Source organism: Sturnus vulgaris, chromosome 9 (genome assembly GCF_052056855.1).
Source record: "Sturnus vulgaris isolate bStuVul1 chromosome 9, bStuVul1.hap1, whole genome shotgun sequence".
Lineage (NCBI taxonomy): Eukaryota > Metazoa > Chordata > Aves > Passeriformes > Sturnidae > Sturnus > Sturnus vulgaris.
In genome coordinates this window covers 3,527,358-3,670,670 of record NC_142251.1, presented here as the reverse complement: position 1 = coordinate 3,670,670, position 143,313 = coordinate 3,527,358, and the positions used below count along the sequence as shown (strand labels likewise).

At 41.6% G+C, this 143,313-nt stretch overlaps 5 protein-coding genes and 3 long non-coding RNA genes across 9 annotated transcripts; 3 read left to right on the top strand and 5 right to left on the bottom strand.

Moving 5' to 3' along the window:
* Positions 1-26,575: 26,575 nt before the first annotated feature.
* Positions 26,576-43,882, bottom strand: OMA1 (OMA1 zinc metallopeptidase). The gene is made up of 9 exons (XM_014870560.2): positions 43,505-43,882; positions 42,211-42,742; positions 41,615-41,843; positions 40,972-41,145; positions 40,777-40,884; positions 39,425-39,553; positions 35,929-36,003; positions 34,154-34,303; positions 26,576-27,989 (listed from the first exon to the last, which is right to left on the bottom strand). Exons 2-9 carry the CDS (start codon positions 42,720-42,722, stop codon positions 27,771-27,773), a joined length of 1,596 nt encoding a protein of 531 aa, XP_014726046.2. The 5' UTR covers positions 42,723-42,742; positions 43,505-43,882; the 3' UTR covers positions 26,576-27,770.
* A 7,274-nt stretch (positions 43,883-51,156) lies between these two features.
* TACSTD2 (tumor associated calcium signal transducer 2) lies at positions 51,157-52,715 on the bottom strand. The gene has a single exon (XM_014870689.2). It carries the CDS (start codon positions 52,397-52,399, stop codon positions 51,470-51,472), a length of 930 nt encoding a protein of 309 aa, XP_014726175.2. The 5' UTR covers positions 52,400-52,715; the 3' UTR covers positions 51,157-51,469.
* A 2,336-nt stretch (positions 52,716-55,051) lies between these two features.
* Positions 55,052-72,312, bottom strand: MYSM1 (Myb like, SWIRM and MPN domains 1). Of its 2 annotated transcripts, none has more exons than XM_088169649.1 (20): positions 72,204-72,312; positions 70,265-70,340; positions 70,016-70,086; positions 69,672-69,749; positions 69,516-69,542; positions 68,920-68,998; positions 68,331-68,429; positions 66,992-67,746; positions 66,028-66,158; positions 65,096-65,199; positions 64,137-64,214; positions 62,996-63,084; positions 62,622-62,676; positions 62,493-62,543; positions 61,607-61,681; positions 61,158-61,346; positions 60,852-60,984; positions 58,965-59,070; positions 58,788-58,845; positions 55,052-57,987 (listed from the first exon to the last, which is right to left on the bottom strand). In XM_088169649.1, exons 1-20 carry the CDS (start codon positions 72,260-72,262, stop codon positions 57,829-57,831), a joined length of 2,472 nt encoding a protein of 823 aa, XP_088025775.1. In that variant the 5' UTR covers positions 72,263-72,312; the 3' UTR covers positions 55,052-57,828. The 2 variants fall into 2 exon arrangements, with proteins under 2 accessions (XP_088025775.1, XP_088025774.1); XM_088169648.1 differs by having other exon boundaries at positions 57,684-57,987; positions 58,788-58,842; positions 72,204-72,295.
* On the top strand, positions 72,299-93,592 carry LOC148222778 (uncharacterized). Its single transcript, XR_015805323.1, has 4 exons — positions 72,299-72,360; positions 86,221-86,306; positions 88,472-88,557; positions 92,031-93,592. It is a non-coding gene; the product is annotated as an uncharacterized LOC148222778 (long non-coding RNA).
* Positions 73,639-76,583, bottom strand: LOC106849805 (CARD- and ANK-domain containing inflammasome adapter protein-like). Its single transcript, XM_014870672.2, has one exon. It carries the CDS (start codon positions 76,474-76,476, stop codon positions 74,209-74,211), a length of 2,268 nt encoding a protein of 755 aa, XP_014726158.2. The 5' UTR covers positions 76,477-76,583; the 3' UTR covers positions 73,639-74,208.
* Positions 93,593-94,019: 427 nt separating the features above from the next.
* JUN (Jun proto-oncogene, AP-1 transcription factor subunit) lies at positions 94,020-95,961 on the bottom strand. The gene has a single exon (XM_014870555.2). The coding sequence runs from the start codon at positions 95,631-95,633 to the stop codon at positions 94,689-94,691; it is 945 nt and encodes a 314-aa protein (XP_014726041.1). The 5' UTR covers positions 95,634-95,961; the 3' UTR covers positions 94,020-94,688.
* Positions 95,962-96,544: 583 nt separating this feature from the next.
* Positions 96,545-103,300, top strand: LOC106849742 (uncharacterized). The gene is made up of 3 exons (XR_015805322.1): positions 96,545-96,916; positions 101,382-101,517; positions 103,169-103,300. It is a non-coding gene; the product is annotated as an uncharacterized LOC106849742 (long non-coding RNA).
* A 4,980-nt stretch (positions 103,301-108,280) lies between these two features.
* LOC148222777 (uncharacterized) lies at positions 108,281-109,500 on the top strand. Its single transcript, XR_015805254.1, has 3 exons — positions 108,281-108,364; positions 108,905-109,011; positions 109,170-109,500. It is a non-coding gene; the product is annotated as an uncharacterized LOC148222777 (long non-coding RNA).
* Positions 109,501-143,313: the final 33,813 nt, after the last annotated feature.

Here is a 143,313-nt window from a genome sequence, read left to right as displayed (position 1 = left end):
ATGGTTCAAGACTCTCTGCCTTGGTGGCTTTTCCTGAAGGCCACTGTCCTCACCCTGCTGTCATGGCTCACTGGCACTGCCTCCAGCACTGAGCAGGGCAGTGCCTTGTGTTCATCTCTTGGGAACAGATATTTATACAGGTATTGATTGAGCAGGCTGAAGGGCAGGCAGGCTGATAGCAGAAAGTTGCTTTTATAGTGTGGCTCACAAGCATGACAGTGAAATCTTCTTTATCCTTGATCATCACTTCTATCAGTGCATTTTAAAGTAAAATTACAAGATTTAGCTTTTGATCACCAAAGTGTGTGTTTAACATCCAAACACTAAAATTAAAACACATTCGAAAGCATTTAGAATAAACAAACAAATAATTAATTATTCAACAATTCACTGGTATCCACTAACAAACCTACAGGGCCTTTTGCTTGGATATTCTCCTTAAAAGGAAGCTCTGCAGATGTGCTGTTCTTCCCAGGCTGTGGGAACATGGCTGAAGAGATTCCTTTCTGGAAGATGCAGCCACCTCTAGATAGAACATGGGGCAAGCACATCTCTCTTTGGAATTGAGTGGCCACACACCCAGGCCTGGAGTCAGGTGTCAGAAGAGAGAGATACAAAATTTCAAAAGATTGAGTCAAATGAACATATTTTTAAGCTCTTTTTCAGAAATCTGAATCCTGAAGAGTAGGTAAAAAAGGGTTGCAGAACAGGGCAGCTGATTGAACATTCCTGAATACTTCCAGTCCTTCCCAAAGTACAAATAAAGATACATCTGTGTCTGACACTGCTACTGCATTAATAATTGCCCAAATCTCAGTGCACCAATCCCACACCTTCAGCCTGATGCCTCCCTGTAGATTCCACAACACAGGGACATGAACCCACTCATTAAGAACAGGCACTGCCCAGCCTCAATCTAATGCAGCAAATAATACCAAATTGGCCTTAATTGACACATAAAACTCCTGTTATGGTGTGATTAATTTATTCTGCATTCATACTTGTAGCTAATAAAAATAACTTCCACTGATAAATAACTCCTCCCAGGTTCAGTCCAGTGAGAAGAACAGGTGTAGCTCATGTCCCCATTACCTAAATTGTCCTGGAGATGAGTTTTAATTTGCCATATAAATACTTTATGCTGCATCCTTTACTACTGTATTATTAATTTTCTAGCAAAATGTGAGGCGGGTAATTGCACATGGGAAAAGACAGTAGACAGATATTAGCTGGGGTTTTTTTAACTTTTCTAGTCAGCCTTCAGGGTTTTCTGGAAAGCAGGAAAGACTGCTGCTTCTGAGAGAAAGTGGCAACGTCTCCAAAAAGTCTGCAGGAAAGTTGGGCAATACTTCAAGGTTTTTCAGTTCTGCTAATCCAGATAACAGCAGAAAGTCAAGATGTGAATTATATAAGAGAATAAGTTCCCTCAGCCCTGGGAAACATTTAGTTTAGATTTCAAATATTCTTGCTTCAATAAAAACTCCAAAAGGAGTCATCATTTCACACTAAAAAAACCCTAAAACTATTCATTTTCAAAAGTACATAACAGTTTTGTGTTTCTCCTCAAAATTTTACCCCAAACCCAACTGTGCTCTAATGAACTGCCAACTCAAAAACGTTTCATCATACTAAATTTTTGTCATATTGTGAAAATACTTAGTGTGATTTGTTGATGCAAGTCATTCCTTTAAGAACCCCTAAACTCAACAATTTGAACCTCTTACTCTATTCTTCCTCAAATCATTTAACCCTAATAATCTAAAGAATTTTAGGCAGAACACAACTTCCCAGTGAACATACCCCTGGGCAGGAAAGGTGATCTGCTTTTCCAGGAGAAAGTTCTTGAGTTAATATTAATTTTTCCTGACAAAAAGCACATTATACATAGTTCAGAGAACACAGAAGTTGTTTAGATTGGTTTTTATCTGATTATCAGGACCTAAATAGATTTCCTGAAAGTAAAGTAAAATAAAATAAACCCCTAACAAACAAGGAACCTTCAGTGATGGGGCTCAGAAGATGAATTAAAGTTGAGACCTTACAAAACACTTTCAAATCTCCTGCTCTTTCTTCTCTCCTCCTCAGATCCCTCTCCTTCCCCCCCCTCTGGAAAAACTGTGTAAAGAGACTCCTCTCAGCAATGTCACAGAGTCCACCCTTGTCACAGTCCACAAATCTGCACATCTCAGCTGGGCAGGCTTTGGCAGCAGACAGGAAATAAAAGGATAATAAAAACTACAAGAGAAAGAAGGGACTCCAGGATCCTGCTCCAGTCCTGCTGAAATTTGTTCTGTTTGAGCTAAAGGTGCAGGTCCTGTAAGATCTTTTCAGAATAACTGACAAGAAAAAAGCCCACAATTATTAACCTTTCCACTTGTTCCCATAGTTTATTGTGACAAGACAATGCAATAAGCTTGAAGGTAATCAAAAAGCAATTTTGTAGTAGTGAGCTTAAAATGACAAACCTTTCCTTTTCTAAATAAATCACCATTATTCCCACATGGTCCGTACTTGACAAGTTTGTTTCCTTAGTAACAGAGTATTTAAACAGGGTTTGTGTGCAAAGATTATACCTTTAGCCACAGAAGTGAAAGAGGAGACAATGGGACAAAAATCGGTCCACCTCCCTGAGTGAGTGATTTCAATGTTTAAGGACAGAATCCCAGGCTGTGCAGAAGCCCAGGGATGCCCCTTCCCTCTGTGCATTCTGTGGACTTTCTGGAGTGTGTGGGCTCAGAGGGATTTTCAGCCTCCAGTGCCTAAACTGAGTGTAACACTCCCTGATGTTTGTTCAATAGCTCACCTAATGTTGAGGTCAGCTGTCTTATAAATTATTGAGCACATTAGCAGTGTTAGGACTACAATATAAATAAAGGGTATGTGCCAGGCAGAGAAGACATCCAGGGTGTCTGGCTCAAAGACAAAAGAGGGAACAGACAGAAGAAAAGACAAATGTGCCCTGGATATGTTCAGAAGCTTTCATCAGTAATTAAATGACTGATTGCTTTGTAATAGTAGAGAATGTTTTTGACTGGGTACACAAAACCTGATGTCATGTACTGAGCTCAGTCCAATGCTGGAGAAAATCCTTCAGCCCACTCTGTTTGTCAGTGCCTAATTCCTAACTTTTTGCCATCAAAAGTGGTGAGATCAAGTAAACACTGTATGGCCAGGCCTTAGAATAATTGAGTTTGCTCTGTAATTAAAAGAGGCCACCTTTTCTAGCCACAAGTTAAATCAGTTCAAAACAGATTGATTTTAAGTCTTTCAGCAATTTTTAATACATTTTCCCCATTGTCAGCTGATGGGTTTCAAATTCCCCTTGATGAGATCTAAAAGTCTCTACACAGCCAGCATGTTGATAACCCTGAATCAGATAATATGGGGTCCTACATTCAGCTACCAGCCAATGAAAAACATCTACCAAAAATCCCCTGCACATCCAAAATACAATTCCCTCTTCCCTCCTCACCCAACCGTTTCAGGAGCTGTCCCAAAGAGCCAAGTTTGTCAAGTTTGTCACAGCAGTTTGTCAAGTGCCAAGTAATTTGAGAACAAAAGAACAAGACAGGGAATATTTCTATTTCCTGCATCAACACCAACTTGAAAGGCAGTGTTGCTAACTCTAAGTAGCAAAGGTTGTTTCTGCAGAGAAATTGTCTGCTTGAGTTTAAGCTGAGATTCAGAGCTTAATTTCAGATAAAGCTGGTGGGATTGTAATGATGATGAATTTTTTTCTATTGTTTACAAGTAAATTTTCTCAGCATATCTAGATGGGTGTTTATAAATGAATATTAAACTTTTATTTATATAAAAGTAAGGCAGTAGATATTCTTGCAGACACAGATAATTTTAGATTTCAATCAAAAGCAACAGACTCCAGCACTCATAATGGCTTGAATTGATGTTCATCAACCCTTTGAATGACCAGGATGAACAGAATTCCCCCACTTTCTTACCTTTCCCAGAGCTGAACAGCTTCCAGGCTTGGACAGGCTCCTCAGGATTATAGAATGTGCTGGCACTCCCAGCAATATTGTAAATTCTGCTGGCCAAGAGGCAGCCAGGTGGGTGGGGTTGAAGGTCACCTGATGGTTACTCTTCAGCAGAGGGGTCTTCCCTTCATTAAAGTCAGCTGCAGTGTAGATATGAGAAGGATTTAGGCAATTCACTTGTATTTAATCAAGAGTTTTCCCAAAATTCAATCCCAAGAGTCACTACTGGAGTCCAACAATCAAAAACTTCTTTTCATCTTTCTCCTGCCTCATGAGCACCCAATCTCCCTCTTGCATCTTTCAGTGTAAAAAAAGTTCAATACTGAGATACAGGATGAAAATCAATCCAGAGTTTTGCTAGTTAAACAATTTACCTCTGTTCATGGGGAATAATGAGCCCAATTCCTTACGTGGAAATTCTGGAAACTCTGGAAATTAGGCTGCCTTTTTAAAAAAATTTACTGAAACATGAAATTTGCTAAAACTAAATTACCAGCTTCATAATATATTTGCCCAAACATTCTTGGATGAAATATCAGTTTGGAAGAGGCACCAGATTAAATTCATCAGAAAACATGTTGCAGAGGAATTTACAAAATATTAAAATGTCAGCTTTTCTCCAATCCTCCCTCTGAAATGCAAGAGATGATTTGCTCAGTAGTTCTATAGCTTTGTTTCCTTTTTCGTGTTCCCATATTATGTTCTTTTCTAATTGTCTCCTGTTACAAGAGAGGAGGAAAATTATATTATTCAATGTTTTGCTGAGTGTTTTATCTTTACCCTGTCTGATCAGGAGTCAAACTTTCCCTCCAAGTACAACTTCCATCTTCTCAAACCACCTACTGAGATTAAATTCTATTGTTCTACACACTCAGAAAGAACCTAACAAAATCCACCCAGTTTTTAAGAAATAAAATTCTGATGTTCCATCTGTGACAACCCGAGATTTGGGAAGTCTTTCAGTAAGAAAGCAGCATTCTGCATTACAGGGTTGAAATTGATAGATATATTTGCAAAAAAAAAAAAAATTGCTGTTTGCACAAACTTCAAGCACTGCAGTGCAGATTTATGCATTTCCTACTGGTAATTTGCATTAGCAATAATCAGATGAAAAAGCAGAGGCTGCAAGGATGACATTTCCTTCTGAACTTAAGAAATCAAGTGTGCAAAGCTATTTCCTAGCATTTTTAAAAGATGGTTTTAATCCCATCTATGATAGTTAAAGGTATCTTCAAACTACATATTTAACCTGTGGTTTAGAATGCCTTTTCATTAACCTTGGTTTACTTATTTATATTATTTTATTGAACAGGTTAAACTGAATCTTGCTGCCAAGCAAAGACTCCAGGTTACCATTTGTCACTTGTTCCACAGTTGTCCTGTGTTGATCTTTGGTAGATTACTTCCCTTATCCATAAACATGAATATTTATACCAAATAACTGTACAGAGTATTCAGTCCAGTAAGGGAAATCTTTAATCACAGGAAGGATAACCCACATTCAGATGGTCCTCAGGAAGCCTACGAGTTCTACTGATTGGATTTAACCCCTGATATAGAAATCCTGACTCAATTGGGAAAATAATAAACTATTTAAATACTAGGCCTGAATCTCTGACCCTTTGACTACAAACTATTGATGCCAGTAACAGTTTCAGGGGGGGGATCTCTCATGCAAATATTTAAACTGACCGAGGGCAGGGTTAGGATGGATTTTAGGAAGCAATTCTTGGCTGTGCAGCTGGTGAGGCTCTGGCACAGGTTGCCCATGGAAGCTGTGTCTGCCCCATCCCTGCAAGTGTCCAAGGCAAGATTGGAGCAGCCTGGGATGGTGGAATGTGCTGAAAAGTATTTCATAGAAGGAAGATTCATCGTTTGCATTTGGGCCTTTGAACACTCAATGCCAATTAGGAATTTCAGCCTCCCATGGTGGGTTTTGTAGGCCCCTGTGGTGGGAACCTGTCCCTCTCCAGTCAGTGGGAAGTGAGCTGCTTATGGCAGGTGTCACTCAAACACTAAACTATTAAGGGACATTCCCTTGGCTTGCTGGCCAGAGAGAGGATAATCACTCGTAGCCTGAGTGCTCTGCTTCACCTCTTGTAAGACTAAAGTCAAAATCTTCTATTTACACACAGAGACATCTGAGATCTGCAAAGTTTTGCTTTAATCTCAGCCATCGTAACTGCATTTCACAGGAACTAAGGTGTGTGACAGGAACTGAAGTTTATAGACAGATCAGGGGCACCAGGTTATTAATTACCTCCTGTCTGTGAGTCTCTTTGAAATGCAATGTGTAAGCTCTAAGATTTATTAATAAATTCCCAGTTACCTCGCTGATGTGCAGTTCAAATGGTTAGAATAAACTGTTACTCTGCTTATTATTCAAATCACTAGGATAAACTGTAAAACCCTGGAGTAGCATTACTGAGTGGCTGGCTGGAATCTAATGTGTTTTACAACTTGAAGTCCTGATAATCTGTTCTTTATGCAACTGATATGGTGGTGTCCATCTGAACCTGCAGATACCTTGAGACACCAGTTCTGAGCTGTGAGCATCCCCAGCTTCAAGACTTGTTCCTTGGCAGGCTCATCAAGGGGACTGGCACACACACAGAGGGCACAGTGACATCAGCACTGCCAGCCCAATCCAAAGGGACAATTTTCAGCCAGTGGGGCAATTCCTGGGTCTCCCTGAGGCTCAGTGAGCCCAAACCAGAGGAGGATGCTGCAATCCTGCCTCTGTTAGGGAGCACTGTAGCAGGGAAGGATCAAACAGATGTACAAGGGCTGAATCACTGCAGAGATCTCCAGTTTGTAGAGTCCCTGAAACCCTGAATTGCTTTAGTAATCACTTTAGACCCAACTGCTTTTAGTGAGCTCTTCAGCCTCCTGTGCCAGCATTCCTTACGCAGATATACAATTTTAGATTAATTTCTTGATTAGAAGCTCATAGTTATCCAAGTCCTTTGCTCATCAGTAGTGTGACATTCACAATCTGCCAACACACCACTCTGGGAGATTAAGTAGAATAGATTTTAAATAGTGTGTTATTGACATTTCAATTATTTAAGTTTCAGTAGAAAGTGACCAGATGAGGTTTAGATTGCATGATTTGTCTCACAGAAAAGTTCTGCTGGAAAGAAGCAGATGAAAAACAAGGGCAAGAGGTAGCTCAGGAGCTCAGGTACCTATAGATCATGGCTGAGGAGAAGAGGGAGACAAGCTGGAGAGATTCACTAAGGGGATGGATCCAAAGGTGCTTTATTAAATAGTCAAAGGGACAGAAATGCTTTTCATAAATATCTCAGAAAGACAAAATACCTCAAAGAAGTATGAAGCATAAAAGCATTAGCAGTAAGAATGCAATGAAAGGGCATTATTTAGCCCCAAAATTATTGCCATAAATCAGCCACCACCAAAATGAGGATGTTTGGTTCTGTTCTTCATGAGAAGACCAAGATTCTGGAATAATTCTGGAATAATTCCAGTGGAGGCAAGACAACCTGACTACTTGTGAATGGATTACAGCTCATGCTTGCCAAAGGCACCAACAGGTAGGGCTCAGGAACTCAGGAAATCTTTCCTAGCCCCACTTTCCCAAGCACTCAATTAACACCAACCATCATATTACTGTTAGGAAAGTGTGAGATGTAAAAGTACAAGTGATGTAAAGGCCTGAGATTCCTGCTCAAAAAAATGAACAGAGGATATCTCAGGGTTACACAGTGTTCTGTGTGATACCACCTCCATTCTGGCTGGGAGACTCCAACCAAAAAATGTCAGAACCCCTGAAAATCTGTCATTACATGAACTTCTCATGTAACCATCTGCCTCAGTTTCCTTAAGTCCTTGGTGTCAATGTTCTGTGTTGTAAAAGGTCGATACACCTGGCCAGCAATATTTGTATTCTTCTTGCTAATTATATGCTTACAATAGAATCAGATGGACTCTCTAAACAGGAATAAAATGCATGAGGTTTTTGATTTTCATCTAGGAGAGAATCTTTCCATTTCCAAATAAGCATAGACAGGCTGAACCTCTTGATGACAACTGCAGGGTGGGAAGAAGCAGGGAAGTATTTGGGGTTTTTGTTGTAATAATTATAATAATTAAGACTGTCACTGGAAAACACATGATGGCCAAAATGTTCAGCCATTAATGTCTTCATGCAGACATCTAATTCCAAATGCAGCCATATGAGCAGGGGGTTCTTTTTCAGCTGAGCATCTCTAGTTTCTCTAGGCTTGATCAAATGAATCCCAATGATCATCCCATTTTTGAAAAACTGCAAAATCACTTGTCTTTTCAGGAAAACACTTCAGCACATGCTTAAGTGCTGATGTAAATTGGGACATTATTTGGGAAATTAACCAGAGTTTGGTGCCTAATTTAAACACACAAGTTAAAACACTTTGGCATAAATTGTGCATTTCTGCAAAGACACTCTTGCTCACATAAACAACAAATCAGGCATTTTTCTTATGCTGTAAAGCCTCTTGCCAAAGTGTGAAGATGACGATATTATTTTCAATTTTTAGAGAATATCTGAGGCACATTTACTGCCAGGCTAGGAAGAACGCTCTGGTAAGAAAAAGGGAAAGATTTTCCAAATTTTATTCCTGGGGAAAAGGTTTATCATGCTACCTGAAGCCATGAAAAGAAAACAGTAAATATAATGCAGCATTAACACCCATCAGGCAGCATGTTTATAGGCAATTGTCTGCTTCACACACCTTGAGTTGTATAATGAGACACAGTGAGTTTTACTACCTCTGAAGTAGAGCAATCATCCTCAAATGAGCTGCCTGGAAAGTATTATTGTGGTTATGAAATTGAATTTATATGTAAAAATAACAAAACAGGTTCAAGCATTAGGTAGGTCCTTGTTGACATGACTGAAAACAATGAAGCCAGCCAAAAATAGCCTGTGATTTATCACAAAGGAGAGTGAGAATAGGGAAACCACTTTTCCCTCTTCTACAGACCCTGAAACATTTATTTTTTATCTTGAACTTTCATGTATCCATCACCCTTAGGGCACCAGGAAGTTTCCATTAGTAGCTAATTGCAAACTTGTCCCTACCTCAAAATTAGTAAATTCTTCTTTGGTCTTAGCTCAGACTGAATTTTTAGAAGCCTTAGAACAGGTTCACAAAGCAGCCAGTGAAGTGATTGCCAGTGTGAGAGGCTCAGTCTCCAAGAGGTGCAGAAAGGTGCCCTCATATCCCCATCTGGAGAGCCTGGAGCAGGTCATGGACAGCAGCTCAGCACAAATTCAAAACTGGCAGCATCACAGGCATGGGTATAAGACAGATTTCAGGACCAGACATCACTTTTGGAGCTTTCTCCAGAAGGAGGACTGAGATTCAGGGGTGAATAAATGAAGGAGTCTGGGTGTGATGAACCAGTAGCTCAGATGATGAAACCACTCTTCCCCTTTCCCCTTGGAGTTTCTCTCCTGTTACTCTCCTGTAACAGAAAGCTCAGACACAGACAACCATCAAATGTTTAACCACTGGTTATCCTGAGTGTAAAGGTGGGAAAGTATTTTCCTGCAAAATCTTCCCTTTGTAAGTGCAAAGAAATAAAATCTGGGGTTTGACTGTGTAACAGATGTCTGATTCCATCTCCTCTGTGGTGAGTGCACTTCAGAGAGAATAACTAAGAAGGGCATCTCTACATGGAGAGCAGCAGGCGAGTAAATATGAAAAAATGTATAAGTGATGACATTTTGCCCCACATGTGGCACTCTGCACAATTACAGATTTTCTTTATAGGAACAGAAAAGGAACCTGAGTGCTCTGTGAGCTGGGCCAGCTGTCATATGATCTCATACATGCAGCCCAGAGGATTTGTTTTCCTAAAGAAACTTGCAATCATCTGTCTTTTTAAATATAACTTCTGTGACACATAGAGGAAAATCAGAGACTGATGCTGAAAGCTTTCTATGCTCTATTAATTTTATTATGTAAATCCACTCCCCAATTGATATTTTCATTCAAAACCAGCACAAGATCCGTCATTATTCCTGATGTAAAGGGAAGCAAAACAAGTAGTATTCAAGCAAGTGCTCTCATTTGGATTATTATTTTAATACAGCAGTATTGTCTGTAGGTAATTTTTAAAGCATGTTTGCACAGCAATTCAAGGCTGCTTCTTCCCAGAGACTATTTAGCTTTGTCAATATTTATTAATATTGCTTTTGTAAATAAGATAGAAAGCAGAAATGTTTGACTTAAACCTAATAAGCAGATTTTGAGAAATGGACAACATTGCTTTCTGAGTTATCTGTCTCCATTCTTAATAAAGCAGCAACAAAGGGAAAGCAAAAGTCACAAAGACTGAAGCCCCATGGAAACACGAGCAAGGCATCTTCAGTGTTAGAACACCAGGTCTGCTGCCAGAGGTGAGCATTAAATAGTTGGTTTAAAACTGATTTTAAGGTAGTTAATATAACACACTCACCTAGTCTGTGGATACAATGCATTTCCTTTAAACATCATATTCCTTAAATACTTGTAAGAAGTGTTCCACACTGTCCTGGTCTATGATTGCACTTGGTCTAAAGGCCAAACACAGAGTTTGACTCTGTTGTGGATGTTGGAGCTCAGTTTCTCAAACCAATGCAAACATAAAGAAGTTAATTGGAATTTCCAACAAATCAAAGCAAACAGAAACTCTTTTCCCCTGCAGAAACATATTAGCTATCTTTTCTCCAAAATACTATCCAATTGTGATTCATAGTACAGAAACACCAGTATTTTCAAGTACAGTTTTTGACTGAGCATTCCAAAAACAGAGCAGGAATTAATCCCCAAAGCAAAGAACTTCAAAGCAAAAAAAGACAGTAACAGTGAGGAAATCAAAGCAACACAAAGGCAACGTGATGTGCTCCAGCCAGGAACAGACCCACACTCCAGTTTTGTGTGCTGTTTGTGACAACTTGGGGAATCAAAGTACAGCTTGTGAATCACATTTGATAGTTTCAAACCCTTACAGATTTATTGAAGCACAATCTACCACGAGGGACAGGTTTAGCATTTCCTAAGAGAATTTAGCAGCACCTGGCAGTGGCCAAATCGTGGATCTGCCAGGTTGTCTTGTAGGCTCCTTCAGGTACTGGAAGGCTGCAGTTAAATCATTCTGAAACTTCTTTTCTTCACTGCCATGTCTCCATTTGGCCCTGGGAACAGAACACTATCATATTCTCCATAGTTTTGTTTTCAGATAGCTTGGTTGCTTATAGTTGCATTTTGCTTATTCTTAAATGCTATGAGCATGTTTTGGGTATCTGGATTTTATGGCTCAGTTATTTTCCTATGGAACAACTACAGTAGGTCCATGTTTTAACAAAGAAAAAAAAGGCATGTAAATTTTCTAATTTTCAAGGCAATGTAGCACTTGTGTATATCATCATGAAGCTGTTAACAAAAATGTTACATTTTCATTAGCTCAAAAGCTATTTATTCCTAATGGGTTGTTAAAGACTGAGGGCAAAATTCAGTTACACCAGCATAAATCTGTAATCCATCTATATGCCTTTGGATTTATATTGGTGTCAGTGAAAGAAGAATTAGCCCTGAATGTTCTAAATGTTTCTATTTAAGAAAGTTATTATTCACCAGTAACGACCAATGAATAACAATAATCAAAGGAACTTCTTCCCTCCACCATTAGATTTAATGGGTCAAAGTATTAAAGAGAAGCTGCAGCGGCCAAGATTATAAGAATCTGTAAAAAAAATCAACATTCTGATGGTGTGAACATTCTATCCACAATATTAGTTGGGAAGTCTGTTGGCTCTAGAGAAGATTTAAGCCAAGGATATTTGGCCACCCAAGCACTCTAGGTTGCATTTTTGACTTTTGCAGAGGGCTAAGCAGCCTTTGGTCTCTTAGTCTGACCTCGTGGCAGCCACCCTAACAGTTCTGTTCTGCACAGAAAGTTTTGGAGGCAAAGATAAGATCTGTTTGCTGTCCTGAATTTTTGTACAGTGACAGTAGTCACTAGTAGAGTAACTAGAAAGTGTCATATTCTTGCTTGCCCCAGTTTTAAAAAGCCAGCAGACTGTTGCTAATACATGTTTTTCCTTCTGTGATTGATTCATCTATTCATCTATTGATTTATCTATTCCTTTTATCTACTTTCATCCATGGAAGCATTTGCCAACAGTAAACAAATAATATAAATATAATTAAATACGAAAGGGAAGGGAGATGCCTTGCATTGTATGAATTATCACCCAGGAATACATTATAATAAGCATGAATAAAACAATGTTTACTGTGAAAGAAGTAGAAACATGCAGCTGTATAAACATTTCTCAGCAGTAGTAAAAGTATGATTTCTCACTCTCCTTTTTTTGAGTTAGTTGAGTTTAACTCTATAATCCCATAAGCCACTAAGCCCTGGAGAGCATAAATACAAGTAGAGTCACAGAAGGCCAGCATTAATTCACATTACATGGCATGGTAAAACATTAATTTACAATGAAACAGGGGATTTAGGAATCAGTGAGTCCAGCCTGAAGATCTTCATGGAGCAGATGGGGGGGAAAAGCCTTCTTAAGTATGAGTTGAGAGGAGGTTCCTGTGACAATGACAGCATTTCAAGAGGAAATATCCCAGCATATTCCTCCCAAAATATTTTTACCTTCTCTTGTTCTGATTGACAAGAACATAAAGTTGCAAGCAAATAGGGACTAATAATAGGATAGCACCAAGAACCTTGTGGTCCTTGTCCAGAGAAATCAGCTCTAAACCACGTTTTCCTATCCTTCATGGGTAAGGAAGCAATGGCATCATTTACTGTTGCTGGACTGGAGCACAGCTACAGGAACTCGATTGCCTGGGTGTGTCAGTAGGAAACCTGTGACAAAGCAATGAAATTAACCCAGAGCTCTAGGATATAATCCTGGGACTGCTTCCACTCTCTGGGGTGAAAGGGTGGGAAAGCAAATCTATTTCTTTGGTAGTCACTAAGGAAGCAAAAGGGAACCCAGTACATGAGCTCATGAGGTTTTGGTTTTGGTTATTTGTGTTACTGGAGGGTTTGCTCATTGCAACATGGTCATCTGTCACACATTTTCAGTCTTTGCTGAAATTCACCTTTCTTTGGTTTCCACTTGCTCATGTTTTACTTTTTTTACCCTTGCTCCCTCTTCCATCTGGGGTGCTGCCTTTTTTCTTCCCTTTATTCTCTGTTCTCTCTTTTAGCATGTTTATCACATCAAACCACAGGAGGAGCTGTGCACCTGCTACTGAGATGTGGTGTACGTGGAAGGTAAAATAATCCCACTCTTCTCTGTGTCCTGGATATCTGAATCAGGGGCAAATAAGGAATTGAGCAATTCCTGCCTCTCATAGCTAAGTAACTTGTACATTGTGTTTTAGAGTCCTGGGAGAATTTACTTTCTAATTCAAAAAGGAAAAAAGCAGATTCGGTATTTCCTCATTAAGGAGAATGATGTTTTTAAAGCCACAGGGCATGAAGCTCAAACCTTTACTGTTTCCAGGTTGTGATGAATAAGAATGTCACAGAGAATTAGCAGATACTCTTTGGAAAGCATGAGGGAAAAGCCAGCCTTGAAAGACAGTCCATGAAAATATTACTGAGGACCTTATAAATGAGCAAAAGTACTTTAAAATCAATATAAAATGACAGTCATAACAAACAGATTTCAGAACTGCATTTGGGCCTGATGTGAAGGTTGGAATCAAACCACCAAACTAATTGTTATTTAAGACTTAGAGTAAGATTTGACCCTGGGCCTCTCAAGTCAAAGACTGGTGCAGCAAATGATCAGTCCCTTATATTGTTTGTCTTCCTTCCCCATTTGCTTTAATTTCCAAGTCTCCTGTGACCTTTCAAAAGCATCGTTTCTTCACGTCTCATCTTAAAGCACTTGCATGGGCTTCTGAATGCCCTCGGTGCTTCATCAGCCAGCCAGGCTTGTTCCAAAGCATCATCCCAATCCCCTTTAGTTTGTGTCTCTCTACACTTACTTTCCCACTAGTCCATGGGCAAGAATAAAAAGCAGGCTCCCCTGAAAATACTCCTTGCACAAGTCCATGAAATGCAGCCTATTTCCCACTAGGATCTTTGCACATTTACTTTAAAAGCTGAATCCTATTATTGATATGCCACTGATTTATATCAGGAAGGCTCAACATCCAGATATAATTTATCTTAGCCCAGTGTTTGGAAAATGAAGCATTCAATATTGTGTCCTTTGACAAATGCACAGAGGCACTGGATCCCAGAGGTAGCTCTAACAAATGGTCTCATTCTTGCATCATTCTAGAAATGGCTAAACCCAGCAGCTTCTCAGAATTGCTTTTTGTAGGTTAACACCAAGTAGTCTCACTGCTTTTGGAAAGAAATAAAATCAAGCCACCAACCCTCAAGCTCAAAAGCTGCAGAACTCATTTATTTTTAAACAAAATAATTAGAAGAAAAACATTAACCACAAAGACTTCACCTTTAGAGTCAAAGAACTTGATTGACTTTTTCCCTGGAAATCTTATAGCAGTAGGGAAAGAAACAAACGTTAAAGCCAGGGTTTCTTTTCAGAATGAATGTTCCATCAAGAAGTGAAAATCTCTCTTTGCCTTGGATGCAGTCATGTATCTAATCTCACCATAAATACTGCATGACAGTGTTAGACTGATTTAATAGCAGCTCTATAAATAAAAAACCCCTTGACCTAAAGTACAGGCTCTGCTGCTGCCATGAAGAGGCTTGTTGGAGCTGAGGGTGTGGGATAGAGTCACAGAGTCGTGTCCTGGCCCTGGAGACAGGCTATGGACAGTGGAAACTTGGATCCCTCCTTCCCCAGTGGCTCAGGCTGGGCTGGGAGAGGGTGGTCTAGCACAAATTTCCACGTGGCAGGACAGCATTTGTGAGTTGTTTGTGAAATGCTGAGTGCAGACAGATGTACAGGGATTGCCATTGGGATGTTGACATTTACAGCTGGCAGTGTTTTGTGCTGCTGAGGCATTCAGGGCACACAGGGCACTGCAGGAACTCTGTGTGTGTTTCTCAGAGGGCTTGGGGCACCTGCTCACTCATGTCTGTTGTTCTTGGCTCCAGGACAGCCAGGTGGGAGGACAGACACACCCACATTCCACAACATCAAGGGCATGGATTCATGCTTCCCTGCAAAATACAGGGAGCTTTGACCATGACAAGACACAACAGCAAATTCTCCACTGGCTCCAGCCATGGAGCAAGAGTGACATGAGAACCTGCCCTGCCTGTGTCCTGTCCCAGCTACTGCTGGCCTGCACATGGCCAAAACAATTTCCTTTGCCAGAAGCCATATTTCCCATACACGTATGCTTTCTGCCAGTGGCAGAGGGAACTGGGCTCAAAGGATATAAAAATCCATTTTGTGATCAGTCCAGAGAAAAGGCTGGGCTGGGAAATGGAAGCTGAGCTTGCTGTGCAGCACAGCCATGTGTCAGCTGATGGCCCTGCCTGGGCTTTAGCTCTGAATTCTCCAGGCAGCCTCAAAACACCTCTGTGGAGGTGACATCATGATATCAAAATGAAATGAGACTATTTAAATGCAAGACTATCGTGGTGCTGGTACAATGTGAAAATGAAACTGAGTCAATGTAACCCCACAGGGAGCAAGTTACAGTTTGAGAGAGAAATAAAACAATGTAAATGGATGTTACACTGGACTTAAAGAGCCCACTGAGGCCAGGGTCTGTTGCTGAATTTGTTTGGGCATTCAGCTTAATTTGTGCCATATATCTTGAGCTGGATGCATTGTTTTACTGAATAGCTATTAACTAAAATTAACATGCAGCCAAGTATGTTAGTGTGCAGGCAGGGTTTGACCTAAACTGTGAAAAGCAAAGACACCATGGAAGTCTGGCATTTCCCTCCTAAGAGGGAAATGTCATTGAAACAACTCAATGATACAAAATCGACGCAATTATGAGTATCCTGGCACTGTCAAAGAAAGATGTTTACAAACTCACTGGAAACTAAATTGTGAAAGCATAAATGATATGGGTGTGTTGGGATTCAGTGTGAATCAAGGCTGGATTCATGGAAGACAGGGGAAGGGGAAAATGCAGTGTCATCATCAAGTATCCAAAGGGTGTGCGAGAGCAAAAAGCAAGTTTTAGTCCTTAGGGGAGCTGTTGAGGGGTAATGGCACAAAATTGAGGATAAAAACTATCAGTCTGATTAGCAGAACAGTCCTGCATTAGTGGGATCTGCTGGGCTGTGACAGGATCTCCCTTGGAAACAGCAGATTTCATGTGGATGTCTGCAAGGAATGCTGAGATTCCTAACACAGCCCTGCCTGCTCCTGTGCTGCTGAGAGTAACAGCACTGATGCACTCAGGTGAAGCACATCCTGCAGCTGCCCTGAGCAAGGGCTAAGAAATAAAAAAAAAAACTTGACTTTTCAGCAGCCATGTTTCAGGAGATGCTCTGGAGAGTCCCCCAGACATCTGGAGGTGTTAAGGTCTGCCCAGGCAAAATCTCCAGCTGGAAAAAGGACATAAGCCTCTGGTAAATCCAGAGGCATGGACATCCTCTCACTGCAGTGCACCCATTGCTCATCGTTTTTATATATGATAGCAACAAAAATGCAAGTAGACACCAATTCCCCAGATGATCACAAACCTTAAGTGAATTAATCAGCAACAGGTGTACAAGACACAAAAATGTTTTATTATCATTTTTTGAAGAAGAACCTGACATTTATCACCAACAAGAAGGGGTACTAAAATTTCCCCTCTGTTTAATATAGTGACAAAAGGGAGGAATGGAGAGATACATGAGTGAAATGTCCTAGGTCACCCGAATTTTTTATTGACACTCATTACTGCAGTGACAGAATACAAATGCTCCCAAAGAAATATTATATTCTACCAAGCCTATAATGTCAATAATCTTCAGGGAATCTGTAATCCCAATTACCAGGCTTATTTTGGCAGGTCCTAAAGAGCACTTAGTCTATAGCAACTGGCCTTACTACAAAATCCCTGGGAAATTTTGGCTTTAAACTGTATGCAGCCACTACACAATTCCTGCTCTGTTGAAGTTAAATGTATCAGCTACTCGTTTAGTAAAAGCCATAATCTTAAAAAGACATGAAAGAGAACTCAGTCTAGATTAGGGATCAAAGACATGATCCATGTTACAGCAGTTTTTAGGATACTGGAGACTAAAATAATATTAACAGTCTGCTTTGCTGTCCAGCATCATCATTATGAAACTCCTCAACTTCCCTGCAAAGAACTAAGAAGAAAAGCACGAGGAAACACAGCTGGAGCTGAAAGCACTGAACTGTAGTGGGGGGGAAAGAACAAAACCTCTCAGATCCAAACCAGTTATGGTTGCAAATTGTCATTCTGACTGTATTTATAGAACTTGCTAAGGTACAGAAAAAAATGCAGTTGAAGGTATAAAACAGTCTCAGGAGCAGATGTAGTCTTAGCTTTCCAGAAGGTAGAAATATGGAAGAAAATTATGAGCCACAAAAATTGCACCTCATAACTCACAGAGTGGCTTGGCATCTGAAAGAGGTTGACAAAAACTCTGGCATTGGGGCAGGGATTCACTCCCAGTAGTGCAGCTTTCTTAGCACTTGTGCCTGGGTTTGCCTAGACATCAGCCCAAGTTTGTAACATGATTTCTATGCAGCTCTCCTAAAAAACATATAGCACACTACTACTTTAGAGAGAGAATTTCAAAATCAGTTAGTTGAAGAGCCAGTATTCTTGGATATTGATGGAAAAATAAGGCAAAAACCAGAGCTGCAGGTTGGTGCCTACCATCCAGCTTGGAGAGAACCAGATTTTCCAAGTGCACATCTTGTACCAGGCCCAGCATCCCCGCCCAAAGCAGCAAGGCTGCTCCCAGGTACAGCGAGCCCGTTTCCAAGGCTTGGATGGATCAAGCTCTGGGAAGATTCTGATCTGGGGGGATGTGACAGTAACAAATGGCCTGTGCAGGCCCTGTGACAGGCTGCTCACTGGGTAACTGATGAGCTGGTGTCCCGCCGAGCAGAGCCCATGTATTTAGCGAATGACAGAAGTGCGATGTTGATCGAATCTATGTGAATAGCAAAGAAAAGCAAATACAGGCTCTACACTAAATGCCCATGATGGATAGATTCGTCTTGCTGTGTGCTACTCTGCTTCCAATGTATTCATTCAAACTACACATGTAATTCAAAATTTTCCTGGAATTTATTCTTGTTTACAGGAACTCTGAAGCACTGTGCTTCCAAGTGTTTGCAAATGACAAAGTACTCCACTCTGCTCCAGGGAAGGATTTGAGTCCATATCCTGAATTAAGTCTATAGCACACTCTTGCTGGCTGCAATATATAAAGGGTAGGCTTTGATTTGTCTACATGACAGTGTAAATCAAAGGAAGCAGAGGGAACAAAGCCCCAGCTACATGGCACCTATGAAATGAGGAGTGGTGGAGAACTTGGTTCTGCTTCTACCACAAAGCTTTGGCCAAAATCTAATTGGCTTGGAAAGGGCAAAAAGCTCAAACCTGCTTGGAGAGACCTCATACCCTTCACCTTTGTGTTCCACACACAGTGTACAAATCCACACATTTTACTGAAATAATCACAATACTGAGTTTTTTAAAAAATGTTTATACTAAAGGAAAGAATTCTGGAAGATTTTAAGTTTCCTAGGTGACTAGTTTTGGGTCTTTGAAACCCACCTGTGAGGATGACAGTTACAGATATAGACTCTTTTTTCTTTTTTAGATTTTACTCATTCCTTTCCATAAATCACACACAGCTTCATAATGTAACTTTGCACCAGAATGTCTGAATCACCAAGAAGCCTGTGGAAGCTGGTTTTTGCCAAAGATTTGGGAGGTTGATTTTTATTTTTGTATTCTCAGAGTAGGCAATTCTTGTAGAAGCAAAATACTGTAATTAAATTGTCTCAGTATTGACAGTTTCTTTGTTGCATTTCTTCTATTCTCTTTTCACTAGGTCACCCTGATGGACTGGAGCAGATTAAAAACATGATGCCATTGAATTCAAGGAAGTACTGCAATCCAAACCTACCAGCACTAACCTGAGAAAGTTTTATTCCATATTATTCAATACAATTTTAAAAGATGCAAGATTTCCTAGGTTAGGAAACTAACAAAGATACCTTTTTCCCACTGAAAGCATGAAATCATTCCTCTCTGCTTCCAAGACTGGTTTCAGAATTGGGATTTTCACAGGCCAAGCTGCCCATCAGTGCCCGTGACCTGGCAAAGGTTGTTCTCTTGGTGGAGGAGTTTTCTGACCTCCTAAAGATGGGGGAATCAGATTCTCTAAGCAGCTCCAACACAAGCCTTTCATCCATGACCTCCAGGCTGGATTCCTGCAACTCATTAGACAGTAACAGTGAAACATGCTAATAGATTGCACATTCAGAGTCACTGATGCCTCGGCACCTGGGGTGAAAGTCTCTGCAGGCAGAGTTCAAGATGCCATTACTTGCAGCCACTGCCACATGCCATGGGTTAAGTCACCTCATCTCACCTGGGCTCTCAGCTCTCAAAGCTTTTCTTGTTATTTGGAAACAGAGACAGAACAGAGTATCAGATAGACTAATAATCTGGATTTATCTTTACAGTTTTCACAAGCAGCCAAGTTTAAAGTACAAATGAAGGGTATAAGAAAAAAGGTTAGGAGGAAGAAGGCTCAGAGGAAGGCAGAGATCACAAAGCAGCTCTGCCTAGTGGTAGAGAGGAAGGGCTGTGCCTACAGCTCCTGCAGTAGAAGATTAAACACGTGTGTTTTATTCCAGGAGGCAGAATTGTGTACATGCTCTATAAAAATGACACCAAATCCAAATGATTGTAAGGAACATTTTGTTTTTACATATGAAAATTTATAAATCATTACAGCAGTGTTTCTATGCAGACAAAGTTATACATGGCAAAAATGTGTTATTAGTGGAATAAAATAAGCAAAACTGATATAAATATTGTGTTGGGGTTTTGTCCTCTAAAAATAATGATGCTTTTATTATGGCATCTTGGTGTGACCCTTATCACAGCACCCACATCCCTTCACAGCACCCACATCACTTCACAGCCATGCCTGACTGCTGCTGGCAATGAGTTACAGCCTGACTCCACCTCAGTGGCAATAAAAGGGAAAGTTTAAAGACACTCAAATCTGTTATTGTTCAGGAAATGATCAGTGTTATCAGGTATCAATGCATGATATTGCATGATACCTTCTGAATATTCTCTCCACTAATGCTGTGCTTATTTTATTGGCTTTTTTATCCCAATCAAATTCAAGGTCCTCTTTCCAAAGTTCTAGACAGATCAGGTCATGAAGGCCATTCAGAAACATCCTCCAAGATGTGATACCTCTTGACATATAAGTCCCACAGGCAGTATAAACATTAAAGTAACAAAACTGAAAGTACAAAGTTAAGGGATGGGGATTTCTTCAGGGACAGCCTGATAGACTGGGACCTGCTCACAAAGAAAATCAAGAGGTCTGCAGGTGTCAGTGTCTTCTACAGCCACATGGAAGAGTTATTTCAGTGGATCCTCACTCCCACAATGCTGACAACAAAGAAAGAGAGGTCAGCACGTCAGAAGTTACTAAAAAAACCAGTTTGTCAGTACAAGAGAGACCAAACAGCCACGAGGAACTGAAGCTGGAGCATATTTAAGTTCTACACCCCAAGACAGCCATGAGAAGTTCTCTAATTCCATACAGGACCTTGTGTGATGTGTGTGATGTTTGCTGTGCCCACAAACACCTCTGGTCACCGAAGTTGCAGCTGAGGCAGAACAGAGCTGTAACAGATGTGGGAGTGATGATGCAGAACCATTCCTGCCAGCAGTCACTGCTGAAGATGGGCAGCACTCACGGCATAGCCCCAGGACACACTCCAGCTGCAGCAGAATGTGTCTTTTCATGACAGAAATCACAACCCACTACAGCACCCAAAACTGTGTCCATCAGTTATTTACAATAATAAAGATTGCAGAGAAAGCACTAAAGCCTTGCACTTACTCAAACTCTGGCTTAAGGGCTGTGCGTGACCACATTGTGCCATCATGAATCACATCCTGAAGGAGCATGGGGTGAAAAGTCCACATGAGGAATACCTGATATCTGTGACTCTGACACACATCACCAACAGTGTGCAGTTACTTCATCTGGGTTCAAATATAATACCCATCATTTGAGGACATGCTAGTTTACTTGTCACCAAATCTACATAATTAATTTAACCACTATCATTACAGCTGAACTTTCCAGCCCAGTCAAATGAAATAAGTCAATTCCTTCTGTGTACTTTTTTTGGATGTTTTCCTTCCTCTGTGGCTAATTATTGAAGATTTTCTTCTAAGCCCTAATTCATGCCTCCTTCCTGCTGAGTGCAGATAAAATGTCATCTGTGCAGGAGCTCATAATCAGCTGATCCTGACAAGCACATGATAGAGCACAAAAGGAAGAATATTGTTTTAAGGAGGGAGAAATCCAGATCTAACTACTGGGACTTTTGCCAGGGATTTCAATGTGAACAGAATAGAGACCTCATTGAGACAGTTGAAATTAGACCCTGTTGCTTCTCAAGGGTTTTGTTTCCTTCTAGCTTTTTGGATGAAAAGATGATGAAACAGAGCAGTGTAGCCTCATCTGCACGATCAAAGTAAAAGGGAGGTAATAAAGCTGAGGATACAGCAAAAGAGAGGACAAAACCCCACCAGACAGGGTGCTAGCTGAGGTCTTGAGCACTTTGAGGGTCGTCTGCCATTTTGTAAACATAGAAACCTTGTCCAGGCTCAGAATTTGAAGATGCTCTTCATATATCTGGCAGTCTCTAAAATCTAAGAGATACATGTTCAGCTCGTTGAAACACAAGATCAGTTACTGCCCTTCAGCTTCTTAGTTCAAGAAATATCTCACATGGAATGGGGGAGAGGGAGGAGAGAGACAACACCGGGCATTGAGACCAGAGAACAAAATCGGGGTCCTCCCATTTCATCCCTCCTGAGCAAGTAGATCTGGCTGACCTGTTATTCTTTCCATATCCTTCATCCTCTAAAAAGAGAATTCTAGAGAAGAAAATAAAAAACATCCTAGCCTAATACGTTCATTTTCTCCTCCCGATGTTTCGAGCTCACTCTAGGGAGGAGTCACTGCTGTTAACACTGAGGGAAAATCGCCAGGATAATTTCCTGAATCCGGACTGAGCCCTGGTGCTGCAGCCATCGGCCTGAGCCCGGTTCGGGCAGCCCAGCCGCCACCTGGTGACTGAAAACTCACACTGCGTTATTCCCTCAGCATCCACTCCTTCATTACTTATTCCAGATGTGCACGGAATAAATCCGACAATGTATCCCAGGTAGGAGTAAGGAGCTCCGATTCTCTAGAGTTCAAATATACAATACAGATCAATGTTAGAGGGGAAAAAGAGATAAATTTAATTAACTCAAGTCTTAGATTGCAGAGAGTGGTAAGAGGGGAGTGGTTGGATTCTAAATTCTTTAGTATCTGAATCTAAATTCAGGTACTAAAGAGCTTCCTCACATCTGTGTCTCCTCTGACTTTCCACAGGACAAAAAGCAGCAAAATGACTACATTCCAAACATCCATTACCCTTCCCTTTTCTTGTCCCCTGCATTCCCAGCTGGCACCACAGTCCTGAACAGTCACACAGACTTGCTCTGAAACAGGTGACTTCAGTAAAAAGATTTGCAAGCTGAATGCTACAAAATAGATTTCTAGAGAATGGATTTTGGTGGTATGACCAAAAAGTGCTCTCAGTCAATATTTTAATAAGCTGTAAGAAAATGTTTAGGACCATCATTTTTAGAAGGCATTAGATACCAACAAACAGAACACTGCTTGAAAAATATTTATGTTTAAAATATAACGACTACTGCATATATTCTTTTCAACTTTCATGCTCTAGTCAATGTATTATAATTGAGCTCTACTGAATTACTTTTCTAGTGGATAAATACTGTACACGTTGTACTGTGAAGAGACACCATGTAATGTATACTAATTAAGCCATTATATCTGTGGAGAAGATCGTATCTGAAATATCAAATTAGCAGGAATTAAACATCTCAGAGGATTAATGAAATGTTATGGAGCCATTCACTTCCAGGTCAACAGGTTCAATTTCAGCTTAGTTTAATAGTTATAATGAATTTATGTGCTGGAGATAACAATTCTCTGCATATGTCCATAAATCAGGGTAAGAGCCCCTGGTTCACACCAAGAGCAGCAGGCTTGAACCAGCACAGCCAGAGCAAGGGAGCCAGGAATATTCTGCTAGGCCTGGGTTTGGCACACAGCCTGGGGCATCAGGAGATCAAAGAGCACATTGACTGCCCGGCTGCAATGTGTGCAGGCAGCAGAGCAACACCAGAGACACTCAGTCAGTTCTCTTTACACACCTGCCAACAATTGTCAGCCCCAGCAATAAAGTTATCACAGGCACAACATCCAGCCCCATCTCCTCTTCCACTCAGGGAGGAGCCCCTTCTGTTTATCCTGATTTCTCCCTCAGCAGCCCTTGCTGTTTCCAGCAGAGACACCTGCAGCACTAGGAAAAGGTGGGGCTGGGGAATGGAAAAGGAGGAATTGTAACCAACTTTTACATGGTTTTATCTGACAACTAATGTGAAAATAAATATACAAAACAATCCCTGGCTTTGTTGTGGAAACACAAATTTGAGACCAAACATTTTTTTTTTTAGTTTAAATAATCAGCATGTCAAGAGATGTAGACATCAGCTCCTTAGTGATGATGGGCAGTGAGCAAACAACCAGTTTATGGATTAGAGAAAGTAGCTGAGAAATAATCACATCAAGAACAAATAACTCTAAGATAGTGGAATATGCACTCTGCAGGTAGACATTGAAAGGAGACAAACTTAAATGCAGAGATCACCCAAAGCCCATCACTTCCATTTGCTGTGAGGACTCTGGTTTGGTCACACACAAACATTGTAAGCTAAGGAATGGCTCAGAATGCCAAAGTTCCTGCTCCAGATTTTTTACTGAGTTTCTGTGGAGCTTGGCTAAAATCTCCATCTCATGAGCTCCAGTATCTCCAACAGAACTGCCAGAAGGATCACCCATGCAGGTATTATGGAAAAACTGCATTTATGAGGTGCTTCAGGTGATTTAGAAATGCAAGTTGTTAATATCAGTCCTTCCTGTGAGTATTTAACCCATACTCTGCAACATGGACAGGAAACCTAAAGAGAACACCCTGTTCTGCTGCCAGGAAAGTCATCCTGTCACCTCTACCATCACCACACTTTGTGATCTTCCTGCTCCCCTTTCAAAGGCTCCCAAGAGCCAGAAAAACAGAGAGAATCTGGATGGCTGTAAAATAGCTTACACAGACTATTACAGAGAAAGTAGTTTTTCAACCAAGGGTACTGAGATACAAACATCACACCAGAAAAAAAAGCTCTGGCAGCCTACATAATATATGGAAAAAGCATCAAGCTTGCAGGATTGTTCTGTTTTAGAGACTACAAACAGAATTGGAGAACAAAGAGCATTCTAACAGATGTTTGCTTTGCTTTCCTGGCACTTCTATATTTCCAGTTTAAAGAAAAAAATTGAAAAAAACAAACCTAACAAAAGCAAAAGAGTAAACCTGATAAACCAGAAGGTAAAAGGAGACATTTTTATTGCAGAACTGCCTTGAATGCACCTCCCCTGCTCATGAAATCTCTCAACATTTCCACTACAGTAAATGCATTAAAAGTGAAATTTGTACTATGTATTTACTCTTCCAGCAGGAAGCTGTGGAGTGCAGCACAAAGTACTGGAAGTGGAAATCCAGATTAATTTTTACTGGTCTATCTTAGCTTTTTTCGTTTTAGCCACTATTCTCCCTCTTATATGCTATGTTTTCCAAGCAGTGAATTCCTTCAACAGCACTTCTAGATCTGCTTTTCCTGTGCTATAGTGAGTTACAACTGCAATAGAAATTTTCTACAGATAATCAGAAGCCTGCAACCACAGTATTTTCCTAAGGGATATAGTTTGAAATCATATTTTAATGATTAATAATATAATATTATAGTTTATATATTAACATATTATATATGTTATTTCATATGCCCACACAAAATTGTTATAAATTCTTTTACTTTAAAAGTGAAATGTTTACTATGGAAGGCAACACTTTTGTAGTTTTTCTGTTTATAAAGAAAAAAGAAAATGCTTTAGCAATATAGGCAGATCCACTATAGAGTATTCAGTAAGAATTGAAGAAAAAAAGTGCCCTCCAAGAGGCAGATGAACATAAGGCATTTTCTGTGTTGGACACAAGCAAAATAGAAAGGAGAAAGCCTTTCCAAAGCACTTGAGAAAAGTATGAGGGATGAATTAAAATATAAATTAAAACCTGGAATTTTCAGCATCTCACATTGTATGTAAAACTACACATTTGAGACAATCTAAGCAGTATTTAAATATAGTGTTCTAGTGTAGAGGCCTAACTCTTGAGTATGTTGTGTGTGCACTTTGTATTTGTGTGTGTATATGCTTGTTAAGAGGGGTGTGTTTTATTAGATGAGTATAGTTGGAAAGAATACATAAACCCCTTGTCAGTCTAATATAAGCAATTACCCCCCCTTGAAACCTTTTCTCTCATGTCACCATGATCATGGTTACAAGACTATTTACTTCCAAATTCTAAAAAATCTCCCTTGGTGAACTAGAAAATTGCAATCTCCTGCCTTCAACTGCAGTACTTCAGTCACTTAAAACAGACAGCAGAAATATGAAATTTGTGTCATTTCATACTTGATCTTGAATGCTATAAAAACTCGTTTGTTCTCCTTAGTCCTACCAGACACAAGCATCCAGTTGCATGTCAAGCAGCAGCCCTGGATTACAAAACAAGCTCTGACACTGAAGAGAGAGAGAGGGGCAGCAGCGTTGGGGTTTTGGTGCTGCAGGATAAACTCTGAGGTCCACAGGGAAATCTAAATGGTGTATTTTTCTGTTTACCTTCAGGTGACAATGTCCAAATGCTGCAACACATCACTGAGCGTCGGTTACAAAAACTCCTGTCACGAAGAATAAAAATGGATGGATGAATAATGGTCAGGCTGGACCTTCTGCCTCCTGGCAGCAGGATTGAGCAGAGATTTAAAAACAGCTTGTAAGCAATATGCAGCCAATCTAGACCTATATAATCAGACCTAGAATCATCAGCATTACACAGACATCAACTCACCTCTGAATAGAGATCAGGGACTTGCTGGTGTTTCTCAAAGGACCCAACTTCATCGACTGAAGTCAGTGAAAGCATTACTTGTTTCACAATCTGTTTTTCCAACTAAAGTCATTGACAGCACTGAATAAGTTATTTTTTCCTTCTTAAAACCTTGCACTCGGATTTAATTGAAGAAATATGATCAAGTCTACCCTTCTCCATATAGAAAAAGAATGTTTCAAATTAGAACACACTGTAAAATATTTTGAATGTTTTCTTCAAGTAAAACACTACCATTTATGAAAAAGATTTTTGTTTTGATCAAATGAGTAACAAAAAGCAGAACAGCAAATACATCTTAACAGATGAAGGAACAGGATTTCCCTTTTTTATTTTCATTCACTGCCACCTCTTTCTACATCTTCCTTAAGGATCAACATTTCAGTATTTCCAACAACTGCAAAGCAAGGACAATTCAAACATGTGCAAACAGAGATTAACATGCTGGGTACAGTGGGTCACTCATCCTGAAAGGCAGAGCTTTACCTACATTGTCCATATTTGTCTCCAGGGTATAAAAAGTATGGCTTCAAGGGGAGGGAATGAAGGGAGGGAGGGATGCTCAGCATTAGATGCCAGTTTCCTGAAGAGAAGTCACCTTTCATGATAAAATCATCTGCAAAAGCTGTGTAGTCAGGAAACCTTCTATTTGTCTCCTATGTAATATACTCCATATCAGCAATCATTTCTATCCAAATGGATATACCCAAATCAAATGTTGTGGCAGCACCACTGCTCTCTGATGAGACACCCTGATCATTTAAAAAAGACAAGAGGCATCTTTGTAAAGCATTTGGTGCTACCATGATTCTTTCAGTGCTTCTTCCAGAAGGAAGACTCCCCTGAAAATTATTTCACTCCTTTTTTTAAACTGAACTTGGCGCAATCCTTTCAGGTTACTTTGAAGAAAAACGTTGAATCAATCCACATTCTAAAATGCTTCAGAAAGAAGTAAAATCCCAGCAGTAAATCCACCTAATTAAGTGAGGGTGTATCTAGCCCATAGCTATTATCTCTTCTCAGCTTAATATTTTTAAACACCCTGTATGTGGAGCAGGCAGTAAGCTCTTCTCATTATTTCTCAAATGAAGCTGAGTAGATCTAACCCAAATTATGGCAAGATAAACCAGACAACTTAAGTGATGAAAATTATACTTTTCCCTCTGCTTTAGGGACACTTCTGGCTCATCTGTCCTCTGATCAAGGTGAGCCTGATAAAGCTGAAAATTACACTGTGTGACTGGATTGTATGAGATTATCTTTCCCCTGAGAAGTGATTTATTTTAGTAACTCTTAATGAATAAGAAACTTTCTGCTCCAACACGCTGCTCTTCTTGTGTGGGCACGGTTCCTTATTGCTTTGAGTGAGAGATCACATAAAAGAAATGGAGGATCTGAGTGGCTACATCATCTTCATGGTTCAAAGACAATTTTGTGTTATAAGATAGACCTTCAGGGACCACCAGTTCCATAAAAAGTGAAAATTAATGTCATCAGTTTGTGGGTTTAACTGCAAAAGTCACTGGCATATCTTCCACTTTTTGAGTGTGAGGAAAGTCCAATTTTGGTTTTGAGGGATCTTGCTTTGTAGAATTTGGAGGTTCTCGACCCTTAGATGATTCCAGGAGATGTTGCATGTTAAGTCTGAAAATAAGGCGAGGATCTGGTCCAGAAAGAGACGGGCAATTGCAGCTCTCTCTTATTTTAAGAGCCTGTGAACACATAGGAAAACAAATCAAGCTCATTCAAATAGGAAAAGCAAGAAAGGTTTCAGTCAATGACTTTGGCTTTCCAGTCAGGTTTGCATTTCCACATTGGTTAGTGTAATAATGAGCCTGAACTGTTACTGAACAACTTCTCAACAGAAACCAAGAATTCCTGTGACAAAATGTAGCAATATGGTAAAACAACAGGAAAAATGAAGAGTGAAATTATTTTCTCACACTGTGGTCTCCAAGGATGGATACTCTAAAAGGTACAACATAATTAGACAGGAAGTTCTCCAATGTTTTCTGTGACATTTGTCCACATCAGTACCTTTTAATTTACATTCACATGTAAACCAAACTTTCTGTAACCCTTTCAGGCTACTTTGAAGAAAAATGTTGAATCAATCCATATTCTAAAATGCCTCAGAAAGAAGAAAAATCCCAGCAGGAAATCCACTTAATTAAGTGGGGGTGTATCCAGCCCACAGGCTATTACTGCACTCAGCTTCATATTTTTATATTTATATTTACATTCAAATGTAAATGAAAATGACTGCATCAAGAAAAAAAAAGGGCCCTGAATAATTTACTTCCTCAGATATGTTCTACTATTGAAGTAACTATGTATAGATGTCTGACTCAAAAAAGGAGGGAAAATCTCCAATAACATAATGGACTTTTAACTGTTTGGCACAGAGATCCAGATGATTCATCAGTACAGTTAAAGTCCTGTTACACAAGTGATCTCATCTCCAAGAAGCATTTGGAGTATTCCAAGTTTCCAAGTATTACGAGAAAATAATTTCTCAAGAAAATATTGTCTCAAGAAAATATTGTCTCAAGAAAATAGTGTCTCAAGAAAATAGTGTCTCAAGAATGTAACAATTTCTATGGATAAAAAGATCAGCAGTAAGAGACCAAACTTTAAGTTAGTCCTGCTCGCTGAGTAAGTGCCATTGGTTGAATTTTACAAGTAAGAAAGTAGGGACACAAAGGAGCCAGAGAATCTCCCAGAGAACCAAAATTCATTAACACAAGCACATTCCCCCAGATCATCCTGTCTGGTCGGCAATCCAAGGATGGCACAGCAGTGGATGAATCTCATGTCTCAAAGGCACTGTGGAGAAATTGATACCAACCTGTTCAAAGTCAGCTGTGTTAGAGGATGCTTAAGTTGTGTTCATTGTCACAAAGCTGAACATACCTTAATTACACCACACAAACTGGCAGCTCCTGTGTTTGGCACACAACAACTGATGCAGTGCTTTGTAAGCAGCTGTACACAGATCTACTGGGATCCATGGATCCTCCTACAACTCATTTAAACTAACTAAGAAAAGTAGATCCTATGTATCATATAGCAAAATATTATATGTAGAACTCTAAGGGTTCTACATCTCCACTGAGAACTACTTTTTCAAGATCTGCAAAATGAAACACCAAGACCAAAACAAGTCTGATGGTTACCATTAATTGATGGTCACTGTAGTATTGTCAAATTTGTTCAGTATTGTCTGTCTTGGCCTCAATTAACAGCATAAACCATGGGCAGATTTACATCCAGCTCTGTTTTCAACTGTTTCATAGAAAAACCAGTTCAAATGTGCATTTTATTCCACTTTATAATTATGGATTCCTGAAAAGCAATGGCCAGAGCTATCCTGAGTTGTAGCCAGGTGCCTCCTGGTCAGTACTTGGGATTGTCAGTAGAAAACACATGCTGATTAATTTGTTCTAGATGGATTCATGAGGAGGAAGAAAATAACACAGTTTTTGTAGCAGTCTTAGAATTGTCTTGCAGACAGAGCAGGAATTTTAATCTGCTTTATATCCACTAGTTTTGTCTGAAGCATCAAATCAAATCTTGCAGTACAGCTCTGCATAAGTATTTGCCCATCATTTTGAAACACTTTGATATTCCTCCACAGGAAGCACTGAAAACATCTTACTACAGCAGATTTTAAAATAGAAGAGCAGAGCTTTTTTAACTCTTTTTCTTTTTTTTTTTTTTTTTTTTACTAGGAGGTTCCAAAACATGTTTCTCCTCTAACTTTACTACAGTGAGCTGATACAGTTTGCTGTAAATGGCTAGAAACAAACAGAATTTAAAATTAACAAACGGTTTTGGGAAAAGACACATTCCAAAAATGTAGCAAGAGTTTCTCCAGTTGTTTCCTGCTGAAATGTAAAATTCAAATTACTGGATACACAAGTCTGGACTAGGCATGCAAATACTGTTCCTGTCTAAATTTTAAAATATATGACTAAAGCTTTTACAGCATGATCGTCAATGTAGTCACCAAATGTAACTGTACTGCTGAACAGTCTTCTGCTTCAGTGACCAATTAATTTCTAAACTAACATTTATGATAAACCAAGAGTTTATCATAATCAAGAGTTTATCAAGAGTTTTCTCTTGTTCTCTTCTAGAACAGAAGCTGCTCCAAGACTGCATTAATGACAGGCAGTGTTATTCGAGGCAAATGGGAATATAAAGATTTAGGCTGTATCCTGGAAAAGGCAACATAATCCTCTTTTTAACTAATTTAGCAATTTTCTATCTCTGGGATTTCCTGGCTATACAGTGCATGGCCTATTGCCATGGTTTCACTCACCTAAAGTTCCAACAGCAAAGATAAAAACCAGTACTTCAGGTGAACATTTTTAGCCTGTGGATGTCTGAGTTCCTGCTAGACATAAAGCTGTGCAAGGGTGTAGAAGGCAGCTATTCAACATCATCACCTCACATGCCACTGAAAAACTCCAGATATGGAAAGAAGAGCCATGTTAACTTGTCACCTTCCTGCTCAGGACAGCTGCAACTACACATTCCAGTGAGAGCAGCCACCTGCCTGCTTATTAGTTCAGGAGATCCCAAATAAAACACCCAAACTCTTGCTTGTAAGTTACAAAGGTGAAGCTGTGCTTCTTATCTGTACTATCACAGTCACCTCCTGCAATGTTTGGGAGCAGGGAAGGCAGAAGAATTAAGAAGATCTTCATCCTCTCACCTTCACGTGAAGCTACCAGCAGAGACAAATAGAGAAATAAGTAATTTTTAGCTGCCAATATTAATCCTTCACACTGTCACAGATGCCAGTCTGCCTGCTGGCTCTCAAGCCCTTACAGTCTTAAAGAAGTAGCTGTAAAAAGATGATTAAAGGAATTGGTAGACTTTACTGGATAAAGAAAAGCAGCTTTATATATAATTTTAATACTTCCAATCTTCCACTGGTCTTGGAATAGGAAAGAAAAATTGCGACGAAATATTTAATAACTTTATAGGGAGGATAGAAATGCAGGTCAGTGGTTTTTTTTCTTGTATCCACGTTGATAGGGATTAATTAACATATTCTAGTACTAGAATTATCTGAAATAATGTTCACATCACAAGCAAAGGGCAAATATACCAATCCACTTTTAAATAGGAAGGAAAATAAATGTATCTCCCATATCAAAAGGCAGCAGAGGAAAAAGTATTAACTAGACAAAAATTAATAAAAACAATAAACAGCCAATGAGGATTTGAAAAAAAAAAACAGATATTGCCAAAGTAAATGAATTTTTGACAAGTGAAATGACATAGCAAACAAGACAAGCAGTGCAATTGATATATCCCAACTTATTAGTCTCTAAATGATCTCACCATGGCATTTCCATGGACTTACAGTGAATCAAAAATGGAATCTGAGCCAACAACATGATGCTAAAAAGGCAAATGTCACATCAAGATGAATTTTTGTATCACAGGCAAGGCTCAGTAGATAACCTTCTGCTTTATTCAGTTTAGCTGAGGCTTCCACTGATGTACAGTGCTGCATTTGAACAGTGCACTTGGAAACAGACACAGCAGCAATTCAGAGAACATGAAAATAAAACACTGGGATGAACTAGAAGATCCTGTAGCACTACACTCCCACAGACTCTGTTTCCATAACAATGATCATCTTCTCTCCCTTATACAAAATTATTTTAGAGATTTCTTTTTCTGAAAATAAAATGCATCTCTCCAACCTCCATGTAGGAATTCAAAGAGATTTCAGTTACCTATTTAGGAGTACACTGTTTTCCTGGTTTACAGTCCAAGCACCTCCCTGTCTGAGGGGAAATACTTTAAAAACACAGCAAATCTTTTCATTTGCTTTATTTCATTTCCAGGACAGCACCATTTTTTAACTGCTTATAACTCTCTTGTTCACTGATTCCTCAGCGTGGCTGTAGCTTCCAGCTTGCTCAGTAAACCAGATGTAAGATCTTTAACACTCATTTGATTAGGTCTCACTCTTTTAATGACTTGAAAGGAATCCCTGTGATAGTCCCCCTTTAATTTACACTTCCTGAGACAGTTCAGTCACCTCATTGAGATGTGACATTTCATTACCTGAAGAAAAATTTTCACTTTATATGATTGCACCTTACTGTGAACCTGCTTAAAAGTCTGTAGAGAAACATTAGAGAAGTCCAAAAGCTTGTCCCTATTTGTCCCAGCTATAGTAGCTGGTCTAATAAGAGATGTATTGTCCTGAAAAGAACTTCAGCTCCAAAACCAGCAGCACATGAAACCAAATAATGCTCATGATGGATCTGGCACTGAATCTTAAGAAGTATCAGTTTCTTCACAGAGAGATACTAGAGATAAAAAGCCTTTTTTGACAATCTGCTTTTCTCCTGGGCTCTGAATATCCAATGGCAATTAATATATGGTAAGCATCCTGTTGTAAAAAGCTCGAAGTACATGAACAATCTAACAAAAAGGGGCTGATATTGAGCAACAATAAAAGCCTGGGATTCCCTTTCCATGCCTGAAATCCAGCCTGAAGGCAGCAGCTCCCACAAGGAGAGTCAATGCTTCAGACAAGAAGCCTTCTCTACACATTTTCTTCCATCTTTATTCCAGTTTTGTAGTGACAACCTCACTTATCTTGTGAACTTGCTAAAAACAGGAAGCCTTCAGGCCCTGATCTTTCATCCTACTCCAAAGAATGTTTAAAGTAAAAGGCAAACAAAAACATCTCCCCTCAATTATCTTCTGGAAGATCTTCCCAGCATCCACTGCTCTTGGAAGTGAGAGCAGCTGTAAAAAGATGAGGGTTGCTCCACCTGCTAAACTATGAGAGATGAGACAGAAATAACAGTTCCACACAGTTGCTCAGTTATTTAACTTATTTGCTCAGGCCTGGGATAGAACCTAGGAAGTAATTTATTTCATTACCTCTTTATAAGCCAGTCAACAACTGTATGAAAATAAACGATCCTGAACCCTTTATGTTCAATCTAGCTAAAAATGACGCTCCACAACAAAAATAATTTTCTATTCAGCTGCTCAAATGTGTTAGAAAATCCATCAAAAACATTCTCCCAGCCTGCTTTTGCAAAGTACAGACTTTGTGTATATTAATTTGAAATATCCAGTCTAGCCACTCTCCAGCCTCCTACCCCTTATGCTGACTTTGATTTATGCCATTATTTAGAATATTTACTATATTCATTCTCATCAAAGGATTCATTAAACTCTTTTTCTCCTTTGAAGTCAGCAAACACCTCAACATTTTAGTGTTCCCTCTGCCAATAAATCTTTAAGTGTCTTTACAGTTGGGAACTGAGAAAGACTTAAAGTGACAGAGAGTTAAAAAAAAAAAGAAGAAATTACTAGTTCATTATAAAAAGAGTATTTTCAAACACAGTTTAGCTTGCTTGAAAACAGTGTCACAGTGGAGTGCTTTAACACTCCATTTTATTTTTTTATTTGCTACAAAAGCAAGATAAGTCAAGACAATTTAGGGATCCAACTTAAAAACTGCCTTTCCAAAATGGCAAAAAATAGAAAGAGTGGATGAGACCTGTGGCACTGTCACATCTATATCAAAAGACCATTCAAAAGCAAAAATATTACACTTTGATCAGAAAACAGAAAAAAAATCCAAACCACTTGGAATATAATCACATTTTATCTGTGCTATCTTACTTTTTCCTCATGTAATAAAACCTTTAAGGTTGAAAGCTTTGCAATGAAGAATTTCTGTAAGGATAAAGAGAAAGATAAGCATGGTTCTATCAGAATAAATTGTGTGTGAATCAATACCAAAGCAACTTATTAATTAATTAATATCAAACTACTTCTGGCAACTTTCCTGAGAGGAAGAGCCACTTCCCTGAGGCCTGCTCACCTCTGGGATGAGGCGATCCAAGTGCTCAGCTCTGTTTTCATGGGAAGGGTGAGTGGAGAGCCACTCTGGCAGCCTGGGCTGCCCCTGAATGCTTTCTGCCAATTCCATCTGCTGCCAAAAGACACTGCTGGCTCTGACATCCACACAAGCCTGAGAACAGAAGGGAAATGGAAACACCAATGTATGTTTAAAGTAATAAATGCACAGTCTAATTGATATTGAATTACAAAAGACATCTTAAATTTTAAGTCTCTAAAGCCTGATTAGATAGAACTTATACCTGACAGGAAAAAGCTGTTCCAAAATATCTAAAAACAATAAAAAACTCATGCAGACACTGAATCTATTCCTTTTAAAACGTGTACCTTAAAAAACTTACATCTGAATTAAGAAAATTCAGGAGGAAGAAAAGGTTTACTATTTCTGTTCTCAAAAAAAAAAAAGCTCAGCTGCAAATTCGAACTGATATTTACTAGAACAAATTAATAATCCCCACAGATTTAGGCAAATTTGCAGGAAAAAGCTGATAGTCAAAACCACAAGGTGATAATAGTTCATACTTAAATATACCTAAAAAGTAACTGGAAATGCTTTTCTGTAATTGATTACATGCCTTTCATGGGTGATCTGTGGAATCCCTGACACAATAAAACAGTAACTCTGTAGAATTCATGACTATCTTCAAAAAAGAATATATTTAACCATAGAAAATCACAGAACAGTAACTTTAAAAATTGCTTTTGTGTATCACCACAGACTTCTTTATTTTTACATTTAAGTAGAGAAGAAAAATAAATAAGATTTTTTACACTGACTATTATTTGCTAAGAAAAACAAAGGGAGAAGCAGTGAGAAGATAAGAAAATTACTTCTTCCTATTCCCCAGTCCAGGAATAGATGTGGTGCTTTATCCTTTGAATTTATTTATTGAAATTATCATTGTAAAAAGGTTATCTGCACAAGCAGAGAAATGCTTATATGCCACTTCACTTACTTCTTTTTAGTATGGCCCTACTGTTTCAGTATTAGAAAGCAGCAATTACATTTTTCTAATGGATTGTATCATTCCCTTAGACAATTTCAAATTACAAATGCAGTTTTAATCCCAGAATCAAAGTTAATTTTAAAAACCCTTCCTTAAAGAAACACTGATAATTATTAAAAGGAAATTTTGCTTATGAAATATTAACACTAGATGGTGCTGCTGTCACTGGTATCTCACACATAAGTCCATTGCACTTAGTCAGCAATCAAAGAGTTGGTTCAGTTCCTTTAATATAGAATTAAATTCCACAGGGGGAAAAAAAAGTAACTGAAAAAATAAACTATGATAAAATGCTGAGTGGCTTCTGACCAAATTTTTGTCTTACTTTAGCAAAGCTGTATTGTTGTTATGGCTGTATTTAGCTTAAATCTTTACATATAATTAAATCCTACTTATGAAAGATCCCTATTTAGAGTTCTCCTGATTACAAATACGTGGGGTTTTCTTCTCATAGCCATAAACTACACAGAAAGGAGACTGTGCAGGTAATGCACAACTTTGCACACTTCAATGTTATTACACACAATTAGCCAGAATGACTTTGTCTTTCCCTAACAACTATTTTATTTCCCAGCACTTCGAAAAACTACATATCTTTAAAAAATTACACTTTACCTCCATATGAAAGATGAAACTCCCTCTGATTGTAACAGAAACTGAAAAATGTCTGGTACTTATCCTTTTGCTGATTTTATTTTTATTGCTAATAAAACCAAGCAGTTGTAGTTACCTTTGCTGCAAACTGAAGTCCCACTTTATCAGCTTCAGCCTCCAGGGTTCTGCTGTAGGGTCTGTCAAACATGAACTGCAAAGAAACAATTTGATAAGCTCTAGTCCTTGGTTTGCAATGTGTACAAAGATAGAGCCTCGTTGCTGTCTTTTAACCTTCTCACAGGAAGTGGGGTTTATCTATCATGCTCACATTGCATGTGATCAGTATTAATTTTCTTAATGTAATCTCTAATTCCATTATATGTAACTCATTGATCCTGTATTCAGTTGAAATTAATTCAAATTGGATAGATTTTCATAGGAGTCTCAGCAGCCAATCTCATTTTGCAGCAACTGAAAGCTAAATACCAACTTTTCACCAGAATTTTTTCACTTCACTCTTTGACATCAAGATTTTTCTTGAAGTAACTGTATGTAAAAAATTCCAGTGGTTCCTCAAACTTTTATCATGCCATTAAGCCTGGTATCATCTATTTCATATGGCAAACTGCCCACAATAAGGAATGCAACCATAAATACTTGCATACAGAAATCACTTCTTTGCCATGATTGTCCCTAATACAAGCTGCAAATTGCCCTTGAGAAATCAAACTAAAAAACATAAATTTGACCAATCTCCTCTCCCATTTTTCTAGAGCATTAACACACACTAAGAGACAAGTGGTGGTTTTCTCAAATGTAATTCATGTAGATTTGGGCAGCCTTACCCTAGTCTGTCATGTTGCAGTAAATTCAAATCAGGACTTGTTTAAACAGCCTGCTCCTGCAGAGATAAGGAACCTGTCACAACATCCTGGTTTAGTCATCCATTAGGAAATGTGAACTGAAGAATGGCAAATGTGCAAGGTTAGAGAAGAGAGAAAGGTTTATCAGCTCAAGAAGGTTTTATCAGCTCTTTATCCAGCTATAGAAATTTGTCCTCCTTGGAAGTTTCAGGGGGAAAAACACAAACAACAAACTACAAACCAGTTTGAAATGAAGAGCACCAAGGAAAGTGGTCCAGTCCCTTGAGTACATAAAGGTAACTGTAACTTCTTGCTGCTTTCCAAAGCAGTTAGTTTTTCTTTCCTAAGTCAAAAACAGAAGCCAACCAAAGCTGGCTTTAAAAGCCAAACATGTTGGTTTGGAATTAAGAAGAGATAAGGTCACTTTTCAAATTCTTAGTTTTCATACAGACCTTAAACAATGCAATTATAAATATATTTTTTAAATCCTCTGATGATAAAGTAATTCCTTGAAGTGGAATGCATGTTTTTATTGCCTTGAAAAGTGCTCCAGGGCTGTTGTAGCAAATACATTCACTGGACAGCAAATAAACCTCTGGATAGTCTGTCATATATTCCTGCAGAACCATTTCCTAGTTAGCCAGATAAACTATTTGAATAATTATTAAACCCTTTTTAGGCAGAGAAATGAAATCAGTAACCTGCAAAAGTCCTGAGGTTTCTAACATAAAGTGATATTCATCAGCTACTGAAAAATTAAATTGTTTTAAAAATCTTTTGTGAATGTGCTAGAATGAAAAGTTAGAGCTTCAAATTCTGATCTAAAATCCTTGTCAGAAACTGGACACAAAACGAAGACGAATTTGATTTTTCAAATCAATTATCAGAGCTGTCTGTGTCTGTTGAAGAAAAGGGAGTTCCAGGAATGTTGACTACCCAAAATCATTAGTTTTCACATGAAATCCAAATCTTATGGTGTGAGGTGGACAAGAAAGGATATGAAGTACTGCATCTGTACATACTGGTGTGTGGGGCTGAGTAAAATTCAGAGTCATGCTTGGTGTTATTCCAAGAATAATCCTTAGGTTTTAGTTCCCATATAAAATAACTGCTGCTCTATAACAAAGCAAACATGCTTCAGTCCAAAAATACATGTTTAAGGAACAACCCCAAATAAATGTCAAAAGAAAAGTTAACAATTTATTAAGGAAAGAAAATCCATTAGCTTTGGGGGAAAGGCAGAACTGGAGCTCACATGCCCAAAGGCCTACAAAGAATCACTAGGAAACACTTAGAGTCAATAATAAAAAATACACAATAGTCAGCAGGTCAAAAAGTCAAGCCTCTAAGGACATAAGAGAAAAACAAATATTGAAACAGAAGCAAGTAGCACAGCATGGCTTAAATAACCCTTTCACAGAATGGGATGTTAAAGCTTTAAAAAACAAAATAGAGTTATGGAAGAAGAGGAAGAGAAGCATCCTGAGAAAATGTGCAGAACATTTATGTAAGCACAACAGGCAAATGCTGAAGGAGAGAAACAGACACTGCACTCCTGGGTGACTAAAAAACCTAAATTTTCTATTCAGCTTCTTTTGTCTATGGGATGAAAGCTTTGCAAGTATTTATCACTTCAACATTACTGAAGTTTGATCAGCCTTTTAAACCAGGACAGTATCCCATAGATGATGTTTCCTTTGCACAGAACTCAGAGCTTAAACCCAGATTCCCTTTCCAATCTAAAGCACAGCTCCCATCCATGATGCCAAAATACCCATTCTCTGTGGAGAGGAGAAGAGATGCTGACAGGGAGTTGAATCTTGCTGTCTAAATTATGAGCAGTCTCAGGATTCATTCACACTTTGTTTTTGCCAAATTCAGCTCTTCAAAATGCTGGCTAGCATTCATCAATGTATTGGTTTCTTAGCTACTTGTGCAAATATCCAAGCTCTTTAGAGATAATTTATGTTCAGAATCCACACATCTACCCATTAGCATAAGAACTACCAAAACAGATTGGTTATGTTTAATTTCATGTTTTTGAGGAACTGGGGGAAATCTCAGGAAAAGCATCAAGTCAAAGAAACCAAAGAGATCTTTCACTTTAATTCAGATTCCAGTTTTATGATCTAAGCAAATTTCTATTTTAAAAACACACTTTTTAAAAAATAAATGGATCAGTAACTGTCCAGAGAGTAAATTAAACTGCTGAAGAAAACTGGCACCAGAAAGCCTCTGAATTTTACTTTGCTGAAATATTTGCTGACTGAAAAGATTATTTTAGCAACTTGTACTATAGCATGGTTTATATAAAGGGTGTTTAGATTCTCAATTTTTTAATTTTGGAAACCATTCTTACCACTAGCAATATATTTAAAGAATTCCATATATTTTATTTGGTTTAGGAAGAATTTAACAACTACTTAGAATAAAACCATAGCATTTTACCATATAACTTTAAAGGGCAAGTTACCTTTCTAAAAGGCATTCATCTGTCTTAATTGGCAAACAGGTTCCTGCAGCCTGTGCAACTAAATCCAGTCATTTAGGGAAATCTAAAGTTCTTCAACATGACAAATGAAAAGCAGCATCAACTAAAGCAAAATCAGACTTATAAAAACATTCTCATTCCATAACAGACTCAAATATTAATTTTTGCTTACATTTCTCCTCTTGCCTTTTTCCCCAAACTTATTATTTAGTGCAGCAAAAAATTAAAAATATCTTTCCAAGGAAATCAGGAAGGACAATAGAAAATGTCAGTCTTACCTCCTGCAACTTGCTCTGAATCCACTGGCCAACAACTGCCAGACTATCACGAGGACAGATGGCCCAAATCATAGTGAGAAAGATGAGTGAGAGAAAATCCAAGAAGTGAACCAGGCTGGCTTTCTCTGCCTGGAAACAGAAATTGTCCCATTTTCATTCCTTACTGTCTGACATTTCTTTAGAATATAACAGAATTTGGAAACGTTTTAAAAATCACTGATTTTTTTTTTCCTGTGGAGCCACAGGAACAGGGCAAGCATAACATTCCCTGCTTGTACCAAAAAAAAACCAAAAAAAACCCCCCTCCAGTTGGATACAAGGTACTTTCAGGCCAGAATTCATATAAGCTGCATAAATACAGCTGGAAAAAATACATTCTGCCTATCAGCATCTCTGAGAGATTCAAAGCTTGAGGTAGGGTGGAGGCAACAAACAGAAATTCTTCAGTAGAAAGGTCATGAAACACTTCAGTGCAAATGAAAAATCTATAAAAAGACCTCAAAGACTGTTCTTCACATTAATTTGAGAAGAGATAAGACATCACTGAGACAGGATCATTAATGGGACAAGGGGACAGTAGATATAATGTATTTATCTTTTATTTTCTGCTGCTTTCCTTTAAATTCAGAATCCAAGTTCAGACTATCCTGTTTTCCAGATCTCTATTTGACATTGCAATAAATTGATCAGAGCATTTATAAGCAGGATCATGCAATACTTCTCTCTGAGCCAGCTGGGTGACACAGATTCCATACAAACAAGGTAAGTTCTTTTTTATTATCAGAAGTATTTTTTAGAAGTTTAAAGTTGGTTGGCTGAACCGAGCCCAAGAAATCATGATGTGAAGAGTTGCACACCCAAAATCAGACAAGAATAACAAGCTCCGGGTGTCCTAGAATTTGACATTCTAAAATTGTGTGCTACAATAATAACAATATCAAGTATTTTAAGATTTTTTTTTAAGTGTATCCACTTCTGTAGGTAGAAACAGTTATAGGAGAAACAGAGTTGCTGAGTACCTCCAGTTCTTTATATCTGTGCTGTAAGAGAGGGATCTGCAGACCAAGTTGTAAATGGCTCTTGAAAGTGAGTCATAATCCACCTGTACAGCTGTGAGTAAAGCCCTGGCAGCCCTTGTGTTAACAGGGACCACCACAGGTCTTCTGACAGTTATTAAGTGCTACACGAATAATAAGGATCTACTGTAGCAGACTACTCATTTCAAACTCAATTTTGCATTAATAACATAGAGTCGCACTGAAAACTTGGTTGGTAATGATAGGGAAAATCATAACTAGAGTAATTAGAATTAATAATTTAAGAATATTAGACAGCTTTCTTTAAAGACTTACTGCATGTTCCAACACAGCGTGAGCTATTTCATGTCCTAAAATAAATGACAGCTGATGAATATCAGAAACTGCATCCAGTAACCCAGTAAAAACAAACACTTGACCATTCTGTAAACAAAGAGAATAAAAATTAAGTGGGAGAGGTATCAAGTGCTGTTTCAATATTATTAATTTTCTGTGTGGTGTACAACTTACCGGAAGCACAAAAGCATTTACACCTGGTTCATCCACCACGTGGATAACCCACTTGAGAGCTGAGACTTGAGGGACATCCTTGTTGCTTTCAGACAAATGTCCAACAACTCTCTCCACAACCTGGTAGCGTGCATCTGTCTTAGGTAACATTTGATTTTTGAATTGCTCCATCCACTGAAAAAAAAAAAATTCACTGGTGAATTTTTAAGATGGACAAATGTATACAAAACATGTAATTTGAAACTATCCTTGTACTTGTTTTGCTCTCATGTCGTGTCTCTGACAGACAGGAATATGGATACATTCGGATATGGTTTATCAAGTTTCACTTTACAACAGGAAATCGCAGAACTCAAAATTATAGAGACTAGTTCAATGGACAAGAAACAGTTAAGATGTTTGCTACATGCATGTTATGTGCCTTATAACCATTATGTGTTCCTCATGGAAAGGGAATTCTAAAAAACGATGGGGACATGAGGAAGAAGTAACAGATGAAGGGACTCTGCAGGGTTCTGAGCATGAAGTTCAAAACTCATCAAGGACTACAAGGTTTGTTTGTCCATCTCATTAACAGGACTATCTCATCACTAAAAAAAGCAGTAGTTTTCCAGTACTTTCAATTTCTTATCTAAAATCTTACCATATCATATTCCATCTGTGACAGTTCCCTAAAATGCTCTTTGCCAAACACCAGCAGTCGAGCGCGCCCAGTGATGGGCGTCTCCTCCAAGTGGGTAAAATAAAACATGACAAACACAACTCCCAAACCGCTGACACCCAGCAGGATCTTCCATTTGTTTTTTCTTGCACTTTCTTTGAAGAGTTCCCGTTTATTAGGAGGAAGTGCCTTCCACCAATTTCTTATGCTCCTGTAAGATAAATGGTAACTAATAGGTGAAAAGGAATTTTTTACTGTATTCTCTATTATAGGCTCATCTCATGGAGGAGCTTATGGGGGCTTATACTGTAACTGGCTTTCACTCCACTGCATTCCTTCCCTCCCACAGGAGAAGAAGGAATGCCCCTTACTGCCTTGGTTCATCTCTCTCTACACCACACGTAAATGAGAAGGAAAAGAGTAAAAAATACCTCTAACTCCTCTGATAATGGAAAAAACCACCTCTTGTTGAGTAAACTGTCAATTAAACGACACTACAAACACACCTGCCATCCTCCCCACACTCACACTTTGCACGATGGGTCTTGTGCTGGAAGGAAAGTAACACAGTACTTTACCTGCCAAGAATGATGGCAAATAATTTCTGAGCTGGCTTCACAATAATCCAGAAAAGAGGAACTGGTGCAGCTTGAAGTGATGGTGATGTGTGAAAAGACCCAGTGATCTGAATGTTCCAAGCAGGAAAGTGACGTGGGGGCTGCCCTACAGAACTAATCAGGAGGGATGGGATCTTCTCCCCTAGTGGCTGACAAGACTGGGAGAAAAACCTTCCCGAACTACGGTGTGCATTCCTGGTCTCTTCCTGCCCATTTGTATGTCGGACATCCAAAGGACATCTCAGTCCTTTACCAAACAAGTTTCTGTGGGAGTCAGGGTTTCCAGTCAAAAAACAGTTCCTAGCATTTCCACTCAAATCCAACCTTTGGCATCTATTTCTGTCACCCTGAGTTCGGCACCATCCTGTGTAAGACCTAGAGAGATATTTGCACTTCCCCTGCTTGCACAAAGAAGCCAGATGAGACAAAATACAGTTCCTGCCCGACAGCTTTAGACCACAGATGATATTCATAACTTCTTTGGTTGGTTACCCTGAAACAAAGAAAAAAAAAGAGCAGATTGGTGTTAAGAAGTCCACTCAAATAAGAAACTCTGCATATTTATTTCATTTTCCCTGAACAGATACTATGTATTAGTTTGTCAACATCTGCATTGCACAAAAAAAAGTCACAGTCACAACTCCATCTAGTTACAGTTTTAAGACATCAATCTCTTTCGACTGGGAAAGATATCAGTATCTTGATCACTGACAAAAAAAAAAAAAAAAAAGGTGATTTAATTTTTTCCTTTCACTTTTATTACCACCAGATCAGAGTGACAGCAGGTGGCCCTTGTGGGTCATCACCCTTCCGTACCCGGCTCCTGCCTGCCGATGTCATTCCTATACATGAGGAAAACCAGGATCTGTGAGCACATTGCTCGTACTTCACTCCTGGCCTAGCAACAAAACAGCGAAACCAAGTCTCCGCCATCCGGGAGCCTCTGGCTCAGGGACATGGAAATGCCTTGGCACGGAATAGACCCAGGCCCTCCCACCTTAGGGGCCCCGCCGCTGTCATTTTCACCCTCTGGCTCCGACCGCGGACTCTGCTTCTCCCCCAGCCCCGCCACCCTCGGGGGTAACCGCGATTATCGCGATATGAGGAGCCGGAGAGGAGAATGAGGGAGACGAGTGACTCTGAGGCGCCCGCCAGGGTAATGGCGGGCGGGGAGGCCGGGGACAGCTCCGGCCGCCTCACAGCTGCACGTCCCAGGGACCGGGAACGACCTCCTCCACCGGGCTCCCCTACTCACCACCGCGGGAGGCGGCGGCGGAGGGGCCGGACCGCGGAGCCGGTGTCGATACGGAGGGCGAGAGGCAGTACGGGCGCTGCTCCGCTGCAGCGGCCGGCGAGGCCCCGGCGTTCCTTCCCTCAGGCGGGGCCGCCGCGCTCCCGCCGCCGCCGCTGCCCTCAGGCGCCGCCCGCCATTTTGTGGCAGCGCGGGGAGCAGGGGCGCCCCTCACCAGGCGCGGAGCCCTGAGTGCCTTAACCCGGCTGTGCCCGCGGTGTTTCCGTGTCAGCTGGCTGCAAAATGTGGAATATGTCAGGATTATTTTAAATCAAGGTGTTCTTTGATGTAGGATCTTTGTGTGCTTTCGAGCCTAAATCAGGCAGCAGACAGCTTCCACTAGTCAAGGACATCCGGGAACTAAGAAAGTTTAAGGATGTAGCAAATCAAGCTGTGGATATATGTCTGTGTACACGTTGCTAACTCGACAGAGTACTCAAAGTTTGTGTACTCTATAGCTGAACAATGATCATAATAATAATAATAAAAATCATACCGACAAGTTAAAAATATCCTGCCCAGGTGAAGACCCTTGCCCTGAGCATATGTAGAAGTCAGCTGGGGCTTTGTACCTTGTATGTAAATTAGTAATAAATCATAATAGAGGGGCTGTGCGTGGAAAGTTACTAACTCTGAATTCCTGCGTATTAATAATTGCAGGAAAAATCTGGTGGTCCTGCTTGATTTGTGGACTCTGAGAACTGGAGTGCAAGTCAGAAATGAAAAGTATCTCAAGTGTGTATTGTCTTTTTGCACACCAAACAATCCTGTTTTATGGGTAACAACCTCATGGCTGAGAGCAGCCCTGAGTCGGGACCTTCTCACTTTTGCAACTCTCTGAAAATAGTTTGGAGCCAGGTGGAGGTCAGTATTTCTCCCGAGGAATAAGTGTCAGGACAAGACAAAATGGCCTCAAGTTGTGCCAGAGGAAGTTCAGGTTGGACACGAAGATCAATTTCTTCACAGAAAAGGTGTCTAAACATTGGGATGGGCTGCCCAAGGAGGGGTTCAGGTAATGACTGGATGTGGCACTCAGTGCTCTGGGCAGGTTGACAAGGAGAGGATCTGTCACAGGTTGGACTCGGTGATCTCAGAAGTCTTTTCCAACCCCATTGATTCTGCAACTCTGTTTTTGGGGACCTGAAATGGGAAGTGGTTCCTGCCGCCAAAGGGCTGGTGACACTCCCGGGCAGGGAGCAGTCAGACCTGCTGCCGTGGTAGGAGCAGAGGTGATGCTTTTCCCAAGAAAATGGCAAGCTGCTAACTTAATGTGTAGCTCTTGTCCTACTCTTCTGGCTGACAAGTAGCTCTTGAGCGATGTGATGTGAAAAACAGGTTATTTGCTGAGGGAGGGTGAGGCTGGGATGTGTGGTAATGACAGGGCAGCCCAGGCTGCACATAAGCCCTGGTGCCTTGAATGTAAACAGAGGCTCTGTTGTTGTGGAAGGTGAAGAAAAACAAATCTTTGCCTTCTAGAGCCACATCCTCTGTGTATGAGCACAGCTGAGTATTGCTCAGTGTTTGTTGAGGTACTCCTTATTCCACCTTTTTTTATTACCAGAGCCCTCCTGTGACAGTTCTTGAGCATTGATGTTAATTGCCAAGGGAAATACGTAGTGACCAGGCCAAGAAGGAACTTTATTTAATGATTATCTTCTCATTTCCTCTGACACAATTCCTTTAAGACCTGCCCGGGCTCCATTATCATAAGAAGCACAAAGAGTAAAATCTGTCAGTCAGTAACACAGCATTAATTTTTGTGACTGTCTGCTCCAGTCACAAAACCAGCTGAGCTGTAGCAGCAGAAAAGCACTTTGTCTAACCCAAGGCTTATGTGTGTCCCAGCTGTCAGGAAATGAAGAACTGAGATGAAAGCTCTCATTAATATCCTTACTAGACTTCGTATTTGCTTACTTTTCTTGTTTTCTCTATCTAGAACTCTCCATTCCTAAGCCATTAAAGCTTTCTACCATTTCTTCTGTCATTTTTCCACCTCAGTGTGTCCACTTTTTATTGAGTATTGAGCGCATACTCGTTTGGGTGTTTTCTTTGCATGTTTCTTTTTGCAATTATTTGTTTCTCTAATGCATTATTTAGCTCTCTCTGCATAGAGGATATAGGAGCTATTTCAGCATTCCTGACTTGGCTAAAATCTTATAATCAATGTATGATTTGAGTGTGCAAGGATGGGACTAAAAGTTGTGTTCTACGTTCTGCTCTACTAAAGTTTCCCCAAGTATCCTCGCTTGCAATTGAAACTTCAAAGCAGACAAGCAGCAAATACAGCACAGGTAATTATAGGATCTATCAAATACCAGCACTAAATATATCTCTAAATGAAAATCTGGTAAACAGTTGAGCAATTGGAAAGTTGTAGAGTTTTTTTTCCTCTAAATAGATGTGTAGTGGAAAAAAATATTCTAAGTTGTAATTTATATTATTACTTCTCTTGAATTTTAATGAAGATGTGCATACAACTGTTTTTTTCCTTGAGGAAATAAAATAGAATATTCTATGGTAAAGAGAGGTAGATTAGGACAGTTTTGTTGCTGAGTTTTTGCTTACAAGCCTCATCTCTTCTACAAAAAAGACTGTAATTCTCATTAGAGACGAAGACCAGAAAGCAAATTTAAAATTTTTAAGACTGCAGAAGACCTATTTAGAGGTCATAAATGATTTCCTAAGTACAATTAAACAATTAACACCTTAGCAGGTACAATTTTCCTGTGTGGGTGTGTCCATTAGTGTTTGTGTATCTCTTTATATAAGTAGTTGTTCTAAACAGAATTAGGTTTTGAATATGTATGAAATTACTCACAAAAGCAAATGCAAAATCCAATAAAAGTAATGAGAAGTAGTTTAACTCTGAATGTAAAAATATATTTTTTCTGTGCTTGGTATACAGATATTTCTGTATTTGGTACCAAAGTCTCTCTGCTACTAATTTTTATCATCACAATTTAAAAGTTGTCAGTTAAAATATAAACTCTTCAGCTTCAAATGAAACTCACTATAAAATATTAAAATGTTTGGTTTTTATATAAATCCAATAAAAATATAATTATTAATTGGTAATTAATTGTAATTCAAGTTTCAGTGTAATTCACTTCTACTTATGAATGCTGGGCTAAAATCTTGGCCGAAAAAATGCATTCCATCACTTTATGCAAGTCAAAAATTTGATTTAATTCCACTTAGTCTGTTTGGCCAGTTGAAATATCAGGAGTTCATGTTCATTTAAAAGATCAGACAATGCTTTTCATTAATATCAAGATTTTTTTCCACATGTTGTGCACTAGATTTTCCTGCCTTGATCCACTGAGTGTGTTGTGCTATGTACTAACTGTTCTTTGCCCTCCCCTTCCCCACTGAGATACCAGTTAGAGGATGCTCTTTAAGAATTTAATAGGTATTAACTATTGTTGCATATTATCTCTGTTGTTGATGTTTTTAAAAGAAGTAGATTTAAAGTCCAGAAAAGGAAGTTACTGAACCACACAGAAGTTTACTGTAAAACTGTTCCTCTAAAAGTTGTCTTAAAATTCAACACCAAATTTAATTCCAAAACATGTGTGAAGAGGTTGTAAATAAAGAGTGCTCTTTTCATTGCCTTCTAATTGTTTCAAGTAGCAGCAAAATTGCTGAGATTTCTCACTTCAAGCCTTACAAGGACAGGCATTTATCTCAAATGATAAATTTATCTCTAAAGAACCACCTGAAAAAGGTTGGGTGCATATACTACCAGTACTGCTGGATCCACATATATAAACCTCAGTGGAAAATTAGCAGTGCTCATTTTCATAATTCAGTCTTTCATTTAGATAATGCAAAGTCTCTCTAATTGTTTCTGTGGCGCTTGATTGGTGCTGGAGTGGGGCTGTAGGAGTGTTATCCCTCAGGGACCAGAGATCATCATGCAAATGAGATGTGGATCTTGCAGATGAAATTTTAACTAGGTAAAGCCTGGGACAAGAGATTTGGTTAGAATTGCTGAAAAATAATAGTAAGAGTTCTGGAAGCTCATTTTTTCTGCTTTGATAGCAATGGTAATGACTAAAGATTAATTTTAGCATTGACAAAAAAAAAAAAAAAAAAAGGTAATTGCAGTATTTAAAACCCTGAGGCAAATCAGTGGAAATGTTTTGGAAAGGATAATTATACCTGCACGAGGAAGATCTGTTTAATAGCATTAACTGGCCCAATTAAGGAGAAGTGGAGGAAGGACTAATCTGTTACTTCTTTAACTGTTCACTGAAAAAGTGATTTTGATATTCAAGCAGTAGAAATTGGTTTGGCTTTTTCCAGGGTCATTCCCCAAGGTTTAAACATTTTAAGAACTATTGGCCAGATCTTGTCTCCAGCTGTCAATAATATCCCAGAGGTGCAGGTGTTTCACCATCCCAACAAGAGAGACCTTGGTGTATTTACATGGCAGTTGTTAAGATTCTCATCAGTAACCTAATCTGGCATAATCCCAGTCTAAACATCTCCAAGAGATTATTCTTCAGTGGGGGAACGTGGGACAAAAAGAGGATTCTTTGCTGTTCCACAACAGCAGCAGGTTTGACTGTTTTACCACTGATAAGAGTTGCAGAGTGATGAGCACAGAGGAGGATCTGCTGCCACAAGGTTTTCCTGAGGGCCTCCCTGCTCTGACAAACAGTGATGTGTGTGTTTTTAATGTAGGTGTGGAACACACAGGTGTGTGCACACACCAGCACCCACAAACCAACACAGGCATTTTGTGTCAAAGAATTCCAGAGTACGTACTCAGAGATACAGGCAAACATGGATTTTACCAGGGGGAGTAGAGAGAGCAGAGTTTAAGAGGGTTTTAATCCTTATCTTTCATTTCCTTGCTGTAGTGCTGCCATTGCTCCTGGCACTGTCCTCAGATCGTGAGTGGTACAAAAGTTTTAGTTGAAAGCTAAGGCCAAAGCTCACTTTGTGCAGTTGCCCAGGGGTAGTGGCACTGTGTGCAAAGGACAGCACTGGCCTCTTCACAGGAGGAGTGCAGAGAGGGGATTTTTTTTCTCTGCATGTGTTTAATTTGAGCTTTCCAAGGCAGACAGTTGGAACTGCAGAACATAATTTAGGCAACAGCCAGCCCTGGCATTGTTAAAGCAAGCACTACCCTCTTTATAACCCAAGTAGGCAACAGCACAAAGGCACTCTCTGCTATCACTCACAGAACCCAGAATCCATTGCAGAGAGCACAGGGCCTAACAAAATGAGCAAACATTCCTTTAAAACAGGATGATGTAATCAGGAAAAGAATACCTAGAAATTTTAGAGTTAACAACCTCAACATCTGAATAATAAAATGTATTTTCATTTTGCAAAGTTTAAAGCTGCAAAAGGGCTCATTGTCTCTTTTTCAGTGAGAACACCAGGAGCGGTAAGAAAGTCGAACAGGCAGAATGTGATGGACTGTTACAGTAAAATAAATGCCATGTGCAAAAAAGATTTGGCATGAGAGATGGCAGGAGAGAAATGAGTACTCAGCAGGAGCAGTGGGTCTGGTTTATTCAAGTCCACATCCTACAGCAGCTCTACACAGATTTACTCAAGTAGAATGATCTAGTCCAATGAGAGGTTCTCTGAACCCTGCATTTCAATTAATCTCATTCTATTGATTAACTGCAGATACATTATCCCTCCTATTAACCACCCCTACTGCATTTCCAGTCCCTGACCAGTGTGCAGTCCACTGGTGCTGAAGGACTAGCAAAGAAATAAATAACCACAACTCATGGCTTTCATGGGGCAGTCCTTTAATGAATCATAAAAATCTGAGTGGCACCACAACAGCCTCTCTTCTCAATTTCAGCTACTAAAAAGAAAAGCAGGAGCCAAGGAAAGGTGCTGACACTGTTACCTGTTTAAGATTTTTTTCAACAATTAGTCACTTTTGCCTCTCCTACTGAATGTTATGTCTAAATGTTTATATTATATTATAAAATATCATAATTCACCTTGAAAATAATATCTTTTCCTATGATGGAAAAGAAAAAATGCAAGGATTTTAAAAGACTGGTGACAGCCACCATAGATCTCCACAAAAGACTGTACATCTCATGATCCCTGATTGAAGGACAGCACCAGCCTCTCAAACAAATGGCTTTGATCTGCTCTGCAGAAGTTATGAAATCGGTTGAGGAATATACTTGGAAGAAATTTATTTTTATTTTCATCCTAGATTTCTTCAGCTGAGGGCTGCTCAGCTCTAGATTTTTAATTAAGTCTCTTTTATAAATGGCAACTTGCAAAAGTGTGTGGAGTTAGGCTAAGTTCTGAGTTTTCCTATGACATGGAAAGATCCAGCCTAGATCTCAAATTCTCACTTCATCTTCTCTCAGACAAGTGTGTATTCCTGACTGACAAACAACCAGCTTCAATGTGTTGCTGTAAGGCACACAATGAATTATAGACCCTGCTCCAAAACTGTGAATGTATTAATGCTGCTGCTGCAATTGCATAAAAATCTTATTTTGGGAAAATAGTGATGCATCTGCCCCAAACTATATACCTAGAATTTTCCAGCAGTGGAAAGGTGTGAGGTCAAATGGAAATGGTGTATGTTGAACCAAATGTTATTACCCAACAGCGTCTATAAACAAAGACAGAAACAGAATCAAAGCTTCTTCCCTTTTTTCCCTGATATCCTTTTCATTCAGTAGAACTAGAGCTGCATATTTAATGGTTTCCTGACTATTAGAATTACAAACGAGCAACACTGAAACTAATTCAGAGAAGAAAAGGGTGCTGGCCCTGTGGCAGTGCCCAGGTGGAGCAGATGCTACTGAAGGAAGCAGATGAGAGTGATGGACTTAGACATCCATACACAGCACAGAGAATGGAACTGACAATATCTCAACGTTCAACAACCAGCATTATTGCCTTTAAAATGTCCTTCACAGTGGATATGACTCTCCAGACCAGGAATGCAGCAGATGAGTAGGTAGCAAAGCAGTCCAGTTGTGTGTTGGCCAAATTCCAGGTTCGGTAATTACATTCTGCTCTTAACTTCCCCCAGCAGCTCAGCTGGGATAAAGCTCTTTTTCAGCCTGTCCCATAGCATTGTGTAGTGTTTCTGTGAAGTTGTACAACATTGAAAAATATCTCCTCCCATTAAAATTGCCCAGGGAATTTAGGTAGACAGAAAGCTATTACCAGAGTTGGAATGTGGGCAGAACACCAGGGTTAACTTACACTTGCACGGGAATCAAGGGATCTTTGCTGACAAGGAGTGTCAGACCCTTATTAAAGAGCACAAGTGGGAATAGCTCACTGTGCTGCCTGAATACAAACCCAAGAACTTGGGATCTCCTCACCTGGAAGCAGCCCAACACGTGGGATGTTTCTTAACAAATCACTCTATAAAAGCTTCTGATGTTGCAGAGCACCTTATCATTACCTTATTTGGTTATTTAGTAATATTTATGAAATTATTTGTTGATAAAGAAGTTCCAGAAGCTTTCTTTAAGACCTCATGAACTAAAAACAAACTGCATTTTTAAAGTCTACCAAGAGAAAAGCAGCAATAGTCCAAATATGCTGAGGCAAGTGTTTTAATTTCAGTAAGTAGATACACCAAGAAGCCCACAGAGTATTGAAGTATTTAAGCAATCTGAGCCAGGCCTGCAGCAGGAGTGAAAGCATTCTGTGTTATGTTAAATAGACAGCTATAATAGTTTTCTTACCCTCCAAAGTAGGCGTCATTTAAAATATTTAGGTAACTGACTCCCAAATTCATTTATACCCCAAAAATTTATTTTTATTAAACAAGAATAATTTAGAACAGTCACTGTACAAATTATTTTAGGAAGGAAAAAAATTCTAAATCCATCACATATACTGAGTCTGTTTTTCCTATTTTGTGCCTTTTTTTCCCCATTTTCTTCCTATAGTTGCCTTTCTTCTTTCAGCTCAGGGCAGTTCTAAGCTTGGGGCTTTAATTTCCCTCATTTCTTTACACTCAAATTTTTTATACGTCCTTGTGCGCAGCCACCTGAGGATGAGCAGCAGGGCGATGCCAATGCCAGCAGTCAGCAGCACCACGGTGACCACAGCACTAATGCCAGCTGCCAGCTGCCTCATGCAGAACTCCGGGGGCTTTTCATCCACATAGTAAATCCAGAGCTTTTCAATAGCCAGAGCATCTCCATTGACCGAGACATTTAATTTACTGTTGGAATGAAACACGGAGTCATTGTTGACGTCTTTTTCAAAGTAATAGGCCACATCAGCTATATCTACATCCCACCTGGGCTTCTTCTTCTGGTCCAGGCGGATTTGGATGAGCGGGGGGTCGTACTTGATGGCTGCGATGTACTTGGGGCGCAGCTTGTACCTGCTCTCGAACAGCTGCGTCAGGGCCTTTGCCACGTCGGGAGCGTGGAAGGCGTTGGAGCTTCTCTTGTGTGTCAGCTCAATGTAGATCCACCTGGTGCGGACCAGCTCGCTGCAGTTCAGGCTCCTGCCTCCCTTCTCCGTTCTCCGCACGCCCGCGGTGTTCACACACCAGCAGGTGCTGGACTGGTTGCACTGCCTGGCTTTGAAGACACCGCTGTCCTCGCAGTCGGGGTTGTAAATGCCATCACTGTCTGACACCGCATGGGGAGGTCTCCAGAGGCGCTTCTCCTTCAGGGGGATCATTTCTGCCTTCATCAGGAAGCATTTAGAAGTCAGGGTTGAGCAGTCCACAGGGTGATCTGAACCTGCCAGCCTGCAGGTGCAGTTTCCAGGACCATCCTGGGCACACACTGCCCACTTGTTGGTCGCACAGGTACAGCTGTCATGGGTTGGTGAAGCGACTGCCAGAATCAAACCCAGCACAACCCCAAACAGAGGCTCCATAATGCTGGAGAAAAGCACAGATAAAGTCCTGAGCAACAGCAGGCAGCATTCAAAGCTTTAATCCACTGATGGAGGCTGCTCATTCCTACACACTGGTGTGCTGCTCCCTTTATTGATTCAAATCACACCCACCAAACAGGTTCTTCTTCCAAAACAACTAGCATCCGTTTCCCAAATCCCAATCAACAGCTTCCCAGCTCCCTGTACTTCTCAGGGAGTGGCACTTGCCTCCAGCTGCCTCCCTCGCTCCTGCTTGATGAGGAAACAACAGGGAAGAGACTGCAGCCAAGCTCCTGCCATGGGCTTCCGTTATGGATTAAAGGCACACAGCTGGCCCTTTTCCTTCTTTAGACTTTGTATGGACTGGATGCAAATGGCTGTTCAAGGAGTTTCTTCCACTTCTGCAGGAAGTCCTACTCCTCCACTTCTATCATGGTTGCTCCTGCTTCTTTCACTGCACAGCATCTCTGTCATTCCATTATCTAGATTCTTATCAGTTATGGACTTTCTACTTTCATAGCTTTATTAAATAAAGCCCTTAGGAGTTTAATGTTTGCTGCCTGGAGCAGCTGCTGTTTCCAGCTGACCAGGCTGATGGCTGCTCTTCTTCAGAGAGCAACCTCATTTTCCAGTGTGGAAAGCTTCTCTCCCACTTTTCTTTTGGCACATGCTCATCCCAAGGCAGCACTAGGAATACTGATTTTCATGCTTATGTTACCCTTACAAAGTTGTTTGTTACTTTTGAAGAAATTTTTCAATCTGAACTTTAATAATGCCTTTCACAGAACACTCCAGAGGCTCCTGAGTCTCCCAGTGCTCTACAAACCTGTATTACCATTTCCATGTGCTTTGGCAGCAGCTGACAAAAGATTTTCCAGTTTGCATTAAGCCAGTCCCACTAATTTGTTTTGTCAAGCCCTGTCAGACTCTTTGTAAATCTTTATTTTGAGACCAGTAATGAGCACAGGGCTGTGTGCACTGCACTCCCAGCCACGTGCCTTGCAGTCAGCTCCTACCTGTGTGCTGCCTACCTGAGCACTGCCCCACTTCCAGTCCATGACAGCTTCCAGCTGTGCCTCTGTGTGCACACTGGGAAGGACCCTGCGTGCCAGGCAGTGTTCAGAGCTCAGAATAGGTGTAAAATCAGGGCTCCACATGGAAATGGGATGTAAATACCCTCTGCCAAAGCAGAACACAATCTGGATAATCCTTCAGGTAATAATAACTATAGTTCGTCTTGGAAAATAATTGAGATCTACAGCTAAAACTATTATTAAAACTGCCAGGTAAATCAATTTGTCATGTTGATGATTCTATAATAGTTTAGCAACTCTTTTCCCATTTCTAAGTCATTCATTTACCCACACTACAGTAACGTCCTTTTTTTTTTAATTTTCATATCCTTCCTTCAAAGTCAAAATCCATTTAACTATCACCTACCTCCTCACATCTTGTCTATATTTTATTTCATGTTACTTAAATGCCAAATGTGAAATATAGTTCAAAATAAAAGTGCACTTCTTCATTGACTTTTTCTTTAACTGGTGGATTTTTCTCTCTGCAAATAAGGAACAGACTTACTTTACAGACAAGTTTTTTCAGCTCTCTCTCTCTATATATACATATCTCCAACTACTTATCTATATTTATATATATTTTAAAAATGTAATGCCTCTATGACATCAAAAAAATATTATTTCTTTTAATCCACACTAGGCTGCAACAGTACTACAAGAGTTAATTATTTACAACAGCAGGCTGTAAAAGAAATAATCCTGTAGGAAATGTGGAGTGCATTATTTCTTTAGTGATCTCTGCTTCCATGGAAACAATTTCTCAGCACAATTCTAAACCTTGTAAAAGTAGGGCAGTAGGTCTATGTAAAACAGCAATTAAACAACCCGAATACTTTTATCTAGGCCATTAAATACTTTGTCCAGCATCATGCGATTACAGTGCTCACTGGGATGTTAAACCACATCCCGTGGGGATGGAGGAAGTCCTGATCCCTCACTTCCTCGGGGGTGCACAGCACCAGCACAGCACCTCTCCCCCCCATGCAGACACTGGGGTGCTCAGCTGTGCCACACCCTCCTTTCGGGGTGCACTGTCCTCCTCCACAGCCTCTCTTTCCCCTACACACTGTCCTCATGGCTCAGCCCTGGCCAGCACAGTGAGCTCTCTCCAGCACAGCACGAAGGAATCTGGTACCAGAGCTGGGACCAACAGACTTGGATCAGATCTGGGGAGGGAATGTGGCTGATGGAGAGGGATCTGTTGGGCACCTTCAGGATGTGCCCATGCAGGGCACACAGGAGTTTCAGGACTGTGACATGCATGTGGCCAACACTGGGAAACCATCCCAGCATCCCTGACCCCAGTACCTCGGGTCATCTTCCGAGGGCGACTAAAGCACATGGGGTGTGAAACAAATGAGGGAAACAAGTCCCTAGCGAGGCGCTCCTGCCCTGAAAGCGCTCCCTGGCCAGAAGTTCACACACAGCTCCGAACCGCTCCGGCAGCAGCTGTGACAACGCGCCCTCTGCTGGGACCGAGCTTTGTTCTGTCACTTGGTCACTGCCACCCACACGGAACAAAGAAATTGCAGACCCGGGCTGGGAGACAAGGAGCTGTTACAAATACAGACACATCTTTCAGGGTATTGCATGTACAGTCTTTATTAGTAGACTCTTGTCTATCATCAGTCAGAAATAGCAGAGAAGCAAGCAAAGGAAAAAAGTACTGAATATCAATGGCAACAGCATTCACTTTTTACTTGGTTATGGATTTTAGTTTTTTCAACTGAATTCTTTTGGCAAGCTGGTTAGTTTAAAAAAAATTAAAATAGGGGTGTTCCATCCCCTTGCACACAAGATCTGCATCCCTGTGAGGCAGCACTGCTGGTAACCCGGAGAGAAAAACATGATTGAGCCAACAAATACCCATAGGGATATTTACCAGGAGTGCTATCTTGGGCGGGGGGGAGTGTTTGTGTTTATTTTGTGGGTTTTATGTTCATTTATTTTTTCCTTTTCTAACCTGTTGAATTCCAGTTTTAACTGTATCATCCTACTCACTACTCAACAATTTCTCATGTCCTGAGCAACAACTTGGTAAGGTGTAACATTAGTCCAAAGGAAAGGAACAGCAGATTAGTCCACACAGGTCCACTGAAACAAAAACTGGATGGGAAAAAGAAGCTTTATAATATAAAATTTTCATGCCCAAAATGTGTTTGGTAGAACTGGTATATTAGTCAAACAGATTTTTATTTCCTGGGAAGCATGCAACTTCCAAACTCATATCATTAACCACTCCGTGAAACTAAATGATGAAAAGTAAGTTAGTTTATTTTCTTATCCTGGCTTCTGTCAACAAAATCATTACTGTGCTCTTTCCAATTCCTATAGAATTATGTGTGCTAGACTGGATCCTGATGGTACAAGCATTTTATTTTCTCCCACACCACCCTGCAACAAACACTTGGAATTCTGGAGCCTTTTTGAGCACGTCAAAGGCTCTATCGTGCCCCATATCCTCAGAAAAGTCACTTCAGAAGTCTGGGTTACTCAAAAACTTCCTTTTGTAACACCACTGTTAAACACAATAACACAACTGTGTGACTTAACCCCAGTGATCATTAGGGAGGGAAGCAGCCAGGACATTGTTACCACTCCTGGGTAACCCTGACTGAGAAGGAGGAGTGCTCTCCCACCTGGAGTGTAGCCTAGCCAGGCATCCAGGAATCCATGCAATAGTGGCTGTCAGGAAGCCACAAAGATGAGAGTTTACAGTAAATGCAGACTGAGTCAACAGGCCAGAGAGAGATGGATACACCAAGTGGGAAATTACACACAGCAGTGGGACTTAAGCTGTGCACCAGCACATCTGAACACAGAGAGCTCACAACACCCACCAGTACTTTTGAGTCCACAGCTCTTAAATGTGGGAAAATCAGTGAGTTTCACGGGCTCACATTTTCATTTGACCAGGTTCTGCTCCTGCCCCTCCTGACAGAAAGAGACTCAAGATGCCTGATAAAAATATTCCTGTGAAGGAGTTCCCTCCTTGGGATACAACTCTATGATTTTAAAGCTTTTCAAACTCTTTATACAAACAAAAAGTTGAAACATATAAAATCTTAGAATTCCATTTATGTTATGTAGAACTATATATATATACACTCACATATTTTCTTATAATAAAAATTGGGTCCATTGTCTCCCCTCTAGATATAAACTCAAAGTCTTGCTTGAGACTTGCAAATATATTTTAGATCTCTCTGAGAAACTCTGCCAAGATAAACATCTGTGAATAGTAATACCTGTAGACAAGTCAAGTTTCCTTAGTATTTAGAAAGCCACATTTAAAGCACATTTTTTCTAAAAAGATTCACAGTGATACAGCTCATGAAACATTTCAAAGTTGCAATCAGGAAACTCCTCAATCAAGATCAATCTGTGACTGATTCATCTAAATATATACCTGTATGAAATCATAACTGAGGAACTGATATAAACAAGTGTTATTCTATTGAACTGTACATTATAGAGAAGACTCTGAATATAAAAGTGGGGATTTTTTTTTTCTTCAGAAACACAAACCTTTTCCTGCTCGTTGCACTCAGTTTGCCATCAATCAGGAGCTCTTGTTTCCACAGGAAACAGTGGCAATTAGAAGTGGACAAACCACAATGATCTGGAGAACAACATAAAACCTCCCTGTAGAATGGAAGGTCAGAAAGAGGCAACCTGTAGTAAGACAGGAGTTATCATTTCCACTGGAAACAAGCACAGCCACTACTGAGGAGTCATGAAACTCATCAGCTTTTTCTCCCCAGTATAGAAGCAGGATGGAAAAGAATGTGCCAAAAAGCTACTTGACCATCAGAATCAGTGGGGAAAAGCAGTAAGAAAAATAATAGTAAAAAAAGAAATTGGATGATGTATTTTGCTAGAACTGGATGAAACTTCTTACCAGACACCAGTCTGAGCTACAAAACTCCCATTTCAGTTAAGTTTCCCTTTTGTGACCTCATTCAAACTTACACTCTCTAAAGCAAAGGAGCAAATTCATTCTGAATTAGAGGTGCACGTGCAGATAAAAACATTAGAGAAAATTGCCAAACTGAAAGACCTGAGAGAGGACAAACTCCCCTTGAAGGCTGATGCACAGCATTCTTGACAGACAGGATGTCCTCCTTCCCAACCATCAGGCTGGTCAATCATTAACTCCATGGCACTCATTAGTATTAAGCATTCCTTGGGCACACAAGTCACACACATTAGGAGTTTTCAAAGTGTTTTTAAACCACAACATGACACTGTATTCCTAACAGTCACTATTAAAATGGATAACAATTCTGAAAGGGTTGACATAATGGAGAGGAGGGGAAGAAATTAAAAAATAAAATGAAAATTCCAAGGCCATCACACCGGCAATTCATGTGAATGTTCGTTCTCACTTCCTTCAGCTTTTTTTTCACTCTTGTATGTGGAAAGGAATAAGTTTTCTATCTGAGTCAAGAACTCTTCAGCAATGAGGCAGTTTGTTACCTTGCCCAAAGTCTTCCTCATGCACTCCAAAAGCTAGGCAAAAGAAAAGGAAATATTTTAAATTGTCACTTTTCCTCTCTTTTATCTGGTAAGTATTGAAAAGGCATTTTTATTTATTTATTTAGGATGAACATTACAAAAAGTGTTTGTACATTATAAATTTAAAAGGAACAGGGTGATCTAAACCCAAGTCTTTAAAACCAATTACCCAACGACTAAATTTCAGAGCATTCTACCAACTCAAGTTCATATTTACATTTTACATATTTACATGCATTGAGAGGAAAGAAAAAGATTCGATGTGTGCAATTACTGTGTGCAACTTTTCTGTTTATGTCTTTTGCTTTGGGCAGAGTTTGTGTCTTGTTTGTGCAATAATGGTACAGCTGCCACTAGTCAGAGCTCCAAAGCAGTGACTACACTGACTGGAAAATTAAAGTTTCTACTTATCCATGATAAACATGGCACAGCATTATTTTACTGATGGAACAAAGGACCAGGAAGGCCAAATCTGCTCTTGAGACATGTGCAGGTCTTGACACCAAAAGCACACAAAATGCTGAGGAGAGGCCTGAGTAATTGATTGCCATTAATTCCTCTCCAAACTGAGGGTTAAACCTGGTGTCTGCACATAACCACATAACCTCCTCTCTCAGAGGAGGATCTTTATTTTCATTGTCTTATAAATAAATAAGCTGTGCCACAGAAACAATTTATTATCATTAATTTACGTCTCTGATTTCTGCAAGTGTAACTCGAGGTTACTCTGACATGAAACAAATTTGCATTTTAAAAAACATCTAACATTAAAAAGTTAAGAGAAGAAAACTTACTTTCTGCAAACAAGTCAGGTCAGAATCTCTATGAAAAATTTTATCCATGGGGACACTGCTGTTGGAAGAAAAACAAACAGGAGTGCTGGAGAAAGCAGCCACAGGTCTCGACTGAAACATAACAGTAAATGTATAAAAATTCCAACCTGGCTGTTTGTAACAGAAGGGGACACATACCTGTGGCAAAATCTGTATTTCTCAATTATCCACCTTGTTTTTTCAAATATTAATTCCCACTGAGGTTCCTCCAACATCTGCTCCATTTCAAATTTGTAGGGCAGGCCTGCAATCAATTGAAGATCATTATTCAGTGTTTCTGCTACACTCCACTGTTCTTTTCCTGTTTAGTTTAGGTGCAATCCCTTCCTTCCCCATAACTGCTCCTCATTTATTACTGACTGCAGAAGCCTGTAGTTCTGTCACTTGACAACATTAAGGAGGTTAAAGGATGACGTGTTTTTGGATTCCAAATTTAAGTCTGGTGGGAGTAGGAACAAATCTGTTCTGCTCCCTGCCCTTGCCAATTCTCATTCCATATGGAAGGACACAGAAATCTACAACAAACTCAACAATGGAAAAATGAATTGAGTGTTTCTAACTTGGTTGCACTTTTGTAGTCTAAGAGTTATATAGTTATTAAATTAATAAAAAAGGTTTGGTTTTTCAGTATGAATGGGATGATGGTGAAGTGCTGACTTTTGTTTTCAATTTCAAAGGAATTTTGCTCAGAAATGAAGAAATTCTAGTTCACTGCAGGTGGGGGAAGAGAATTCTAGAAAATATTCTAAAAAATCATCAGAAAGTTATTTGCAGAACACAATTTGTTTGCCAAAAATCAGGGAGAAGAAACTGTACATTTCAGTAAATCATTTCCAAAGAGCCAAAGGAGATGGCATTTTGTAAAACCTTCATTTCAGGAGCCAAACAGAAATCTGAAATCCTCTGAAAGAAAATGTACATGACTACAAAAACATCCTACTTCTCAGGGCAATAGTTTGTCAGTATTTTAACTCCCCCTCACAAGGGTGGGATGTGTGGGAAAAGAGGATAAAAGTGCAGGAGTCTCAGTGTGGTAAACAGGAACTGGGCCACAGCTGTGGCCACAGCTCCCCCTGCTCCCCCAGGACTGTGCAGTGAGGCTCCAGGCAGATGGGCTCCCTTGTCTGCTTGCACAGGAAAAAACAGAGGGAACTGTGGGCTCACAAGGCCTTGGCCACTGCTGTGCCAAGAGAACTGGAAACCTTGGAGTGTGGATGCAAAAATCAGGACTCTATAAATAGAGGGAGGAGGAGAATGGGCAGCTACCAGAACCATCTACTGTTATCAGGGGAATTTTCCTCAAATCCGTGTCAGGAAAAGAGCAGAAGATCTGATTGTCACTTGCAATACAGCAAATTTTATGTGGCATGTCCTTAACTGTTCAGGAAAGGAAAAGATTCTGTTTTCATGAAATGCCAGTGGTATTTTTAATCAGGAATTTGTTCCCTTAGGTGGAGGCTCATGCCAGCTCCATTTCAGCTTTCATGCCTTGTGTTCCCCCAGCACATTTATTTGATCCTTGACCTTTTGAATGCCACGTTACTCAAAAATTAAGGATTTTTGGCCACTATAGCAGCCAATTCTTCACTATCTACTTTTGTCTTCTCGAGCAGAGAAACTGTTCAGAATGTTGTAATGCAGCAAAGGCCAAGTAAGACAAGGGAAGCAGTTTCTAAGCTGTTCACATAGATTCTCTATGTAAGTAACAGGGACCTGTGTCCCAACCCTTTCACTTCTTTCAGGAATTTTGGGAACTATAAACACAGAAGATCAATCTTGTATGTATTTATACTTGTATGTATTCCTGTCCTGACAACACAGACAACCCACAGGTTTATTCTCTCAGTGAAATTCCTGGGTTTATCCACACATTACCATTATAAATGACACCATTCATACAATGCCATCATATTACCAATATAAATACATAAATACCGATTTCTCAGGTTTAAAACCAGACATCTTCCCCTTAACACCCAAAAGGAAAAGGAGAATTAAGACCCTGGATTAACCAGGGGTACTTACGATAGGAACCATCAGAACTGATCTCGTCACTAATGACCAGACAGGTGATCTGGGAATAGGGGAGAGGATTATTCCTGTTGTAAGGGCTTATGATCATCCCGATGAACATGGCACCACCCCTGGAGAAATAGCTCTAAAAAACACCAAAAACACCACATACAAAAATCCAGTCTTATTCAGAACAGCAGTGCTAAAACCCAAAGAAAAGCTTTTATATCGATTTTTGCTGAGCTGATGTACAACACATTGGTGCAGCAGTGAATTCCCCTGTAGGGCTGTGGGGGTTTTGCTGTGTCTGTGCTGTACCTGGTACTTGGCCTGCGTGTCGATGTCGCGGATGGAGGGGTTGGGGTCGAAGGCGGGGTGTGAGTGGTACCAGCCGATCACCTGGAAGCCCCTGGCTGCCAGCGACTCCGACGCCTGCGTCTGGGACACCGGGTCCATCTCGCACTGCAGGCCTGTGCTCAGGCTGTTGCACGGCTCTGCTGCACACACCTGGGGAAAGAAGCTCCAGCTGCATCAGTGCAAGGAACCTCCAGCAGTTACAGAAAACTACCAGAGTTTTAAGAGTCATTTACCAAATCTTCCTCATGATGCAGTTAACACTTGAATGTAAGCTTAACTCTGGTATTTCAAGACTACAGTAATGAACTTCAACTTTAATATATTAAATTAGTTGTTTTTAGAAATAAGTTACAGCTATTCAAATTAAAACTATGATTATTTCAGTTTTAATATTATAGAGAAACACTTACTTCCACAATTTTACCAGCTTCAGAGTACCTTCCACCGAGCAGTCCAATCACTTCTGCCAGAGACACATGAGCGTGCTGGAATGAAATCAAACAAGTGGGAAAGTCCAAGTTGTGGGATTGCTCACTAGGCATTGACTTCTCAAGGACACGTAGAAGGAAAACTCAAGACAACTCAAGACTCTCAAATACCCAGTACTTCCAGTTAAAGCAAACAGAAAAGATTAAATTTGCTTATTATATACACACCACAGATGTAGTGCAAAGGTAGAACACTTGCATACACGAGGCAATGCTGGCTTCAAAATCTGCAGCCTGGGTAGTGCTGAACAACTGCACACATTTTGGTACAGCCTGTTATTCTTGAAAATACCCACACATTGCTTTGCAAACACAAAATCAATTCCCAGACTGGGAGAAAATGAAGCCATAGATTTCAGAAGGGCAGTCTGTTTCAGCAAGTAGCTTTAAGCAAATTAGATTTAAGTATGACAGAGTGTAGTAAAGCTCTCAGTAAAGTAGCAAAGCTCTTACTTGTTTTTCTAGAAGGTCAATAGTTGTACATTAAGCACAATACAAAACCTATTCATTTTAGGGGTTTTATTTAATCCTAGATTCTCACTTGTAGGTCTGACTGGAAAGAATCAGAATGGTTTGGGTTGGAAGGAACCTTAATGATTATCTCATTATTCTCCTGTCACAGGCAGGACACCTTCCATTAGAACAGGTTGTTCAGAGCTCCACCCAACCTGGCCTTGAACAGTTCCAGGGATGGGGCAGCCACAGCTTCTCTATTTCCTTGGTCTTGTTAGGTTGCTCATTAAAAAAAAAGAACCAAACCCACAGCATACACATCACAGCTTTTTGAAAGACAAAACTTAATGCTCACCAAATCCATTATTAGAAGTGCTTCAGAAGACACTTTCACCTGAAAGGGTTCCTGAAAGGATGAACACAATTGTAAGAAAAGTAACCCAAGCAATGGAGCCTCCTTGGTAATTCACTCAGAGGTACATACCTGCTTTTCTTCCGTGAACAAGCAGCATGGTATCAGCTGAAAGGGATCAAAGGAACTATAAAATGAAAGAAAATTTCTCTAAAGATGTAGGACAGCCAGGAAACTTTTCAAGTTTCCCACTGTCTCCTTGGCAGAGGAGGAATAACCTTGTTTTCTTCACTGCATTGTCTCGTCCCACATTAGGATGACTTCCACCAAATACAGAAATGTCACCTCCTACACCCCTGAATTCCAACACAGAACATCTGAAATGCATCCCTGCTATTTCAGACCAGGATACACATTCATGCTGTGCAGGGTTCCAGCCTGACACTACACAGGACATTTGTTCCATTTCTAGCAGATCTATGTTTGAACACGATGCAATCAAATACCTTTTGATTTGTCTCGAACCTTTAGAAGATTTTGCAGGTTTCAGTTTTTCTTCCTCTCTCCTTCTTGCTAGTTCTTCAGCTGAGAGATGCTGAAAAGATTTTTTTTTTAATTGAATGTTTCAGTGTCTGAAGTGCTTTTTCAGCCCTGATTGCAAAACCAGCCCAGAATAAATTCTTTATATCCCTGCCCTCTTAATATAATTTGGGTATTACAAGACTATTTAAGATAGAGGCAACAGCCATGGCAGAACCAAGAAGTGTGGAAAGAATGACAACCTGAGATCAAGTCCACAAGATGCTTGATAAGAAAATTCTCTCACTCTCCAAATCATTCAAATTCAGTAAAATCACAGCCCATATCACAAACCAGGTGTAAATCCAGGTGTGACAATCTGCCATTACAAACCACAGCCAGAATTCATCATGTCCCCTCCTTAGCGATGAATGTTCTCAACCTTTATTTCCATCCAAATATGTATTTTCCACGAAGTGTTGGAATTATTAACCCACAGGTACTCAAAAATACATAAGGCATGATACCATTATGGAAGTAACTGTTACAGGTAATTACTGGAAGGTTGAAAATTAAGGTTTTCTATACCAGAAAATTGGATGTTTACAGTTCTTCACTTTCCATGTGATTTGTAATTGTAGGAACAGACATATATTTTCTTCCCAATTCTCCCATAAAATATTTAACCTTGTATGAATTTTTTAAGCACTTAATAAGCCACAGTATTACTGGGCATATTGCTAGTAGCAGAAATTAATATTAGGAACTCATTATCACCTACATAATGAGCACAAGGAAGCCATACGGGACTGAAAAAATAACATTTAAATGTTATTCTCCCATCTCCTATCGTTACCCTAAAGGCACTTAACTGAAAGCAATGGGTCATGAAATCTCCTACAAGACAAGGCAGAGTTCTGTGGGCATAAAACCCCTGTGCAAACCCCAAATGCAGCTGGATTTATCAGCATGAAGATGAACCAGCTGCTGCAGTACTTTCAAATTACACATCCACTAGACAGGTTAAGTCCCTACGACACAACTGTTCCCTTGTCTGAGGCAACAGCACCTGCCAGCAATTAGCAAGAATTGATGATTTAAGGTAAGTTGAAAGCACAGGAGGTTTACCTCAAATGTCTGTCCTTCCAAATCCTTTGCATCACACCAGTTTCCCCAAGGGTCCCGCACTCGCCGTCTTCTCGTGCGCTGAGGCAAGAAACCACCGTGAGTCAAAGCTCTCACCCTGAAAAAACTGCATTTCCTGCATCTAGGCAGCCACAAGGGCCAAAAGGTCACAGTCCCAGGAATGGCACTGACACTCCAACACGGCCCCAGAAAACAAAGAACACTCTGGATTTCTGTAGAATTAAGCAGTTCACAATCTGTCACGAATTATCATCAGTCAAGTTTGTGGGGTTTAAGGCTGTAAAGCCTGTTAGTGCTCCATGGAATATCAGCACCCCTGACAGCAACAGGGCACTGATACCTAACTCTGAATTAATGCTCAGACAACACAAAAAGCTATAAACTCAGTGTGTTTACATTTAGTGTATGCTACAGTTCTTTACATTTCAATTTATTATTTTTGAAGTGGGATTGATTTAATTTTCCTCTCATCAACTGATTTACTTTGCTGCGAAGTGTTTAAAAATGCTACATTAGGTGTGAATATAAAAATTAACTCTGACAAGCCTTGGTAATTCATGCAGTTATAAATGAGTTACTGCTGCATTTAATTGTGTGCATAGGGCTCTCAGTAAGCCATAGCATATACCTACTGTATTTAACAGTTGAAATGCAAGCAACTTAATCACACACAAATGCAGTTCACTATTTTGTGGCTAATAAATTATGGAGAGGTGGGGAGGAGGGGGTTCAGGCTGCAGGGACAGCTGGAGTGAAGTGAGAGTGAGTGGAGTGAGTGGGTGAGTGGGTGTGAGACACCTGCACCAACACTGACACCTGAATCACAGAGCACTCTAAGGAAACTGCAACCTGAGCGAGAGGAGAAATTCCCTGAGGTGCCCTGGCTGGGGAATGCGGGCTGGGAGGATTCTCCCACTGTCTGTGCTGCCCCCAGGCTGTACCATGGACTGCAGGCGCTGGGCCAGCTGATAGGCTTCCACCGTGTCCTTGGCCTCCCTGCAGCGGCTCCGGTCGGCGGGCTGGGGGCGGTTGTACACGGCCTGTTCTGCGGGACACACAGGGGACAATTCCCGTGTCAGCAGAGCTCAGGGCACTCAGCACTGCCACACACAGCAATGACATGGGTAAGGGACAACAGCAAATGGCACAGGGAGAAAGCAAAAAACCCTCCCAGTAAAGCCATAATTCTGAGTGATGATGTAGCCCTCTCCCACTACACCTTTATAACAACAAAACCTCCTAATTAATTTTTAATAACTTATATTAATTAATTTTCAATAACTCTACTTCCGACAAAATGCAATTGCAGGACATTGCTCCTCTCCTAGGTGGCTGTCATTCAGCTTGGGACCAAAATTAAGAGCCTCTAAAACAATGTAAAGTTACAGGTGCATATTCACTTTTAACAGGTCACCTAATTTTAACACCTGAATTGTTTAAAAACTAGCCCCGAGGATAAAGGCATTGGTGTTTATTTAGGAAATAGTTATAATTTAGTGTGGGAAAAGAAAGAATTACTTGAATTCTGCTTAATAAGAAGGAAGGCAGAATTTCAGACACAGCTGGTTTCAGGACACACAGAAAAGCATGAAACAAAACAAACATCCCACTAACTGGTGTGTGGTTAAACACAGGAAAGGGAAATAGAAAGAAAAATATAAGGTTTTGTGTAAACCCAGAATTCTTAATCCTGTTAATAGGTTACAAGCTCCCCTAGGTTTTCCTTGGGAAAGGGCCTTCCTAGCAAGAATGAATCTGCATTCTGTGTGAGCAGCACACCCTAACACTGGGCAGTCCTTCAGCACTGCACCAAAAGAGGCTCTCTATTGACTCTAACAGAAATATTAGAAATATACAGATATATTATCTTTACCACAGCCGAAGTTGATTGCCCCTATCAGCTCCAGGTAGGTGTGGATCCGCCCGATGCAGTTGACATCCCCACAGTTCTTCAGGCCTGGACGCACTGAGGTCTTGTTCAGGTATTTGGGTTTACATCTCTCCCTAAAACAAAGCACAGCACCTGGTCAAAGAGCAGAACAAACCACGGGGGGACGAAGGAATTGCATGACTTTAACTGAGGTCCTGTTCTCACTCTCTATGCATTTATTCCTTCCTTTAAACTGATACTGAATCTTCTCAGTTCAACACTTCTCTGGTGTGGAATGGAATTTTAGTCTCTCTTTGCAACTAGAAGCTGTCAGATCACAAGACAACTGAGTGATAACAGAGTTAAACTCAATAATTCTTTCTACTTCAAAGCAAGCACAAACCAAAACTGGCAACCAAATTATCTTGAGCCATCTACCATAAGTCACTACATTTCCTTACACTGATTTTTTGGAGATAGAATATAAAATATTTAAGTGTACAAGCACCACTCCAAATTGATTCTTAATCTGAGGCATTCTTTAGGTCCACATCATTTGCTCTAGCACAGATTATTACCTCTTGCTGCCCTTCTGTAAAGGCAGGGCTACAGAATGAATGCCATCAGTTATTTTAAGGAACCATTTATTAAAACCATTCTTATGTATAGGATGGCAAAAACGGCAAGAAAACAGCACAGCCAAAATAAATGCAGCCTGTTCTGGTACAGGACATTCATTTTCTTAATGCTTCAAAGTATTTTCATTGCTCAGCTTCAAGAATGCCAGAGAAAAAATCAGGAAGATGCAAAAGAAGCATTAATAATGAATGCTCTTCACTGGCAAGCTACCATACAATTAATTTCACTCTATTCAGAAGTAAGCTATTAGTGCCCAGTAGTGTTTTAATGACACCAGACCAGGACATCTTAATCACTTATTTCAGTAAAAGAAATTAATGCATCTCACCACTGATCCAAAATATAATTCCTGATTTTCAAATAACGCTCTGGTGTTTTGGCCTGGCGCCCTTCAAAGAATTCAGGAATAGCTTGCTTTTCTTCTTCCAGAATGATGCTTCTGTCAACCTGCACTTCTTGATCAGGTGGCTTCAGCTCCTCTGCTTCCTCTTGATGATCTTCATCCACTTGGCAGGGAGAAGGAAAAAGCAATCCATTCTCAGCCAGGTCTCTTTGCTCCTCACTGAGCTCCTGATCGGTTCCTTGTGCAGTCCCACGACATGTGACTGGTCCACCTTGTTCAGCTTTCTCAACAAAATTATTGCACTGCTGGTAAACCAAATTCACAGATTTATCCCCATTCAGGTGCTGGGAACATGTTGCTGCCACAGCAGGAAATACCAATGCATCCACTGTCTCTGGCCTAGTGTGCTGAGGATCTTCTTTAGGCAAAGCAGTTGCAGTACTGTGGCCAGTAGATGAAAAATCTTGTTCCACATCTCTTTTTTCTTCAACTGGACTTTTTGGGATAACAGATGATTCAGATTTTCCTGTTTCCTGCTGGAAGGCAGGAGTGAGTAGTTCATCCATGTCATCAGTTATGTCCACTTCCTCATCATCTGACAGCTTTTCGATTTTCACTGCATTCAGGTTGGGGTCTGCACGGCCTCTCAAGCTTCCAGGTTCCACCCTCATCTCATCTTCCATAGGAAGGCTGCTCCCACACTGACTTTGCTCTTCTTTTTCTGAATCACCATTTTTTGCCTTAGGAAAACACAAAACATTTTTAGGAGGGAAAAACAAACCAAAACTATCTACCTCCCAAATAATCAGGACTGTTTTATTTGACCATTAGATATTGTGAAGTGTTTCTTCTTCAATTTATCCTTTTAATTTAGTTTAATCCATTGCATTGCAACTGACTTTTACACAGGTATACTTCCGGCCAAGTGTAAATTTACACGTATTTCCAGTCAAAAAAACCTAGAAAGTAGTTATTTATTCTTAAAGCTCATGAAATCTCAGATGAGGCTGAAGCTAAAACTACTACACACAGCAGAAAGAGCTGTGTAGTAGAAAACCAGTATTTTCAGACTAACAGCCAACAGTATAAGGGACCACAATTATACTGCATTTATTTAGTTACACCAGCAATAAAAACAGTGGTCACTAGGAATTGGAGATCAGGTCTGACTTCACATTTAAATCTGCAAATAAGGATATTCCACTTCTCTGAGCATAGGAATGATTCAAGTACCTGTTTTGACAGCAGTGGCCTGAAAAGACAGATTAAAACCAAGCTACCCATTGGAAAACCTTTTTTCCAGCTCCAGGGATGCTCCATTTACCTTGTTCCTGAAGTACTGCCGAGCATAGCTCTTGACTTGCAGCACCGTTCGAGTGCTGATCAATTTGGCAATTTTTGTCCACCTGCGGCCAAATTTCACCTGAAACAACAAAGCACACGGAAGTGACCCAAACTGACATCCCAGACATGGCACTGCATGTGTCAAATGAGTTCAAAACCTCATTATTCATTAAATGCACACACAGTACAGCAAACTCATGGTAAAGAACCTCACTGTTTATATTCTATCAAGACGGAAATTGCATCCAGTAGTAAAAATTACTGTTATTCTTAACTAAAGGATTTTTTTCACTCATTTTGGGCACTCTGTTGCCTGCTATCCCAAGGAATGCTTGTGCTTGGCAAAGCAAACCCTTTTACAATTGGCACAACCATATAATCTCTGCAGACCTTACAATGATAAAGGATTTTACTTTATTACCCAATTTGCCTTCAGAACACACTATACTTCTCACAGTTACTGCAGTACTGGGATTATACAAAATGCTTATTCATGCAACTACTTAACTGTTCAAGAAAAACCCATGGTTTATATATATATATAATATTTTTAATTGAATTAAACTCACCAGTCCTTGTTCAAACAGCTCTTTTTCCTCTGATGTCCACTTCAAGGAGCAGCCAGGTGATTTTGTAGGTGAACGCACCCTGGGAATGCAGGAAGCAGAAATCAGTGCTTTCCTAAATCAGCTATTCTCCAATCCCATCACTCAAGGCACCTTCTGACAGAAGGACTACTCCTCATCTTGGGCAAAACTCAAAGTATTGCTCTAAACATGACCGTGATTCATAAATAAAATACTGAGAATCACATCAGCTTCTCAATCGTGATGGAAGATTCAAGGCAACTCAATATTCATCAGTGATCAATGGCACAGAAATACATCAAAGCAGACAAAACGAAACTTCAGGTAAAAAGGCAACTAGAATTAACAATTTTTTATCATAAGGATCACTGTGCTACCAAAACACTCCCCCCTCCAAAAAAACCACCTGGTTTACTCTAGCCTCATACAACAATATTTCTTTCTGTTGAAAGGTATCTTAAAATAATTTTATATGGCCAAACAAAAGAAACTTTAATTCTTTAAAAATAGTATCTGGCAACTTAACAAAACCAGACACCACACTTAATAATGCAACTCAATCATTAAAATGTACGTACATGACTTTTCCAGTTTTCTTATGCGGGCTGCAAATGCAAGAGTGAAAACAAAAATTAGTAATTGTGCTGCTGGTGCATATCCAGAAAATAACCTTATTTTAGAAGGACTTTTCATTTCTACTCAGCTAACTAAGAATTCTCCCAGACAGATCTTACCTTTTCACAGATCTTTTCTCCACTTCCTTTTGGTTGAGCCATATTTTTTCAGAAAGTGATTTATTAGATAAATAATATCTGAAATAGTCATTAAGTAAATTTTCAAAGCATCAGAGATATTTGTACATGTGAGAATTTTAATATCAGATAAATTACAGTGCATCAGAATTACCCTGCTGTAGAAACAAATGCTGCAGTTTCTACAGCAGGATTTCTGCACTCTACCCCGAAGTTGACAGGGCTTCAGTCACCTTAAAAGGGAAAGATTTGTCCAGTTCTTTTGGAAATAGGAAGTTTTCTAACATTCTACAGGAAAACATAAAACCAAATCAGCAAAAGGATACTCTTCTTCCAGCAACATCTTCTCAATGACAGCCCTGTTCTCTTCACTAATGCTGCTGTCCAATGTCCAGGGCTGCAAACAACAAAAATACATTTTAATACCTGTACTTGAGTACTAACAATAAATAGTTTCTAAAAGTAAGGAAGAAGCACTGGTTAAAAACCTAAAAGAGTATGTACATGGAGTGACGCAAGAACACAGAAGCTCTGATAACCTTGCTAAAAGCAGCATTGATTAAAAAAATACTCACAAGACTGTTGCCAGTTCTCCAAGATGAATCAAGATAGTGATCCTGCAGCAGGCTTGATGCTGTGTTTTCATCATCTCTGAAAGAGACTCCATGTTCAGAACCATTGTATTTTTAATACTGAATGTCATCGTATGATCTCCACTTAACATTTCTACATCTTACCCTCAATAAAGTAAAAGCAATTTATTGTAAATACAAACTGCTTTTCCTGTTGAGAAGAGCTCCTACTTGCACAAGGTCTAATAGAATCCTGTCATATAGGGTTGTTATAACCATAGAATAAAATCCTGGAATGGTTTGGTTGGAAGATCATCTCATTCCAACCCCCTGCCATGGACAGGGACATCTCCCACTAGACCAGGTTGCTCCAAGCCCTGTCCAGCCTGGCCAGGGCTCACCACTCTTACAGGAAAGAGTTTCTTCCCAATATTTAATCTTGTGCTCATACAGACTTCATCCAGTTTATATTTAATCTTTTCTGTAAATAATTATTAATTAGAGACCTGTCACTGATTAACATCATTGATCAACTTCCTTTTATTTTCATGCAGCATAAGATCTCCTTGGTAATTTGTGTAATTACTTATTTTCAAAAATCTTTACTTCCACTACATTCACTCTTGTCTAAAGACTAATTAGCCCTATATTCCCTGCAGAGCTACTAAATTAAACTCACCTACTGCTCTGAACTGCTTTGTGCAGCACTTCAAACACCTCTTCATAGGATAAAGGATCAGAATGAGTCTCCATGTCCAGAGATCAATCCAACTCCTGCTTCTTTTTGAGCACACCCAGGAGAGGGTGGGATCAAGAGCCCCCCTTGCCAGCAGCCTGTCTGCAGCAGTGGCAGGGGCTACCTGAGGGCAGTGTGTCTCTGCTACAAACCTCTCATTCTCTCCCAACACCTGCAAGTGCTCAATTTGAGGCATTACAGTCACTGCCTACTCACTTCAGCATCTCTTATCTGTGAATTTGCTGAAGCTCAGAAAGCCAACAGAACTGGGCTGCTTCAAAAGCAACGTGGCCAGCAAGGCTTTGCTCTGGTGAGACCTCACCTGGAGTGAGGTGCTGCATCCAGCTCTGGGGTCCCCAACATAAGAAGGCCATGGAAGTGTTGGAGCAAGTCCAGAGGAAGCCACGATGTTGGTAAGAGCACTGGAGCACCTCCCCTACAAAGACAGGCTGGGAGAGCTGGGGCTGTTCAGCCTGGAGAAGAAAAGGTTGTGTGGAGACCTGATAGCAAAAGGGCTACAGGGAAACTGGAGAGGGACTCTTCTCAGGAACTGTAGCAATAGAGGGAAAAATTAGGCTAGATGTTAGGAAGAAATTCTTTACTTGAGGATGGTCATGCCCTGGCATAGGTTGCCCAGGGAGATTGTGGATACCCCAGCCCTGGCAGCATTCAAAGCTAGATTTTATAAAGCCTTGAGCAACTTGATCTAGTGGGAGATAACCCTATTCATGGCAGACGGTTGGGATTAGAAGATCTTTAAGGTCCCTTCCAATCCTTAATATTCAGTGAACCCGTTTTCTGCACCTCCCTCCCAGCGTTCAGCTTTCTGAGCCTCCCTGCCTCCGCGGGCTCCGTAGCACAGTTACACAACCCAGCTCCTTCTCCATGGGTATTTTAAGGATTCTCCCAGCAGCCTCGCAGCGCTGTTCCGGGCTCTGGGGGATGCCATGACGGCGGTTCCGCGTTCTCCTCACCCCAGCGCTATCACAGCCCCGTTCTCAGTGCCCTTCCCGACGATGCCCCACACCGGCGCTGCCCTCTCTCCACGGGCACTCCGTGACACTCCAAGGTCTCTCCCGAGCAGCAGGAAGCGCCCGGCGCGGGCCGCCCCCTCAGGAGCGGCTCTCCCCTCACGACCCCCGCCCACCCCGGGGGGACGAGACGCGCTGGCCGAGTCTCAGCGGGACCCCCGCGCCCCTCACTCACCCCGGCGCGGCCGCAGGGTCCCCCTCGATATCCACCTCAGGCTCCTCCGCCGCCGCCATGACAGCGGGCCCGGCGCTATCGCAGGAAGGGGCGGCGCGGAGATGGGCGGGAGCAGCGCCCCAAGGAGCGGCGCGGCGGAGGCGGAGATGGCGCTGAGGTAGGCGGAGCTCGGGGTGGCCGGGACGGGCGGCGAGCTGAGGGACAGGGCCGGGCTGTGAGGGGACATGGCCGGGAGCTGGGGGGTCATAAGCGGGAACTGGGGGGTCCTGACCGAAACCTGAGGGGTCACGGCCGCACTGAGGAGACATGGCCGCACTGAGGAGACATGGCCGCCACTGAAGAGATATGGCCGGGAGCTGAGGGGACATGGTTGAGACCTGAGGGGTTACAGCCGGATTGAGGGGACATAGTGGGGCGCTGAGGGGACGTGGCCGATAGCTGAGGGGTCACAGCCGGATTGAGGGGACATAGTGGGGCGCTGAGGGGACGTGGCCGATAGCTGAGGGGTCACAGCCGGATTGAGGGGACATGGACGGGAGCTAAGGGGACATGGCAGAGCTGAGAGCGAAGGGGAACGGGGTGACAGTGAGGCGGGGCCTGAGGGGGAGTGCGGGCGGCGGCGATGGGAGGCTGGAGCGCACAGTGGCGAGGGGCACCCTCAGAGATGTGTGCGGGTCTGGGCCCCTCACTGCGAGAAGGACATGGCGGGGCTGGAGGTGTCCAGAGCTGGGGAAGGGCCTGGAGCACAAGTGGGATGAGTGGCTGGGGGGCTTAGCCTGGAGAAAAGGAGACTCAGGGGGGACTTTTCTCTCTCCACGAGTCCCTGTCAGGAGCTGGGTGGGGGGGGTGGGCTCAGCCCCCAGGGAAAAAGGGACAGAACGAGAGGAAATGGCCTCAGGTTGCGCCAGGAGAGGTTTAGATTGGATATTAGGAGAAAATTCTTCACAGAAGAGATTAAACATTGGAATACCATGCCCAGGTTGGTGGTGAAGTCCCCATCCCTGGAGATGTTTAAGAAAGTACTGGATTGGTACTCAGTGCTCTGGTTGACAAGGCGGTCACAGGTTGGACTCGATGATCCTGGAGGTCTTTCCCGTCCTAAATGGTTCTGTGATCCTGTGAGCCTACACAGGCTGTGTGCCCCTATGTCCTTCAAGCATGTGGTCATGTCTGTCCCTTCACCAGGGCATTGCGAGGGTCAAGTTTAAGTGTTGTTTTATCAATAATAAAAAATTGGTTTTAGTCTCATGCATTCTTAAATCCATGTTTTGTTTCATAAGAGGTATTTGGGTGTTTATGGTAACTTGGCTTGTAATCTGAAGTGTAAGGGTTGATTATCATTATATAGGAAGTAACCCCAGGGAATTTTCTGTTGACTCAGAAAGTGTTTATATTTGTGTTTTCATCTCAATACAAGTGTTTTGAACCAAGAAACTCTGTTGCAACCTTTTTATTCTACATATTTTATCTTTGTGCTGGAATGGATTTGAAAGTGAAATTAATAAATGGCAAATGCAATGGTTTTTGTTCTCTCTACTTAAAAATGCAAAATCAAGGCAATGGTATGACAAAAGATAGAAAGAAAAATAATTGTTAATGATTGTTGTAGTCTCAGGAATACCTTGAGGAAATGCAAACATCTTCCTATTCATAATAGACATTTTTTAACTTAAATTTTGATGGCTAAACAATGCCTATCTAAGCTATCCATACAGGCCAATATTCACAGATATATGAAAAGATATTTTCTATCTTTGTCTTGATTTATACTAGAAGAGTTTAAACACAATGTGTTTAAAGCTAGAGCATTTTTAATAGGTCCCAAGTATGGGATTCATAAGAGAAGTTTAGCAGTGTCTTTAAGATTCTTTTTTTCCAAGATCACCTTTGCTAACCTAATTCTGCCAGCTCAAGCATAATTCTCAATCATATTCCATATTAGGACTATTCAAATTCCATTAAAGAGAATTCTGCACTTAAATATAAGTTTTTTTTCTTTACATCTTCATTTTGATATTAACATTTTCTTTCTCAACAGTGTTAAAATTTGAGGCTGGTTTTCAGTCTCATTAGATTCCGCTACTTGCAGTGGAGTCTTTCTGAGGCTGTTCACAGCGAGTAAATTTGCTTTTTCCACTCGTGACCAGTTGAGGAGGGCACTCACAGCACGGAGGTGCCCAGCCCTGCAGGCACAGTGCAGGGCAGTGTCCCTGCTGCCGTCCGAGGCGTTGATGGCAGCCCCGTGGCTCAGGAGGAGATTTATCAGCTCTCCATGTCCATACTCTGCTGCAATATGCAGAGCTGTCTTCCTCCAAACGTTTCTGTCGTCGATATTTTTATTTTTCCCCGAGGCCAGGAGAACTTTTACAATGTCTGTGTTTCCTTTCATGGTGGCATAGTGCAGCGGGGTGCATCCATCCATGTCCTTAGCTCCAGCTCTCCCTTTGTTAGCCAGCAGCACTTCCACGATGCTGAGGTGTCCTCTCAGAGCTGCAGCGTGCAGAGGAGTCTTCTTCTCCTTGTCCTGTGCGTTGGGATCAGCTCTGGCCTTCAGGAGCATCTCTGCCAGTGGTTTGTGTCCCTGCTCAGCAGCCAGATGTAAAGGGGACTTTGCCTGCTTGTCCTGAGCATTAACATGAGCTTTGTGGTGCAGCAGCTGGTGGGCAACCTCAGTGTGACCTCTCAGACTTGCCATGTGCAGGGGAGTAACAAAGTCTTTGGTGACAGCATTAATTCTGGCCCCAGCACTGACTAAAAGGTTGACGAGTGCTCCGTTATTCTGGAGAGCAGCAACGTGGAGCGGGGTTTCCTCGGCTTGGTTCCTGAGGTTTGTGTCCATCCCCTTGCTCAGGAGCAGACCTGCGATGGAAGCAGCCCCAGCCTGCACTGCCAAGTGCAAAGCTGTGTCTGCAGCAGGAGTCCTTATTCCCCAGTTTGCTCCTTTTTCCATTAGAACCTCTGCTGACTCTGCTTTGCCCATTTCACAGGCCAGCAGCAAAGGAGTGTAATGCATTTTGTTGTGGGCATTGGTATCTGTGCCTCTGTCAATTAAAGCTGCTACAACAGTGTGCAGATTCTTCTGTACAGCTCTAAAGAGAGCTGACTCCATTATGTCAGCAGACAGATCTTTAGAATATTCCAGTAGTATTTTGAAGATGGATGGGTGGTTGCTGTTGAAGGCTCTTTCAACCGTGTTGGAATCAACAGTGGCTCCGGCTTCTAGCAGTACTTTTGCAGTGTTTTCAGATCCCTGAGAAACAGCGTAACTGAGAGCAGTCTGTCCCCTCTCATCCCTTCCTTCAGTGGAGGCACCAGCCTCTAAAAGAATTTTGGCCAGGCTGCTCTCATCTCTGAGAGCTGCCAAGTGTAAAAAGTTGTGCTGATTCCTGCAGCTCCTTGCCTCTTCTTCCAGGAGCATCTTCAGTATGTGGCTGTGGTTATTCTCAGCAGCCCAGTGCAGCGCTGTCTTGCCTTCCATATCCAGAGCGTGCATGGAAGCACCGCCTCGGAGAAGCACCTGAACTGCCCCTCCGTGGCCTTTCTCAGCTGCTCTGTGCAGGGCTGTTCTCCCTTTCCTGTCCTTCACACCTGTCCTTGCACCTTTGCTGAGCAAATATTTCATGATGGATAGATGGCCACGAGCAGCTGCAACATGCAGAAGTGTTTCATTGGAAGGGTTTAGCACATTGAGGTCATTATCTTTCAGTGTTTTCTGTAACTCAGGGAGGGAGCCTTTAGCAACTGCAGCAAAGATGTTGACAGCAGCAGGATCTTTTCTAGGCTTTGTTGTCCTTGAAAGTGGAGTTACTTTTCCTTTCTTCTTAATAGCCCCTTTGTGCTTTTTCTCCCCAGTTCTGTCTTTTTTCCCCTGGTGTTGTTCGTTGCTATTTTCAAACCAAACTTTATCTTTTTCAAGTAAATACCCAACCAACTGTCTTCTGGCATCTCCAATGCTTTCATTTACTTCACTGACGTATTTTCTTATCTTGCTGTAAAGTTTTGGCTCCACTTGCTTTAAACATGGATAAAAAAAGAGCCTGCAGGCTCGTTCACCTTGAGAAATGAGTATGTCTAAAACCCGAGAGTTCTTTGCTGTTCGTGTCCTGTAGAAACTCAGGACCAGCTTTTTTTCTGGGGTAAAAATACCATTTTCTATGAGCCAGTGCAGGAGCTGGTCTGGGTCATTTATGCCTTGTACAAGTTCTTCTTTTTTAGTCCTTAGGACTTCAATCGCGTATGGATTTGTAAACAGGCTGCTTGAATGCATGATCATGTTGCTAATCAAAAAATGAATTGAGGTATTGTTTGACAGTAAATAGGAAATAACAAAGCAAGCTCACATAATTTCAGTGATAAATCTTTAGAGAAATCAAAACTCCCTCACCTTTGAGTTTCTAGTTGTTAGAAGTCCTTTGATCTTCTCTCTTCTTCCTTAGCAACGAGTACAGCTTGATAACAAAACAAAAGTCTGTGATATGGAAAGATATTTCACTTGGAATGCTTCTTCCAGATTTTTAATGCATAATTAGGGATTAAAAAAATCCTTTTGTGAATCTGGTATTTGAATAGAAGATAGCTGTTAGTCGAGTTTCTGTGTTCCTCTGGCCAAGCTGGTTCCTAAATGACCAGTCAATTAAACATGACAAAAGAAAATTCACAGCATAGTTACTGTTGCCATGATCACACACCTTGTATGATCTGAAATGAAAGAGTGCACACTGCCAGCTATGCAGGTGAAAACCCTATAATGCAATGAAATAAAAGCATAAAGACCGAGATAAAAATAAACTGTATAAGCAGCTGGTTATAAAAAGTGATCCAGCCTTTCTAATATGAGCTACAACTCTAAAGGTATATTTAAGGCCATTGAGCTTGTCATTCCTGCTCTAACCCAGAGTCTGTCTGGAAGTTAATTCTTTTACATGAGGTGGATCAAGGCGTGTGATTCAGTGTGCAATATTTAAAGTGTAATTAGAGCTTCAAATCTGAGTAGTCTTCCATATGGATGTAGGACCTTGGGATCTAGCTGTAATTAATTTAACTTATTGGTGTTTAAATTCCCCATGGAAGAGAAGGAAATAAAATAGTAATTATCCACACATTTTGAAACCAATTGAGAGAGAAATTGAGATTACAGAGATTGGGAAAATCTGGAGGTAAAATGAGCTGAAAAGCTGAAAGCTTGACCTTATTTAAGCAAATGGGAAATTTTGCTATCAGTTTTCTAGTTCAGTGATCTTTCTGCTGGGTCCTGCTCCCTTTGCATGTATTTTCTTTAATAGTATGTACAAGGTGACTGATAAGATTTTTAATTTTTCACTGTTGACTTTATAAGTAAGATCGCAAAATTTATTTTATTAAAAATGAAAAAGTTTTATTGAAGAAATAGCTGGGAAAGGCAAGATTTTTAATATATATTTTGAAAGCCAGCCAGTTACCAAGTCAGCGAATTTGACAGCCAATTTAAGAGCCCAGTAATTCCTCTGAAATGCAAAGAAGGGCACTACACCAAGAATAGCAAAACCTTTGTCATTTAGTTAATGATTGTTAACTCATAGCATGGAGAACCATGGTTTAATGTGGACTGAATGGTGTTCCCAAATCTGCCACTGACTCAGTAAGCTGCAAATTATTGAGTCTTCAGATTGGACTTAATGAAGTCCTGAACATCTCTGTGTGCCTTGAGTAAATCAGTCCTTACTCAGTTTGGGGAAATGGGATCTTTATGTTGTCATTATTATTCTTCTTCCCATGCAAAACAGAAATAACAATCCTTGGTCAACTTCACAGGAAAGTTGTGAGCTCTGGCAGTGGAAAATGTGGGAGCTGAGCAGAGTTATTATAGATGGCATAGGAATTTTTTGAACTCCTGGGAAAAATAAAAAAAGAAATGGTGATATTCTTTAAGATTCCATTAATGTGGTAGTAATTTCTCAGTGTTAAATACATGAATTTCCCTAGCAAGCAGGTCCTAGTAGAGATGGAAGGGTGCAGTTCTCCTCCCTGGCCTTGAGGAGGAACATTTGAACAACATTTGCAGGCAGCGTCTCTTTCAAAGCCACCTCACTTTATTTTGGAAAGTAACAAGCAGCAAATGACGTGTTATGAGATGCAAATCACAGTCCTCAAAATATAATTATGCATTTAAAAAAAAAAAAAGTTTGTCATTATAAATACTTATGAGGAAATTCTGTCTTAAAGCAAGAATCATATTTGGCAAGAAATTTTTGGAAGCTTGTTGTATAGATTCATTTTAAGAAATTATGCTTTAAAAGCCCTTATTTTTTAATTATTATTTTAACCACTTCTAGAATTAAGCCTTTGTTCCAACAACAACTTCACAAAGAGATTCAGAATTGGCTATTTGAAGTGTGTTTTTTTTGTTTACATCTTTTTGACTTACTAACTCATTTTATTTGACATGTAAATGTTTTAGAGAAGGGAAGAATATTAAGGCTCAACACCTCTTTTAATTAAGGGCATGAGACCACAAATGTGTCAGATCAGCAGTAAACTCCACATTAAAAATAAAATTGGCAATATTTAATATTACTAGAGATCTAAGAAAACAAGCGAATTGGAGTGAAGGAAGAGGCAAATCTTTGGGTTTCTATGTTATCTTTTGTATTTATTTGTTGTCAGAGGGACATAAGGTACTTCACAGACCACTTTTACTTCTGCTGGCTTCTTTAGCTCCATGTATGCAAGGACTGGATTATTAGGTTATTTTAAAAGGCTATTTATTTAGTTATTTTAAAAAGAAAATTGTGAGCTTTCCTAAATTTGTAGATTTGAAGGGCAGGTGATGCCCTTGATAGGAAAGATATCAATGTTGGTGTCTGCTGAACAAGGGTCTGTGCAGGGAACTGTTTAAATCTGGCAGTAGCTGGGACACTTAAGTCAGTTATTTCTGACATGCAATCTCAGTTTTGCTCCTAACTTGTGTCCTTGGGCAAATCCCTTAATCCCTGTTCCCTGTTTACACAAGCATTAAAAAAGGAAATTTTTTTTTCTACCTCACAGACACGTCCTAAGTGTTTATTACTGTTGGTGCAGTGCTTTGAAGTTATGGAGTGCTTTGAAGTTTTTGTCCTTTGAAGTATTGTTTTCTGACTTCTCAGCGATGAACATTTATTCCTTAAATTAACGCATGCCCGTGTTCTCTAGCTGATTTTATGTTGCCATGTCATCATCAAATATACATTTAATTTTCTCTATTTTAATTTCTGGAAGATGAAAGCGACCCAAAGTACACCTTGAGTGTGGTGGAAGGAGCGTGTGAGGGGATGTGGCTGCGGGACTGAGGCACCTGCAGAGGTCACCATTCCTCCACCGAGGCTCTTGCCGAGCTGGCTGGTGGGAACGTATCTCGCTGTGGAATAACCAGCCTGTAAGAGATAACACAGCCAACATCATTCTCTAAACATCGTGAGGGGTGCAGAAATATCTCTAGATAATCGAGATATTTTCCTTAATAAACACGGCTCATGAATAGAGCTCTGGTTTGGATAACCAGAAATCTGAGTGTGACTGAGCTGGTTGAGGTGGAACTATATTTAGGCAGAGCTGGACTGAGAAACAGCAGTGCTGGAAGAGTTCATGGTGATGATTGCAGTGAGCTTCACTCGTTAGAACACCGGGAAGGCTGAGCAGTCAGGATGTCTGCAAGAGGCAAAGTGCAGTGCTTGGTTTTGCCTAAAGATGAACTGCAGTAAATGAGGGGAATCCAAAGGGAAGCTTTAGGTGCTGGGTGATGGGTTTGTGTCGGTCATGTTTCTGTGGAGAGCAGGCTCGGGCCTTCCTGGCTGGTGTTCAGATGGGAGCTGTTCCCTGGGGAAGTGCCATCCCCAGTGGCACAGGCAGAACAGGGATCAGGGGCCTGAGCAGGGCTGGTGAGTGTGGGGAAAGCTGATTTGGGCAGTCTGACAGTGTTCTGTGCCTGACTCAGCATCCCATCCCATCCCATCCCATCCCATCCCATCCCATCCCATCCCATCCCATCCCATCCCATCCCATCCCATCCCACACACCTCTTGGTAGCACAGGGCCCCCCCTGCAGAGCCTGTGGCAGGCACAGTGCTCCCACAGCTTCCCACATTTGTCCACTGCTCATGGATGCTTTCAAAATACCAATAATGCAACAGCTGGTATAATAGTCCAGGTATTTTATTCTATTTCCAAAACAAGCCACAGGCTTATCTCAGCACTGTAGGGCCGTTTCCTCAGGCATAAACAAATGAAGGGCACGCTAAGCACTGCAGCCATGAAATGCAAACTGTTCTTTTTCTCCAAGATTAACGAGTACTTCCATGAAGTTCCCGAGCTGGGGTAACTGTGAGTGGACAATGCACATCTGCAAAGTGCCACTGATGGCTGTAAATGCCAGCAGAGCAGGCTGGCTGCATCCAGCTCCAGGAATGAGGCTTAACAGACACATAGCTCAGCCAAAGTGAGGGTTAGGATTGTTTTCTAGTTTATCGTGCATTTATTTATAAGTGAATTGAAGAAGAGTGACCAAATTACTTAGGAACTATTTTTAGTGCCATTCAGGTTTTGAATAATTAGATTTAAAGTATTTTTCCAAAGTTCTTAATGGCATTACTTGCCAGCTGGTTTTCTAAAAAGCTACATGGTGGAAGTTGAAGGAAAAAAAGTTGTTAGTTTAGCTTCACAGAAGTAAAGAAAATAAATGTTCTTGTTTCAGAACATAGTAAATAAAATAAAAGTTGGTTGGAAAGAAACAGAGAAAATGTTCTGATATGTTAAATGATATATTTAGCTACTGCAGCTTTCATAAGGCAAAGTTAAAAAAATGTACAAATTTTATGTCTAACTGATGAGTATTCTTGGTTATTTGTTTCTATATGTATTTATTCTGCATACATATTTACTATCACAAGTTTAATTTAAATTTAAGAACTAATTGTATGTCAATCTATTGACTAAACCTTGGCACCAATTGATTGAAAGCTGTATCAGTGTCATAACTTTATGTTATATATAATTTTACAGCTTTAAATGTGTTCTTTCAGACCAAAGCTAACAGAAAATAGCTATGGCAAAACACAAGCCCTCCTATCATTAGGATTAAATGTAAATGATGTGAAAGTATTGAGTTACTAAATGCTGAGGCAGCTTCAAGGATCAGCAAAACCAAATGGTGAGAGGGATGGGGTTTTTCTCCAAAATGAGCAGTTTTTCTGCATTGTAAACCAAACAAGCCTTTGTGGTTTTGAGTCAGAAACATGCACTTTGTCAGTGAAATCTTACAGAAGAAAAGATTTTCTAGAAGTTCTGTAACTGGTGACAACAGCGAGGATCTTCCTCACAGCCCCAGCATTGCTCCCAGAAGGATCTGGTGCTGTCACTGCATCTCCCACAGAAGCATTTTGGCCAAATTTGCTTTGTAGAGGTAGAGTACTTAGTGAAAACTCTTCTGAATTTACACCAGTACCAAGCAGCATTTTGTACTTAGTGATCATAAAAATCTATCACCAGTACATCTTTGTGGTTCTATGTAAATCTGTCTGTCTATAGCACTTTCCTAGTCTTTAGACAATTCAAATTATTCACATTTTTTTAAATTTGGTATTCTTTTCCTTCCTTCTCCTGAAAAAAAAATATATATGGAAGCAATTGCTTGTTCATTTATTTATTCCATTTGCCTTTATGATAATTTAGTTGTACTCCAACCTGATCAACTAGATAAAATCATCTTGGATTTTTAGTTGCATTCAGTTTATGTTTGTTATACATCAAAATGAAGTTTAACTTTCCTGCTGTAGTAGAAAATCACAGGCTTGTAATTGTTTCTTTCTTATTAATTTTTTAGTCTGTTATTAGCTTATTAGCTTATCAGTCTGTTCTCAGTTCTGTAATTCAGTATATTTTGCTCAGTCTCACAGTGTTTCTCATTCAGAGGGATATAGAGTTGATTCTTTCATGTTGTTTCCCCTTTCCAGTTCTGAAGCTTCCCCTGTCCTCTGAATCCTCTGCCTTTAACTGACTATTTTGGCTCCTCCAGAAAGTGTCTTCTTGTATGTCAGGGTCTGGATTCCTGCACCTCACCTCAGCTCCAGTTCAGCAGAGGATATTTTTACACATCCAGCTACAGAGGGGTGCCTCAGAGGAGTGTGAGTTTGACTCCCAGAAACATCAGCAGGACATTAGCAACTCCTGTCTTTTTCTGAATTCTGAATAAAGTTCTAGCCCTGAGGACCTGATGAACTGGAGCACAGGCTCAGGACCTCAGCTGTCCTCCCGTCTGTTTCACTCCGTGAGAAACACCCTTGTTGATTTGGAGAGCTCCCTAAATCACAAAGTCCTGACAACTCCTCCAGATTCATGGTGTTTGCTTTCCTTGGCATGTCCCAAAACACCCTTCTGTGTTGGGCTGCACCTGTGATATTCCAGCAGCTCCCTTTGTTCCCAAGCCATTATGTCTTCCTACTCACATTTCCATTCAAAGAGTGATTCATGCAGCAGGGGAAAGGCATGACCTGGCTGCCCCCTCAGTTTCCATCGCTGTGCTGATCATGTGCAGTCCCATCTGAACTGGAGCCTTCATTTCAGACTTCTCTATTCCCATGCCTGGAACTAAGTCTTTTATTCCTTACTCCTCTAGTCTGCACTGGGAGCAGAAAATTATTTGCTGCATAAAGAGGCTTTTGGAAAAAAAACCCAAAAAACCTATTTTTGGTCACAAGAGTAATGCAAACACAGCAGCATGGATTTTCTTTTCCCTAGGAATGCCTCTTCCCACAGCACACAGGGTTGGTACCTGTGCCACAGCTGCTCTGTGGACAAAGGCTTGACTCATTATTTCAGCATCCTTTTTATTTAATAAATAATAGCTCCCATAACTTGAATGTTTGGTTCTGATGTCCAGCTGGAGAGAACTGCACACCTCCACCAGCAGTCCTTACAAGAGCTGCATCTCTTCAGGCATCCTTCCTAAAGCTTTTGATGTTTTCCATTGTTCCTGCACTGCTTTCCTTTTCATCTTTGGAATATTGCTACCTAATAATGCCTTTTTGAGTCTCTTCCACACTGTCCCTCTAACCTCAACACACTCATTTGTAAATTCTGTTTCCTTTACTGTGCAGTTGAAGCATTCCCTATTTGAGAAAGTTTTTAAAGTTATTTTTTATTTGTGATTTTTAAAATTTTTATTTTATTTTTTGGTTGGTTTTTTTTTTTTCCCTCTCCCTGCCTAAATAGCAGTTCTGGGTTTACAAGACTCTGAGGTTTAACTGGATTCTGTCAGGTGACATGGTAGATACTGAACAGGGCTCTAGACCCATTGTAATTTACCTGTAAATGCATTTATATATCATATTGTTCCAGTGCAGCAAAATCCTTGGCTCAATAATAGAACAGTAATATGCCCACTAGAGATTTTAGAAGACCCAGATTAAGGAAAGAATAGTGATTTTTAATAGCTGGAATCAACCTTTTTATTCCCTTGTGTCACAAGACATAGGAAATCTCAGTTTCAATTAAAAGTTAATATTGCATCATGAAAATGGGATAAACGTGACATTAAGAAGTGAATAGAAGGGATATTGTAAAGACAGCTCAAGTGCTTTTAGTGACTTCATGTTTAATTCAATAAAATATCTCTATTTAAACATTATCTGAAGCAGCCAGAGCTTGCAGTAGAATTCAGAGCAAACCTGCTGGAAAGTGTTCATGGCCATGGCAGGTTTGCTAGAAATATTGGCAAATTGAACTTAATTGTAACAGATTACATCTCAAGTTTGCATTTTCCAGTTTGGTTTGGTTTCAGCATTACTTTGTTTTTGAATCTTTCAAACCAAAAACATCTTCTGTGCTCCCTAGGTTTGGTTTTGTTAGTTTATTTTACAATAGGTTGCATCAATGTCATCTAGATGTGACTTCCAGTTTTGCTTGAACTGACACCAAAACCATCAGGAAGGTGGTTTGTTCCCCCTTCCACTCTTTTACTCACTGGCATAATTTCCATCCAGCAAAGCTTTTCAAAAATAAAGAAGGAAAAGGCCTTCCTGTACAAGCTACCTGTGACTCCTATCCAAATATGAAAGACTTGTGTAAAAGCTTGGCAGGCAATCCCAGAATATGCCACTTAGTGACTTCCTTATTTTATGCTCTCATTCCACGTAGAGAAAATGAATCTGAAAATCAGAGTAATTGCCATTCATTTTCAAATATGAAATTGTAAATGGTAAATTTCCTATCTGTGTGTAACACCCACATTTTAAATCAAAAGTCTTGAATGCTGACAGCATTAGTCATAGGAAATCCTGTATGAACATCCAGCACTTGAGTTGGACCTTCCCCTGGATCACACCATAGAAGGAGTTTGCAGGAAAACATTCTGTTACTCTCAAATCCTGTGTTGATTTTAACCCTTTACCTGCCATTGACTCTGGCATGACAGTGCTTTTTTTTTCTAGAGGCCATTTGCCACTTTCTTGTGATCAAAATGATATTGAAAAACAATCTATTTCACAGCTGAAACTGTGTTTTAATAATACACCAGAGGTGTACTTCAACACCCTCCATTATGAGCACAGTCTTCGGTGTAATTTGAATAAAAAAGCCTATTTAGAATATTATATTGTTATATTAATATTCATATATGAAGTATCAACATGAAACAAAGTGCACAGGTCAGTAAAAATGGAAAGCTAAAAAAGCCAACATAACTTTGTACAGTAACCCATAATATGGCCAATGCAATACCAGTAACAAACCCAGCTGTGTTTCACAGGATCATTTTCACATTGCATGGCTGACCCAACTGTGACAATTCCTTTGCCTTTCTGTAAAAGGAGCCATCTCTCAATGGGCATAATATATCTTTAAAAATAAAAAAATCCTGTTTATCATTTTCATCTAATGGGAAAGCCCCACACATGTTGAGTTATTGTGGAACAGCTGGCTTAAATTAAAGCTTCAGATTTAAGGAAGGAATCTTAGAACATAAAGTATCAAATAATAGCTAAATTCTAGATTAGGATGAGGCTTTTAATGTCAGGCATGGCAAGCATATATTAGGCAAATGGACTTGAATCTTAGGTTTTTTGTAATGTGGTGAATCTTAATACTCCAGTTTTAGATCTAGAACCAGCAGTGTTTAAACATAGTTTAATCTAGTTTGATAAATAAATCAAAATACATTTTCATATATCGTTGTTCATATGAGGCAGACTTTGGGACTATGAAATACTGATAGATGTGCACAAAAGAAATAGAAAGCCATTAAAAATCCTCAGTGATTGAGAGCTCTGCTTTTATTCTGACTCTTCTCATGAATTTGAAGAGCCTTTCATAAATTTTTTGGAGCATCATAATTTAATTATCAGTTTTACTTGTAAGGCAAAAGTGATAATTTTTACTACATGGAGAGTCAGTTTGTTTTGAACCTGTACTTATAAAACTTTTCTTTTTGAACTCATAGACTCGTGGAGTCATTTAAATCAGAGAGTAGATCTCTGTGAAGTCTCTATCATTTTGAAGATCCAAACATAGGGAGGATTTAGACCAAGACATAGTTGTTTGGATTGGGGCTTTTCAGCTTTGTTTTTTAAGCCAAGACCTAGCCTGCCTGGAAAAAGGAGAATTAAGCTCGGTATTTCTACACTGCAGATCTCAATCAGCAGTGATGGGAAACTGTGTGCAGTTATAAAGGATCCTGCTCCTCATGTACAGCTGTAGCTGGAATTAGAACTCAAATTCATTTCTGATTATGCTCTTGGCTGGTGTGGTATGAGCTGAACCCCAGAAACACGAAGGAACCTGAGTTTATTGTTGTGTGTTAATGGCGAGGTCTTGCTTGTTCCTGTTTCTGGACAGTTGTGAAGACAAGGAGTTTTATTTCTCCTGAATTGCCAGCAGAGGAGTGAGACTCTCCTGGAGAGGCAGGAGGGGGTGAGATGGTTGGCAGTGCTTGCCTGGATTGATGGGGCTGTGCTCTGTGCTGGGCTGGGCAGTGTGTTAAACACGGATAATGGGAGCTTTTCTTTCTTCTTAGACTGGGCTGTGCAGGAGGGAGCACCATCAGAAAGGATACAGAAAATCAGGTGGCACTGAGCTGCTGGAGTTCCTCATTCGCCACAGGTTTGAGAATTGGGCTGTTTGTAACTGAAATAAAAGAGTACCTTCAGAAGATCTTTCCTTCCCTGAGCTCATTACTTTGTTGCTTTTATCCCTGTGTAGCTTTAGAGTATGTTTGGAACCGTGGCTGGCTTTGCCAGTAGCAAAAAGGAGTTGTAGATACTAAATGTGAGAGCTTTTCGTTGTTGCCACATTCAAGCCAGAGCAACAACCATCAACATTTAGTTAAAATCCAAGCCTTTCTCATGCTGCTAGCCTGGCATTTCCTGTGCAGTGAAAAACACGGGAGCAGTTTCTGCACGTGAGGATGATAATGCAGAAAACGGAGGGGGCCAAGGAAATAGCTTGAAATTAATTGTGGGTGTGGTAGTGTACTTTGTAAGTAAATTCAAAACAGGCATGGAAGCCAATATCAGGAACATGTGCAAGAAATTCCGTTTATAGGACTTGGAATAATAACCTCATTGCCCTCTTAAATAATTTTAAACATATATGCATAAAGTTAGTCATCTAACAAAAACAGTTTCATAAGCAGGTACAGTAATATCTCACAGTTCTCCTTCAAGTTAATGGCTGCATGAAAAATGTTCCCTGGGAAAGTCAAACCACGTTTTATAGGTTTGTCCATATGGGAAGCTGAGCTTGTTTAATCAAAAGTGTGAATTCAAATTAAGTTAGTAAAACCGGTGCAAAATCTGTCTGGGCATTTTTGTACTGTAAATTCCATTGAGAAGAAGGAATTTAGGAGTTCTGGCTTGATCTGTGACAATCCAGATATTGCTGGAGCATTTCTTTGAGATGCCACATCCTCACTGCCTGTACCTGCATTTCTGTTCCACCTCCCCTGTTTTCTGTCATTTCAGGTGTTTGTAGAGCTCTGTGGGTAGCAGAATAAGGGGAGCAATGCAGGGTAAAATATTCCCAAAAGCACTACCAGCACAAAGGAGGGAATGGAAAAGAAAAGGAGAAGGGAAAAGGTGATTGCTCAGGATGACACCGAGGTAAAAAAAAATGCTTATGCACATCAAAGCTGAGCTCCCTAAGTGCAGGAGGTGCCTCTGGCGGTGTGTGCCTGGCAGCAGCAGCCCCTGCAGCAGCAGTGGCTCCTGAAGTCCACAGACTGGCACAGAAACCTGAACTGCTTCCTTGGTACCTTCAGCAAACACCAGCTAAAGCTACCTGAGGTCATTCAGGGAGGCCACGGGTTGCACAAAAGGACAGATGTGCACACCTGGACCAGTTTGAAACCATCCCTTTGAAAGAGATGGATCTGTGTAACTTTCTAACAAAATGAACACTTAGTCTGAGACTAAGATAAGAAAAAGCTCAGCTCCTGTTACCAAGTGTTTAGCCCTTACTCATTTTTCCTTCCTTCCTTCCTGGAATCCTTCCTGGAATCCTTCCTTCCTGGAATCCTTCCTTCCTTCCTCGTGTTTTCTTTCCAAGATTTATCAGTGGCCTGCATCTTCAGGACTTGTGCTACTTTGTTGGTAACTGTCAGTATTTTGAGAAACAGCCAGACTGGTCCATTTCATTGTTACTTCTCCAAAATTACATGGAGCCTAAACTGTCAGTAGTTTGAAGTGCAGTGAAGGACACTTCCCTAAATATACTGAGCTGAGTTGGTTTTTGGAGTGCAGAACTGGGAAATAAAATCCAGACATCTTTAACCATACTGATGTATTAAAAGCACAGATACATCTACACAGAGAAAAGCTGCCTGCTTTTCCATAGGTCACACTCCTGATAACTGGAAATTTTGCTGTACCAGAAATCTCTGGTTAGAAATCTCTGCTTCAAAGAGGTGCAAACTGGGCAAAGAACACTAAATTCTGCTTACAATTCATCATTTAAAGAAGGAAATTTGATGTTAACTTTCCAGGAGTCGGTTTTGGTCAGTAAGCTTTTTGGAGACTAACTGCAAACTTCTGTATTGTCACTTTTGGAGTCAGCTACACTTATTGTATATTTTTACATAGTTTTTATGTATTTTTGCATATTATAGCACTTGCTTAACTAATTAAAATATATGTACTTATAAATACTTCATCTTGTTCAGTCAGGAAGCAGGGAGAACAGACAATCTGTATGATTGAGAGCAGAGCCAAACAAGAAAATTTGGGATGAATTTTGCCTGGAGAATTCAGGTTCTTTTTTTTCCCCTTCAGGTATTTGGGTCAGACACTTGGTGATTATTAACATGATAAAGATCATATCTTGACTGGAGCCCTGAGACACCACTGGAGGGTTCATTGTAAGTCTTGTTTTTAATTACTTCTTGCAAGGAGTTTTGCACAGTTAATATTTGGAGATAATATTTGGATAGGGAAAAAAAGGTGTACATTATGTATGGACTGCAGCAGAGTAAAGCTTTGCATATGGAAATTTGTTCATCACTAACATGTGGTGGATGTTTGCAGAAATGTTCTGTGTAGTGAACGTCTCCTGATTCTAATCAGGTAATTGTTGCTCCCTGGTTTCGTCCTATCTGACTGGAGGCTCCTAAGTTAAAAAAAAAACCTCATTGCTGAGGCACAGGCATTTCAACCAGCAATTTAATTTATCCAGATCACTCTCTGAAGGGGCCTGTGTTTTTCTGTCAACTCTAAGGAAAACCTGTGGTGCCTCCTACCCCAGCTTTGTTAGGTGTCAGAAATTAAACTGAATAAATCCTGAGCTGTATCTCTAAAGTGTTATGGATTTTAGTGTCTGATTACTCAAGGTGAAAATAAAACAACCTCTAGAGCTTGCAAGGTGTGTGCAGCAGCTCACAATTTTTGCTGCTGTTGAAAGTTCTAAAAATGCTTTTGGACACAAATGAAAATGAACTTTTCATATTTGCCAGGGTGGTTTGATTTGCCATCACACAAAGTCAGCAACTTTGAGAATCACATCACTTGAAATAGGTAGCCCCAATTTTGGTAGTGCTTGGCCATGCTTTTAAACTTACCAGTGATCCATTCAGTGGAGATTCAAAATTTGTTCAGTTTTCTCTTTCTAGTACAGTGCTATGTGAGAGACAGGCTTTGTGAGTTTGGATGGCAACTTAATTGGATGGTCCCAGTGTCCTGTGTCTTTTTATGACTCCTTATCTGAGACAGAAAGGTGTGGTAACAGCAGCCATCTAAAAGCCATGTCAGCCAAGCCATCACTGGGGAGGAGAATTCAGAAAAACAGCCATGAGCACTCAGTTTGAACTCTAAGTGTCCTCTGAAGTAATTGTGGTTATTCTATCACTAAAATCATGCAGGACCTCCCTCCTGATTGCAGTGATTATTTTAAGAATTCAGGAAAGCTGTTAAAATTATTCTGTTTTTAGCACACTTGTATGATAACAGGTTTCATCTGAAGTCTTTTTTTGGCTACAACACCACCTAAGCAGAGGCTCCTGTTCCAGGCATCTGTGCAGCTGGTTCCAGGACTGTTTGCTTTTGAGCTCCATCTGCTGGAATTCTATTCTATTTCCCACATCTTTGGTGTTATTATGCTGCCAGGTCTCACAGGAATTGGTTTTAATTAAAAAGAGAATAAGGAATGAAATTCACAGTTCAGAGGAATTTTCAGCAAGTTGCTCGTCCTTTTGTTTAAGGGTTCAACTTGGAGATTGCTTGGAGAATAGAAGACTCAAACCCAGAAAATAATTGTGAGACTGAGGAAAACAAATACTAAGTTTCCTCTGCTTTTGTTCACAGTTTCTAGGTATTTTATAGAGATTTGTATTAATCAGGTCAGTCATGACCTATCGAGTTCTGTATGAGATTTCAAAACCAGATTATTTCCTCATTTTTCTGAATTAGGTTTTTGTTTGGTTTTCTCCTGATGTCTGTTGTTACTCTATCACTAAGAAAATTAGTGTTTTCAATATTTAATTAACATTTTAAAAAGCCATTCTTCCCCATTGTAACTATACTTCTAGTGTTTCAGACATTTAGGGACAGAAGGGACCATGATGAAAATCTAATTTGATTTTTGTAGTTCCATTGTTTCTTAACAAAAACGTACTGCAAAGAATAATGTGCAGAATGGGAAAAGAGGGGCCTGCTGTGCAATACCACTCTAAAAGTGTTTCAGTAGTCAGAGGCTTTCACGGTGAATTATATGATGACTTTCTACAAGTTTCCTTTGTAAGGAGCACATTCTGTGTTCAGAGGATACATTATCCTGTTCATGTCAACAGTAACAGATCTGTGTAGAATTAGGATGGCCACCAGCCCTTGGGTGCTCTGGTGTTGGCAGTGCGTGTAATTCCAAGGAACAAGCACTTCTCTGGAAGAATTACCTTCCCAAGAAGCAAACCATCTGCATTTTGAAGTTTCCTTTTCTTTACTTATAAGGCCTTCATTCTCCTGTCCCTCAGCTGGAGCCAGATGTTCCTAAGTTATCTTCTGTTTCATAATGGGTTTGTGTATATGGTAATTTCAAATATTTTCTTGCTGTCCATCTGCCTGTTAGCAATATTTTTGTGTTCACTCATGATGTTTGTAACTTTTGTTTTCTACACAGCCAACTTTGCCTGAACTGGTTTTAGTTCTTGATGTGGGTAACTCCATGTTGTTATACAGTAGTCTTGGGAATAAGGGCAGGGAAGAAGAGGTGGAGAACAGAGAAAGTGCTAGGCTTGATTTTAAAGATAAGTGGATTTTTTTTCAGTTCTGCCTTGTGCTTCTCCTGGACATGGCACAGCCCACGCCATGGTGCTCTCCAGTGGTGCCTGAGCTTGTTCCAGCCTGAGCTGCTTTTCAGAAAGTAACTATTGTAATGGATTTCTTAGACTTCTGCATGGGACAGAACTGTCAGCCGTTTTTTATATAAATTGGAGAGATATTGTCTGGATTTCCTGACAGCTCTCTATAAAATAGAGATAGCTGGGGAATCTCTGGTTGTTGCACTTCATTGTTAAATGGGTATGTGCTGCCTTAGGCCGGTATTTAAAGTCCTCTGTTTTGAGGTTGGTATTTTTCAGACCTACAGATACACAGGGGTCTGTACAAACTTCCATTGTGTTCTGAGGTTGAAAGTGGCTGGTAACTCTAACTCTATCCCACTGGAGAATAAGTTAAATTGTTACTGTTCTTCCCTATAATGATAAGTACTTTGGATTTAAAATTATTCAGTAAGTAATGATGGTCAAACCCCTCTTTGTAGCTCACTTCTGTTCATGGGATAGAAGTGTGAGGCTTCTATTGGTTTCAGTAGAGACCCAAATTCTAATTAATATTCCTGTGTCCCAAACATGTTGTTCTGATTAGAGGCTCTTTGCCCAGGCATTTCTGTGCAGCCTGCCCTGTTTGAAACCCTGCCTTTTTCTGACTTCACTTCCTGAATCCGTTGACAACACTCACAGCCAAACAAAATACATGTTCACAATGCTGTTATTTGCAAAATATTCCCTTGTGAGTACAGCTGGGGCAACAAAAAGAGTTTCTCTCTGAATCTCGGAGAGAACTGCCTATTCCATGTAGCAGTAAGGCCCATAGTGCATTAGGCAATTTTAGTCTTGGCAGTTAAGTAAGTGTTAAAACTTTGCATTTCACCACATATAAGTGCATGCAGGTCTTTCATTACCCTTATGTGTATTGATCACACAGTGATCTATTAAGAAATACACTGAGAGTGCTGAATTTTAATCTGGGCTGAGGTGACCAGATAGCAACAGGCTCCCAGCCCACCACACTGTTTACAAAACAGATGGAGGAAAGAATATAAACTTACTTTGCTTTCTTTTAGGCCTAATCCTCAAATGTGATGAGAGACCAATAAAAGGGTTCATCGTGAAGTACTCCTCATCTCCTTGTGAAGCTAACTGGCACTAAACCCCACCTGTGAAATATTGGCACGAGAAGAACAACCCAACCCGCGGCACCACTGACCCAGCAGTGCCATCGTTCAGGATCTCTTTCACCCATGCCACAGAATGTCACCCTGAGAGAGAACACACAACTGCACTTCTGGATGTCTGTGTGTGCACATGAGGCCAGGGTGGAGCAGACTGTCACTCAGCTGTGTTTAATTAACATAGTATTTTATGTAATGTATTTATTTTTTACGTAATTAGGTGATTAAGCAAAATGCTTGCTAGTAACATCTCTTCCATAACCCAGCGCTGCTGAGAGTTAAACATGCACCTTTGCAGGTAATTAATCTCCTTGCCCTGCTTATTTTGCTAGTTGGCACTTGCTAAATCCCTGTAAAACCACACCCAGCAGTGCTGTGTATTATCCCTCTGCTGTCTATTCCTACATATGGTCAAAATCAACTTACCTTCCGGGTTGCTGACATCAGCAAAATGTACTCTTGGCAAACTTGGGAATCCTCCTAGTAACCCTTTGTTTGGTTGGTGTTGTTACAGTTGTATTCCTCTGACAGCAGCAAACACCCTCAAACGGTGCCTACCTTGACAGTGCTCGGCATGTGGAAGGACTCTACCAAATTAGCATATTTTAAACATTGAAACAACCCCTTGTGTGATAAAATGTGTATAGATGGGGCAAAAAGTTAGAAAAGATACTTCTCTGCTTCCTGTGAGGAACTGACCCACAGTAGTTGCAAGTTTCAGAGTATAATTTTGATAACAGTAAAGGTGTGTTTATATATATAAAGATATATATGGAACTATCTAGTAATTTTGTGACGTGACCTTAACCAACACTGTCACTTCAATTAAAATTAAGCTTATTCCAATTTAAGGGGGAAAAAATACTTTATTTTTAAAAAAAGCCTGCTTGAGAATAATGATTTTTAATATTTTCTGGCAGTCTTTTGCTATCATCTATTTTCTCTTAGCTGTTTGGCTCCAAACAGCAAACAGGAAAACATCTGGTCTCCTTCAAATAGGTTTATTAAACAAAATTAATTGGGGCGCAGTGTTTAAAATCCTGATAATAAAGCCGTTTCCCACCCCTCTCAAGAAAAGTAGCATGTTTCTGAGATATACCTATGTATTGTCATTGTACTAAAAATCAGGGTTGTTTCTTAAAACTACCTGGGAAGTGCCTGAGAAGTTGCTATTTTCAGCAAATTGCTGGAAACAAGCAACAGGAGTTGCTGTTTTTCAACAAGTTGCTATTTTCATTTCCCACTAGGTTCAATTTTCCCACTAGGTTCAATTTTCCCACTTTTCTATTGCCAAGAAGGTTAGAATCCAGAGTAATACCCAAAAGGGAAACAATTTAGAGGCAGGGGAAGGGTTATAAACTTATTTTACTGTTGACAGCAGCATTGTCATAAATATTAACAGACAAGAATCACCTCCTACCTGAGAAACATAGGGATAAAGGTGCATATTTTTATTTTTGAAGCCTACAGCATAATTTTTTTTAATACAACCACCTGCCTTATCTTCTTGAGGGCATTAATTTAATAAAAAGCATGTCAGATCAAGTAGCCAGTTGCTCCAGTTAAGGAACAATTTCATTCCCTGCCTTTCCACCCCTCCACAGCCCTGCCTGAAGTCAGATGTCTAAACCGGGCCCCAAGAACGCGGCAGGCGAGGCGGGCAGGCTGCAGCTGGGAACTGCAGCTTCAGGACAACCCCAAAAGTTGTAGGAGTTTAGTGAGCACGACCTGGCTTCTCCCTCCCCTCCTCACAGCTTCTCCAGAACATGTCTGGAGTTACAGAGTAAGTTCAGCATAATCCCTACCCTTCAGAGTGCAGCTCAAAGGGCATTTTCCCAACTCAGGTACTAGCCAAAAAAAAAAAAAAGTGTGAGGGGAAAATACATTTTAATTATTTTATTTTTCTTAAATATAATAGAACCTTCTAGAATTTTTTCCAGAAACAGAAACATTAAAAAATTATACTTTATTACAAATGGTAAACTCAGAGTGCTAAAAAAAAGCCTCTTATTTACAAACAATACTGGGCAGTGCCCAAATAAACAACATAAAAATAACTTACAAAGTCATGAAGTAGTTTATTGACATTAATCAACTTTCATAAAATAAAATAAAAAAAGATATGTACATACACAATTTACTTGAAGGCAGGCAGAACAGTTCTTTTTTTTTGTTTATCAGCCTCCCACAAACCTCCCTCCCACTTTTTTTTTTTTCTTAAGGAATACTACATAAAGCAATCTACAGTTTCTATTGCAGTTTAACCTTTAATACTGAATGATCATCGAATGTTAGGTCCATGCAGGTCTTGGTCAATGTTAAACGAAGATCTGACATCTCATCCGAGCAGGAACAGCACTTCCCGGAGCAGCGCCGGCCGCTGCACTCCCGGCTCCAGCTGAAGGCTTTGCCAGTCTTTCCACACATGCGCTTTGCGGAGCACAGGCAGGACAGCCTCTCAGCTTTTGCCATTAGCTTTATGCCTCTGCCACTTTGGATTTTTCCTGTTTTAGTTGTACCACAACACACAGTTCTCGCTGAAGAGTCTCTTCAAAACGTCTGCAACTGCTGTGTGAGCATGAGCTGGCACCCGCTGTTGACGTGGTTCATGACCTTCTGCTTAAGCTGTGCAACCTGTTCTCTGAGCATGTTGGCAGTGGATGCCAGCTCTGAGTTCTGGGCTTTCAAAGTTTTCACTTTTTCTTCCAACCGGGCAATCCTTTCCAACTTCCTTTTCCGGCATTTGGACGCCGCGATTCTGTTCCTCATGCGCTTTCTCTCGGCTTTGATTCTCTCCTGTGACTCCATGTCAATGGGGGACAGGGGAGGAGTTTCCCCCGGCATTTCAGGTACAGTCTGCGGCTCCTCTTTCAGAGCCTGGAGCCGGGGATGCTGCACGGGCATCTGGGGGTTTATGTGATGCTGGGGCGCGTATCCCATGCTGTTGGCGTTGTAGTTGGGCGCGGAGCTGAGCGCGTTGGGGTTGAAGTTGCTGAGGTTGGCGTACACCGGGGGCTCGCTGTGCAAACTAGTGTTGAAGCTGGTGCTGCCGGCCATGGAGGACACAGGTGCCATCCCGCTCGTGACAGGTTGGGCGGCCGAGGTGACGCTGGGCAGCGTGTTCTGGTTGTGCAGCTCTGCCAGAGCTCTCACGAAACCCTCGGCGAACCCCTCCTGCTCGTCGGTGACATTCTTGGGACACAGGAACTGCGTCGGGGTCGGCGTGGTAGTGATCATCCCGTTGCTGGACTGGATGATGAGCCTCTCCAGCTCGGGCGAGGCCAGTTTGAGGAGCCCCACGTCGGGCGAGGTGAGGATGTCGGCGTTCTTGTTCCTCAGGTGCGGCTTCAGGTTGCTGGAGGGGTCGGACAGGTTCAGCGTCATGTTCTGCTTCAGCACCTTGGCGTTATTGTATCCGTATCCGCCGCTCTCCGGCGGCGCGAAGCCGGCGCTCAGCGCATCCTCGTAGAAAGTAGGCTCCATCTTTGCACTCATAGAACACAGTCCGGAGAGGGGAAGCTGCCCGGCCGCCGCTCAGCTCCCCGCGGGCACCCCGACCCTCCCGGGGAAGGGGAACGCGGAGCCGAGGAAGGAGAAACGCGGAGCCTTACTGGGATCGCTGCTGCCGCCGCCGCGCTGAGAGCCCGCCTGGCCTGGCGGGACACCTTGCCGCCCTCCTCCTCCGTGTGCCGGTGGTGCCGGGACGCCGCTCCGCCGCCACAAGTACTTTCCCTGCCCGGCTCTGCGCTATTCCCGCTCCACCGTCCCAGCGCTCGCACTCAGCCGCGCTCGTTCGCTCCCGCCCGCCCCGCGCTCTGCGCCCGCTCCCGCCGTGCAGCCCTTCACTTATCAGCGGCCGCAAGCCCGCTAAAAATAGCCCATGATGTCACCCCGCGCGCTCCCCATTGGCTGCCGCCGCCCCGTCCCCGGGGGGGCGGGGCCAAGGCCCGTCGCGCGGACCCGGCCCGGGTCGCCATGGCCACCCCCCCCCCAGAAGCTTCTTGAGCGCGCGTGGCCTTGTGGGATGACGTAATGCCGGGGGGGCGCGCGCGGGGCAGTGTGGGCTGACGTCTTTGTTTTTGAAATATCTGGTTACCGCGTCCCGCGCGCGCGGCGTTGGCCGGCGGGGCCGCCCGGGCGCCTCCTCAGCGGGCGCCGAACCAACCGCGGGGGCCCCGCGCTCAGCCCCGGCCCGCCGCCGCTCCCGGTGCGCTCGTGCCTCGTTTTGTTTATTTGTTTGTTTGCGCGTTTGTTTGTTTGCTTGGCGGCCGCTGCCTCCACCGTGTTTCGTGCTGTGGTGTGCTTCCCCCCCCCCCCGCCTTCGCCGCTCCTCCCTCCCCCGGCGGTGGTTCGGCCCTTCAGGTGGCGCTCCCGGGGAGCCCCACGTGGTTTCCCCGTCCCGCCGCCCCCGCGGCTTCCAGGCAGCGCCGGGGGCGGCACCGGGGGCACCCCGCGCTCCCCGCCCCGGGCTGAGCCCCCGCGGGGCTTGTGGAGTCCCCGCTCGCCCGCCCAGCCCAGCCCGGCGGGAAGCGCGGGTTTCGGCCGCGGGTGTTCGCGTACGCCCCCGCACCTCCGCCCCCCGGCGCGGTTCTGCCTTTGCAGAGAGCCGGGACGTCAATTCCCGACCTCAGGAATAACCGGGAGAATGCAGAGGGGAAATAAAACCCGACAGGAAAAAGCCGGGTTGCGGATGGGTTTCTCTGGACTCGTCCTCCAAGGGGAGGGGACAGCGACGGCCTAATTTTAGACAGTGTCCCAGTATTGCTGTGGAAGTGCAGGTTAGTTGGGAGGGAAAATAAGGGCTGGAACCGAAGGATCGCGGTGTAGGAGAAAAGTCTCTGCTGGCATGTTCCCCTCGGAGCAACAGATGGGAGCTGTCTGGTTCGCTGGAGCCGCTCTGTGCGAGCGGCGTTCCAGGGCAGAGCGCTGATAAAAGGGATTCGTTTTCCTTACCTTGCCCCGCACACACCCTTCTCTCGGGGTGATGGGGATTTGGGACGGCAGACAGGCAGCTATCTCTGGAATAAAGTGCAGCAGCTATTTGAGGACAGACGGTGACAATACGGGGTGGCACAGGGACCGCAGGGCTGTACTTGTGTGTTTGATTGCCAACAGTGCAACAAGTGCTCCTTACCCTTCCAACGGGAGGCTGTTACCTGCTGTTCAGCTTTTTGTCAGTGCAGAACTGGGTCTGTCAGCTTCAATCCCTTCTCACGATATGTGAAGCTAACAAACTTAGGTCTAGTTTTGAGAACACACTTTCAAATTCTCCAGTGCTATTTTTTTCCTGGATATAATGACATAATTACCAGTTACCGTATAGGAGGGAGTAGTGAAGCAGACAGAAACAGCAGCAGCTGTGAAAGAAAAGTGAAGGTGCAGCTCCCCTCTTTGAAGTAGTTGGGGTTTCTTTCTTGTGCGTTTTTCCCTGATGTTCCCACCTGACTTTGGCCGCACGGTGGGCACTGGTGTTAACTGGAATGATGGAAATAATACACACAGTGTGTTAACGGTTTGTGGCACAAAATGCAAAGCTTGAACTGGGAGTTTGCTCTGTGCTGCTGGTGTGTGCACAGCCTTAACAGAGGCAGCTTCTCTCTGGGCTGCAGCTAACTCGAACTTCAGCTGCATAAACTGTTCAGCCAGACAGCACTAAGTTACTGCACATGCATAGGAAAATCTCTGAAATTCATTAATGCAGTGAGCACTCAAAGCAGTTGTTTAATTCCTTTTTAATCTTTACGTATAAGATAAATAGAGACCAGTGAGTGACTGTTCCGGCCCCAGAGCCAAGGGGCATCAAATGAAACTGGCAGGTTCAGAATAAACCAGAGAAATGTCTTCACAGAACTGTGGCTCAGCGCTGGAACTCCCTGGCAAGGGTGGGCTGAGGGAGTTTATCGTGATTGGATGAATTCACAGAAGAGAAATCACTTCAGGTCTGTGAATCACGGAACATCTACACTGGCTCTGGAAATCCCAGAGCTGCAAATGACTTCTGCCTGGGGGGGCATCCCTGGTTACTGTGCCTCCCTAGGGACCCACTCCTGGCCTCTGTCAGAGATGGGTATCTCATCGGACCTCATGTGGCAGTCCTTGATGTGTTACAACCCCCGGAGATAGCCCATAAATGATCTCCTCTGTGTCACCCCGCATTTTTTATGTTTATAAAGGGCAAGGAAGAAAATCCAGAAATGCAAGACTTGAATTCGAAGTCATTTATTGTATACAGTTGTTTATTTTGAAATAAAATATTTTAAATATTTCCAAATTAAGTGAAAAATGGGGAGGTTGTTTGTGGTTTCTGGTACACAGGAAGCCATGGGATTAATTTGCTGTATAGACAAATACCACTAATAAAATTTATTCTGATTAACTTTGTGTATTTAATTGTTTAATTGGTTGTGTTGTTTTGTTTTATCTTTGGGGTTTTCTGCTGCATGTTTCTTTTGTCCTAGAAAGCAAAGTCCAGACTATGAGGAACATGCTCAGTGTAGCTTAAACGACTCTTTATTACAGATTTGTATAACCTGTAAAACTGCCTTTGGTGCCCACTGATATCAATGCAAGGTTTTGATTAGCTTCAGTGAGGGTTGGATCAGGCTGGAGGGATTAATTGCATTTAATTTTTTTTCCCCTCCACCCATTTCAGCTCTGTACTTCCTTCCTCTTACAGAGGCGGGGTTTCAGGAGCAGACATTCCAGTTTGCTGGAGACGTGTAGGAGCTGAGGCCCTGTAGCTGTGGGGGACACTCATTAGGTTAATTGCTGCTCACTGGAGGTTATTTGGTCCAGGCTGCAATAGAGAGTCAAGGTGAAGCTTGTGAAGGTTGTGGGGAGCTGGAACTGAAAATCAAAAACAAGAGCTCTGGGCTGCTCCCAGGGGATTTTCTGCCTAACTGGGGACCTTAGGGGGGACTTGGCTGAGATTTCAGTCCCAAGTTCAGAACCTGAGACCTTCAGAGTGGAGCAGATCCAGAAGTGGAACCCATGGATAATGATCCTTCATGGCCATTAGCCAAGGAGCTGGGAATTCTGGTGGCTATGCCCTGATTTATTAAACACCTATTAATTCCGGGCTTTTATTCCCCCTTTCCTGACGTCCTTAAGAAAATATTCCTTTGGTAGGATGAAGGAGCACTTCCTGACCCAGGTACAAACCAGAGCCATTTACATGGCTCAATAAACAAACTTGTGGCTAGGAATTGCCAGTCCCTGCCCTGTATTTCTGAGAGGCCGATGCATTGAGCAGCAGTAATGCACATTTTGATTTATAAACTTCTCTAATCAATCAATAGAAGCCTGAGTGAGGCAATCAGATAATCTGAATAATTAAATGGCCTTTCAGGGATAAATTAAAATTTCTTACACACACCACATCCGTCTAAATTATATTTGGTGTCCAGGAATAAATGGGTTTGTTGTTTTGTTTCACTTCTGCATCTCAAATGCTTTTGACTTATTTCAAAATCATTTGGACAAAAAAAAAGGAAAGAGAAAAGGATAAATGTCATCTTCTGATTTATTTTTATATTGGAAACAGTGCTCACAGAAAAAAAAACAACTTTTTCCCACATAGTATTATTTCGTGTCTATTAAATATTTCAAGATATGATTGATATTGATGTGACATGTTAGACTATTTTCTTTTTCTCCTCCTCAGAGAAGCTTCTGTAACCTTTTTATTATTTTTATTCTACAGAAAGTTTTTATATAGATTTTTTGGCTTTTTTTTTTTAAAAAAAGGACTTCACACTTTCTAAATGTGATATCCTTCTTCACATCTTAAAGTGAATAAAACTGGGAATTGCTGGATTTTCACACACTTCTTTCCACTTGCTTAAGGAATTACTATAGACCAGATTTCTCCAACTGGGGGAGACAAGAGTTTGAGGAGTCAGAAAGCACAAGTATTTTTCTGTTATTTACTCCATCCAAGCATGGTAAAAGCAGGTGGGAGTGAGAGGGTACAAGGAACAGAGTTTCCTTAGGCCAAGTGGAAGTGAAATCATTCCCGGGTTCTGCTGGTCCCAGTCCCTTGCCGGTTCCTCAGGGCGTGTTTGCGTCCTGGGTTCAAGTGGGTCCAAGTCTGCAGCACAGCACAGGCGTGGCAGAGCTGCCACCTCATCCACCCCCGGCTTCCGTGGCCTCTCCTCCTGCTCTTTGCTCCCAGCAGGACTCCTGTGGCCAGGTGGAGATCCAGGAATTGTGTCTGAAATAAAAACAAATCAATACATTTGGGGACACAGGGGAAAGGTGGGAATGCATAGGCTGGGGGAAGAGTGGGACTCACAACTTGACGTGGAGGACCCTGGAACCAAAACTCGAAAAAAGCCCAGCCGGTCTTGAGCGAGTCTTCATTTTGCACATGAAAAATGCTCTTCAGAACCACAGGCACTTGTAAATGAATATCGTGTCCATCTCCTCCACCCTCCATTAGTCATCGCATAACCAAGCCATACGCACTTAGTCCTTTTCATCTTTCTTCTTGTCAAGCCCTTTAGCCTGTCCCCCTCACCTACTCATCCCACCAATCATTTTAATTAATCTCTGAATTTCTTTGAAACTAATAGTTTGTGGAATGGGCGAAAATGAGTAGGTTAGAGAGACAAGATTGTGAATGATGGAGGTGGGGCAAAGTTAGGAGGCTTTGCTAGACCTGTTGGGTTACCTCTGGGGCAGGACAGCAGTGCTGTAAACACACAGAAAGGCTGCAGAAGTGAGGGAAGAACCACTAAAAACATTTTCCATTTTCCTAAGAATACTGCCCGAGCAATTCAAACCCTGGATGTTGATGTGCAGCAACAGCTGAATGAAAGATGTGATAAAAAGTGGATGGGATGACCTCTTCACTCAGTAGTTGTACTAAATTTCTCACTATTGTGCTATAGAGGATTTCATTGCTCACTGCAAGTGCTCAGAAATATATTTTCAAATAGGTAATGAACTTTATAATTTTTTATTCAAACACTTGTATGTATTTTTAAATTTTTGATCAAACCCCTGAGCAAGTAGAAGTTAACCACATTGTTTAGGGATGAGTCTGAAAGGAGCCCCGGGGCCTTGCTTCCTGTGCCTTTTAGAATCCTACAATGGCTGGGGTTGGAAGGGATCTTGAAGATCATCTTGTCCCAACCCCCTTGCCCTGGGCAGGAACACCTTGTTTTAGAAGGATGTTTGGGATGTTACAAATCTAAATGTCACACCAATAATGTCTCTGTGCTCTTTATTTCTATACCACAGTTTAGCTGGTGCTCTGGGAAATAGAGAGTTGGGCAGAGTTCCCATCCTGTGGAGCTTGCAGTTGGAAAAATCCTCTACACACCAAGAAGGCTGGCAGAGTAGCAGTTGATCCTCAGTGGGAGCCCAGAGGGGGAAGGTAAGCAGGAGAGGAGGCACTGGAGGACGGGTGGCATATGGGAAGCAGACGGCTCTGCTTGGCATTGGGAGCTGGCAGCAGGAAAAATGTACCATACAAATAGAAGCATATTGATACTGAGTGCTGGCGAGGCAGGTGAATGCCTTTGAAAAGATATTTATTGTGTTCAGGGGAAAAGATCCTGCTGGAAGTGTGCATATGTTCCCATATTACTGAGGTGGAGAACTGAAGTTAGCTTTGTGGTCTTTGGGTATTTCAATAAACAGACGGTAGTGTCAACAAAATGGATTTATTTGTGGTTGCCAGTTGTGACTGAAAGCCTCAGAATAACTGGATTCAACTATTCAGAGCCCTTGGTAAAACAGCTCCGTTTTGATTAGGGTCTCAGGACAGATACAGAGTGCTTAAATCTTTAATTAATAAACAATCTGGCATCCTGTCAAAGTTGACACCTTGCTCTGTCTTAGCAGCTGTTGGCACAGTAGGCTCCTGGCAACCTGGGATAAAGCATACTTGCAACAGGAGAAGCAGAGGAAGCGAGTCTGCATGAGACCAAAAGTGCCCAATGAAAAGCAGCACAGAGCTCTGGGATTTCTAGGGAGCAATCAGGCTTTCCTGTTTTGTGCTGTGGGCTCAGGCTTGGACACGGACAGCGAGTTCCTGTCCTGAATGTCAGCCGTGGCTGGTGGGTGACAGATGTAAGGACACCTGTCTGAACTCGGGTAATGGCTCTGACAGGAGGAGCAGCAAACAGAGAAAGCATTCAAGAGTGAAAGTAGGTCCTGCAGGTTGCTCCTTCCCAGGGATTAGTGTGGTGGAGCCTGTGGGGAAGTTTACAAAGTGCCTGCTCACGTAATTCAAATGGAAACATTCACTGTGGATGACAGTCATTTGTGTTGGAGTCATGGTGTGGGAGCAGTTGGGCTTGCCAAAGTGCCAAGGAAGGCAATGTAGGGAGGAAAGGGCATGGCCTGGGAAGGACAGTGCTTGGGAGCACAAGCAGAGTTCAAGGCTTCTGTTTTGGAGAAGGTGCTGCTGAACTACTTCTCTCCCTCTGTCCCACCTGATTAATAAACAACAACCTGATCTCTGATCCCAGCTGAGCTATCACACAGTGACGCAGCTGCTCCTCCCTGTCTGGGCAGCTCTGACCCCTCACAGGCTGGGAACATCCCAGGCTCACCCACAGCAGACCCTCAGGACAAGAACCAGGATGTTCAACCTCTCAAAATTGCTGTTCTGTACTAAAAATGGTATGCAGCTGCCAACACTAGAGCATCTCTATGTTCCCTTGTTTCAGAAGGAAGAAGAGATGGGAAATTTGGCCCAGAATCATAAGGGTCACTACCTGAGATCTTGTGTTTTTACAATGGGCTCAGGAGCACTGTTCCCATATGTGCTAGAGCAAGTCCATGAGCAGCTGGCAGTGCCTTTGGTGGATGGGTTGCTCAGCTCACAGGACTGTTTACAGCCTGTTGAGAACATATGAAACATATAAAAAGCCATAACATTTGAATATGTTAAAAACAAGTTCATAAGATCAAGGAGAATTTTCAGAATAAAAGGACAATGCTAAAGCAGTGGCCTAAAGGCTGTGATGGCTGTGAATTGAAATTCAGATTGAATTAAATTATACATTTTTTTTTAATAGGAAACAACTAGAAAGCCATTCCAGAAGTGTCTGTGTGGTATTTAGGGAGCTGGGAACCAGCTGCAGCATGCACAGATTTCCAGAGGTTTCTCTTGAGTGAGGAGAGGGCTCAGGTAAGTCATGTGAGGGAGGTGAAGCACGTGTGTTGTAAGAGTTAATGGTACAACGTAGCCTTGCTCTACATAAGCACGTTTTGTGCTGATGTTTCCCAGTTCCTGCAGCCCTGTAGGAAAAGGTGTGTGGCTGGCAGAGCTGCAAGCCCAGACAAAGCACTTCTGGGTGTGGATGCTCCCAGCCCATTGCCAGGTGCTTCAAATAGGCATTTATGTCAGAGATCTGAGGTCAGTTCAATGATAGCCAATTTCAGCCCTGGGTAATTACATAAATATTAATAAGAACAGGAGTATATTTTCCATTTATGTTTTTGGTCAGCAGAGTATTCACCTAACCTTTAAGCAGTACTGGTGGGGAATATATTTCCCTCCAAGACAACTAAGAAAACTTTAAAAGTTTGGCAAAAAAATTTATTCACCTCTTTAATATAACCTTGTGAGTTTCATGAAAAGTAATCTTATTTTCTGTATACTCAAAGAGGAAAAACAGAAGAAAGTCAACTCAAATGTGAATTGCACTCTGCCCTGCTTTTGCCTCCTTACTGAATGACCCTTAATCACCTTTAGCATCTTTGTAGCTTGATTTCCCTCCTTGTAAAATGGGCATAATGAGACTGAAGTCTTAGCAAAGCAGGCAGATCTGAGGGGAATAAATGCTGGACAAGTGTTATGAAGTATTTTTACTTTTAAAAATGCACTAAGGAATAGGTATGGAGAAGCAATGGATTTTCATCTGGAAGACAATGTAGGATTAACTTGTTGGTATAAAATATTCGCTACTGTCCCCATTTGCTTTTAGGCTATCAATCAATGGCATTTTTATTGGTTCATGAGCCTTGTAATGCATTTTGAATCTGACCCAGGACTGTGTGGAGCATATGCTGGCACTTAGATTTATGCCAGTTAACTCTCTGGTCACTCTTTGACTTTTTGGACCAAATATCTTCCAGTTGCTAAGGGCTTGCTTTTTGTGGGGGTTGTTTTGTTTTCTTTACATTCAGAGTCTCTGAAAAGCATTTGGAGTTGTTCACGTAGGAGGAATTATCACATGGCAGCTTCGCAGAAGGGGGATGCTGAGGCACAGCCACCAGCACCTCTCCACCTTCCCCACTGGTCGTTTCCTAAAGAATTAAGCCCTGTTTCTGGCAAGAAGATGACCACGTGAAACAGGGAATTCTCCGGCTTTATACCCTGAGGATGGGTGCCACAGCCGCAGGAGTGGGGAGGTGAACCTTTCAGCCCTTTGTCATCTCCACCCTATAAATCTGCCCCGGAGCTTCTCTGGCAGTTTTTACACCGGTGTTCCGTTCTAAGCTGCTCTCCCATCTAGCAATGCTTTTTAAGGAGAAGCGAGGAGCGCTCCCAGCAGATGTAAATCAGCAGAGCCGGGAGTGACGTCGGGCTCGCCGTGTGCTCGGCCGGCCCTGCTGACACAAGAGCCCGTCCTGCCTTTTCCGGCTCCCACGCTGTCCCCTCCCTGGCGCTGACACAGCCCTGAGGTGAACGGTGTTGGGAAACACATCGCTCACTCCAGCCCAGCAAAAACCTCAGTGGCTGGGCAAAGGGGAATTTGCTTCTTTTCAGGGTGTCACCACATATCCCGGGTTAAAGTCCTCGTGGAAGCACCGTGTGAGTGCCAGCCAGTGCTGTCTGTAAAAGCCAGGAGCTTCCCTGGTTTGTCCCCAGCAGCTCCTGGCTAAAAGAGAATTGTGCTGCAGCTGGAAACTCCATCAAGCGAGTCTCAAAGCATTTCTTTCATCCTCCGTTGGTGCTTAATACACCTTTACTCTGGCGGGTTAGTGCTTCCCAAGCCTTGTCAACATCGCAGCCGAACAAAGAGTGGTGTTGTGTAAATAAATCCTGTGCCTTGCAGGGTGTCACGGAGTTAATGGGAAGCCTGCAGAGGGGAGGGCGTGGGAGCAGCATGCCAGTGTTAACGTTCTGTTTTCTGCACAGGATTGCAACAGGATTGCAACAGCCCGGCCTATCTGAGCTGCTGCACGTCCCGACAGCGCGGCTCTGCTCCTGAATTTGATAGGGGTGCTGATAGAACAATGCACCTTTCTGGGAAACGGCAGTGCACAGCAGGACTTCGGGTTAAGGAAATTCTGAATAAACCATAGCAGCTTTCTTCTCAGAGTGCTGATGATTTTCAGGTGGCCCACCAGGCAACCAAACAAAAAGTATATATGACAGTGTTCAAGCAAAGCTGAAAGTTTTGGGGTAAGGAGGGGGAAAGTTGAAAATCCCATGAACTTCAGTAGCTGTACTTCTGTCTTTGTGGTAGCTCTGCGTCCTTCACTTGCTTCTTCACAGATCAGTAATCAGGGGACAATTGACGGGAATAACCCCTCAGGTAAAAATATACAGCTGCTTCTGAAACAAACAGCATTTCATATGCAAAACTGTGTGATAAAGGACCTGCTCAGGGTGCTTTTTCAGGCCCCATGGAAAATTTTACAGAGAGCAAAGTACCTTTTAGCAAGTCTTTTTCTGTTAGTTTCAAAATCCTCTCCTGCTTTTCTCTAGAATGATTTTCCCCACAAAAGGTGACAAAAACCATGAGAAAAGCCTCAGCAGAGCTTACTGCTGCCCTACCCCTTTCTCTCCCGCCCTCCTCCCCCAAACACTGGGAGCTCTCAAAAAATATTTTAGCATCCCGGAGATTAAAAACAATGTCTTTAATTTGTATTTGTCTTGTAATAGCTCTGACTTTCACCGCCTTGTCCTCCCCTTTATTGGGAGTACATGTGTGAGCACTCCCTCTAATGTTGTTTATATGCCTGCTGTCAGGTTCAATAAGCAGTTTCTTAGCAGGGCACCTTCCCACGTGAAGGAAATGTTTCCAGTTCTTGTCCCAGCTCCTACTTCCTCCATGGGCAGCATCATGATATGGAACAACAAAAATGAGTATCAGTGATATCAGTAATTCTTAGCTGATAAATGGAAATTAACTCTAGAACCCCGTGAATCTACTGGCAGCTTAGACGGGGGGCAGTTGTTTACCAGATATTTTATAGGTATTCCATTTATGTGAGTTTTACACGGTGCCTGTTATAAATTGAGCCATTTTGTTAGTAGTGGACCAGGAAAATTTTTGAACTACAGGACACCAATGCACCTCTTAGGTAAAACTGAAAAGAATGTAGTAATCCATTGAAGGATTCTCTATGTAAATAGGAATGTCGCTAAAGAGAATCAAGATAAAGTGTAAATGTGAGCAATTGCTCCTAAGACAAAGAAATATTGGCAAGCAGCCAAATGGAAATTGGAAATTTAAATTTAACTAGTTTTATGCCAGTAAATCATGCTGGTAGAGGCTCAGTCTGGTCAAGTGAATGGCAAACCCACAGGTAACTTGCAGGACCAAGGATTTCCCCTTCATGAATGGTGTAGATAAGTAAAATTTCCCACAGCAGAAAAACACTTTGTAGAAGCAGCCAGATTTTCAGCTTTGAAGTAGAAGAGATACTTTCATTTTCAGTATCTCCATTAGAGCTTCTTTTTGCAAGACCAGGAGTGTGAACTCTTGTGTCTGAGCCAAAATTCCAACCTAAGCAGAATGTACTCATCTAAATTTCCCTTTTGGTTTCATTTGGCCAAGGTATTCCTTGGTGTAGAGTTGCTGTGTACTGTTACAGCAGTTGCTGTGTTGGGAGCTTGGGAAGGCGCCCGCCTGGAAGAGGTTACATAAAACCTAAACCATAATGTGCTCAGAGAAACCCCTGAGTGTGATGATTAAAAAGAGAAAACGATTAGGGAAAACACATCAAAGAGGCTCAGTGAGAGTCCTAAAAGGAAAAATACTGATTATATTTGTTTTGCTTTTGTCTTTACATGAGGTAAAAGGCGTGTGGTGTGTCCTGGGTCGCCACCCTAAGGGGTGTGTACTTAAAGACAACAGAAGCAGACTCCAAGGCTTCCATGGGGTTTATTTTGGTTGCAGGGCTGGGGAGATAAGATATAATTGTACCATATACATAGTGGTGCTATCAATCTGATGGATTACCCTTCCCATACACCCTGAGCACCTTGCCTACCCTCTGCTGCTAATCTGTGTCTACCAGGAGAACTTGCTTTCTGACCTTTCAAGAAACTTTCAACTGTGATTTTTAAAACAATCGTAGAAATGTTTTTCTTTCTCAAAACGTGCGGTTCCTCTCTCTGGTGAAAGCATTCAGAGGCATCAGATGGGTAGCATTGATTGCTAAAGCTGGCATGCAAGTTCAGTTCAATAAATTGTGAATCTTAGGGGCTAAAATTGTTTAGAATTCTACTCTGGGTCTGGGAGTAAGAGTAGACATTTATTGATAGTCCTGTTGTTCACACTCCACTGATTCTGTTATTTTAGAACAGTGTTAGATTCACTTTTTGAAGTTTTTTTAGACTTGGTCTGACCTGGGAACCAGGTTAGAAAAGGTTTGAGCTAATAAAATATGCAAAATGTGGTTTTAGGACTCTCCTTTAATGTGGAAAGAGGAAGAAAGGTTTTAGTCAGTTATAGCAAATCCAGTAAGGGAACTGTTTACTTAACTCTCACAGTTATTTATTTTAATTTAACTTCTCAGAAGTTTTCAGCTGGGTTTAGTTTATGTGGGCTAAGAAATTAAAGAATGGTTTTTACTGATATGTGTTTTTCAGTTGTTACTCTGATTTCTTACAGCCGTTTTCTTTTGGACATTCTATACGGTAGATCCCAAAAGTGAAAGGAAAATCACTGAAGAGGGTTTTGGAAATGGAGAAATATAAAATACAAGGAGTAGGAACATACTGTGTTGGTTCCAGTTGGGTGATGCACAGATTTTGCTGGTTATGCATATTTGACTTTGGCCTTGTTAGAGACTTCCTAAATTTGGGTCCAAGCTGCTGGACAAATTGTCTTGTTCTTTATGATTTTGCACATAAAAAAGAGGCTGTTTGGAACAAAACATTCCAAGTGAAAGAAAGATCCTTGCATTGTCCTTATATCCTCCTGCCATCTTTTTTTGTTTGCTGACACATGAAAATCCAGCTGTTGCCCTGGCTCCTTTGGGACTCTGGAGAGCAGGAGGTGAATGGGCCAAAGGAGAGAGAACAGAGAAAGGTATTGGAGCAACACTTGCCCTCACACCTTACAGGCCCAGAGAACTTTTCTCTGTCTGGGATGCCCTGTCCTGGTACATTGGGTACAGACTTTTTGTTCAGCCTGGGAGTCTAACCTTTTTTCCCTTCTGGAAAGAACTAATACAAAATCACTCTGTTTGCATTACCAGTAGACCTGTATTCATTTAGTTTTGATCTGATGCTCACAAAACATCAGAGCTGTTTGCAAAGCTAATAGCAGCAGTAATGACAAAAACAGCAGTGCCAAATATCTTTGGTCTTGCCCTTTTTCTTCTCCTTAATATCAAAGCTAAAACCATGGTCCTGATTTATATGCAGGATTACTGCTGTTAAAGCTATATAATAATACATCTGAAGCCTAGCACAGTTTATAAATGCACAAAACATGTAACTTAATAGTTATTTGTGCTGAATCTTTTATTTTCCTGCATACTCTGTCCTACCTTTGTTACTGAGGGCACTAATGCTGCATTAATGTAAGCAGAAACAGCTGCATTTATCTTCATTTTATTCTCCCAAGTCACAGCAACGTGCTGGAACGAGAGCCATTGTCTGGAGCAAACCTTCTGAAAGTCTTTTAAGGGCATCCATCTGGGCAGACTTCGTGGTTACAGAAGGGCTGATGCTGTAAGTATTCATCCCACTAATGGTCTCATTGATTTTTATTTACACTCTTTGTAGGTTGCCCAGAGTCTCAGTCTGAGTAAGAACTGCAGAAGATGTGCTGAATTCAAGAACTGCAGGCATGTGTTCAACTAAACCCAGGTTTCTGTATCTGTTTTTAGGGTGCTTGATCGAAGTGGGGCCTTGAGAACAGCCTGTTCTCTCTGCAGAGAAGCAGAGAAGTGCAGTTGGTGAGCAGTGTTAAAAAACAGGTGCAGAAGTTTGAAAATGTTGATCCAAATCCCATTATTATAAGTAGTAGGGAAATGTCATGACTTACTGAGATTAAACAAAGACCTGCTTAGAATCTTGTGACTTCAGCTCATAAATGGATTTCATCACTCATTACAGCTGCATAAACAAATGCATGTGGTACATATGCATGTTTTGTTTTGGGAAGTTGCTGTTTTTAAAGTCCCCTCAGAATTTTGTTTTTAATTGCTCCTAATGAGCCAACACTCCCTGGTTCTGGAGCAATGCCTTGTGTACCTGAGCAGCACAGCCCACTCATTGCTTTTAAAAGGGAATAAAGTTTCCCAGCCTCTCTCCCCTTCTGGCAGCTGAACTGCTTTGGCAAGCAGGTTATTTTAAAGGAGAAATTTACAATATGAAACCTGGTGTCAAAACTTTTATTCCTTTTATGAATGTAGCCTTGCCCTGGTGCTCCTTTGGAGCTGTGGAAATGTAATCCCAGCCCAGTCAACAACTGGAGAAAGTCCAACACAAGTTTGAGCTCAGACTATGTTTGTCACATATTTAGTATATTTAATGTATTTCATGTATTTAATTCATGTAATTTTTCCTGTTCTCTGTGGCCTCGTTTCTCTAGGAATCCTAGAAATGGATGCCCTGTGATTACCCAGGGGAAATTAGTACTTCCCCCATGTTCTCTTGACAGTATGTTGCAAGTGGGATGTGGCAAGAGGAATCCAAGTTTTGGGCTTCCTGCTGTGGTTGTTACCTGAAGGCATAAATGGTGCAGTAGTTTGGGATGCAGAGCAATGCTTCTCTGTGGATTTAAAACGTTGTACAGATCAAAACTGTCAAGCCATTCTCATATCTTTAAGTTTAAAGTAGCTGCTTTCAGCTAAACCCACACTTTTCAGCATCTCTAGGCAGGCAGTTATCAAAGTTTAACCTCAAAAAACTTAAGTTGGCAAAATATCTTGGAAATTCTTTGAATTTCAATGTGCCATTTCATAATCACAACTGAGAAGCTGGATTAATCCTGGGTGGGTAGTGTCTCATTTTAACTTTGCACTGAAAATTATTTTTTTAACCATATCTAAAGGGAAATTATTTTTTTATTTCCCCAAAGAAAAATACTCAAGGATACTCCATTTTTGTGGCCATTTTTCTGATGAAGATTCAAAAATCAAATTTTAAAATGGATCTTGCTGGGGAAAAGGGGTACTTTTTTTCTATTTCAGTCACAGCCTCCTATTTTTACTTATAAGAATCAGAGTCAGGAAAGTAAAAAGAGCAACAATATGGGAGAGTTCATGACCAGGGCTGCTTACACGTATATCCTATATGGATGGATTTGTTCTGAAATGCTTTAAAAACCAAAACAGATAACAACAAGAAATCTCACTTAAACTGAATGAAACTGAAACCTCTTGCCTTTTCTCTCAAGCAGCCTTAATATTTGACAACTGGGGAGGAGTCTTAATTGTGTGTGTTCCTAAAGATTGCTTAAACAAATTGCTGAGTGTCTGAGGCTTTGGATGCCCTGTCCCTTCTGTCAAAGCCCTTGGAGAATCCAGTTGTTCCTCACCTCTGGAAACCTTCCCTCGTACGTAGGCAGCTGAAAAGATGCCTGACATTAGAGACTTGCGCTCCAAAATGTTGCTGTGAATGCCTTAAAATGTCACATTAATATCAAGAACGGTTCACCCACAAACCATCTGGCTTTGCAGATCTCAAAACGATCTTCCAATTAGTTAATTAAGCTTCTCTGTTTCCTAATAAGGCCTATTTGAAATGCTCTGAGGCTGGGGACAGCAGGGCTGTAGGTCTGCACCGTGCAGGTGTGGCAGTGGCCAAGAGTCTCCCCGGGCAGTGGGAGATGCTGGGAAGTCCTGCTGGGCCTTACCTGGGTGTGCTGGCTGGGAAAATACCTGGCTTTGTCCTTATAAGGCCAGGGAACTGCTGCCGGAGCCCTGATCCTGCCCCAGCACTTCCCAGCCCCGCTCAGCCACAGTCCTAAAAAGGCAGTTCCTTGCTCCTGCTTCCCACAGCTGAGCTCCCCCGGGAGGACAGCGCTGCCGAGCCAGGCATAGCACTCCCAGGGAGAGCCGGTCTTAAGGCCTGTGCTGTTGCTTCTCAAGGCAGATGTTGTGTTTAGGGGCACTGCTGGCCTTCTCCTTCCTCCTGTTTAGTGAATAATGAAAATATAACAGAGAGCGGTGTCCGGCGCGCCGGCGCGTTTGGGGAACGGGAATGATCCCTGTAGGATCCCCACAGGGAAGGAGACACACGGTGGGAAGCAGCTCAGAGTCAGAGTCTTAAAGCATATTAGGTTATGGTTTTATAATAGAAAGTGCTCAGCAGCAATATGAGCTCTAAGCAGTCCGTGTCCTTTTTCCTCCCTCCCCTGGCTGCCAGTCCTGCTCTTTGCTTGTGCTTGCTCAGTCCTTTGTGGGGCCATGCCGGGCTCTTGGTTTCATTCGTGCTGAAAGCCAGGAAAGGGTTTTCTGCTCAGATTCACAGAGTGGCATCACAAAACACTGTGCTCGTGTAACTGAGCGAGTGGTGAGTAGGAAAGAGGGGGAAAAAAGTTATTAATGCCCCATGCTCTTCCTATTGTAAAACCTTTAGGTGCTGTGTTCTCCTTCTGAATAAAAGCTCTTCAAATGCTGGGTGTTTTATGAGACAGTTTTAGAGGTTTAATTGAAATTTTCTGAAGGATCTGATGATTGGCTTATTTATTCCACATGCCAAGTGACAAGCTTAGTTACAGTCTGATAGATTTTTAAGGACAAGTTCTTTACTGGAGCCAGATTTTGGAAAGGCTTGAATATGCTAATTCAGAAGGGGTATTGCATGGGATTTTTTTCTTTTATTAAATCAACAAATCATCCTACCTTAATTTGAAAAAAATAAAGCGGAGTGTTTTTTTGAAATTTAATATCTGTGAAATTCTGGCACTGAGCAGTCACATGCTCATTTCAGAAAGAGACTTACAATAATTCATTTTCAAGGGAGCTGTTTGGGAAGAGTCCCTGGATAGTTTGTGCTCTGTGGAGTGTGGGAGAGTTGGGGTGCAGCTCCAGGCTCTGAACACGTTGTACTCGGGCACAGCAGTTTGTCTACTCAGAGCCACATGCTTCCTTCCTTTATCAGGCTGCTCCTGGCAATCCTGCTCAACCTTTGGACTTTATGGCCTCTCTCAGGATGTAGCATTGGTTCCCTAATACCTCTTCTCTTGTCTTTTGCCAAGTTTCCAGCAGGCAATGAGGCCACGGCAAGCAGGGTCACAGGTGTTGAAGGAAGTCAGCAGCACAAACAATTATAAAACTGGATTTTGCTGTTGTAGGGATGAAATGCTGCTCTTTATGATCTGGCACACCATTCCGGTATTTTTTTCTGAGTTTATAACATGTTTTCTAGCTCTTTTTGTATCACTGCTAGGTGTGTGCTGTGGATTTAGTAGGTGGGGTTAAGAGTACTGATGATATAGATTAAAAAGGAAAAGAAAAAGGAGATTGCCATGTGCTCATTTAATGCACGTTGTTGGCTGAGATCTGGTCTGTGTTTCTGATGTTGTTTTATACTGCTGGTTTCTGAAATGTCATGTAAAACATTAAAACAAGTTATTCCCATGTGTAAATGTTAGTAAAGGAAATATTTAGACAATAAGGAAGAGGGTGATTAGAGGGGATCGTTGATCAGGCAATAAGGAAGAGGGTGATAGACACTTTGGTACCACGAGGCAGGAGGTGACACACACCTATGGAATTGGATAATGTAGGAGGACCATTTACAGCTGTAGGCTTAGGACACTAAACATGGCAAAGAAAAGTTTAAGAAAACTGTGGCAAAGGGATGCTCCTGCCTCCACCAGACAAGGTAGGTTGTAGCCAGAAAAGGTTGTGTTGGAATTTAGGGAATACCACTCAATAAATAAGTTCTTCCCCTTGGCAATTCTGTTTGGCTGTTGGTTGTGGTCCCAGCATACACCTTGTGTCATGTTTTGTGACCCAGAGCTTTGGAAGATGTGTTTTTGGGAAGACAGACACATGAAATGACAGTGGGAGGACTGCCAGAAGCACACTATCTATTCTGAATTCAGTAAGTGTCCTCATGTAGCTTTGAAGTGAAAAATGTTGCCTGTCTTACATACTCTGTCATTAATTAAAGCAGAGCACCTTTAGCAATGTTGGTATTTTTTATGTACTATTCTATCTACAGTCCTTTGTCTGAATGCAGTTATAGTGAAATCAAGGACAGTCTCCTTCCAGTATATGAATTAAGTTAAACTGTAGAATTCAGAAAATATAAACTTACCTGCCTCAGAAGGTTTAAACACACTGCTTTAAACACACTGATAAAACAGTGAAAAGTTGTGATTTGAAGGTGATATTTAGAAAACTTAGGGCTCTTTCTACCCCAGAGGTGTTCTGAAGTCCCATGGTATAATGGTAACCATTGTGTTAGCCCTATGTGCAGGCTCAGCCCTTTGTTCATTGTCTGATCATCAATCTTCAGTTAATTCAGTGAGACTCGTGGTGGAAAAAGGTGACTAAAGGTATCTGAATTTGCCCTTTTGCCAAAGGAGGAATTCAGCTACTGTTCTGATAACCCAGGGTAAAGCACACTTTAGAACAAGCCAGTGCTGTTAAACTCCTGCATAGGATCTGTAATCTGTGTTTATAAGTGGGACCATTATCAGAAACGTCACTAAGAATCTAAGGAATCTTTAACCAATAGCTTATTGCTTCCAGGGATGGGCTGTGTGGGCAGTTTATAAAGAGCCAACATTTTACTGTTAGTGTGTTTGGCCAGGAAGGAAATACACTTTCCTGGTAAGGGTGTTTCTATGTAAACTGTACAAACCCGTGTGCTCAAGGCTGGCAATGGCATTGCCACTTGTGGAGAGCAAACTTCCAGAATTTAGAGTCAACCAGTAGAGCTCAGTTTATTCACTGCTTAGCAGAGCAGACTGGAAATCAGAGGAATTAGTGGTGGGGAGTCTTTTACTGTTAATTCACTCCTGGTAGTCTGTGGACAATATTCATTGATATTTCAAAGGCTGTTATAATTTCCTTTTCACTAAGTGCAAATTCTTCTGTTTTAATGCAAAACCCAAACTCATCAATGCTTACAACAGGCATCCTAAAGGCAAATGGACCAGTCAGAGCCCTGAGTGACCTGGTTTGACCTCATAGCTGACTCTGCTTTGAGCAGGAGGTTGAACTACATGTTTTTCTGGGGTTCCTTTAACCATGAGTTATCTTATGATTTGGTAATTCATAAAAATGGTGAATGTATATCTTAATTGTATCTTCTCTTGGGATATCATACTTTGAACCTTTTTTGAGATGGTTGCTTTCCAGAAAAGACTTCAGCACGGAGCCCTTCCACCTGCCTAACTCTGATCTCACAGTCAGTCCCACTGCAGTGAAATGCCACATTATCCTTTGAACATGGTTCCTCAACCCCTTTGCAGAGAACACAGTGCCAGCCACAGGTCCCAGGGTTCAGTACATCACAGGAGCCACACCATGGGTGTGTTACCCCTTGTAAAATGGGGGCTTAATAAAACTCACAGGTCCTGAGTGTTTTTTCATGAGCCCCAAAAGCAATGTATGGTGATCCTGAAGGAGTTTGCCAAAAGGAAGATGGCATTTCCCAGGGCTCTCCCCACACATGGGTGCATCCCAGCTTTAAAGGTACTGACCAGAAGCATCTTGAAGTGCTGGGCTATAAACTATAGCAGCCCAGCTGCTGTTGTGCAAGCTGCGTGATGCTTGTGGTGAGGATGGGAACCTTAAAAATTGGGTAGGTAAAGAGCAGGAAATGGGAGCCATTACCTCTGTCCCAAGGGAAGTGGTTCCCCCTGTGAATCACAGTCCTGGTTTTGCTGTGCTGCATGGGAGTGGCGTCCTGTCCCAGATGGATATTCCCAGCTCCTGGGGCCTGCCAGGTCTGACTGCTGAAGGGGAAAGGAGCAGGACAGCATCACTCCTGTGCAGCCTTCCCCCATCATTTGGGGAGCAGGGAGGATGAGGATGTGCCAAGCCCTGTGTGCTGCATGAATTGATGCGGTCCTTTGCTGTTAGGAACGGCCAGAGAGGGACAAGGACTGCAGTCGTTTACTCAGGAATTTGGCCTTGTGCCATACAGTCCCTGGGTTATCCCTTGGAGAACAAAACCTGCTGCTGTGAGAGACAGCCCAGGTTGCCAAGTCTTGCATTCCCCCCCCCTGCCATGAGTCACCGGCTCTGGCAGAGGCTGGAGCTGGAGCCCAGCTCACAGTGGCACAGGAACCTCCTGCCCTGGCTCACACTCCAGCCCATCCTGCAGGAAACCCTCAGCCTGCTCCTGCGCCCGCCCTGCCCGTGCCAAAGGCTGCCACACCCCGGTTCTTGAGGCTTTCTTACTCATAACGGAGACAGACACCGAAACCAAGCAGTCCCTCCTCTGCTCCCTGGGCTCCGGGGCTCCCACAGCCTTTTCCAGTGCCCCCTCCTTTTGTTCTGTCTAGTCCAAAGCCTCTGCACAGGAGCTGTTTCCATCCATTCTTGGGAAGAGAAGGCAAAAATGAAACAGATCCTGGCCATTGAGTGTTGGTCGTATTTATCCTTCCTAAGCCAAATGATGGGATAAATCCCCAAACCTCTGTTCATCCAAGGCTGTGTGCATTTCCTGGAGCAGTACAATTAAGGGCACAAGCCATGAGTGTGTACAGTGTGAAGGGACAGAGCTGTCTCTTCCTCTTCCCTGTCTTTCTGCTCTTCTTCCACCTCTGATGGTGAGGAGCACAGAGCTGCCTCACAGCTCACTCACGATGAGCAGATCATTTAGAGGTTTGTATTGTTTGCAAATCGTGGTGGAGAGGAAGTATCCAAGTCCCCAAGTCTGCTGGAAACATTGTGGCTCACCAAAGATCTTTCATCTCTTGTTTCTTACTAAGAACCTATCCTCATAATAGAGCTAGAGGTGCAGCAGAACTGATAACCAATAATTTTGGGAATTTAGGTCTTTGAAGTTAATTTTATGATATTAGCAAGCTGATGCAATGGAATTTTTGTGTCATGAGATGTCTTTGCAGCAGCAAAGTCTGCCATTCAATCTCAATGGCAGTCTATTAAAGTGCTTGCAGTTTTGGACAAAAGGTGGCACTTATCTAGTAAAGTTAACAAGGGAATGAAAGCCTCTAGGCCTGATAACAGTGACCCAGGGCAGGTCTGTTGGTCTTTTGTGGATGGACTTCAACTTTATCTGCTCATGTGCCAAGATAGCCAGGTGTAAACTATTTATATTAGAGAAGTTAAGTGTTCCTGGTAAAGTAGCTTGTGGCCTGAAACAATAATCCTTGCTAGGGACCTGAATTTATTAAGTCAATAATTAGCTTATTAGGCATATAGCTGTGCCTGGTAGGTGTCTGAAGTTTATGTTCCATCTGGTTTACATCCAGTGAGTTCAGGTAATTTGTAGAAGACAGTCCATGTGTACAGCGAGGAGCTGCAAAAAAGATTTGTAGAAGAAACAAAGGGGGAAACCACACATAGAAAGTCTCAGGCTATGTGGGAGGGGAGAAGAACTGAACGTATCTTTTCCACAGAAGGCAGGTTTAGCCAAAGGGCCAGTCATAAAGGTCAACAAAAGGCCCCTGGATGAAACAATTTCACTCTTATCCTCAGGAAAGAGCGCTGGAAAGAGGATCCACATGTGTGCTTAGAAAAGCCAAACGAGGTTATGCTTGGACTCACACACTGTAACATGTGGGTTCAGAAGTTGATGACATGTTCAAGTAGAGAAGGATGGTTGGATCTGCTGTCAGAGCCAGTGAACATCTCTGGTTTCACTGGCACCTCAAGGAAGGTGCTGGCAGGTGAATTCCCCTGCTGCCTGTAAGCTTAGGCAAGAAAAAACAGGCACATAACAAGGTCTTAATGATAGAAAGGTTCTTACAGGGAACTAGAAAACATGGAAGGGATTTCAGAGGTGGCAGTGCAATACTTTCTGGAAGGCAGAAAAAATACTTTAAACATTGCATCTATTCAGATGGAAACAAGTTCTCTTAGGAGCATCTGATAATAATTTTTACAGTCAAATACAATTTTTACTTTGAAATTGTGAAGAGATACTTCTGCTTTAGATAGACAGAAAACAGCCTGAAATCAACCCCTGATACCCCTCAGAAAATGCCATTTTCTTAGGTAACTGTAGCATCTTGGAAGTTTGGAAGATTGTCCTTCATGATAATAGGGGGACACCTTTTATTTCTGAATAATAAAAATCCCCCAAAACTGTGATAAAGTTGTACAGTAAGTTGAATCAAACTATATTCTGAGCACAAACCCCACCAATCTTACAAGGTATTTTGTATTTGTTATTTTATGGGTTTGATAAAGACAAAATAGTCAGTAAAGTCAGAAGGGGAAGTGAAATTGCTGGCTACCAAGTTTTAGTTGTTATTTTTAATGTAACAGTACCCCATTCCTGGATGGGGAATAGGCTTGGGGTGACAGGTGGATGCAGATGGAGCACCAGGAAACTGGGAGGTCAGGTCAGGCCACTGCCACCAGGAATTGAACAAGAGCTAGGGTTGAGATTCCCAGTAAACCTACAATTAGATATTCAAGTTAATGAAGGAGAGGCTTAGCCTTAAGGACATCCTCTTCCTGGTGGTTTCTTGTATTCCTGGGTGCCAAGGCTTGTGGTGTTGTGAACACAGATCTGCAGCAGTGGCCTTAATGAGAATAATTTATACATCTCTATCCATTCAGTATCACTGCAGCCTTAGAAACTGAATTAGCAATTCTGATCAGCCTCTGCTTTCTGTGCAAATGTTCCCAGGTGTTAATCCTTGCCTCAGTGTAATGAGGTGGAAAAGCTTTAGGTTGAAATCCAAGCAGCATCTTAAAAAACAACTCATGTTTTTGTCATTGTTTTGACCGGTATGGGTCGGATTATTTTTCAAGTACCAAATATGCTCAGACTGATGGGTTGTACTTTGTGTTTTATCTTCCAGAAGAATTTTTACAGTCTCTAGTTATCAGCTTTAAAACCAGTGTAGGTTTATAGCTGTAAGACTGGCAGATGTTTAGCTGTTGTGGGGAAGTTTAAATACATCTGTTAATTTTACATGCAGGTACCATGTGAAGCAGTGCCCAAGAGCACTGTGTTATCAGCTGTGTTGGTTTTTAAGTTTCCTGGTACCCTAAGAAATGATTTCTGTCTCTTTTGCCTGTTCTTTATACTTCTTTGTAATGCTTCCAGTGACTACAATCCTATACTTAGATAGAAGAGCTGATCTACTGGAGCCTTACCCTGGGAATGAACTCCACTAATCAACTGCTCATGACTCCAACAGATGTTTCTGCTTATCAGACAATTGGAACCTCATGTTCTACTATATTTCTTAATTTTTTTTCCTTCTTTTGATACTGGCAGCAAATACCCCATTACACATGTGAGCTTCAAAAACTTGTCACATGATAGCAGGAACAAATTGCTAAGCCAGTCAGCAAAGTTCAGGTTTGAAGTGGTGGTCCACTGAAGGCAACTGGGTCTTAGAAGCTGAAGGAATCATTTATGGAATTACCATGCTGTGGTTTTGTTGTAAATGCCAATATTTTATTTCAACGTCTTGTATGAAATTTGGAAATGTAAGAAGAACTCGGATCACAACTCTTTTTTTCAAAGTCTGAATCACTTTAGGATGTGGAGATAAATTTAAGTGATTCTTCTGAGGATATGAGTATTATCCTCTTGAAACCACAGAAAGGGGACGTGAATGGTTTATACGATTTTCTTATATACAGACTTATCTCCCATGGCAGGTCAAAATCTGTGAATTTTCAGATATGGTGGAAATACAGATGTGAAAAATCTACTTTTTCCTTCAGTTTGTTTAGTCTATTGCATTTAACTTTCCATTTCTAATTGATAAATGATAGATTCTTGATCAGTCAATATCTTTGTGTCGTTTGGGCAAAAGAAAAAATAATCTGTGTATAAAAGACCATAGACTGTCATTCCACAAAGATGCAGCTTATTCCACTGCCAGCAACCCCAGAACTGCTTCGTGGAAGTGAAACACCTGTTACAAGAGTACAATGGGACCATACAAATTGTAGGCACTGGAGACACTTCTTGGGGATTAAAGCAACTCATTTGCAAACCATTCTTCTGTTAGCAGCGAGCAGTTAATCATGAACCTTTCCCTCCCCACAGCTCACCCACGCTGCTGATTCAGGAGCCATGGCAGGGCATGGCTAAAAGGCACAGCCAGGAGGTTTATCAGTATTCACACTTCATTAGCCAAGCAGGAGCCTCACCACATGTGGGAGACCATAACCAGAACTTGTTCCTTTCACCCTTTCCCATAGTAAATATCTTAACTTGCTCTTGCTGGGGGTTTGGTTGGGATGATAAACACAAGTACAAAAAGCAGTGGGAGTTGGAAGCTCTTCTGTTAATGGGAAAGGTGAGAGTGAGGGTAGAGAGGGTCAGTGGCTGCCTCTGCAGCCCCTCACTACCTCTGAAAATTTCTCAGCTGATAAAGATGCAATCAGTTAAGAACACGGCCAGTAATACCCACTGGGCATGTTGGCAATTCTTTTCAAGCTGCTGATACACTCTCTTCTTTAAACATCACATTTCTTCCCATTGTTTTAAAGCCAAACTCCAACCTCCTGGTGCCATTTGCAAGCGTTTGGTGGAACCCGAACTTGGGTTGAAGGTCTGGAGTGCAGAAGGATTTGTGTCTGCATAGAGACACTGTAGTTTTTTAATGATTGTAGATGAGATTTCTTCTTTGCTTCTCGTGCTTTCTGTGTAGAGTAGGAAACTGAGGAACCCATAAAATATGGGGAACAGAAAGCTGGTGGATGATCCTCATTAGAACATGTGCAGGCGAGGTGGGAGTGGGAGAAGAGGAATCATTAAGGGGAAGAATCATCTAAGCTAAGGGAGAAGAGCTTAATTAGTAGTGCTGAAGCTGGCTGACAAGCTGTGGAGAGAAAAAATTGGGTATTGATTCGAAACTTTGCTATGTGCCATTGGAAACTGAGAGAAGGATGATGTTGGTAGAACATCTTTGGAAAGGATTCAGAGAAGACAGCTTGATCTCATGTAACCATAACATTAAGAACAGACCTGGGGTGTATAGAGAGATCAGAAATCTGATGGCCAGTGAATAATTTCAAGTGGTCCATCAGACTCAGGAGAGCTTGGTTCAAATAATTCCCAGACACAGATAGATGCGAGTGGAGATACCTGGTCGGCCCAGTGGCAGCATTTCCCCTCCCCGTTCTGGGGCCAGAGGAGTCAGTAAACCAAAGCCAGCTTTGCCTGTGACCCTAAGGAACTCCGGCAGATTTTTGGTGGGGTGTAAGAAAGCTTTGTTTCCCTCTGTCCTGCTTCCAGCCGTGTGGCCAGGGAGACAGAGACATTCCGCCTTCCGGGAAGGATTTCCAGCGGTCTAAAATCTGCTGTAGGGCTGACTCGTAATCCCGTGTGTGTGTCCAAAGCACATGACCGGGATGAACGGGTGTCCTGGGAGGACGATGATGGGAGATGTGCTCAGGTCAGAGCGGGGGTTCCGGGGGTTAACTGGGAGAGTTCAGTCCCGGGGGGTCGGGGCTGGCTCCTCTCCCTGCGGTTCCTGTGCTCGCTCACACACACGGATCCATCGATGAGCTGTCATGTGCCGGCTGCACGCCCACAGCAGGAAGGAAACGGCTGGTCCCTCAAAGTCAGGAGTAGTAAAAAAAAAAAAATAAAAAAAAATCAGCAAACAGCAGGCAGGCTGTGTATTGTCCCGATTCCTCCCGGACTGAAGGAATCCTTTGCCCCATGATTCATGCTGAGCTGTCTGCTCCATCCGGCAGGCACGGAGCATCCGGCAGCCGTGTCAGGCAGCCTCCCACTGGAACTGGGTGCTGCTGGCACCGCAGCCTGCAGCGTTTCAGGATTCTTTTGTTAGTCAGGGCACTGGCACTTCCTTTGGCATTTGGCTCCAGAAAGGCTTGTGTGTGAGGAGGGGCGTTTTTTTTTTTTTTGTTTTGTTTTTTTTTTTAAGTCCCTTTATTATTTTATTTTTTTAACATTTCTGTTGGTATTTTGTTCAGTTTCACATTTGGAACGTGAAGTTTTGGTCCAGACGTCTCCCTCGCTCCCGGCTCTCTGTAGGTCGAAGTCTCTGTTTTCTGATGATTAGCCAATACCAGCTGTTCTGGCAATGAAGATGTCTCAAATCAATCCTATCCTGTCTGGCTTTCCAGGAAGAGCCAGCCCTCCCCTTGCTCTCCACAGCCTCTGTCATCCAGGATTGAAATTTATCAGAGCTGCTGCGAGCAGGAAATTAGCTCCTTTACAACTTGTTCTCCACTTCTTCTTATTCATTTTATTGTTTTAACGTTTTCCAGAAAATAAGGCAGAAAACAAACCTGCTTCCTCTTTAGAAGAGTTGTGCTGTTAACCTGTGAAATGCTTATTTCCTTGGCAGGCTACAGATTATCTTTATAGCAGAACCACAAGATTAAAATCAGTTAAAGTTGAACTTAGATAATGAATAAAACACTGGAAAACATTTAGTCATCCTTTAGGATCCTGAAGATAAGGATTTCTACATATAGGGATCAAAGCTGTGATGAACACCAAGGGAAGGATGGGCTCAGGAAAAATGGAGTGAGGGGTGCTGCCCACAGACTCAGGAATGTACTTGTGAGGAACAATAAGTTCTGGGTCTTCAACACCTATATTAAATTGACTTGACTTTCCTGAAGAGCTGAGCACCTGCCACTTCCATGTATGCAAAACTCATCTTAAAATTGCATTCAGGTAAAGTGCTTTTCATTTTATATCTGACTTTAGATACAGATATATTAATGTTTTCATGTTTTCTATGTATCTTTCTAACAGCCACATTGGAAGATTATTTTTCTTTGAGATTTTCAGAAGGAAGACACTCTCTTAATTAGTATCAGACAGTTTTGGTGTTGTTCAGCATTAAAAATAAATCTCTGCCTTTGCCAGAAGTAAATTTGGCAATCGTGTGCTCCCTGCTGCAGGAAAACAATGTCTCTCTTTAGAGCTCTGAACCAAGCTTTGGCAATGAAATGGGGCCCAATGTCCATTGATCTCAATGGAAAACCTATTATTAGAAGGATCACTGTGACCACATCCTGCCATCATTTTGTACCCAGAACCACCACTGAGGTCAGCAGGATTTTTGTGCAAATATTTATGGCAGGATACAGCCCACTTCAGGGCATTCTGAGGGCTGACAAGCCCTCAGCTGAATTGTTCCTTCTTCCAGGGTTGATCCTATCAGGCTACTAAAATCTGAGCCATGGACAAGTCAAAAACCCCACCATCCAAGCTGGTGTTGACTGAAACCCAGTAATGCAGTTTGGGCAATTTGAACTCAGACATGAGGCAAGACTCTGGCATTGCACAATGTCTTGGTGGGTTATGCCATTCCTTGGGCACTGGATGGGTTGTATCCTATTAATTCCTCAAGAAAGCAACAAGAAACAACTTTGATAGGTCTGTGGCTTGGGCAAGTGAAAACTGTTGATAATTGAGTAATTTAAGGTTTTAGTTTTCAGCAAATGCTTTGCATGTGTGACTAGAGCAGTGAATTTCCTGCTTGCCAAATTCAGTTCTATCAACACTTATTGGAACCATGAGCTGGGCTAGAGGGAAAGCTCTATCCTTTATCCTTTTGATATGGGGAATAAATGAATTCTTTTCAGCTTACAGTGCATCTGTGTTTTCACTGGACAGCAGAAAACTGTGTCACTGACTCACTGCTTGATCTTGGGTAAATCATCTAATCCTGCCTATCCCAGTACCCTCATGTGCATAAATAATGTAATGACTCTCATCTGTCTTTAGAAGCTGTTACAATAACTTGGTTTATGTAGTTTTAGCTTTACTTTTGTCTTTCCCACAATGTTTTATTAGTGAAAGAAGGAGGCTCTTACCCAAGTCAAAGTCAAAAATCAGTCTTATCCCTGCTGGGTGCTGAAATATTCACTATTAACAGGTTTAGATAATTTGCATAAATGACAGCATTTTATCTGAAGTGGTTTTCATACCTGTAGGGCCAGACTCAAAGTAGATATGGATTTGACACTGCAGAAATTTCTCTGCTAAAATGACAAACTGGCATTCTCTCTGCAGCACAGCTGGGTGTCTGGAAGTTAGGAACATCCAAAGTCTGTACATGGATTCTCTGTAAAAGATAGAAGAGGCACAACAACAAATTGATCCTCACCTGAAAGTGGAGTTATCCCTTGGATCACATGAACAGTGTAATTTAGGTTGAAGCCAAAAAACAAATTCAAAGCTTAATCATTTTCCTGTGTATCAACATCTGTAAAGAAAAACACAAAAACAAACCAAACCCAACAAAAACCTAAACCCAAAATGTGACTTGAAAACACAAATGGGCCATTCTACAATACCAAGCCTGAAGGATATTTTCAATTATAGAGTGCACAGAATGATTCTTTGCATTATAATCTGCATCTTGAGACCCAGGACTAACATGGTCTATGGCCTCTTCCCCCTGCATTTTATGCCTTAAGAGAATGCTAATCCTTGGGAAAGAATGACTTGCTAATATCAGAACTTTAGGTAGAAATGTAATAGTTTCAAAGGAATTTATCTGTTAAAAACCTCCTTCACTCAGAGGTAAAACTTGTGGAGGAAAGAAACTGCAGGATATGAAGATCTGAGAGTACAGGGGATGAGTGATATTCTCACTAAGAGCACTTCTAAGGGACAGGAGGGAAAAAGATTTGTGTCTGTGCTTTGATGAAACAAAAATCTACTTTTCTATTAGCCCAATGCAAGAATAAAACTAAATGCAAAATCTCAGAAATGGTTGCAAAATTTAATTCTTCTTTTCCAGCCAGTTCTGGGCCAGAACGATTCTGGAGGGAAAAGTTTCCTCTGAAACAGGAAAGGTGTGACCCTACAACTGCCCCTTAGTCAGAGGTGTCTGGCTCCCCAGTGGAGCTGCAGTGGAGCAGTTTCCATCTGATCCCACCCAGCATCCCAAGCACAGGCAGCAAGTGCCTCATGGACACAGCTCTGTGGTTAAAGTGCTGAATCAGGACTCAGACTGGCTTCAGTTCTGGCTTGTCCTGAGGTTTCCTACTTCATCTTGAGCAATGCACTTCATGTCTGTGCTTCAGTTTCCCATCCGTGAGAGTTTGCCTGCATGAGGCATCAGGGACCTGCTTTAAGTACAGATATTTTCATTTAGTACAACCTGTGACAATTGTAAGGTTAATTTAAGCTGCTTTTTTTTTTTTTGGCATAGATTTAAGCTAAGTGGAAGTAGCAAATTTTTATCTCAAAATACATGTTTTGCGGAGGTGCTTCTAAAAATCTGATTTAATCAAGGTAGTAAAAATTAAAATTAAAAAAAAAATTAAAAATGTATAAAAATTTAGGCAATCCTGAAGGTGTGAGTTTACCAACATCTGTGTTAGCTGGAATCCCATGGGCTTCCCCACCTGAAATGGGGAATGAACCTATATTCATAGAGGTTTTGGAGGGAGAATGAGATACTCAGACTTCAGGAAGGGCACAAAACATTAATAGCGAGGTTTCTTACAGGGATCTAATAAAAAATTAAATCTTTACATTGGTCTCCACCACTGCAGAGGCTAAAACAGTAGGAAACTCAAAATTCAGTGATTTTATGGCTGCCCTTTGAATGAAAATGTGCAGGTTTAGGCTACATGGAGAAGCTGCATCACTGAAACAAAAGGGAATCTTTAAACTGCTTCCTTCTATTGTGTTTTCTTACTACCTGCTTTGCCACCCATGTTCTTTTTCTCTTGGAATTATCACTATGGGTTTTTTTTTGTTTCCCAGAAATAATAACAGCAATAATAAAAAATTACTGCTTTGCAAATAACTGTGGAAAATACACACGGAAATCTTTAGGAGTGAAAATAGCTGCAATGAATGACAGTTGCTACTAGCAATGGAAATGTTTGGCTTAAGGTATGAGAGAAAAAGGCATGAAAAAGCATGTCAGAGCTGCTGAAATTTCATCTGGAGAACTAAGTGCATGATCTTCTCAGGCACAGGAAGAATAGAGGGGAGATTGTCAATACCCCAAAGTCCTGACCCGCCTTTGTAAAGTTCTCCTTACCACAGGCACTAAGTGTTCTTTAATGCAAGTCAAGCACTGCAAATGAGGAAAGAGAGAGAAATTAGTCTGAACAGGAAGCTTCAAATATTCTAAGACTAATTGAGTTTAGATAATTAAGGGGTTTTAAAGCAGTAATTCAGAGGAGAATGGGAGGGGAGGACAGTTTAATTGAGGTTGCCTGTCCATCTGTGAATTCTCCGTGCATCCTTCTGTGGCATGTCCCTCTTGTCATTCCTTCTGACCTGAAGGGGCTGATGTCGTTTGTGTTGACCTTATTAGCTGGCAGCACTGCAGGCTTCCCCTTGCATTTCAGAGCTGTCTGTGCCCTGCCTCTGGTGCAGGGCCCGTGTGACAGCTGCCTGTGCTGTCCTGCACTTGGAAATGCCCTGCCCTGGTGCCTTTTGGGTGTTTCTGGGGTCATGCTGGGAGTTGGGGGAGAGGAGCAGGATTTGAAAGATGCTTTGTACTTCAGTAGAAGCCATTCCATGTGTGTTGGGGCTAAGTCTTCATCTCTGCTGCAGCAAGGCAGCCAGAACTGGAGTCAAGACCCAAGCCTCTGCTGCTAGGAGAAGGTTGACAGTGGTGCTAAGCCTGGCTGGTTCAGGGAGAAGGTTCCCAATAGGCTTGCACTGACTGCTACTAAGAAAAGAGCTTTTCAAATGGATGTCAAAATGTGTTCTGCACCTTGGGAGTGCCTGTGCTCTGCCAAGTTGCACATGCACCATGGATCCCTCCTGAACTGCACCTCCCTGTGTGGATGTCTCACAGACCCACTGCCTTTAAATGCAGAGAGTGTGACAGAGCAGATCCATGTGGCACTGTGGGCACCAGGGATTTGGATACAGTGAGTATGAAACAGGTGAGTGAGACCCACCTGTGGTGCAGGAGATTCCTTGGTTGTTGAGGACTCTCAGCCCCTCTCTGACAGCGTGGGCAAACCTGGATTGCTGCAAGCACAGTGGTGACATCTCAGTTTTGATTTAGTGTCAAATAAATGAGAAACATGATGCTAGAGCCATGTCCTGCTCCACCATCCCTCTCTGAGGCCGTGCCCACCCTGCAGGCGAGTGCCTTGAAGTCTGATTTTGCTCTGACTGGTGCCCATAGAAACTCCAGTGATTTAAAGAAGGCTGGCCCAGCACCATGCCAAATGTAATTGAGATCAAAATGCTGTTAAAGTTGTAGCAGGACATGTTTCTTAATTTAGAAAGCTGCAGCAGATAGTGAGAGGAAAGGCCTTGGAGCCTCTATGAGCCCTGACAAATTGTAATGCACTTCTTGGGCTGTGATTGTTACAAGCAACTTGACTCAGTGCCATAAGGACCTCTGAGAAAATGATAAAGGCACCTGGAAGTGGATTGACTGTGGTTTTCTCCTTGTCTCCTGCTCTTTTACAAGTGTTGCTGTGGAGGAGTTGCAGCAAAGCATGAGGGCTCCTTCCTGACAGACCATCCTGCTTGCACCAGGAATCTGCTTGTCAAAAACGAGGAAACAAACTCCAGGATGTTTTCATGGGGAGAGCCAGGCAAATGCTCTGTACTAACCTGCCATCAGCAGGTGTTTTCCTAGTGATTGTCATTGTTACTGTCCCTCTGGGGCTATTCGGATATGGAAAGTGGAATAAATAATCAAAGAGGATGTTCCTAGCTGCTAATTTTCAGTCAGATTTGATACTGGTCCAAGATTTAACACTTCCTGTCTCTGCCAGCCACATACTAAAAATAACATATTTTCAGGATATTGGAGACCACTGGAAACCTGTAGTATTTGGCATTTGAACATTGCCTTTCCTCTAGAGATCTCAAAGCATAAAGTTGGAGCCTCACTACGTCTCCTTGGAATTGGGAGAATTTGAGACATTTTTGGAGCTAGTTGAGATGTAGGTAAACAGGAGACAAATCTTAGAATGGCTCAAAAGGTCTGAATTTCCTTTTTGAGTGACATCTGTTTAAAAAAATGGAAAAGTACATTTACTTTGGCTTGTCTCATAGATCTCCTGGCCGTGCCCCAGAGCAGGGTTGGCTCTTGCTGGGGCCAGGGGAGATACCCTTGGTGGATGTAATGGGGAGATACCAACTGGGATGATGCTTCCCTCTGCATAGATTACTGCCCTCAGTAAAGTATGGAGAGCAGTTATTCTTGTTTGGGTTTTTTTTTTCTTTGCTTTTTATGTTTGTTTTTTTTCTTCTAGTTAATCAGGGCTTTAGACTGCCTTCCAATAATCAGACTCATTAATATTTCTGGCATAGGGAATGTTTTTTTAGATAGAGAGGGTTTTTTGTTTTTTGCTTTCTTTCTCTGTACTTTATTTTTCTCTTTTGTCTTAGCCATTGGCTAACACAGAGGTGATGGAAGCAACTAAAAATATTAAAGCTCTGGCTGGCTGGCAGGGATGCAGCATTTTGGATCTGTCTGTGTGGATGAGTTGCAATGTCCCAGAGCCAGGAGGGTTCCCTGCCTGCTCTGCCCTGAGCACGATGTGTCAGATGGGTCTTTTCAGGCCTTGGGAAAGCAGCTGCTTTTGCACTGTTGGGAAAACAACACATAGGTGGGCTTCAGCCAAAAGTCCAGAGAAAGATGAAATAGAGACTGATCCAACAGGCGGGCTGAGAGCAGGGAGGAAGTTCCCCAAGGAAACAGGATTTCTTTGGATTCTGACCTCAAGTAATTGACTGCTTTTCTCCCAAGACTCAAAGTTGCTGCAGAGCCTCTTCCATCTGAAGGACAACCAATGATTTCTGCTCATTTTGATAATTAATTTAAGTCTCTCAAAGTAACTGTAATTTAATCAAACTGCCTGGAGAACAGCAGGGCCGTTCATGCCACGGTGGGGTGAGCACAGCTGCCCATGGAGGCCCTGTGAAACCATTTGATTTTCATCTTGTGATTTTCATCTTGTGCCGCCTCTCACGAAACAGAGGTGGGTCAGGCTTTGAATTCCTACAGGTACTGGAGTGTTTTCCTCACTGAAAAGGGGCTGTTCTTACTCTTTGATGTTGGTGATGTGATGACTTGGAGATAACTACAAGAGTCTCCTTATGGTGAGCAAGCGCTTGGATTGTTTATTTGGCAGAAAGAATGAAGTCACCTGCCTGATGAGAGATCTAAATGTTAGTGAAATGTCAAAACTGCCCACATCTGTTTCATCTGCCAAATCTCAGGGAAGTTATCATTTCCACCCTGCTTGGGGAATCTGTTTTTGTTGTGTTAAGCAGGGTGGCTGTGCTGCACTGTCTAGCTGACTACACTAAACCAATCTGTTGTTTTCTCCTTGCCTTTTCTCACCCCATCCTGACAGATGTGAAGGAGTACAGGTGCATCATAGATTTTTTTCTTTTTTTCCCCAGTGTTGATGATAAAGTACCAGGTCTGGTGAGAGATATTTTATCCCTGACTGTTGCATCATGCTTAGTGACCTTCAGACTCTTGCTTGTGTGGAGACTGTGGGGACCTTTTGATTTACAGCACTACTGAAGTGGCTGCACACCTTGGCAAGGGCCAAATGATTATTTCAGTTCAAGTCTGTGGGTGATGAGTGAAGAGACACATTTTGCACTCCTCTCATACTGCTGAGAGATTTATTTATTTTTGAATGTTACAGATTTAATTTGAAGTTAAAAAAAGAAAAGATTTTTTTTTTACCTAAAGGAGAAAATGTATTAATGAAACATTTCTGTGTCTCTTTACTTCTCACTACTCAGGGGTTGCTTCCTCAAGGAATCTCTGTCCCAGGTTTTCCTCCAGCTCCTGATTGTTCTGGGCTTTTTCCTCCATGTTAGTAATTTCTGGCTTCTGCTTGGGTTTATTCCAGTACCCTTTGCTTCATCTCCACTTGAAAAAAAAAAATCTTTCCTTTGCATCTTGCCTCTCTTTTCCCTTGGCAGGAGACAAAAGGGAGGCACTACTTGTGGAAAAGTAACCCCTTTCAGACCTGTGAACACAAAGCGAGGCTGAGAGAATCCATTGCTCTGCAGACCTGGAGATGCTGTTCCCGATGCAGAGCTGAAAAGAAGTTTGGGGGATTCCTGGGCTGGGGCTGGAGGATCAGAAGTGAACGACAAGGCAGCTGTGATGGGGAGCAGGATTCATTCCCCAGCTCCCTGTCTGCACTCCGTGGCCTCCTGGGGCACTGCCAGGCAGGTGCCTGTGGGCTGAATTGCAGCGGGTGTTGCACAAGGAGCTGCAGGCTGGTGGAAAGGCTCCAGGGAGCCAGCCCCAGCCTACGGACTGCAGCTTTGACTCCCTTAGTCTAGACACTCTCACGGGGATTACGTCAGCAATAATTTGTCAGTCTCTATTTATTTTCCAGTGGCACGGTTAGTATTTACTGGTGCTCAGATTCTCCTCACACTCTTCCATAGTTTATCATACAAGAGGCACTTTGGGCAGAGCAGCTTCCTAGGCCACCATTTCCATGGGGTTTGGAATAATAGTAGTGATACTCATGCTTAGGAGAAGGGAAGTGTATCTAAACATCCATATCCCTCTGAGGGGTAAGAACATCTCTTGTGTATATTTTAATGCAGCTGGTTCCCCAAAACCATCAAATATTTTAGTCATAATACATAATCAAATATGTTCATCAGGCTTGAGAATAAGGTCTGAGCACACTTTGCTGTCACTTTAGGGAAAAATTCCTTCAGTCTCAAAACCATTTATTGGTCACAATCCTAATTTTTTACACAATGAACCTACCACTTTCAGGTACAGTAAATTTACACACAATCCATGGGGAATGTATCCATAACCCAACTTTAAACAGGGATGATGGTGTCTAACATGAGCACTGTCTTGGGTTCTCTGGGTTGTTAATGAGCAGATGCTTCTGAGCAGCCTTTTGCAGAAGCTTTTCAAATAAACTGCTGCTCTGACACACCCTCTGGAAGAGTTTTCCTCTTCCTATGGACTGGAGAGAACGACTATTATAGTCCTATTTTATACTAAAAATTGTAAAGTATAAAAATATTTTTATAGTATAAAGATTTATTTAGACTATTTTATATTAAAATACAATTTAAAAATAAAGCTGTGTGAATAACCACCTTGAACTACCTCCCTTCTTTTCACAACTGGGATTAAAGTTCAAATGCTGACGACATTTTATGCCCCAACTTCTGGACTCTGCTCCTTCCATGACGTTTTGTCCAGACTCTGTAATTCAGAGGGGGTAATTGAAGCTTGTGAATATTAAAGATCTGATATGAAATATTCCAAGTCTATAAAATGTGAACTTCCTTGAATGTGTTTAGTGGAAAGCCTGGCTTATGCAGCATGACAATACAAATTTCGCAAGACTTGTCTTTCATGTTTTGGATTTCCCCCCAAAGTACTGAAAGGGCATTAAACCACAGTTTAATAAATAAAAAATAAAACAGTTTAACTCGTTGGTTGTTGGGGAAAGGGGAAACCCACAGAAAAGTAAATCTTTAACTCAAACCAAAATTCAAGGAACTTTCTCAAACTCTGAGGATCGATGTTGTTTTATTATTAAACCACTGTGCTGTTGTTCCCGTGGAAACAAAGAAACAAATACATGAAACTGTGTCACACCTTCCACCAAAATTCCAGTCCCGAATGTTTTGGAAAGTGTTTGTGTCGGTGACAGTTCTCCTGTGCTCTGAATGACGGCTTTGTGCAGCCTCTGGGCTCCTGCACAGGCCACAGGGGTGAACTCCCCATCGGGCTCCTGAACATTCCACACGGAATTCCCTGCACCAGGAGCTCTGTACCCAGAACCAACAATAATTTTGAGGCCACAGCAATGACCCAGATGAAATTGGTGACTGTGGTGGCATTTGGTCATCTGCTGTTGGTTTGGGTGGGGTTTTTTCATCCATCATTTTCTACAGGTCAATCCTATTAACATGCCAGATGATTTCACCTTGAACCCAGTGGGATCTGTTCAGAAGTTGAAGGAAAAAAACCCATGAAATATAACTGAGATTTTGGCTTAAAATAATATTTACTTTAGTGAGATAATATGATCCATCTCCTCATTACCAGTGGGAAGAGATCTTTCCATGCTGCCAGATATCTTTTACCTGAGGCACCCCATCTGTTTAAATTTGCAGGCTGGGGGAAGTGGAGGAAATCTGATCAAAGTTAGCAGGTGCTCCTTTTTTTTTTTTTTTTTTTTAATTAAAATGCTGGTCTTGTTTTCTCTTTGCCCATTTCTTTCACCTCCAAATCAACCATCGCATTTTAACTATTTTAACCAGAAAATTCTCTTGTTACTCTCTTTTCCAAACAAGGGGTTTAATCCAAAGAAGAAGTAAAATACATTGACTCTGGTATTCTGTATTGGGTTTTTTCAGTGAATATAAGGTCAAAACTGTAATTAAATATCTCACCACTGGGAAAAGCATCATATTTCTCATTTCCAGCATGGAAAATAGCCCATGATGTCTCATTAAGGACAAGCCCATTTTGCAACCTTTTCCTTGCTGGAAGCACTAATCACCTTTTTCTTGCCTACACACATACCTATTTTCACACAGTTCATAGAAATTTCATATCTTACAAATCTCTTCTGTGCTGTTAAATGTCTTTGAAATCTTCTCGTTGGTTCAACAGCTATTAAGGCTGGAAGGGGGGAAGGACATTTGCATTATGTTTTTGCACATTAGGCTGAAATGTACTTTTCTGATGTGTGAGGAGACATCACAATGAATTCAAGTCTATAAAACTGAGCTCCCCTTCTGAACCAGCAGGCAGGGTTGGATGGAGCTCTGGGCAACCTGGTCAAGTGGAAGGTGTCCCTGCACCTGGCAGGGGATGGAATGAGATGATCTTTAAGAGTTTATTGATCTTCAACCCAAACCATTCCGTGATTCCATGAACTAGAGTTCCTTATGATGCATTTACTTTGTGTAGTACCATGTGTACAAGGATAAAACAACAAATGGTTGTCTAAAAAAATTTTCTAAATGTTAATAGACTTTTTCGTATATTTCCCTCCCTAATGAATGTTGGCATTACAGTCCAAAACCAACGTTGGAAGGTTTAAATTTTAGACCAGCTCTAAAAATCATCCTTTTCAAATTACAGGCCAACTAAAAGATCCTAGCATGGGAAACCTTCCTTCCCTGTGGGGTGAGTGAGCAGCTCAGATGCCTTTGATGGACCACACACTGCAATGCCTTCCAGTATTATCAAATAATAACTTGGAAACCTGGGCTACGTGTTGTTTGAACTGAAGTCAGAGGCCAGGTTTGGTTTGTGGTCCCTGGTATATATCATGACAGGTGGAATATACTGAAATGAGGGGCTGGGGAGCAGTGCTTTTATTTGTAAACCCTGCTTAAGGTAATTACAGTGGTGGAGAGCAGAAGGAAGCCTTGTGCCTGGGCTGGTGGTTATCTGTGTATCATGGCCCAGCACGTCTCCTGTGTAAAGGAATATGTAATTCAAGAAGTGTCCCCAGGAAAGGGAGAAGCAGCTTTTGTTCTCAAACCCAGCGTTGTCCTGATTGAGGCCACATGTTCCCTTACAGCCCCTAATCAGTGTGGGGCTGATTCCTATTTAGTTCCTTTCAACCACTGTTATTCAAGCTTTATGCTGTTGGAAATCTGCTCGTTCTCATCAACGTGTACTGCAGGGATTCTCTGTGCCAGCTCCGGGGATCCTGATATTCTTTCTAATGCACTTTCACTGCCTTATTCAGGGGGATATTTTTCTACATAATGATTCACAGCAGCTGTGCCTCAGGCATTGGCTTGAGGTAGGAGGTTAAGCAGCAAAGCCACTTTAAAACACAGATTTTGGTTTTTAAAAGATCTGAGAAAAGGGAGGAGATTGTTGGGCTGAGGATGGACGAGACAATTTGAGCATGTTGGAATACACTGAAAGATAACCCATCATCTTAGAGACACTGTGAAAACTCTTATCTTCTGTACACTCAAATCAAGGTGGCAGTGCATTCATATTTTATGATGATAGCTTATTTTTGTAATTTTGCTAGAAAATGCAGTTATCACTGTTCCCAGTTAGTTTGATCTTTAATGTATCTGATAACCATAATATCTTCTTTGTTGTGAATGTGTTGCTGTTTTATCGAATACTCATAATTAGATTTAGAATAAATACAATTTAAAAACTCAAATCTAATGAAGGGAATTGTTACCCAGGCCATAGGAAAGCTGAGTTCTAGTCCCTTTTCTCCAGAGTGCCTTGAACCTCTATCTCCAGCTTTCAGGAATGGTCTTAACTACAATAACACACTCCACAACAGCTGCTCTTGAGCCCGGTGCAGACGTATTTCAGCCAACGCAGTTGTGTTTAAACCAGTCAACTAATGACCAAATTCACAGCTTCTAATTGCAGCCAGTACATGGTGTAAACACCATGCAGATGGCCTTGCTACCCTGTTAGTTTCAAATGGAAAAAAAATTAAAATAAAATTTGCTGGTCACTTAATTGTCTGTGTGTAAGTCTCAGCCTGACATCATTAAAGGGCATTTGTTGACTGGGGAAAGGCACTAGGGTTTCCCTTCTTGCACTTTTACTTTTTCTTCTGTTAATGTGATCATTTTGAATTTAATGTTGGCTGCAGAATTTGCAGAAGTCAAACATGTAATTTTTAGAAAAAAACAGAGTTGCTATGCAGTAGTAAAAGTGATTATTTCTCCTCTAGCCCAAGTTACTTACTTAGCAACAGTCCTAAACTAGATCTGCTGAGCCTGAATGGATGTCTCTGGGTAGCTGTTTGCCTGTAAAAACATGAGAAAAATCTTTATTTTTTCATGAATGCCAGTAGTATCTTCCTGTCTTGATTTTGTTGGAGACAAAAAAGCTAATACCTTTCCTTGATTAATCCACTTGAGTAATGAAGCACATGCCCAACTACAGCAGCCTGAGCAATATGACTAACTAGGGTGTGATTCCTCTTGTATTTAAGATACTATGAATATTTGGGTGGGCTGGTTCATACTTTAATGTGGTTTTTGTAAGGGTGGTCAGCTACATAATTTTTTTGTGTGTATTTTTTACAAATTATCAGGACTTATGGATAAGTTCTGTAAAAGAGGAAGGATACACTTTTCAGGGGCAAGCTAAGAATCAAGCTTTTTCTTCTGAAATAAAGTGTTTTGAACCCTGTGACCAGTCTGCAATGAGCTCTGAGAAACAATAGATTTCTTGGCTGAACATGTTCCCACCTAGGGCACATCTTTTCCCACATACAGTCCAGTAGTGCTTCTCTCTTTCCCAAAGCAGATTTTGGAACAGAAGAAGCAAGCAGTGGCACGTAGGAGGAAAAGTGATGTTGAGAGGGAGCACTGGGGGTCTCTGGCCACCTACAGAGGGGTCAGAACTGCCGTGGGAGTGCAAGGAAGATGATGCAACATCAGCTGTAATTATTGGAGTGAAATATCTCCCCATCAAATGTAAAGAGCTTTGAGACCTTGAAAGTCTGGTTTAGTTCTTTGTTTAGGCAGCACCTCAAACACCAGAGCCTCTGACTCAGTGCTGCTGTGATATAAAAAGTGAAAAATACTGTGAAAAATGCTACTGGGACAAAACATGAGATTCTCTGTGTTCCTGACATTGCAAGATACAGGAATCTAAGAATGTTTGACAGTCTGTCATTGTAACCACCGAAACCTTAGAGGTCCAATTAAAACCTCATAAAGAGTAATTCAGTGATGTTTGCATATGTAAAAGAAAATGCTTTCATAGCTCAGCTTTATGAGCATGTATAGACTCTAAAATTCTAAAAACATTCATGTATTTTTATGAATGTCATGAACTCAAAATTATTTAGCTAATTTTGACACTTTTCTTTTTTTTTCTCCACAGGCTTTCACCATTTCTTACAGCCCAAACCACAAATAAAGCATTAAAATTATTGATGTGAGCTAAACAGGAGGGCTACTGCCAAAAATAGCAGTATTCACTCAGGCTCATTCTGTGTAGCTCTGGAAAAATTATTCCCATGCTACAGCAAAGATCACATTTTTTCCTTTCTTCACTAATAGCAAAAATATTACCTTTCAAGTGGTCTGTTATTCCTGCAGCTGGGGGATAAGCAGGTTGGATGAAATTTAAGGTAGCTAAATGAGCAAGGCTTGCCGACCCAGCCTCCTGCTAATACAGTGAATGATTTATGATGCTTTTCTCTCCTGGTGCCTTCCCACCCCCTATTTTTCCCTTCAGCATGACAGCAAAATGAGGCAAACAGGCAAATGAAACCTCGCAGTTGACCTAACTGAGCTGCAGGAGCTTTGCTCTTTTTTCTTCCCACTTTAATGGAGAGCACGGGAGCAGTTTCAGGGCATGGTTGGGCTCCCAGGGAGGATGTTCAGAAGGGATGTTCACAGTCCTGCCTTGCTCTGACCAAAGAGACACTTAAACACCAGAAATAACACGAGGAATTTTGGAGTTTGACCAGAATACAGGTGTGTACATGCACAGGCTTGTGCAGCGTGTCCACATCCTCAGAGAGGTTTGGCAGTGATGGAAAGACACTTTATCCTCGAATAAGAATCCCATGTGTGGTGCTCCCTTAAAGCCACGATCCTCAGCCTGGGCAACCTCCTCCCCCAGATCAGCAGCAGCTGCTGGTTGGTCTCTAAATGACCTCCACAGTCCTTCAAGGCTGCAGAAGGGAAGGAGCTGTTTTATGGGGCTCAAACTGCAGCCCTGGGAGCTGGAGCACTTTGTGCCAGTCAGTACCAGTGGCAGGAGGAGCCCACCAGGGCCGTGGCAGGGGCAGTCAGGAGACTTGGGGAGGCAGGTGGAATCTACAGAGAAATATAAGAAACCCAATAAAGTGCTTAGAAAGAAGGTGAGGCATGTAAAGGAAAATTGTCTAAAAAGAATTAAATTAAATAACCTCGTAATCCTGAGGTTTGTTATGGTTTTGAAGGGAATGAGAGGCAAAGAATTGTCCTTTGCAGTAAGTTCCCTTTGATAGTACAACTCCAATCACTAAGAAAATACACTTTTATACTTCCCTCAGTCAGTGAGTGTTTGGCTTTGTGCTAAGCAGTGCTGTTTTCTTCTGAGATTAACCAGAGCACAGAAACATGGATTTGTTAGCTGGTGCTCCAGGGGATTTAGAAAACGATTTGGGGAGCACATTTTGGATCTGGGTTCTCTTACTATCAACACACAGGTTTGTAAGAGCCTCACTGCCTGTAGTAACGTGAGTATAACCATTCCTTCTCTTCCCCAGATGATTTTAAAGGCTACATTTATTTGTGTGAGATTATAGGTTTTTGAGATCTTAGAACAGTGTCAGTACAATGATCATTGCCAGTTTTAAAATCTGTCCTGTAATCCGTGATTCAGAAATAAAATTATAATGAGCAAAAATGAGAAAGAAGCCTGTTATCCCTGTAAAATAAAGCTCAACCACAGAGGGCTCATCAGAGCTGGGATAGCAGAAAAAATGGACCAGTGCTCGTGGTGTTTGAGCAGTGACCCTGGAGTCCATCCTGCCTGACTGAAAGCCAGGCTTTTGTGTCTGAAATCAGAAACCCTGGCTTGCGCTCCAGCCGTGGACAAACGCAGGATGATTAAGAACTTAGTAAGCATCTGTGAAGTGAGACTGAGATCGTTGCTGCCCTCGCTGTGTGTGTAAAAGGTTTCCCCTTGGAGAACAGCAGCCACAGGAGGCAGGGAGGGCTAGGGAAGTGCATGGGGGGAAGCAGCAGAAATGATGCAGGTGTAGGGCTGAGAGAGGAAAACTTGTTAAGCTGAGAGAGCAGGGGCAGTAAGGGTAGGACTCATAGAAAAAGTAGGATCCTGGGGGAGATGTGTATATCCAAGTCCCCTGCTAAATAATGAGGAAAGAAGCACATGCACATCATTGTTGTAGGAGTTTCTCTCATTAGATCAAAAGGATAACACCACAGCAATCTGTTGCTTCTGTAGAAAATACAGCGTCCAAGAGGAGGAGGGGACACATGTGGGCAGCAAGAAAGCTCTTGGAAAACAACTAAGGAGGCAGCAGGAAAGAAACAGCTCATGGGTGGGGTCAGAGCAGTCCCAGAGTAGTCGGGGAGGAATGAGCAGGCAGAGGAGTGGGTGAGGACAGACACCCCACTGAATGTTGATTGTGGCACAGCCTCCATCTGTCCTGCCTTGGTGCACCCACTCCTAGTGCTAGGAATAAGCTGTCATACCATGGAATCAGATTGCTATTTGTCGTGGTAAAACTGCTGCTGAGAAACACAAGCTTTGTCTCCTAGTGAGAGATAAAGAAACAATAATAAATGGTGTTTACAGGCCTGAGTTGTGTATCCCACTTTGCAAAAGTGCTCCTTTTTTCTCCAGACTGCTTTGCCCGTGCCATCACGACCTAGAGACTCTGAACTACATCCATGGGTGACTTCAGCTTCACTGTATCCATGGGTGATTTACCTTTCACTACATCCATGGGTGACTTGCCTTTCTTAAGCTCCAGTAATCCATGGCTGCAAGTCTGAGGCACTTTGATACCAAACAACCCCCATATTGAATAACCACCATAGGAATTGATGCTAATGCAAAGCTACATCCAAGGATTCAATAACTTTCACTGTTGACAGCCCAGTAAAGTTTCAGGGCAAGAACTGAAATTTCTGCCTTACTATCAGAGTGAGGAGAGAACAGAAAAGTCAGACCAAATTCCAGACCTCAGGTTGCTGTTGGATTAGTTCTGTCTGGACTTGTGTAGTTCTTTCTTGACTCCTCTTATGATGGCCTTGAGACTGAGGATGTCTTTACAGCTCCAGATGTCTGAATTTTGTGCTGCTGCTGGAATCCTGTTTCAAAGAACAATCCTGTTTAAAAACCTCAGGAGCAGCTGTGCAAAGGCACAATGAAATGTCAGCAGTAAAGAAATGTATTTTTATTTCAGCACTGAATTTCCTTTGGAAGTATCAGGCATTACTCTTGGAATGGAATGACTTAGAGCTCGACATGAGGGTGTTATCATGTCCTGAACCTGATTTTAATGTCAGGAGAGGTCACCAGCAAAGATGGGCTGTGGTACCTTCCTGACGTAACAGTATGTGGCCCTGGGAGTTTCTTTTGTCCTGCTTACAGTTAGAAAAAAAAGAAATCCAGAGGGAAAAAAGGGGTAGCGAAATCTTTATGTATGTTTTCTTTTTGGAGGGAACACCTGTCTGGGGTAATCCTTCGTTGTTTGCATTCATGAGAAGCAGGAAAGCAGCTCTATTTGCTCTAACTTCATTAGTGGCAGCCCAGCTTCTTAAATGAGCACGAAGTTTCTTTTTTTTTTTTTTTTTTTGCCAGCACCAAACAGAAAAAATTACTACTTGGTCAATTCCACATAACCTTTAAGGCTTTCAATCACAGCAGTAAATGCTACTGTGCCCCAGCTCCTGCTTTTACTAAATTGTATTATAAGCACCTTAATTATAGTCTGTGCTGTTTGATGGGCCACGGAAAAGGTCGTCTTCCAGAAAACACATGATAACAGGGGTGGAGCGATCCTGGGCTTTTTCTGTCTGTTAAGAAAGAAAGGACTTTGCGGAGAAGATTAATAGTAAACAATGTTAATCTAAATATATCTCAAGACACAAAATATCACATTCCTTCAGGCTTGCCCTCTCAGGGAGTACTGGCATTAACTGTGTTACTGCTCAAAGCCAGGCTCCTCCTCTGCCGAGCAGAGCTCAAACGAGCCCCGCTTTTGTTGTCATTCCATGCTGAGCTGCCGCAGTACAATGAGGTCCCTCGCTTGTGCTGCTTTTAGCAGGCGAGTTCAGGGCTCCCAGGTTGAGATCTAGTTCAAGGGCAGAGGAGAGAACAGAAACACTCGCAGGGACTTCACGGTGCTTGGAGCAAATTCTCCACGCCACTGCCAAAAAGAGAAGCACCAGACCTGGGTCTCGCAGATGGATTAGTGCCCCTCTATACCCGTGTCTGCCTCTCTACTTATTTAATTATTTTTATGGGTCAGATCAAATATAAGTTGGAGGCAGCTTTTAAAGTCTGCTGCACTCAGTAGAGCAGAGCATCTGGCCGGGCGATCGCTGCCGCCCCTGTTAATGGCCCGGCTCTGGGCCCTGGGGCAGGCAGGCTATCCTTATCACCTTGGCAGGCTGCCAGCCCCAAAGAATAATCCATTAACGTCTGCCCCGCTGGCATTCTTGCCAAATACAAGGGATATCTTTAAAATAAACATTGGCAGTTCCCAGTCGGAGGAAAGAGAAAGGGAGTAGAGGAAAAACAATCCTTGACATTTCAGTGACTTTGCAGGGCAAGCTGACACCTGGTACCACCCTTATCTGCGGGTGTTTGTGCAGAGCTGCAAAACAGCTTCTTCTCTTGGCCCTTTTGCTTTCTTTAAATAGAACTGGGAAGACTGATAATGGTAGGAGTAACTTTCTTGGATAGCTGTTCTTTGCCTTTTCTTTTTCCAGGCTAGGGGAGACCCCGTGTTCACATCTGGGTTCCTGTTTTCCTCCCAAGCACAGCAGAATGGTGTGGCAGCTTTCCTGCCTCAGACTCTGCCAACAATGTTTTTTTCCCACAGTTTCCCTCCCTGGTGGATTAGATACAATGCGGATTTACTTTCAGGGTGGCACTTTCCCACCTGACTTCCCAGCTCTTCATCCATCAAACTGAACAGCCGCATGGATCTGCCAGGAATCAGAGCAACTGGGGCTCACCCCATTCTCAGCATTACTCAGGAAAGGCTTTTTCTGTTTGTTTCAACCATTTCACCTTTTTTTTTTTTTTTTTTTTTGTCTCTGTAGCCAAACTCTCAATGACAGCTTGAGGTTTATTTTTCCAGCTGCTATATTTTCCTTCATAGCTATAAAATTACTTGTTTGGATATTTCATTATATCAATAAATGAGCTGTCGAGGTTTTATTTTTGCAGTCCAGTTAAGATCTGGAGTAGAATTCATTTGTCGAATGAGATTGGGAGACAGTAAAATATTTGGTATTGAAAGAATAATATAGGGACAAACCTAGAGTTTGCTACCCAGGTCTGAACCTGGGTTTCCTTTCTGCTTGTTTTGCCTTGATTCACTGATTGCACTGATGTTGCCTCAGTGCTCATCAGAGGTAAATGAGGGCATAAACTCTTTTATTTCATCTTTCTAGCAAGTTAATTAAAAGATTGGACAGTAGTTTGAAGGATTTTAAATATTGATTGTAAGATTATTTTGGTACTAAAGTCTCTGCTGCTAAGGACTTGGGACTTTGCAACTACTGCCTTGCTGACATTTCCTCAAAATTTCTATCTGTAAAATATAGGATATTTATATTGAATTTGCAGCACTGTATTTTGCTTGCCCCTTTTCATCTGAGTGTTGAAGCTATTCCTATCTTTCCCTCGGTTTCAAAATCAACACCATCCCCACCCACAATTAAACTTATAAGATTAGCACTATTAGTGAATTTTCTGCTGCAGCTAAAAGTTTCTTCTAATGCTTTTCTTGTGTGTGGGATGGGGCAGAGGAAGCACCCTGCCTGCTGCAGGGGACAGGCTGACAAAGTGCAGAAAGCATTTTTTGACCAGATCCTCATTTTAGGGCATTAAGCTTTTATGTCTCAACACTTCCCTTTTTGAAGCATGGTGACATTTGAATATGTCAATGTGTTTTCATTGAAGATAACTTAATCACCAGCACTGGGAGCTTGTATATCTCCTAATTAAATTGGAACCAATCTGAATCTCCCCAAACCAATCTTTGCTGTATTTTTAGTTCAATCTGTTGCTCCACCCCTGGCCAGCCTGTATATGGTAAACCTTCTGCTATTTCCTGCTCAGTTATTTAATGCTGGAGCCAAGCTACTTTCAGTTCCTGAAGCAGAACCAAGCAAATCAAATGTGGTTAGCATGGAGTTAACTGGAAACATTCCCAAAAGATAGCAGATTTTTTCCTAAACACATACTGATCCACCTCCAGTGGAAAAGAAACATCATTTGCAAATCATAACCTCTTCACTCTGGGTAGCTTCTGTCTGGACACTTGCAGACCTTGTTGATAGTCTGTACTTAAAAAGGATTATCAACAAGACACTGCAGGCTTTTCAGAAGCAGATTGTAATTGAAAATGCAGTGAAAGTCATTAAAATATTGCAACTGATGTGTGAAAAGGGGCAAGAGAAGAAGTGTATCATACTGAGGGACTGCTTAAAATCGGTAAATGCATATTAAGTAATTGTAGGTCCCTTTACTGGATTAGGGTGACACAACTATTGCTCTACTTTCATTGTTTTGTTAGACTGTACTAACAGGGAGTGTTTTTTTTGTTGGCCAGGGAGATCCCTAAATCCAGGTGTGCTCCAGTAAGGACAAAGGAGGCAGCTGCAGTTGCTGTGTGGGCTAATAAAACCCTTCAGTGGGCATGTTTAGTAGGGAGGAGCACTTTGTAGTCATGTCCATCTGAGTTCAAATCTGGAGCTGTTAGTTGAGTTTAGATCAACTGAGAGTCTTCTCCTCCAGGGGAAACAGCATGGTTGTCCCCTGAAGTGTGAGGGTGAAGGATACATAAATAAAGAATTGCTGCACTCAGTAGAAGCTACTGATTGGTGCCCCGTGAGACCTTTGTCCTGTTTTCCCAAAAGAAATCCTAACAAGTTCTGTGTAGAATACTCCAGTGGGTTCCTGTACCTGCACCTGCTTCCCTGGATGGTAAAACTTACAGGGCAGAGAGGATAAAGAAATATCTAGATTTCTCCTCCAGTAACTTTTCAACCTATTATTCCAATTAAGGGTAGGAGTCTTGAAAATAAAATCCCAGGTGTGTAGTGAAAATAAAAAGATGAATACAGTGCAGAGGCCCAAGCTGTGTCTTCCTTTCTTGTGCCTCCCTCTCTCCCCCTCTATTGCAGTAGAACACTTACTAGATACTGGAGAAAACGTGTAAGAATTTGTCTTAAGGAACAAAATCAATAACAAATCCAGCTTCAGCAGCTCTTCTGTTCACAGGGTTAATTGTTTAAATAAAGGAATGCAGTAATAGAGACATTCTGCTTCAGGCTTCTCTCTTTCATAGACCCTGTAAGTATTTTCTAACCCAGATTTCAAGAACAACAATGTGTAGCTGTGCTGGAACAAGTGCTATTTTTAAGTTTCCTGTGGTTTGAGGAATTGTCAGATTCCTCTGTCTGAAGGATCAAGGGATCCAGAAAGCCAGTTCTGAGTTCCTGGTGTGAAGGTTGAAGGAATACAAAAATGAACAGACAGTGATTTTCTGCATTGTAGCAGATGAAAGAAAAGATGAAAGATCCCAGCCATGATCATGTCAATCCAGAGCAGCTCCAGCAACTGCAGACTTTAGTTCAATAAATATTATTTAACCTAGTTCAGGAAAATCCCTCCACTACAACAAAACAAGTTTTTCCACTCTTAGGGGTCACGACCGTATCTACGGAAGCAGCCCACGCTGATAAACTGTTGCACAACTGATACTGAGCAAGTCTTCAAAGAGCAAAACTGCACCAGCTGAGCTGGGTCTGTCTGGCAGGCCAGGCCAGGTGAAATGATCTCATCTGCCCTCCCTGTGCTATCGAATTCCAGCCACTTGTGCACAAAAGATGCCTTTTTTTGGTACAAGCAGAGCCAGTTCACATGCAGAGATCTGGATATCCCAGTAAATGTCCCATTGCCCATGGAAAAGTGCTGTCTGTCTTCCAGCTGCATCCGTGATGCTGTGTGGATTTTTAGGCAGTGGTTGAAGCTCTGCTGGCTCTCACTGGAGTGCTTGTTCCTGTGTTTGTGTGTTAACCTGTGTAAAGACCACGCAATAAAAAGAAATCTAATTTTTTTTATTATAACACCATAGGTGCAGTTTAAGAAGTTGACTTAGTCCCTGTGCCTCTCGTTTCACAACCAGCAGTGCCCAGGAACATCTTCTGTGTCTCTCCTGCCCATGCCCCACAAATATCAATAGTTATGATCAAATGTAAAAAACTACAGTGCCAGTACTTGTGTAGGGGAAGAAA

Excerpts from the sequence above, each read along its gene's own strand:
- OMA1 (XM_014870560.2), bottom strand. The coding sequence starts at position 42,722 with ATGAATATCATCTGTGGTCTAAAGCTGTCGGGCAGGAACTGTATTTTG. Across the intron at positions 40,885-40,971 it reads TAAATGCTTTTGTGCTTCCG|AATGGTCAAGTGTTTGTTTT; the intron begins GTAAGTTGTACA and ends CTTTGTTTACAG. Across the intron at positions 27,990-34,153 it reads TGGATCGCCTCATCCCAGAG|GCTCTTAAAATAAGAGAGAG; the intron begins GTGAGCAGGCCT and ends ATGTGTTCACAG.
- TACSTD2 (XM_014870689.2), bottom strand. The coding sequence starts at position 52,399 with ATGGAGCCTCTGTTTGGGGTTGTGCTGGGTTTGATTCTGGCAGTCGCT.
- MYSM1 (XM_088169649.1), bottom strand. The coding sequence starts at position 72,262 with ATGGCGGCGGCGGAGGAGCCTGAGGTGGATATCGAGGGGGACCCTGCG. Across the intron at positions 68,999-69,515 it reads AAGAAAACTGGAAAAGTCAT|GGTGCGTTCACCTACAAAAT; the intron begins GTACGTACATTT and ends CTGCATTCCCAG. Across the intron at positions 59,071-60,851 it reads CAGTTCTGATGGTTCCTATC|GCCTGCCCTACAAATTTGAA; the intron begins GTAAGTACCCCT and ends AATTGATTGCAG.
- LOC106849805 (XM_014870672.2), bottom strand. The coding sequence starts at position 76,476 with ATGATCATGCATTCAAGCAGCCTGTTTACAAATCCATACGCGATTGAA.
- JUN (XM_014870555.2), bottom strand. The coding sequence starts at position 95,633 with ATGAGTGCAAAGATGGAGCCTACTTTCTACGAGGATGCGCTGAGCGCC.